The sequence below is a fragment of the Parasteatoda tepidariorum genome, chromosome 5 (genome assembly GCF_982258835.1).
Source record: "Parasteatoda tepidariorum strain Cologne lab strain chromosome 5, Ptep-v5.0, whole genome shotgun sequence".
Taxonomy (NCBI): domain Eukaryota; kingdom Metazoa; phylum Arthropoda; class Arachnida; order Araneae; family Theridiidae; genus Parasteatoda; species Parasteatoda tepidariorum.
Genome location: NC_141759.1, coordinates 51,984,376 through 52,092,049, shown reverse-complemented (window position 1 = coordinate 52,092,049; position 107,674 = coordinate 51,984,376). Strand labels below are relative to the sequence as shown.

At 29.2% G+C, this 107,674-nt stretch overlaps 4 protein-coding genes across 8 annotated transcripts; 2 read left to right on the top strand and 2 right to left on the bottom strand.

Annotated features, from left to right (window-relative positions):
• Positions 1 to 9,641: 9,641 nt before the first annotated feature.
• Positions 9,642 to 25,139, top strand: LOC107452838 (alpha-tocopherol transfer protein-like). 2 transcript variants are annotated; one of them, XM_016069449.5, is made up of 6 exons: positions 9,642 to 10,029; positions 11,433 to 11,582; positions 17,349 to 17,591; positions 20,387 to 20,580; positions 23,666 to 23,776; positions 24,849 to 25,139. In XM_016069449.5, exons 2-6 carry the CDS (start codon positions 11,450 to 11,452, stop codon positions 25,020 to 25,022), a joined length of 855 nt encoding a protein of 284 aa, XP_015924935.2. In that variant the 5' UTR covers positions 9,642 to 10,029; positions 11,433 to 11,449; the 3' UTR covers positions 25,023 to 25,139. The 2 variants fall into 2 exon arrangements, with proteins under 2 accessions (XP_015924935.2, XP_087020051.1); XM_087163925.1 differs by lacking the exon at positions 23,666 to 23,776 and having other exon boundaries at positions 9,803 to 10,029.
• Positions 25,140 to 37,590: 12,451 nt separating this feature from the next.
• LOC122270326 (alpha-tocopherol transfer protein-like) lies at positions 37,591 to 53,827 on the top strand. Of its 2 annotated transcripts, none has more exons than XM_043047268.3 (6): positions 37,591 to 37,746; positions 42,886 to 43,039; positions 45,174 to 45,416; positions 47,826 to 48,019; positions 48,910 to 49,020; positions 50,794 to 53,827. In XM_043047268.3, exons 2-6 carry the CDS (start codon positions 42,895 to 42,897, stop codon positions 50,986 to 50,988), a joined length of 888 nt encoding a protein of 295 aa, XP_042903202.2. In that variant the 5' UTR covers positions 37,591 to 37,746; positions 42,886 to 42,894; the 3' UTR covers positions 50,989 to 53,827. The 2 variants fall into 2 exon arrangements, with proteins under 2 accessions (XP_042903202.2, XP_042903201.2); XM_043047267.3 differs by lacking the exon at positions 37,591 to 37,746 and adding an exon at positions 42,540 to 42,700.
• Positions 53,828 to 55,497: 1,670 nt separating this feature from the next.
• Positions 55,498 to 80,716, bottom strand: LOC107452812 (dnaJ homolog subfamily B member 13). The gene is made up of 5 exons (XM_071185207.2): positions 80,568 to 80,716; positions 77,274 to 77,469; positions 68,302 to 68,557; positions 57,011 to 57,260; positions 55,498 to 55,919 (listed from the first exon to the last, which is right to left on the bottom strand). The coding sequence occupies exons 1-5, from the start codon at positions 80,669 to 80,671 to the stop codon at positions 55,775 to 55,777; spliced, it is 951 nt and encodes a 316-aa protein (XP_071041308.2). The 5' UTR covers positions 80,672 to 80,716; the 3' UTR covers positions 55,498 to 55,774.
• A 4,156-nt stretch (positions 80,717 to 84,872) lies between these two features.
• LOC107452836 (lambda-crystallin homolog) lies at positions 84,873 to 99,828 on the bottom strand. Of its 3 annotated transcripts, none has more exons than XM_087163923.1 (5): positions 99,354 to 99,724; positions 96,805 to 97,039; positions 94,437 to 94,598; positions 92,338 to 92,638; positions 84,873 to 85,402 (listed from the first exon to the last, which is right to left on the bottom strand). In XM_087163923.1, exons 1-5 carry the CDS (start codon positions 99,386 to 99,388, stop codon positions 85,194 to 85,196), a joined length of 942 nt encoding a protein of 313 aa, XP_087020049.1. In that variant the 5' UTR covers positions 99,389 to 99,724; the 3' UTR covers positions 84,873 to 85,193. The 3 variants fall into 3 exon arrangements, with proteins under 3 accessions (XP_087020049.1, XP_087020050.1, XP_015924931.2); XM_087163924.1 differs by lacking the exon at positions 84,873 to 85,402 and adding an exon at positions 88,747 to 89,168 and having other exon boundaries at positions 99,647 to 99,828; XM_016069445.4 differs by lacking the exon at positions 84,873 to 85,402 and adding an exon at positions 88,747 to 89,168 and having other exon boundaries at positions 99,354 to 99,815.
• Positions 99,829 to 107,674: the final 7,846 nt, after the last annotated feature.

The following is a 107,674-nucleotide window of genomic DNA, read 5'->3' as shown; positions in this document are numbered from 1 at the left end:
TTTTTAAAATGCTCAAATGCAGGCCAAGGTTTCTACGAGGCTCATCCAGAAAGTAAGTTTCCCGAATTTTTTTTAAAAAAAGAACTCCCACTTTCAGTAACATATTTGTTAGCAACAAGTACAGCAATGTTTAAGCTATTTTTCAACATAGCCACCACTAGAATTGAGACACTTGTCGTATCGTGGGATCAACTTTTGTATCCCTCTGTCGTAGAACTCTGTCACCTGTGAATGGAACCAGTGTGTGATAGACGTCTACCGTTACTGTGACACACAGCGCAAATTGTGACGTGCCATTCAAAACAAGAGTCGTGGAATGCTTACTGCAGGTGTTGAGCTCCTCTATGACAACAATGCTTGTCCACATACGGCATGATGTACAGCAGCTGTTTTGACCTAATTTGGCTGGGAGTTGTTTGATCATCCACCCTACAGCCCTGATATTACTCCCAGCGATTTTCACGTTTTCTTGCACCTCAAGAAATTCCTGTCCTCCGGTGAACGTTTTGGCAACGACGGAGAGCTGAAGACGTCTGTCACACGTTGGTTCCATTCACCGGCGGCAGAGTTCTACGACAGAGGGATACAAAAGTTGATTCTACGATACGACAAGTGTCTCAACTCTGGTGGTGGCTATGTTGAAAAATAGCTGAAAAATTGCTGTAATTGTTGCCAATAAATATGCTCCTGAAAGTGTGATTTTTTTTAATATAAATTAGGGAAACTTACTTTCTGGATGCGCCTCGTATTTACCGCAAAAAAACTATTTACCGTAAGTAGGTTATTTTAGAACATACCTCTAGCCATTTTATACCGCCAACCAAATTTAAAAAGGCAACTTTAAAGAAATGAAATTGAATTAATGCAAATAAGACATTTACCTACCTAAACAAGTTTATGCTTGAAACAACATGCATTAGTCGTCCCCGATACACCGAAACCGAGTTGCAAAGAAAACATGGCATTGTAAACAAATATCGCTCCGTTTACAGTCACCATCTAAGCTTTGAGTCTTTTACCAAATTTTGGTGCAGTCAGTTGCACCATGGAAGTATTTCTCGATCATACTTAACAATTTATGATATAACTAAAATAAAATGATCTTTCATTTAACTAAACTTTGGAATTATTGAGGAAGAACTGTAATCGCACTTATTTGAAGCAGCTTTCTTCTACGTCCGCATGCTATCAGAATGTTCTGATGGGCCGTTAAGCTTGAACCCAAGAAGGCTACAAATACAAGTAACTCTGTTTAACTGATGTTCTTTTCTATTTCTCCTGTCCCAGCGTACTTTCCAACTGTGTAAATCTCTGTGTAATGTTCTATTAAACATGTCATTCTTCGATCCACTGATCTCTGAATTTCATTACAACGACAGGTATAATGGGAAACTTTGCACCAAATACTGGTGAAAAATTTACCGAGTTTTTTTGCAGTGTAGTGGTTAAAGGAATTAATAGTGGATACTAATAGTAGCAATTTGCTGCAACACCGTGATAATAAATGTAACATTTTAACATAATATTCCAATAAACTACCTCACTCAAATTGTACGAAAAGAATGAGTGACTTACTAATATAAAATGAACACCTTTAAATTATGTAAGAACCAGTCTTGTATTTTGAAGCGACATAAATTTAAAAAAAAAAATTTCAACATGATAAGAAATAAAGATCCAAACAGGATCCCATTTCCTTTTCTTTTTTTCTTCTTTTTTGTTTACATTCGGGTGTTTGTTTTTTTTTTTTTTTTTTTTTTTTTTGTTAATTTTTATTATGAACATAATTAAACAATGGAAGACACAATATTATCATATTGAGACATTTTTATTTTACAAGCCAATAATCAATTATAAATCGAAAATTTGTAACAAATTTAATGAATCATTTTTCTTTCGACAACCACTTCCTCAAACTGTTACTCCAAAATTACTGCACCTGTCAAAAACGCTGAGCAACACGGAAACAAACAAAAAAAATCACACCTCATCAATCTATCACGGTAGATTTTACAGAAAAGTTTACCTGAAGAATACTTTGCATTTTCATCATCCTACTCTGTCGACCATCATGATTAAATAAACAATAATGTAAACTAGTTTGTATCAATGCAATAGCGATTAATTTCGAAATCGAGGCATTTGGAGTCATAAAATAAGTTATCCAGCGTAAATTTTAAGTGAAGAATATTCCGTCATCTGAATATATCAACTTTAATGATTAAATCAACAACAATGTAGACTACTTCAGACAAATGCAATATGGAATGATTCCAAAATTGAAACTCTGTGTAAGATAAAGTAGAAATACCAAATAATTCTCCTCAGATTCAACTATAAATTTTACTTAATAAATATTTGGAAATAGCACGATCCGAATTTTTTCTTTTAATTTTTTTTATAACCGTCGTTGAACAGCCGACCCAATTTTTGAGTTTACTACTAAATATGTTCAACTCCGTAGACTTGTAATTTTTACCCCATCCAGAAGACAAGGGAACTCCTGTATCAATTATTGGGAGAAATTTCGCCTTCGTGGAGGACTTTTTGATGGGACTAACCCGCATTTGCGTTACATGGAGAGGAAGACCATGAGAACCACCCACGGTTAGCCTGACGGCAAGGGGACTCTAACCCATGATCCGTCTACCACTGAGGATATTTCACGTCAGCACTGTGGTCGGTGCAAGCCGGATGCGGAATTCGTATCGAACAGCCATCGCCGTGATCGAACCCCAGTTCACCTCATTGGAAAGCGAACGCTCTATCCCCTGAGTCATCGATCTGGATTTGTCCACCTTTAGAAAAAATTCAAACATATAGTTTACTACTAATGTAGTAAATAGTTAACAATATTAAAAACTACGCCATTCATTTTAAGTTTTCGAAAGTTTTTGCCCCGAAACATGCAATTTTTAGATAAAATCATTTTTCACGAATATCGTTTCATAAAATAGGGTCACAAATTTTGCATTCGAATTCTATCTTTTACTAAAATGACAGTTACAAAAAGTCCTGTTTATTAAAACTTGTTGTGAAATTTGAGATGCTTATAAATACTGCCCATTTACTTATAAATTTGCTTAAAAAGTTAAGTTTTTAGTAGCGTCTGTTAAGTTTTTAGAGGTATCTCTTTTTCTTTCAAAATTACTAATTACCAAATTCAAAATTATCGACACTAGTTAAAGTTTATTTTAAAATAAAACCGGTATTACGGGTGATTTCGGATCAGTCTTCGTATAAATATTCTTTAATTTTTTTAGAAACTTAAAAAAAAAAAAATTTACTTTTCAAATTTACACATTATTTTTTATGGCATATTATAAAATGCTTAGCGTGATATTCCGCAAAATTGTATTTTTTTCCTACGGATAATAGCGTGTGAGTGATACTACAAATTATCTTTAAGGAAATTTTGATAAAATAGGAAGCGGTTTAGATATTTCTCCACGTTTTTTTAAACGTGCCTTTGCCATTTATATAATACTTAGTTATATAAGGAATTTATTATTCATTTTTTATGTTTCGTTTATTTTTTAATACGTTTCGTGGTTATCGAAGTAATTGCAATGTATTTTATTTTACTTGCTGTAAGCTATTTTAGTACCAAATTTTATAAAAGAATTTTAAAATTTTCTAAACTTGTAACAAAAGGTGACCAAGATAGTATTTTCATTATTAAACTTCAATTAAGTGTTACATCCAGCCTCCATTTGATAAAATATAGAAAAATTCTGCTTACAAAAATTTTTTTCAAGAAGTATGCTAAATCAAACTTCGTGCAATTTAGAAACTCTGGTTGTAAAAAATATTTACTTTTTAAACAATCTTTTACTGTTCTGACAATATCTTAACCCTTTTAGTCCTAATAGACATATATATATATCCCAAAAATACGATTTTTTTAAATTCGATTTCTTAGAAACTATTTAATCTATTTCGAAAAACAAATTTTGTATTCTGTCATGTAAAATTGCTTTATTTAAAATTATGTAAAAATTTGCACGCATTAAAATTCAAAATTTTCTCGACTTTTATGAAATAATTAAAAATGGTAAATATTTACTAAAAGTTATTTTTTGCACGGTCTTAGAATAAACGAATTTCATAATTGTGTGCATAAATTTTTTAAATCTCTTGAAAAATTCTCGAGATATGGCGAAGTACTCAAAAATTAAAATTAACGTTAAGGGATAAAAAATATGGACCCCTCTTCTGACCAAACTGTAGCGACCATATTTCCCAGATTGTGGCAGCCCCCTTTATTTTGGGGGTTAAAAATACGAATCAGTCGAAAAAATGTAAGTTAATTCAGAGAAAGTACGTTTTTGTGTCTGATTTCGTAATTTAAAATATCGTCTGCTATAATTAATTTTCATATTTGAGGTCACCCCCTCAAACCATTAAGATCAAGTCCAAGAACGTTAAGTTTCGATTATTAGATCAAAAGTTTTCTATAGTGCTCTATTTTTTTTTTTTTTTTCTTTTTCACTGCACATTTTTTTGCAATCAGAGCTCAAATCGTAGATTTAATACAAGGGGTGCTTTAGATCTCTGAACTGGAAAAAAAATTGCGAAAAGAATTTTTCATTGTTTGAATAGTAATATTTTTCTCAATCTTTATTAGCAATTCGTTAAAATAATTGTGTTCTAGTAAAACGTACCGGAGCTAGAGCATTTTTCCGTAATATTACACGAAATTTTTTACAGAGTACTTAAAGATTATATTTGTCGCGAATATAATAGTCGCATCGTTGCAAATTTTAAATACACTTCCCAAAGAATCAATTCTTGCAAAAGAACGCATAAATCATTGCTAATTAACATGTATATGTGATTGCTAATGAACATGTATGTAAAATTATTATTTATTATTGCTTTTTAAGCAAATATAGTTGATTTCAGATATCGTCATAAATTTTTTTTTTACTTTTTTGAAATATTTTTAAATGCTCCTAATTCTAGATGGACAACAAAATACTTTTCGATTAAAGTATTCCTCAAAGAAAATAATAAACATTGTTCTCAATTTTTTCTTACAAACTGCCAGAGGTTTGTGTAACAGAAAAGGAAATTAAGCTGTTTTTTTTGCAAAACAATCAATTGTTATCCGATTTATTATTATATGAAACCGATTATTGTTTCCTGATTATATGAAACAATCCAGACTAAAATTCATGTGCAGATTTCACCAGTGGTAGATAAGGATGCTTATCTTGATATTGATTCTACAATATTTATTAAAAAAATACTAAATTCTAAAAAACAATAAATTTTTATCGTTGCTTTTATATAATTTTAACGTATTAGAGCTCATGAGTGTTAAGATTCAAAAGTAATAGCTCATATTAAAACGCGTTTTAATTTTAATTTTTTTTAATAAACTGAGAACAATTTCAAAATATTTATTCATAATCTTCTAAAATTTTAAAACCTTTACACGGAGAGAAAAAATTTGAAAAACTTTTTAAAACAAATTAACATACATTTTATAACATTTTTCGTTTTCTGAAACAAGTAGTTTTGAAAATTTAGTTAAAAAAATCATAGGGGATTATAAAGAAGGCTAACAGCCTTTTTAGAAATTTGAAATACTGACTAATAGCGCAATGCGCTATAATTTGTGTACTTTTTTTTAAAGTTAGGTACAATATTTTTTAAACATGAAATATTTTTCAAACAGGGACTAAACAGTAAGTATCACTTAAAAAATATCCAAGCAAAACTTTGCAAGTGATATATTACTACTTGTAAGTTATAAAAGTACTGTCAACTAATGCTATTCACCGTGGATTTGATTCAATAATTATTTATATTGTTAAATGCAATATTTTTAAAAATTAACTCACAAAATATTAATTTAAAAAGCGATATAGAATATTTTTATTTACCAAATTAAAGTTCTTTCTATCAATTCTATTCAGTAGTGTTTAGGTTGAAAATGTTTTTATGTATTAAGTGTAATATTTTTAACAACTAACTCACTTACAAAAAATTAATTTAACAAACAATATCTAATATTTTTTCTTTACTTTATATAAGGTTGTTTACAACCTTAGCTATTCGCCAGAGTTAAGTTTGAAATTTTTTTAATGTTAAGTGCAATTATAATAATTGACTCATACGCAAAAGTTGTAATAGTATATCAATAACCATCAACATGAAATTTAACATCCAACACAAAACATTAATACTTTTCTTAATATTATATTTACCGTGCTTCAAATCAATATGATTCATCTGCTTTTATATTGAAGATTTTTTTAAATTTTAATGAAATATTCTTAATATTTACAAAAGATTAATTTGGAAAACAGTAAGAAAGATTTTTTTTACCTAATATCATATTTTAAGTTGCTTACATCTAATGTTGTTTAACAACGCAATAGTTCAATTTCTTTTAAATATTACAATATTTTTAATAACTGACTCACCTAAAAAATATGGGTACCAATAATGTTGTAAATTATTTATTATTCTTAAAATTCTGACATTGCTTATTATTAGATATAAATGTATAGCCGTATGGTTTTATTTTGAAACAACAAGTTGTGACTAAAATAAGCCAAAACAATGTTATTCCGCCTACTAATAAATTGGTAATGAAATACTACACTGGTTATCATAAATTAAGGAAAAATCACAAAAATAGCGATAACTCTTTCAAAAGTAAGCCAAACCGTGCAAAATTTGCATATGTTGTCCACTAAGAGTAGCTGAGTAAAATTGCAATATGCAAATTAGTGGCGCTGCACTCGGCTTACGTCATCTGCCTGGAGCATAAAAGTCCAAGTTTGAGAGAAAGCACACAAATTTTACTGTGATTGCGACATTGAAAATCTGAGATAGCCAATTCGTAATAATGACCTCTAGGCATCATTTGCCTGAAGAACTACGATGGAGAGCCATCGGGAGACTAGAGGCAGGGCAGAGTCAATCAGAAGTGGCCAGATGGCTAAATGTGAGTCCATCTGTGGTTCATAGACTTTGGAGGCAATTTCAAACCACAGATTCGGCATCTAGGAGGTTCAGTCAAGGACGGCCAACTGTTACGACCAGTGCCGATGACCGATATTTGACATTAAGTGCACGCAGGAATAGAACCGCTACTCCGACACATCTTAGATCCTCTCTTGCTGCAGCCACCGGAAGGTTGGTGTCAACGTCAACTGTGCGCAGAAGGCTCCACGAAGGTGGTCTGTATGCGAGACGACCAGCCATTTGCGTGCCGCTCACATCACGCCATAGGAGAGACCGTTTGCAGTGGGCCCGACAACATGTCCACTGGACGTCAGATCAATGGAGGCCTGTTCTCTTTACGGATGAGTCCAGGTTTAGTCTAGAAAGTGACAGTAGACGTTATTTGATATGGAGAGAACCTGGGACCCGTTATCATCCATCAAACATCCGTGAAAGAGATGCATACGGAAGAGGCAGTGTCTGTGTTTGGGGAGGCATATCCTTAGGAGGGCGCACATACCTCCATGTCTTTCCAAGGGGAACCGTGAATGCTCAGGTTTATCGAGACAACATCCTTGATGCTTATGTGCGCCCATATGCCGGGGCAATTGGTGATTGCTTCCTGTTACAGGACGATAATGCAAGACCACACAGAGCTCGCATTGTTGATGATTATCTTCAACAGGAAACAATTACTCGCATGGAGTGGCCAGCTCGATCCCCGGACTTGAATCCTATCGAGCACGTTTGGGATGCTCTAGGGAGGCGTGTATCTGCCATCAATCCGCCCCCTTAGACCCTTGCCACGCTTGCAACTGCTTTACAAGAGCAATGGCTCTCACTTCCTATTGAACTGATAGACCGCATAATTGAAAGCATCACACATCGCTGTTTGTGCTGTATTGCTTCTAGAGGCAATCATATTCCATATTAAAGGTACTTTTTCTATTGCAAACCGATACTTCCAATTTGTTTATTTTATACATGTGCTAATTTCTATACTACTATTAATGTCTGATAATTTCTTTTTATGTTGTTTAATACCTTACTATGTGTTGTATATTGTGGGTAAGTTTCATAAAATTCCATGTGTAATTTCTTGAGTTATCGCGATTTTTGTGAATTTTCCTTAATTTATGATAACCAGTGTAGTTTAGCTATACTACATCAGTACTTCTACTTCAGGCGATAAAGTCGCCAATGAAAAGTCATTTGGCGCAAATAAATTCAATTGTCCATTATTTTTTTTATTATTTAATTTTTTAGGTGACGGCTATTTTTTTTTTAACTAAATAAATAAAGGAATAAAATAGATGAATTTACTTGCACTGACGAAATAGAAAAGTACCACTTCTTTCTCTTAGACACATTGTCACCCCTACCCCTGAATAATGTTACGAGATCTTTAAATGTATAGTAACTTAATTTATATTTTATTTTAGTTTATTTCTACTGTTTATTTAATTGACTTTTCTTTACTTAATGCACAGATTTGAGATAGAATGCATTTTTAGTCCTACCCAGTTTTTCGGAGCACCTGCTTGGTGTGCCGATTTCTATATATCTGATCTAACTGCGAAGAAAATGTCAATTAAAATGTTGAGAATAGCCATAGACCAACAGGGTTTAATATGGGCTGATCATTGAGTTCCCCTTTTTTAATTTATAATTGGTTAAAAATATTTTACTTTTGATTGGATCTGTACTCTTAACCTAAGATGATTGGGTTTCAACTTTTATGTCAATGGGATTTTGTAGGACAGTAAAAAAAAATGATAAAAAGATAATAAATAAATATGCAAAATAAATAAATAGAAAAAAATAAGTTGAATTGAATGAAGATGGAAAGAGTTAAGTTGAAAATAATGAGTAAATATTGAAATAAGAGGAGATAAGATTAAAAAATTAAGAAAGAGAGTTTATTGGAAAAATGGAAGGGGTTAAATTCAGAAGAATAACTAGAGAATGAGGTGAAAATTGATGAAGTGGTATTGAAAAAAAAACATTTAAGAGGAACATGCAGTTTTGAAATAAAAAGAAAAAATGATCTGTTCAAAAATGGTAACCATTTCACATTTTTCTTTCTTTATGTGTAATACATACTTTTGAGTTATTATTCATTTAGTGTAAAAGTACTTTTAATTTTATATACATTCTCTTTTCCTTTGATTATTTTAAAAATTGAAAATGAAAGGTGTGTAGGATTATAATTTTGTGTAGTTTAATCTTGTGCGTATTTTCTTATTCTACTGTTTATCACGCCGGCTACTCAACAATAACTAGTTAAAGAGCCCAATTTTTAGCTCAAATTAATTGACAAGTTATTTCTATAAAAGACTGTAATCATCAACAATAAAAAGTTCTACCATGCGTGTTTGGTTTTACATTTTACTTGAAATTATAATCTTTGACATCATCATAATTCTAGAACTTAACAATGATTTTACTTCAATTGTTTATTATATTATCTTTATCAACGCAAAAAAGACAAAAGACGTTTACAGCAGATCTAAGGGCTAAAGCATAATTGTGCTCGGCATAGCTATATTAAAAAAACCACTCAATACTTCCCTCACAAGTATATATAACATTGCATAACCTGACCTTGACGTAAGGGCTAAAAACAAAAACAAGCCAGAAAAAAAAACCCGACTGAGTACCATTAGCTCGTTTTATTAAGCAGATACGAAAACATTCATAGCCTGGCGCAACGCTGAACCTTGATCGCTCGTCGAATCTTAAATTGCAAGGCGAGATACGAGAATTATATTTTATCATAATAGCTTATCGTGCTTTTGTGTTCAGCTGTGGTGATGAGGAAGTAATTTATTCAAATTAAGAAGAAGATCATACACGCTGTAGATCCGCTAATGAATTTTAAAATGTATTTTGGATGGATGTCAAAAAAGGATATTTTTTAAAACAAAGTTTACTTCGAGGGGAAATAAAGCTCGTTTATGAATCTGGAAAATGCCGTGAAATAGTGTTGACAACTGTGTGTCAAAATAATATTTTGAAACATCGGATAGTGCATCAATAAAGTCATACTCTTGAGGAATATATTTAAAGGTGAGTCTAAATTTAAAATAATATCTTTAAATGTATAGTTTAAATGTATAACAACAAGGGATAAAATAGTTTCAAAAGAAATAAGTACGATAATGTGTATTCATTTATAGCCGAAAATGCTCAAATGAAGTAAAATTCAATAAGATTCGTTTTTATTTTAACATTTTAATTGTATTTTAAAGTAATTAGGGATAAAAGTTTTGAATTTAAATATTTAATATTCTTCGAAGCGAATTGCTCCGAATTGAACATTTCACCTTTAAAAAAATTAGTTAAAATATACAGATAATCGCAATTTTGTAATGACCACCTTTAATGTATGTTTTAGACTCTTTGTAGGAAAATCAAATCAGCAAAAGCATGCATATTAGTTTTAGCATTTGCTGCACAAAAGCTGACGCAATCTATCAAAACAATGATAAGAAAGGCTTGATATAAACATCAAAACCAATTTGATTTTCTGATGAAAATTTTGTTTCGAATAATCACCCTTCAAATCCTGTCTTAACTGATAATCAGACAGGTTTTGATGATTCCGTTCCTGCCTTCCTCAGTAGTGATACGTTAGATTTCTAATGCGTTTTCTCCCTCTTAAAATACTATTTTGTTACCCTTAAGTGTGTACTTTTTAAGTTTATTTTGGACAAGTATTCTAAAAATATATATTAAGGAAAATTAAAAATCACCTTATGTAGAAAATTTATAAATATCGTTTGAAATTTTGCTGAATAAAATAAACTCAAAGCAGTATAGGAATCACATGTTGGCCATGGTATGTTGTGGCCTTCCTTTAACAATTCAACCCAAATTTGATGAACGATTAAATTGAAGTCGCTGACGTAAAAAAGAAGAAAAAAATATTTTTTTCTTATCATGCTAAGATTGGAAAAGCAATATTGTGAATGAAGAGCTCTGTTACTTATCTGGAGAGAAATCTGATTTTTTTACTTTCTCTTTCTAGTAAACAGGAAAAACCTCAGAAATAAACAGAAAAAGGAAATAATAATAGTAAATGCTTCTTTCAACACCATCGCATACTTAAACAAATAAATTATGAATATTTTTTTCCTTGATCTTGTACCCAATGACTGCTACGATTGGTTTACTCATGCAAAAAATTACAATTGCTGTTTATTAAATTGTTATTCGATGTTTACAATTGCTGTTTATTAAATTGTTATTCAAAAACTGTTATTCAAAAAGTCCTTAAAATCATTTATGGTGAAATAAATATTTTTAATTGAATTATTCTTAATAATAGTTCATTAAAGTTTATTGTGAAAGATGGTTTAAATTCTTTGAAATTGATTCTCTTAAGGAGATAAATAACTTTGCTTTTTTCTAAGATGCTATTTGTTATTTTTATTTAACGTTAATATATTTAATTTGCTATTTTATGTTAGGTAAGCTATCGTAAAACATGGAAAATTGCTCACTACCTTTGGAGTACTCGAAAATAAATGATGAAATTCACCAGAGAGCTGTAAAGGAGTTAAATGAAACAACGGAGAATAGAATACAATGCTTGAAAGAGTTAAAGGAAATGATTAAATGTAAGTACAACAGCTGAAATCGGTAAATATTAGGGGGACCGGAAAGTAATGTCGTTTCGGAGCATTAAATAATCCTTAGTCTTAAAAAAAAAATCTTTTTTCGATCCATTTAGATTCATTTTCGATCCGGCTTTGAAAAGTTGTTACTAACGAGGGTGAATACATTATTAATTAAAAATAAAATCTTGATAACAAATATCAAATGCACCGAAATGACATTACTTTCCAGTCCCCCTAATACATCACAATTCAAAAATAAACTTAATAATTGATGGTAACCACTATAAATACTCCTTAAATCAGAAGAGCTTATAAATTTCTTTCTTTTAGAAAGTATAAAGCAAATGTTTTATGTGCTACAACGGTATATGTTCAATGATTATGTTTTTTCGATTTATATTTTTTGCGTATGATTTATGCTTTTTATATGTTTTATGTTTATATCATATTTTTAAGCATTTTTTTTTTCAAAATTGTTGTATGAATTACGTAACGTCACTCGTATATTTTTAAGAATGTGTGTAAAAAATTATGTGGTCAATTATCTTATTGCCCAGAAGTTATAAAAGTAGTTTTTCGAAAACTAAATTTTAACTTTTGTTATGAACGGAATGCTTATTTAGTTTATTTATTTATTCATTTATTTATTCATATTTTATTATTATTATTATTTATTTATTTATTTGATTTTTAAAAAAATTACAAAACTGTTTGGTCTGTGTTCAACTCAATAATCAGCACTAAGGTGAATTTAGTGTCTGAGTGGATTTTTCAAATATTCAATAAAATCAATCATCGAAGAAATCAAATATAACATATCAATTATTTGATAACAAAAGAAGAATACAACTTAACACTTCCGTGACTGCTAGGTCACTGCTTTATTTATTGCGCTAACAGCACCCTCGCAGTAAGGAGTATTTTACCACTATTGTTAGTTAAGAATTGGTCATACAAAAATAATTAATATCATATTTATTTAAAAAATGCGAGTGTAATTATCTTTAGATAAACGAATTGAATTCAAAAATGTTTTAATTCCAATATAAGGATCTTGGAATATAGCGAAAAATGTGTACAAAAAATACGCAAAAGGAAAGATTAAGGGGACCAAATTCAAGCTAGTTGTAAATGGTTTATTTTACCACTATTGTTAGTTAAGAATTGGTCATACAAAAATAATTAATATTTATTTAAAAAATGCGAGTGTAATTATCTTTAGATAAACGAATTGAATTCAAAAATGTTTTAATTCCAATATAAGGATCTTGGAATATAGCGAAAAATGTGTACAAAAAATACGCAAAAGGAAAGATTAAGGGGACCAAATTCAAGCTAGTTGTAAATGGTTTATTTTACCACTATTGTTAGTTAAGAATTGGTCATACAAAAATAATTAATATTTATTTAAAAAATGCGAGTGTAATTATCTTTAGATAAACGAATTGAATTCAAAAATGTTTTAATTCCAATATAAGGATCTTGGAATATAGCGAAAAATGTGTACAAAAAATACGCAAAAGGAAAGATTAAGGGGACCAAATTCAAGCTAGTTGTAAATGGTTTATTTTACCACTATTGTTAGTTAAGAATTGGTCATACAAAAATAATTAATATTTATTTAAAAAATGCGAGTGTAATTATCTTTAGATAAACGAATTGAATTCAAAAATGTTTTAATTCCAATATAAGGATCTTGGAATATAGCGAAAAATGTGTACAAAAAATACGCAAAAGGAAAGATTAAGGGGACCAAATTCAAGCTAGTTGTAAATGGTTTATTTTACCACTATTGTTAGTTAAGAATTGGTCATACAAAAATAATTAATATTTATTTAAAAAATGCGAGTGTAATTATCTTTAGATAAACGAATTGAATTCAAAAATGTTTTAATTCCAATATAAGGATCTTGGAATATAGCGAAAAATGTGTACAAAAAATACGCAAAAGGAAAGATTAAGGGGACCAAATTCAAGCTAGTTGTAAATGGTTTATTTTACCACTATTGTTAGTTAAGAATTGGTCATACAAAAATAATTAATATTTATTTAAAAAATGCGAGTGTAATTATCTTTAGATAAACGAATTGAATTCAAAAATGTTTTAATTCCAATATAAGGATCTTGGAATATAGCGAAAAATGTGTACAAAAAATACGCAAAAGGAAAGATTAAGGGGACCAAATTCAAGCTAGTTGTAAATGGTTTATTTTACCACTATTGTTAGTTAAGAATTGGTCATACAAAAATAATTAATATTTATTTAAAAAATGCGAGTGTAATTATCTTTAGATAAACGAATTGAATTCAAAAATGTTTTAATTCCAATATAAGGATCTTGGAATATAGCGAAAAATGTGTACAAAAAATACGCAAAAGGAAAGATTAAGGGGACCAAATTCAAGCTAGTTGTAAATGGTTTATTTTACCACTATTGTTAGTTAAGAATTGGTCATACAAAAATAATTAATATTTATTTAAAAAATGCGAGTGTAATTATCTTTAGATAAACGAATTGAATTCAAAAATGTTTTAATTCCAATATAAGGATCTTGGAATATAGCGAAAAATGTGTACAAAAAATACGCAAAAGGAAAGATTAAGGGGACCAAATTCAAGCTAGTTGTAAATGGTTTATTTTACCACTATTGTTAGTTAAGAATTGGTCATACAAAAATAATTAATATTTATTTAAAAAATGCGAGTGTAATTATCTTTAGATAAACGAATTGAATTCAAAAATGTTTTAATTCCAATATAAGGATCTTGGAATATAGCGAAAAATGTGTACAAAAAATACGCAAAAGGAAAGATTAAGGGGACCAAATTCAAGCTAGTTGTAAATGGTTTATTTTACCACTATTGTTAGTTAAGAATTGGTCATACAAAAATAATTAATATTTATTTAAAAAATGCGAGTGTAATTATCTTTAGATAAACGAATTGAATTCAAAAATGTTTTAATTCCAATATAAGGATCTTGGAATATAGCGAAAAATGTGTACAAAAAATACGCAAAAGGAAAGATTAAGGGGACCAAATTCAAGCTAGTTGTAAATGGTTTATTTTACCACTATTGTTAGTTAAGAATTGGTCATACAAAAATAATTAATATTTATTTAAAAAATGCGAGTGTAATTATCTTTAGATAAACGAATTGAATTCAAAAATGTTTTAATTCCAATATAAGGATCTTGGAATATAGCGAAAAATGTGTACAAAAAATACGCAAAAGGAAAGATTAAGGGGACCAAATTCAAGCTAGTTGTAAATGGTTTATTTTACCACTATTGTTAGTTAAGAATTGGTCATACAAAAATAATTAATATTTATTTAAAAAATGCGAGTGTAATTATCTTTAGATAAACGAATTGAATTCAAAAATGTTTTAATTCCAATATAAGGATCTTGGAATATAGCGAAAAATGTGTACAAAAAATACGCAAAAGGAAAGATTAAGGGGACCAAATTCAAGCTAGTTGTAAATGGTTTATTTTACCACTATTGTTAGTTAAGAATTGGTCATACAAAAATAATTAATATTTATTTAAAAAATGCGAGTGTAATTATCTTTAGATAAACGAATTGAATTCAAAAATGTTTTAATTCCAATATAAGGATCTTGGAATATAGCGAAAAATGTGTACAAAAAATACGCAAAAAGAAAGATTAAGGGGACAAAATTTTCATTTTCAACTACTCTCCTACCTAAACTATTGGGGTCATATTTCCTAGATTGCGACTACCTACAATGTACCCTCTTCCTTATTTTATTTGTAAAAAATTTAAATCCATAAGAAAAAAAGTATGTTTATTCAGAGAAATTACGTTTTTATGTCTGATTTAGTTCCTTAAAATAACGTCTGTATCGTGTCTGTCGTATTAGCGTATTTAAAGTTAATTCCTCGAAGCATTAAAATAGTGTCCGAGGACTTGCAAAACCAATCATTCGATCAAATATTATTCAGAGTGCATTGTTAGAAAAAATGGTTAAATATCAATTTGTTATTAAACCGTATTTAAACAAAGCAAACAATTTGTTGTTGTTGTAGTTCATTTACGTCGCACTAGAGCTGCACAATGGGCTATTGGCGACGATCTGGGAAACATACCTGAGGATGATCCGAAGACATGCCATCACAATTTTGATCCTCAGCAGAGGGGATGGCACCCCTGCTTCGGTAGCCCAACGACCTGCACGCGAAGTCGAGCACTTTACGGTAGCACAGTTTGACGAGGACCAATACCGCGCACCCTCGGTCCCTACGCAGACTGATCCAAGTGGTCACCCACCCGCACACTAACCGCAGCCAGTGATACTTGACTTCGGTGATCTGCTGGGAACCGTGTCTTAGCGATCAGTCCACTACGGGACCAAAACAAACAAGTAACCAAAAATAAGATGTTCAAGCTGTTAACTGCGGGAAAAACCTTTTATTAACTGCTTTTACCTAATTCGGTTAAACAACAGAATTTTATAAAATAAATCCATTTAGTTCCTTGCATTTAGGTACATATTATAGTCCAGGAGGCTAATCTGTCAATCTTGTGATCGAAAGAACGGGGGTTCGAGACCCAGCATTGACATCACAATATATCTTCCTTTCATTCCCTTCAACACATGAGAAGTTTCCAGTGTCTTACTCTCCGCAATCTGTGACCTTAAACTATTAGAATACGATACTCTCTTTCACACATAGATGGCAGCACCATAAAGTTGCTTAGCACAGAAAAGTCTAATATTTTCACTTCTTACGATAGGTGAAACGACTATATAATCTAATTAAACTAGACTCCGCGTTTCATTTTATAAAATACAACGGAACCATAACCTAACTCCAATGCCTATTACCAAACGAAAAACCTAGCTCCAATGTACAGTTAAATTTCTTTTCTACTGTTTTGATATCAAGCTAGTTGTAAATGGTTTAAAATTCGTATAGTTCTGTATTCATGGTTTCTTAATCATGCTAGTTGAAAACGGTTTAAAAACAGTAAAGGTAAAAAATGCCCCTTATCGTAAACATTACGATTAACTGGGTTAAAATTCGTATAGTTTTGTATTCGTGGTTTCTTAATCATGCTAGTTGAAAACGGTTTCAAAACCGTAAAGTTAAAAAATGCCCTTTATCGTAAACTTTACGATTAACTGGTTTAAAAATCGTATAATTTTGTATTCGTGGTTTCTTAATCATGCTAGTTGAAAACGGTTTTAAAACCGTAAAGGTAAAAAATGTCCTTTATCTTAAACTTTACGATTAACTGGTTTAAAAATCGTATAGTTTTGTATTCATGGTTTCTTAATCATGCTAATTGAAAACGGTTTCAAAACCATAAAGGTAAAAAATGCCCTTTATCGTAAACTTCACGATTAACTGGATGGACAGACTGCTGCCGCATATTTTACAATAATTTTGGAAGGAAAATTTTAACAGTGTGTTCGCTTTTTCGCGCGCTGTACATAATTTTTGAATGTCTAACTAAATAAGGTCAAAAGGGAAATGGAGGGTCAATAAATATATATTTCCTCTATAAGGAACTGTACCTCAATAGTGTTGCTTTTGTAATCGTTTCTGCTGATACGTAAATTTTCCCGCATGTCTTTACTATAAAAAGAGTAATGAATAAGCAAAAAATAAAAAGAATTTTATTCTGTTAAATGAAAAAATAACAACAAAGTTAATTTGAAAATTTCTCACTGTTGTTCCATTTTACTATAAAACTTATATTAACATCCTTTTTTTAATTCCTGCGTAATTTTTACAGGTGAAAAGAACTTGGAATCTGATATGTCTGACAACTTCCTATTGCAATTTTTGAGAGTTAAGAAATTTGATACAGACAGAGCTTTTTCTTTACTAAAGAAATATTACGGCCACCGAATGTATTACAAGTCACTTTACAAGAAATTCAGCCCAACAAATATTTCAAAAGTATTAGAAACAAACATGATGAACTTTTTACCATGGCGCAATCCTGAAGGAAGTGCAGTGTGGGTGTCCAGAGTTGGTAGGTACAATTGCAAAATAGTACTGAAATGATTGCCCGATTTGTGTGTTTTGTTTATAAAGTAATGATTGTCCGATTTCGAAAATTCTTATTTCTGCTGACATATCGTTTAAAAATCAAACACGAAACGCTAATAACCTTGCTTTGAAATTATTGCAAAATGCGAGTTTTTTGCTTATACCAGTGGTTTCCAATTAGCGGCCAGGGGGCCGCATACGGCCCTCGAAGCCTTTTGTTTGAATTATATTAGTTGTCATTTTTCGTAAAAAATCTTCATGGGTTTAAAATACTTTTCTCGTTAATAAAAACCTAATTTCTTCGTTTCTGTGAAATTTATCATACCAACGGAGCAAAAAAAAATTATTTCTTAGGTTTTTTTTTTCCAAGAAAATATTTATTCAAATACAAAAATGATTGCGTATGTTGCTCTTTTTTATTTCAGTTTTTTGCATTTTGTGAATATAATTTAGCATGTGTGCATCAGAAATTTTCTCGAAGAAATTCTCCGATTTAACTTTTTGAAACCACTCATTTTGGAAGAAAATATTTACACACACATTTGTAAATTTTAAATTTAAAATGTAAATATCTATTCTCTGGTGGTTGCAGCAGACAAACCTCAATTTTGTCATTAAACATTTTGTGTGCTACTATGTAAGTTTTAATACCAACCTTTTTAAAGTTTTATATCTTAACAATTAGATATCTGTTGCACATTAATTGTTTAATACATGGCTGCACATTAAAGTTATTGTAGCCCGAATTTTTTAATATGCAATTAAATATTTTTAAAAATGTACTTTTCATTTTAATTTGTAATTCAATACTTTTGTTTAGTACGACTTGCTAAAAATCTGACAGTAATATTTAATGTTCTCTCAAAAATAAAAGAGTCCTACATAAAATTTTGACAGAGTTGCGGCCCGCCATTTGATTTGTGTTTTTAATTGTGGCCCCCGGTCTCATGTAAGTTGGAAACCCCTGATTTGTACCATAAGCGTTTGTATATTTTGCTTATACTGTAATGATTGTCCGATTTCGAAAATTCTTATTTCTGGTGACATATCGTTTAAAAATCAAACGCGAAACGTTAATAACCTTGTTTTGAAATAAAAGCAAGATACGATTTTTTTGTTTATACCATGAATATTGCCCAATTTTGAAAATTTCGAAAAGCTTTATTCCTGTTGGTAAATTTTAAAAATTAGACACGAAACATTAAGATCCTTTTATTAAAATAACTACGCTGTTCAAGTCTTTTTAAATAACGTAAAGATTGTCTAGTTTTGGAAAACTTTATTTTTGTGAATACATTTTAAAATTTGAATGCAAAAAGTAAATAATCTTTTGTTAAAAGTTTTTCTAGATTTTATTAATTTTTTTTTTTTTATATACAGTAAAGATTGTTTTTTTTTTCTTTCGAAAATCTTGATTTCTAGTGATAAATTTTAAAACTCGAACGCAAAATTTAAGTAATATTCTATTACCCAAATCGAGTTTTTCAATAATACTAATATAAAATTTGGTAAAACCAAATAGAAAAATCACAAAACCTTAATAACCTTGTTTTGAAATGATTTCAAGATACGAGTTTTTTGTTTATACCAAGAATATTGCCCAATTTTTAAAATTTCGAAAAGCTTTACTCCTGTTGGTAAATTTTAAAAATTAAACCTAAAAATATGGTGAAACCAAATAGAAAAATCATAAAAAAACTTTTGTTGAAAGACTTTTCATTTCCATCGGAAAGCGCAAAAAAAACCAACAAATTTAAAAGTGTCATGAAGAAAAAAAATTGCGAAATTTTGTGAATTTGTTAAAAAAATAAGCATATCCACACATGTGACCCTCCTCCCATATCCACACATGTGACCTCTGACGTCAGCGCCAGCTAATCTTTATCAACAAAATGGCGTATTAAAGTTGAGATAAGTTTCTCCACATAAGTCAGAATGTTAATTAACGATATGTTAATTAAATACAAAACCATATTGCACATCGAATTAGTTGAAATATATTTCTTTCTCGTCTGCATCTTTTACTTAACTTAGCTTTATTATTTGTTTATGTATTTTATTGTAACGGTCATATATTTTTGTTTTGTGCATCTGGCAACTTCGATGCATAATTAGTTTGTTTATGTTCCACATGGCTTCGTGCTTGTCTTTGTGTTAAGTCTCTGTGTAAATATCTGGTATCAGTGAATCTTTGTGAAAGAATTTAGAATGTGTCACTTTTATTTTATTTTATAACCGTCGTTGAGCAGCCAATCCAATTTTCGGGTTTACGACTTCTAATGTTCAACTCCGTAGCCTTGTAATTTTGAAACCAATCCAGAAGACAAGGGAACTCATGGATCAAGTATTCAAAGAAATTTGCCTTTGTGGAGGACATTTTTTGATGGAACTAACCCGTATTTGCGTTACAGGGAGAGGAAGACCACGAGAATCTCCCACTGTTAACCTGACGGCAATGGGACTCTAACCCATGATCCGCCTGCCATTGAGGATATTTCACGTCAGCACGGTAGTTGGTGCAAACCGGGTGCGGATTCGTATCGACCAGCCATCGCCGAGATTCGAACCCGGTTCACCTCATTGGAAGGGAAAATCCTCTGGTTTCCTAAGCAAAAGTACAGTAAACCGTACATTTGCGTCCCTTTCCATTTTTCTTAAATTTATTTTTCAAATCATCGATTATTTTTTGGACACCCGGTACAAAGCTCAATATTCAATAGATTTAGAAAATAAGATTTCGTTAAATTCTTATTACATAAACTCCCTCTCTTATTGAAGGTCTGTGGGAACCAGAACACGCTTCTTTTGATGAAATCGTCAGGTGTGGTCTCATATGCAATGAAAAGGCCTTGCAAAATCCAGTTACACAGATATGTGGTATAGTCTCAATAGTGGATTTCAAAAAATTCTCATGGTCTCATCTATTTCACATATCACCAACAGCCATTAATTGCTTTGTATCAGCATCACAGGTTTGTAATTCAATTATTTTTAATAATTTATTACAGCCCTCTTTTCACTCTCTGTGTGAAGTTACATTAACCCCTTAACGATCGGTTAATTTTCAAGAAAATGGTCGTAAAAGTGCCTATTTTGCCAAATACACACATTTAATTAGTGCTGACATCTAGTTTAAAGTAAACTAACTATTTGCAATTACCTTAAAATTATCTTGGTACAGCCATCTGGTGTGTAAAATAAGAAATAAAATGTTTTCCGGGCAAAATAACTGAATTAGTTTTATTCTTATTGGCGCGTTACTACCGAACACTCCAGCCCGGAAATTTCACAGGAGCGAGAAATAGAGGGCGGAACCTTACTCCGTAATTTTCATGGGAACGAGAAGGAAGGGGCTAATAGTTAATTTAACCGCTAATAATGAAGAAACAGAAGTTTAAACAGCTAATAATAAAGAAAATTTCAAAAAGAAATTCGAATGTTTTAAAATAAAAATTATTATGAAATATAATCATTATATAAAATAAAAGTAGTTTTCTTAATTTCCTTATTTATTTTTAAACAGATGGTCTTTTTTATTTCCCTTATTGTTACATTGTACCAACATTACGGGAGAGCAGTTATGGAAAAACTGTGCGTTTATGTTTCTCATTCAGGCTGTTCCGTAATAATCGCCTTTGACGTGCATTTTTATGTCATATGTTTACACGAATTCTTGTTAAAAAAATAAAACAAACGGTACACACATTAGGAGTCACCCTTAAAGTGTTACCTTTATCTTTACTTCAATTTTGATAAGAACTTAGTCTAAAATTTTACATTAAGAGTGGTGGTTACGAAACACCCAGCATAGGAAATACATATATTTAGATTTATTGTGCCTCAACAACTTTCCACAACTTACAAGGAAAACTGTCCAAGTAAACCAATTTGAAGCTCAGTATTAATTTATGTCAACTTCCCTTATTATTTATGGAAGATTTTTGATGAACATTTGAAGTGTTAGTAAATTTCATGCTTTACTATTTCCTTTTTTATTTAATAAATTTGATTTACAATGATTTTGACCACCACTATGTATAAATAATTTTAATAAATTCACAAAACTAATAATTCTGCAGTGAAATTTTTAAGTTCAGACAAAGTTAAAGAAATTAAGTTTAGTTTAATCATAATTTCGCTACCACAGAATATCGTAGGATGGTTTGCATCTGGGTTTGCATCTATACAAAATGTGCATAAGCGTTGTTTTATTAAAAATTATACACTGTAAAAAATTCCCGCTCGAATTACGGTAAAAAGTACTGGCACCCTGTGAGCAACATTAAGGAAATCCATTTTACCTTGAAATCCATTTTTACCGCAGTTTTTAAAAAGAAATATTTATTTATTTACAGTGAGTCAGTGACTTTATAGTAAATATTACTGTATAAAAAATACAGTATATCAGACTTTTTTCTTCCCTGAAACGTTACGGTGAAAAATAGATTTTACTGTAAAAAGTATTGGCAACCCTAAGTGCCGTTACTTTTTACCGTAATTTTATCCGGAATTTTTTACAGTGTACTTAAGAGAGAGTAAAATAGTATTTTTTTTTAACTCTTCTGATGGCGCTTTCTCGAAAGCGTGATTTTCAATTTTAAACGCTAGTGAATTGAGATACATTTTTAAATTTTAAAAAAAAATATAGCAAGTACAGAAAATCACAGTTCCGATTGAAATACATTTCAAATAATAATACATGTAAATATACTTTTTCATATAACAATGTTTATCTTGCATATCTTGGAATACTTTATTTTAAATAATAATGCTGGGAATATGAAAACTATTCATTGCGGTGGTATAAATATCTCTCCAAAATTCTAAAATACTTACAGTTTGTAAAAACACTTTCTATATTTACATGACGTAAACATGCTGAGATATTATGTGGCTAATTTATTGACAAACTTTTATGTTTGTTCATTTCCAAAATTCATTTAAATTTCCTTCAGAAAAAATTAATTTGACTAGTAGCGGTACGACAGTTAATGTTAACCTCTTCACTACTGAAGTATAAAGGTATATAGCAAATAAATATTTTACAGTCCCGAATTACTGTTTTACTGCCATAAACCATTGTAATATAAATACGAATATATACAAAATTCGAATTATACTGCCAGGAAGCTAATGGTTTTAGGTCCACGTACGTGGACTTCAGGTTTCAATTAAGTAAAGTAATATAAATATTTCCAATGTTAAATTGCTCCTAAATGTAGAAACAAGAATGCATAATGTTATATTATGGTCCATTTAAATACAATGATGAATAGATTTAATAATTACTTAGAAAAAAAAATATTTTTGAAAATACAACGATGTGCAATACTAAATTCAATACCAATAGTCAATTATTTATTTTCTGTTTTAATTTTTATTATTTAATTAACCAGTGCTTAATGCTTAATTTATTAACAGATTTATTATTATGATTTATTAACGGAATTGCTGAAATAATTATTTGAGCTCCATTAGATTTCAAATGAAATCACAATTTGTAAGGAAATTTATGCAAGATTCGAATGTTTCTACTGCTCAAACAACCAACATGCCATACATTGCACAAACAACAACAAGCCATACGTTTTCACACACTGTACACGGAGGAAAAAAATATACTAAAATTAATGTGAGTGTTAATACTAAATGATAAAATTTAAATGGTAAATTTAATAGCAGTATGGCAATGACATTCCTGGTTTAAAAAAAATATCCTTATGGTTAATAAAACCAAAATATACGGTATTTAAACTATTTATTTGATAATTTTTCCTTTCATTTGTTATTGGTTTACAGGAATTTCTGGTTTTCAAAATTATAGTTCTTATTATCACACATTTAAAATACAAAACTCATAAGTAAATTTAATCGAATAAATGGTTTTTTACCATGTTCTAAGTTATGATAAAATTATCAAATTAGTCCACGTTTACCAAATTTTATCACATATTATAAAACCATATTTTATTGTTAATTTTACCAAAATCAATTTTAATATTAACACGCTTTATTTTTCGTTGTTTGTTTTTAACATATTATTTTTTAATTCTCTAGAACTGTTTTCCCATTCGTCATAAAGCTATTCACGTGGTCAACAATCCCGGTGTGTTTGCTGTTTTATTCGCTATGATTAAACCTCTTCTTAAAGAAAAGATTAAAAAAAGAGTAAGTTAACTAAATTTAAAAATATTAGAAATAATGCCATGATTTTTTCACCACTAACAGGTTTTTATTACAGAGCTTAGCAACATTTTATTATTATTTTTTTAATTTTAATTCACGTGACCCAATAATTTTTAACAAACATATAAGATGAAAGCCACCCTCAGAAAAATTGATTGAATGTCAAACTAATCTTGGTACTTTAAACCATAATACGGGATCAATTTGCTACAATCTTAATAAGATGATAAATTGCACCTCGTTTCAGTTGAAACTAAACCATGATATCGTGTAATCCACTTTAATAAATATGATAATACTTAACACCATATTAAAGTTGCAACAAATTTAAATTATTATAAAAGCAGCACAATACGGTATTTCTAACAATACGAAATTTAGTACGAGATGTAGCTTTATTCTAGATAAAATCAAGACTAATTCAAACTAATTTCGAGACTTAATCTATTTTTCATTCAATCTGTTAACTTTATTAGTAATAATAGTGCTTATATTCAGCTTGGTAAAATGAATAATAATGACTATATCATAATAATGAGTAATTGTATGAGTGAAAATCATTATTTAAAATTCTTTCCATGTATCAATCAATATGTTGGTATCTTCGATAGTATACATAATTTAAAAACAAATTTGAGTCTGTAACAGAACGCAAATTATTCGTCGAATTTAAACTTCTCATTTAATACACGAAATTTAATTTAAAAAATTGTTATTGTAAGAAAATTTTACTTATGATTATATGAATTTTAATAGTCAGTGACTTCGTAAAGAAGTTTTAAATAAATACTTAATGTATTAGAAGTTTAGAGTTTATTATTATTATTATTATTATTATTATTATTATTATTATTATTATTATTATTATTATTATTATTATTATTATTATTATTATTATTATTATTATTGCAATAATAATAATTATTATTATTATTGCAATAATAATAATAATTATTATTATTATTATTATTATTATTATTATTATTATTATTATTATTATTATTATTATTATTATTATTATTATTATTATTATTATTATTATCGTTATTTGCAGATTTATTTCCATGGCGATAACATGAGCAGTTTGCACGAGTATTTACCACCAGACATACTCCCAAAAGAATACGGAGGAACCAGAGGAAAGTTCGAAAATTCTAAATTCTTTGATTCATTAATGGAGAGTGAGAATGAATTTATACATAATAGTAAATTTGGTTACAGAGATTAAATCTAACCAAAGAGTGATCAAACTACCTGTGATATAAGACTTAGGAAATGGATCTTTTGATTATTATATGTAGATCTGAGATTTTTAATAAACATGTCCTAGAATTACAGAAATCATTCGAAATTGTATAGTGTGTGTTAAAATGTAATGATATCTTTTGTTGTTGTTTGTAAGTAAGAAAAGTTTCTAGTTGCATACATAAAGTATTAATTACATTAATGTGTTACATGTGACTGTGAACCAGTGAAAGCGAACCAGTCGGTGAGCGAGAGCCAATTGGTAACTGACCAGAGACGAAGAGCCAATAGGCTGGTTACTTTTTAAAAACATCTCAGGAACTATAATTAGTTAGTCTGTTTGAGGTAATTATAGTATTCGTAACGACACGAAAGTCTCGTTTTATATTGGATGATGCAAAAATTCTAAAATGTGCATAAAATATTTTATTTTTTTAAAAGAATATAATAATTAAAATATAATAATTAATATGTAACCTTCATTAACACTTTGAATTCACATTATAGAATAAAAGAAGCAAAGAAATAATCTTAAAACTTTACAAATACTTTTCAAGTGAATTTTTTGAATCATCAACTAAAATTAAATGCTAATTCACAAAATAAACTTTCTGTGTTGCAGTTGTTTAATCATTATTTATTGCATTACAAATTCGACTTAATAAACATTTGAAACTTTTTATTACTATTATTGTTGTAAAAATGTTTTTCAAAAACCGAAAGGCATGATTTAAATTTCAAAAAAAAAACAGACATTTTGACGTTTCATAAAGTGCATAAAATTGTTTCTTTGGTATTTCAAAGTTTTTGAAGTTACACTAGTCTAAAAATTTTTATTTTTAAAACACAAATGGAAATCTTTGGGATGTGTGAGATAACTAAGAAAGAGTAATGAATTGTTTAAAAAATTCACTACGAAATATTTTTTTAAAAAATTCTGAAATATGCTGCAAAAATTGAAAAGGAAAAATATGTTTATTGTTTGGTTTCTATGACCAGAAAAACCTAATTTTCGTCTATTTGTAAGCTATACCCATAATGCACGTATCACTTAAAATATAATTAATGCAACATAAAGGACACACTTATGAGACATTTTTGCAGTATAATGAAATTTTAAAAATGTGCAGACAGTTTTTTTTAAACGAAAAAACTTTTAAAACCTACAAAATTTTTATTCTTTGTCTACTCTTAATGTGTCTTATTTTGAAAATTCTCACGCTAGAATTAGTTAATTGTTAATTATGTATTGGAGAAATATTTTATGTCATTTATTTTTTCTGATACGTTTATTTGTTTTATAAAAATGAATATGTTTGATAAATATACTTTTTACAAACACTATCAGTTAAATAGTTTGTGTATTGTTGCTTATTTTCTTAAAGATATTAATTAAAACAATAATCTCTAAATTTCTTGTGGGTCTTAAAAACATTCCTTGCAAGTTATACTGATATTCAAAATCTAATCCAACATTGTAATTTGTTGATAAAATATCAGCATTACAATTTATTTATCTATCAAATAGTATCAAACACAGAATAAGATCTTTTTATCTTTAAAGTTCATATACTTATTAACAGAAATCATTTGAAACTTCAGATTTTTGACAGTTTTTAAAGTTCCTTAAAAATTCCTTGACAAATTGTTCAGTAATTTTATGCATATTTAGACCATGCAATGACTTAACACCGCAATAAAAATTTTCTCATAAAATTTTAAGAATTTAATAAACATTTTTAAAACAATATATTTTGAAAATCCTATGTACTAAAGAAACAGAATTGAGTCTGTAACTTTCGAACATATTATTTCTCACATGCAATTGCCTTCATAAACCTAGCATGCATATACAAAAAGTTAAAGACGCATTCCAAAATTGAACATATGCGCATACCATCAAGAACTTTAAATTAATTTGCATAATTTAATAATCAAATCATTTAGGCAATTTAGAAAAATATTAACTTGAATAATATCATATTTAATGAAATGTTAATGAAATATTTTTTCTATCCTTAAACAATATTTTTTTTTGCAAATTGTTATTTTAAACAAGATACTCTTAGAATTACATCAAATGTTACGAATCGCAATCAATTTGGCTCAATGTCGTCTCACATTTTAACCAAATTCTATGTACAAATATTTTAGTGTATTTATACATATTGTATGTAATTTTTAATATCTTTTATCTTATTTATGTAGATTATATATTTTATCTATTGTCTTGTTATAACATATTTTGTCAATTAGATCTTATATGACAGTTCGTATAAAATTCCTTATTATTTTAAAAGTTTTTAAATATTTAGGGAATGTGTTTTATTAATTGCAAAAATTCCTTGAATTTTGAATATATTCAAAATGTATTTAAAACTACTTTATACCATTTACTACCAATGTCTACAAAGTTATATGTAAACAAAAAAATATCTTTTTAATAAAATTATGTTTGGTAGCATATTGTTTTATAAGATAATTAGACATGTCCAATAAGATATGTGTTTCTGTTTGAAGTAGTTCTCAAAATGAAATATAGATGGCAGCACAAAGTCACGTGATAAGTAAATGTTTATTTTTATATATCACTGCCACGGGTCCAGGCGAATGGCTGGGGGAGTTCTTACGATAGACAAACTATAGTTCTCCATGTGTCTTGTCTTAATAAAGTTATGTTATTAAAACCAGAAGGGTAATTTTATTAATAATAAAAAAAATACGATTTATATTATTAATAATATAAATTAACAATTTAAAATTATAGCGAATTTTTCCAAAAATTGATGTGGCTTGCTTTAATAATACAGACAGCAAAGAAATGATATGGAGAATAATGTTAAAGAATACACTGACTCCCAATGTACTAGCATTGATCCAGTGCGACGTAAATAAAGTACCTACCTACCCAATATCATAGAGTAGGAGGGCACAAACTGCGTCCTTTGAGTGATAATAGCGTGTCCTCAATCTTTCCAATCAAAAACCAATTGGAAAACAATAATAAGTTTTGTAGCTTTTATCAAAACTGCATCTACAGAGCAGCAATGGCTCATGGGATATATGGACTTCCAATGAAGTGAACCGGGATCGAATCCCAGCGATGGCTGGTCGATGCGAATTCCGCATCCGGCTTTCACCGACCACAGTGTTGACGTGAAATATCCATCATAAAGTCCTCCACGAAGGCAAATTTCTCTCAATACTTGATCCAGGAGTCCCATTGTCTTCTGGATTAGGTTCAAAATTACAAGGCTGCGTAGGTGGACATTAGTAGTCATAAACCCAAAAATTGGGTCGGCTGTTAAACAACGGTTATGTAAAAAAAAATAATAATAGTAAAAAAAATAAAAAGGAAAAAAAAATTAGTCAGACCTCGATATAAGGTCAACCCGCATATAAGGTCACTTTTCCAAAGTCCCGGCTCACTGAATAGGAATTCTATGTTACAGATTATTGGACATATGGTCAAGTTTTAAAAATCGTTATCCCTTATAAGGTCATTTTTATTTGAGGCGAGGGGAGCTCTTTTCTAACAAAAGCCTATTTAACTTCTTTACAAGGCAATTATCCCTCTCGAGTTCAATAAGAATGTCGCAACCAACGAGCAAAATTATAATTTTGAAATTGTTTCACAGTGAGGACAATGACAGTGATCCTGACACTGTAGCTGTAACCCAAGCGGAAGCCTTCAATGCAATAAATGTCATACGAAATTTTTTTACAAATCATGAGGGAGCTGAGAAACATTTTGAGAAAATTCAAAATCTAGAAAACATTATTCGAAAAATGAAACCAAAAACGAGACAGACCTGCATAAATGATTTATTTTAAATAAAGTAAGATGTAATGTATGTATATATACTTTTGAGGAAATTTCTAAACAACTTTATTTTAAATTAATTTTTTTTTTAATTTTTTCTTTAATTCCTTACTAATTCTGTTAAAATTTATTGACTTAAGCATTTAATTTATGGCCGATCGTTTTCGTTTGTATTACCATTTTAAAAAAATCATAATGTGTACTATTTACGTTCTTAGTTACGAACTGCTAATGAATCGGTTAAAAGGTCTCCCAGCTTATAAAGTCACTTTTGCGATGAACCTTAAGGTGACCTTATATCGAGGTCTGACAGTATATAAAAAACTGTATCCACAAAAATTGTAAAACTTGCTAATTCAAAGGTGCCAAAAGTTTCAAATTTTTTCTGCATTAGGATTTTTTTATGAAACTATTTGTTACCACAACATGTTCAAAATAAAAGTAACTTCAATTACAGGTTTCGCAATTACATTCCGTATGCATTTTTATGTTTTGACAGTAGTTCAGTTTTTCCTTTTTGCATTTTGAAATAAGAAAAACACTGAGAGGGGAAGGAATATAGAGAGTCAAAAATTGGAATATACTTTAATATTGATATCTAAACAGATGAGTTATTGTCTCTATTGCATCTTTTATGCTAAATATAATGAAACCAATCCTAAATCAATAAGAATAATAGTTTAGAAAATGCAAGGAGAAGATGTAAAAAGATTAATATATTGGACTTGCTCTTATTTAAGCTTTTGACATTGCTACCTGGACAATTTTTAGCTTACCCTACTAAAATATTTGTCACTATAATACTAATTATAAGGCAATAAAAAATGTACTTCGTGGACGGAAAACCTTTATCTTATAAATTTTAAAGAAGTAAGTAATTAAGACAAAATTAAATTTTCCCAGAAAAAGGTAAACTAAAAAATTTGCTGTAGTTTAATTTGGTTAAAAAAAATGTGCGAAACTTCAATTATGTTTTTAATTCAAAACCGCCATACATATACTTTGTCTTTTAACTTTTAAAACAGATTGATTTTGTTCTTAATGCACTTAAGAATAATTAAAGTACTATTAACTAATATCTGAACAGTTCTATACAGTCCCTCAAAATCCAAAAATATTCTTTTATTCTAAATCCTTCTTTCGAAAAACTATGTGCACCCCTTTGATGATGAAATCATAAAATTATAGCAAAAAATCCTTTTTGATGGTTGATCATGTAAACTGCTGTTTGTAGAAAATGCAACACCATGAAAGAATCATCAGAATCAAATGAAATTTAATGCAGAAACGACTTGTACTGATACAAATAAATGATGAAATTTTCAAAACAAAAGAAACAAATTAAGCGTCCGAAATCAGTATTTGGTGCAGCCACCACGCGCTGCAATAAGTGCTGCTATACGACGTGGCATGGAGTCAAACAGATGTTGAATATCTGCTTGAGGAAGAGAATTCCATATCGCTTGTATGCGCAACCAAAGTTCGTCTTTGGAAACTGCAGGACGCGGATCACGAGTGAGACGCCGACCAACCATATCCCACACGTGCTCAATAGGCGACATATCCGGCGAATAAGCAGGCCAAGGAAGAAGTTGCATGCGTTGTGCTGAACAGAAGTCTCTAACAGTCCGCGCAACATGTGGGCGTGCATTATCCTGCTGAAAGATAGCTCCAGGGATGCCTTGAAGGAAAGGAACGACTTCGGGCTGTAGCACTTCACGGACGCGCGATGGCTCTGAAACTTTATTAATTTGCATAATATCCTATAATTGACATTTGCTGCGAATTTCATTTGATTCTGATGATTCCTTCATGGTGTTGCATTTTCTACAAACAGCAGTTTAGTTATATTGTAATAACCATACGCAGTAACATTGTAATACTCATCCTAGTGTATTAAAAAAAATATAATGAATCTTTTATTAAATTGAGTAAATAACTTTATCATGGAAAGTATATTGAAATAAATACACCAGAACATGTAAATTAAGATATATTCTTAACATAATTCATACATTAAAGGTGAGTATAGGACGAACCTCTCTCAAAGAACCTATTAAATTTGATTTAAATGGATGAAAAACCATAAAAGAAAACATTATTTGTATATAAGTGCAAGAAATTAAACTGAAATTAATGTTATAATAACGAAATTATTTGTAAGGAATCCTAATTTCGCTTGTAAATAAAAGAATGCATAAGTCTTGACATGTCTTCCATTTTAATTTCCATAATTATTACATAATGGAAAAAAATATTATTTGAACTTATTTATACAAAATATTTTACAAATTTTCCACAAATACGATAGTAGGTTACGGGAAGAACTGAAGATAATTTTTTATTCAACCGAATATATTAAATTTGTTTTAAAGCAAATAAGAAGAAAAAGACAGAAAGAATACTTATAGAATTTTTCCAAAATGATAATATAAAAAATAGATCTTTTTAGCCAATTTAGTAATAATAGTACAACAATTCAGTAATAGTATCAATTTGGATACACTGTTCTAATTACGGAATCTGGTGTCTAGGAAACTTCATATGAAATTTTTTTTGGAGTAAATCGTGCTTATATATTCGTAATTGTTTTCTTAACAATTCCCATATCTCCATATTTTTCCTGTATGAAACATTCTTGTTAACTAAATTGTTTTCAATAGTTATGGAGCACGGATCAGTCTATACTCGAAAATGTTCACACAGAAATTTCTTGTTTTACAGAACACAGCATTATAGTATAGTATACTATATATAGTATAGTATGCTAGTATAGTATAGTATATATACTATATAAATAGTAGCATTACCAGTCTAACCTATCCAAATGCATGAACACGATAAAAAAAATTAGGTTACTGCATTTAAAAATATAACAATTCCTTATCACTCTATTGTGCTCTCAAGCAGTTACAAGACCACTGTTCTTGTAAATGCTAAAAAACTCGTCCCGTTTTATTGCATAAACTATGTAAGCTATGCTTAATTAGATCGATTGCAAATAAACCTGTCCTGCAATGGACTGATCGTAAAGATCCCAGTAGAACTCCGAAGTCAAGCATCACTGGCTACGGTCAGTAAGCGGGTGGGTGACCACTTTGATCAGCCTGCGCAGGGACCGAAAGGAAGCAGTATCGGTCCTCTCTAAACTTTTCTACCTTAAAGTGCTCGACTTCGAACTCAGGTCGTGAGGCTACCAAAGCTGGGGACCAAAATTACGATAGCATGTCTTCGGATCATCCTCAGGGATATTTCCCAGACCACAGCCGATAGGCCATTGAGCAGCTCTAGAGCGATGTAAATAAAGTACCTCCAATCAAACTTTTTTTTTTAATTTTTTAGAAGTACTGGAATATACTTATCTCTCCATATCATTTGTCTTATTAAGTAAAAAGAGGTCCTTCTTTACGTATGAATATTTAAAACGGAAACTATAATAATTTCACTAGCGAATTTTCTTATTTTCTATGCACGATTAATTTTACAGCTATATAACTTCTGTTGGACCAAAGAACTTATACGCTTCGCTACCTTATACAATCTTTGGCCGGATACATTTCTTGACCAGTCTGTATTTTTGAAGGGTTCAAAATTTTCATGTATTTCAACAGTTTACACTAAACATGACACTTGCTTTAAAAATTAATTTACACATGTCTTGGTGGAAGATCACTGAAGTTTTGGTTTCATATTAAAGCTTAATGTCATTAGATAGAGAAAATCACGAAAAAAGTTCCTATTTAATAAAATTACTAAGTAACTCTACTTATTTTAAAATACTCTAATTTTTTGGAACAAGGATTTCTTATTAATTTTTAACACATTATTTTACTGATTAATGAATAAAATAAGCGTTCAAAAATTTAAAATTTTTTCATACTGCCGGGAACCCATATACATTTGTATGCTATAAATATTTATTTGCATTATATTCACAACAATTTTTGACTCATTGCATTGATTAAAAGTTATTTCGCAGCAAATTTTAATGCTATAAATGTATTCATATGAAATAAAGAAATCGTTCAGAAAGTCTGATGAGTTTTTATTAAAAAACAATAGATTTATCTTTCATTTAGTGGTTTAAAAAAAAATTTATACAGATATCTTGATCCTGGTATATCAGGAACAAACAAATGAAACAGAAAAATATACGTATATGCAAAAAAATGAAACTCCAAAATTTAAAAAATATGCCGTTTTATACGAACGAAATACACTGTCTTTAGAAATTTGAAATAGTCTAAATATAACTCGTTTTTATTCCTATTTTTTTTGTATTATTTTCATCTTAATTCTATTTATTTAATCATTTATTTAGTAGGGGAGAGTGGGGACAATTGTAAGAGGGTACGATTGTAACAGAGCTAAAATTTCGAGTATCGGGTTCTAGATTTGGTTCCTAGGTGGCGCACAAGTTGTATTTAATAAATCTACATGTACACCCTTGCTGGCAACCCTTTTTATGTACTTTTGAAAGAGTTACATCACAAAAGATATTTTAACGCTACGTAAGTACTTTTTTTGGTATTAGAATATTATATTGTAACAGAGTAATTTTGCGTAAACAAATAAAAATTATTAACCGAATATGTAAGTGGACACCTTAATTAACATTTTTAAAAAAAAAATATTAGTTTTGTTAATTAACTAGTATTGTTTTTAGCAAATGAAGCTGAAATGGGGTCTTGGGGACGATTGTAACAATAAGTAAAGGGATGATTGTAACAGCTGAAAATAAAATTCATAATTTCAATTGCAATTGTTTAACCCCTTAGCTCCCATTTCTTATGTTTACAAACCATTACTTAACTCTTTAAGAACCACCAATAGTTTCCCATATCATTTATATTATGTTGCATGTACATTATTTTATTTGTCACCTTTCACAGCATAAATTAAAATTTTTAACCCCTTAAAGTTAAAAGTTTAACCCTTTAGGTCTCTGCTCATTATTATTTTTACTCCTAAAATATCACTACTATTTTGATCAATTAAAAAATGTATCACAACTATAATAATATGTATAATTAACTATGTTTCAGTTGAATTTATGAACTGTTACAATTGACCCCGTAAGTAGGGACAATCGTAACAAGTGCACGACTCTCAAAAATTGTTAATAACTAATATAATAACATTTAAAATAAGGTATTTATTTTTTTTTCTAGTAGAGGATAGTCTACTTTACTCGTCTGTCAATTAATACTAATAATATATTGGATTTTTTGTTAGTTAAAAATAGTTAAGTAAAAAATGTTACAATTGATCCCACTCTCCCCTATTTATCTTTTTTTAATTATTTGTGATCATTTTTCAATTTTGTACTAATATATTTCAAATATACTTTTATTTTCTTAACGGTGTCTCCTCTGACACTATCATCGTAAATCAAAAAAAAAAAAAACTAAAAATTAAAAAATAAATAAATAAACTAAAAAAAACCATCCTAAGCTAAATAAAATCTGTTATTCTTAATTCTTTTTATTCAGTAATTCATCTTCCATAAAATAAAAACCTAAAATATATACTACACAAAACCTTTAGTTATGAAATATTCTACAGGAATATTTACTTATACCGATATGTGTAAGATAAGATAATACTATAATTGATTTTTTTGTGTATTTGCGTAGTTGCAAAAAAAAAAGGTAAACACTTTAAAATATCAGATTGCATTTTAGAGACGCGTGCCAGATTACAAAAACAATTTTATGATTATTTGTTATTAATATTTTTTTAATATTATCCGCCCATTATCAATATCGCATGTGAAATAGTACTATTTTCATAAGCATGTTAATTAAAAACCAACATTAATTTTTGAATATCTAATACAAAAAAATAACTGTGCGAGTTCAATTTCACACTCAAACACGGAGAAAAAAAAAATCTGGTGAAATTATCGTACTGTATGGTAATGACATCTCTGGTAAGTAAAACATAATTCCAGCTAATAAAACCAAATTATACGATATTTAAACCATTCACTTGATAATTTTTTCGTTCATATGGCAACGGCTTACCGGAAATTCTGGATTTCAAAATTATCGTTCTTATAACTACAGGGGCCGTTCAAAAAGTACGTACACAAAAGTGGAGAAATTTTAACCCCCTCCCCCCCCTTCGTACATAACCGTGCATAAGGTCTTACCCCCCCCTTAGAGTACGTATATTTTATTGGTCTACCCCCCCCCCTTTTTCCTAAAAATTAAAATAATTATGCTTTAAATAAAATTAAATATTTATTTAAAATAATTTATTCATTTAAATTATTTGTGTAGGAAAAAGTCAAATTTAAATTTGGTGTATGCTTATAATGTACGTACTTTGTATAATACCTCCCCCTCCCCATCGTACAAAACCGTACAAAATAGCAAATCCCCCCCCCCTTCGGAATGTACATATTTTTTAAACGGCGCCACACATTTAGTGAAAAATATAAAAATGAAACGTAAATTTAACAGAAAAAATTGTGGCGTCACGATAAAATTACCAAATTTTACCACAATAACCAAATTTTATCAAATTTTACCAAATTTTATCAAACTATATCTTATTGTTAATTTTACTAAAATCATTACCATAGCTCTTCGGTAAGAAATTACCAAACTTTTTGGTTTTTTCTCAGAAATAGAAACGCGGTAAATTTTCCCATATTCAGGTAATTCTGGTCGTAGTTTCTTTTTCTTTTTTTTTTTCTCAGAGTAAACATTTTTAACGGAGACCAGGTATCACGATAAAATTACCAAATTTTACCACAATAACCAAATTTTATCAAACTATATCTTATTGTTAATTTTACTAAAATCATTACCATAGCTCTTCGGTAAGAAATTACCAAACTTTTTGGTCTTTTCTCAGAAATAGAAACGCGGTAAATTTTCCCATATTCGGGTAATTCTGGTCGTAGTTTATTTTTCTTTTTTTTTTTTTTCTCAGTGTAAACATTTTTAACGGAGAAATTAATTTTGCAATTACATTTTTCTTGTACTTGGAAAAAAATTTCTAAAATCCATAAGATGTTATTACGAGGTTTTCAAATTTATCTTCTTTTTCGATCAATAATGCAGGTAATTACGGGCGCTTCAAAAATTAACTTCTTTTATTTTTCTTCTTTCAGCTTTCAACACAAATGTCCATAATACAAACACACATGTCCATAATACAAAACAAATTAAAAAATTTTTTAAAAAAATTTTAAACTCTATGGATTAATAAGTGCCGCGGTAGCTCAGGGGATAGAGGTAGCTCAGGGGATAACCCAGGTTCGAATCCCAGCAGCGGTTGGTTGCTCCGAATTCTGGTACCGGCTTGTAACGACCACAGTGATGATGTAAAATATCTTTCCTCAGAGATAGACGGATCATGGACAAAGAACTCCCTTGCCGTCAGGCTAACCATGGCAGATTTTCGTGGTTTTTCTCACCGTGAAAGGCAAATATGGGCTAGTTCCATCAATAAATCTTCCAGAAAGTTTTATTTGCCCTTATTTTTGATCCAGGATTTCTCTTGTTTTCTGGGTTAAGTTCAAGGCTACTAAGTTGAGCATTACTAGTAGCAGACTCAGAATTGGTTTGCCTGTTGAACTCCAGTTATAAAATAAAAACTTCATGGTTAAATGAAGTAAAAAGTTTCACGTTTTAATTAACATTTTAATATTAAATAATCGTTCATAGAGTATTTTATAAACATTAACAGTTATATTTATGACTATATAAATAAATAAAAAATTTTAATTTAATTTATTGTGGTAATGACGATAGAATTTTAGGAAGCCGACTTCATTGAAGAAATTTTCTCATTCTATTTTCGTTATTTCAATGATCAAAGTGCGTTTAAAAAAAGAGATTTATAATTCTTTTATCATAATCTGGAAATAATGTTTGATATTTAAAATGAATGGATTCATCCTTTATAGATTTTATTGCACAGTTTGAATATCTCTGATCTATTTGATATTACTTCATCGTAACGTCATAACGACTGTCACTGATGATTTCGACTTGTAATAAGTATTATCAACTGATTGCTTTAACACCGTGAGTATTTTGCATCATTTGATATAGATATCAATACTAAACTATTCGCTTGTGAAAAATGTTTTTAGAAAATATTTTCCTGCTTTATCGTGACTATTGTTTGATACAGAAATATGGGATACAGAAGTAAGACAGAAATAAGTATAGCTATACAGGCAAAAGTTAAATAATGTTTTTAAGTACCGTATTTTTTATGATTTTGGTAAAATAATAATAGTAGTAATAACAAGATTTCGTGAAAATGGCGAACTGTATTGAAGAATATTCATAAGAATATGTTTTTTTATATATAAATTCAGCTCTAAGAAAAAAAAACTCTACTCTCAAGTGTAGATAATTGGATTGGGCAATAGTTCCCTCATTGAGAAAAAAAAAGCCATTAACCTATAGTTATCTCATCTATCAGTCCTTAACCGACATATTTCATGCATTTTCTGATGCAGTAATACAATCTAAATACGACATTTCGACACTACAACGAATCAAAACATAGACGACCATAAATAAGAGCATCTCTAATCAACTTCAAATCTAAAGTGAAATTACATCACAGAAGACTAAAAGACATCGCATACGCTCAAATCAATGTCAACCCAACCGGTCGCTAGCAGCTGTATTACGCAAACATTTGTCACGTTTCCAAAAACAGCAATATTTTAGCAAAGATAAAGCAAACTTTGCACAGATATAAAACGCGTGTGACCTTTGGGTCTTTGTGTAAGTCACGTGAATACCTGATGGTTACCTCTGAAGAAGCAGAACCCTACGGCAGGTGAGGACTGGAGTTGTATCATTATCTGAGTAACTTATTACTTTTGAAGATTAGCATATGAAATAATAAGGTAAAACTATTCTATTTTATTTAAGTCTTTTATTATTAACACACAATTGATTCCTCAATTAATTCTTTAGTTTATGGTTCCCAATTTGATTTTTTTTTAAGCAAGTAATATTAAAAATAAAAATTTTAAAGTCAATTCCCACTTAGATCAGAAAAGAATAAGATAAATTTTTTATCCCGTATAAAACTGAAATGAATTAATTAAATTTAATTATGAATTAATATTTGAAAAAACTGTATTAACATCAAAAGTCATCCACTACAAATTTAAAAAAAGTGTATTTGACCTTGAGTAGATGAATAAAAAGTATTTTATTAACGATTAAAAATTTGAACAAGATATATGAATATATATAGGGCGAGTGTGAACTAATAGAGTCGAACCTGTATTTAACGAAGTTGATAAATCCCGATAATAAGTTCGCTATAGGGAAAATTCGTTAAATAGAAAATCACCTTTTAAAATGTTTAAACAACGCAAAACAGGTTTTAAATTTGTAAACAGTAGACATAATTAAAATAGCGATTGATGCACCGTTATCTTGTAAACTAGTATCTACTATTTATTTTATAAATCTTAACCATAAAAGAAACCTGCTTGGAAAGCAAGAATAGAGCAAAACATTATCCAGTGTTATACTATCAAGCTGCATGCATTTTTAACTGAAAAAAAAGATGCTAAATTTATGTATTAAATTATAGATGCATTTATTATAAAAATTTCATTTTAAACATGCATTACCACGTGCGTTTTTAAGTTCAATTGCTACTGATAAAATTCATTAATTTGAACTGATTTTTTCGTTTGCAATGCAAGCAGAAAGGGATTTTGCTGCTTTCTATAAAATAACTTTAAGAGAAAGCGGTGAAACATTACATAAAGCAGTAGCTTCGAAAATTAATTCAAGCTCATTTCCCCCAAAAAATGCGTTAACAAGTTTGAAATGTTCTGAAATATTTTGGAAAATAGGTAAGTATCTCAAAGAAAAGTTCGTTAAATAGAAAATTAACTTCGCTATTCGGAAGTTATTTCACGAAAAATTCGCAAAATAGAGAAACTTGCAAAATGGAAGTTCGTTAAATAGAAGTCCGACTGTAGTAGGAATTGAAAAAAAGATCTATTTAGTTTCTTGTTTAGCTATATTTGTTAGCACACATTTTTTTTTTCTAATTTTGGTTTTTAATTTTATAAAATCATGATGCTTGCAACCTGTATGTGCATATGCAAAACAGCTTCATTTGAAAAGAACACAGATAACCACAACTAAAACACTAAATCTTTAAGAAGAAGAAAAATTAAACATGTTATAATTCTCCTTAATCAATAAAACGTATAACATTATTTAATTGAATTCTCAGTAGCATATCCCCCATTATTCAAATATTGCAGCTATTAATTTTGAGAATGAAAAATAAATAATTCATAGTTCTCTTTCGATTTCAAATCAATTGAAAAATTAAGAGCCATTATAAAATTGCGTTTTTATGTATAATAGTTGCATCCAACTTTAAATAATATCAATGATTCAGAAACTATAATTTTTTAGTTTAAGAGAGAAATTTTCAATGAAATAATAACTAAAAGTTTTTTTTTTTTTTTGTATTCTTTTTGAAATACTTAAATATTTATGGAACTAAGCTCAGATTGACTAGGTATATTTAGAAAGAAAGTGACTTTGTCGTTTATAACAATAAGTTAAATTGATAAAAATAAAAGAAAATAGCAGAAAGTTATTATTTATGAAGTGAAGGGTCACAGTGTCTAAAAAAATGACTGAAATATCGAATTCTCTCTTTTATTGCTTGTATATATTTGTATTTCAAACTACTCCGAACTCACACATTCCCTCTCTCTGTCTTTAAAACGTTATGAGCAAGAAAAATGTGGTTTTTCATTAACAATATGGCTTATAATTGCGTTTGAATGTTATTTGAATTAATCTTCGTCCGTTAATAAGACTTTAAAATAAATTTTTAAAAAAAATTAATTAGCATGAAGTGTATTAATATCATTATGCTAATTTTGCAAATTAGCATGATGATAATAAAATTGTGTATTGAATATAAATTAAAATTTTTAAAGCTGCGTGAACGTTTTAAATTTTTTCTTACATTCCATGACTAATCATAGAAAATATTCTAGTACGTTCGACCTATAAGTGAATGAATGCATTAGATTTGTTAACACTGCAATCATTAAGGAAGAAAATGCAAAAATAAAAAAAGCGTTAAAAGTTTTAAAATCTTACATTTTTTAAATTTTGTAAATTTAAAAAAATTGACTACATTAATTGTTTTCAAAATAAATTATAGAATGTCAATGAAGTGTGCATATAAAGCAGCTAAAAATTATTTATTTTACTTTTTTTTAAAAATGAAATATTCATATTATTTAATAAGTTTATTAAAATATTTCATAAATGAGGAAATCATTAAAAAAAATTTCAGCGTGCACACAAAAAAAATCAGATTTCTGATTATTTTACTTTTTTGATAGTAATCAAATCCGGCGTCGATATCTCCTTGTTTTATTATTTTTGGTTATTCGTTGTTGTTACTGTTGTTTCTAATCCTTCACAATATAGCCTCAGCTATATCAAATCTATGAGTTCAAACGCTCTGGCAAAGTCACACACCAACACTGGTCGCAAGAGAATGTCCTCCGAGGAAAATTCCACGCAATCAAGAGGAAAGCAAGCTTCAATTTGCACTTGCCATATGTTGGGAAGACTTTCCACCTAAATTTGAATGTTAAGCTTTTTAAAAGACCACTGATCAATCGAGAAACTACAATTTGATCCGATATATCTCCCTTGAACTCCAGAGCACCTTCAGGTCTTTTTCTCCCGAGCCAATTCAGTTTTGGTTATTCATTCGTGCCTACACCAATACACAATCTTTTTCAAAATAAGACAATTGAATAATAGCATAAATATTCAATTGCCAAGATATTTTTTTAACCCCAAGGAACAATATTTTATTTCATCATCATTGATTTTATCGACACCTCTGCTTACTACATAAAGTGACAGGGACAAAATAAAGCATTTTTAAACCAATTATATTAATATTTCTTATCCTATGTATATGTTTTTAGAAATTTTGACACCTATCATTTTACTTGGTAATATTATCAAAGCTCTATTTTTAAATTGCTGCAACATCTCGTAATAGTGCAATAATTTGAGCCAAATCATCTAAGTTTTGCTGATTTTTAACTGGTTATGTGAAAAAAAGTAGTCACGTAAATGTTAATATCTCATAACACTTATAACAATATATGCAATTTCTATTTTTTGCTGATTCGAAGTTCATTGGTTTTATTGTCTATACTTCTTTTACAAAAAATTGTTTTACATATCAGTTTTTAAATGTTGAAATGCACCTCTCAGTGAAAAAATTTTGAATGACATTTTTGTTTCAGTGAATTTAAATATAGATTGTATAAAAACAAAACACGTTAGGAAATTGTTAGTGTTACACTAGTCAAAACAAAACTGGAAACTGCTTTAACAGAGTTGGGTTGGGAAAAAAATAAAAAACATTTTTGGAAACAAAACAAACTAGTTTCCTGTCATATATATATGGCAGGATTAAATCAATAAAATATTTCATTGATAATAATTAAATTAATGTCTAAGAAATATACTTTTTAAATTTCTTATAATAAGTTCTAAGATAAACTGTGCTGACTAAAAAGTAGATGCATAAAATTTAACACAAATATTTAGCTCATTAAAGAATGTTCAAAACTTCTTATAAATTTTGCAAATCAAGTAACAAAAATGAAATCGATAATTCTTTACTACCATTTACAAAAAATTAAGGATATTTCATTCCTTCAAGAGGCTGCGAATTCAAGTTGGGAAACTGTATGGAACTGAAAACTTTACTGAACATAGTTCTAAAGGAAAGCATTGTGGAAATTTAAAAAATATTTTCGACAATTAAATACGAAAAATATTAAGAAAGGGGAAAACTTCGTAGTACATTCTTTTACAACTGAGAAGAAGATGAGAGGAAAGCCATCTTCTCTCCAGATGGCGTATTCGAGCATTGCAATCGTGAATCATGGAGCTGTAATGCAAGTCTTCAAGTTAATTTATGCGCTCTTTAAGTTCATTTATGTTCTCTGACTCTGATTGAACCACTTGACTGGAAAGCGAATTAAGAGAGAAATTTTCGACCTCTTGTTTTTCCTCGTTACTTCAAGAAAATATTTATTCCAATATCGATGGAAAAATATCAAAGTCAAAAAATTTTAGATTTACCTTACTGCATTACATTTGGCAGTAAGTTATAACGAAAAATTTGTTAAAGGGAAACTCTATGCATTCCATAAGTAACCCTATGCATTCCATAAGTCATCCCCTCCGCAGAGGATCAAAATTGTGATGGCATGTCTTCGGATCATCCTCCGGGATGTTTCCCAGACCGTCGCCAATAGCCCATTGTGCAGCTCTAGTGCGACGTAAATTAACAACAACAACAAGCATTCCATAAGTAAGTTAATTTTTCTCTTTTTGTAATCACAATTGTTTTCTTTCAATATAAGGGAACTTTTTGCGTGTTCCTCTTTTATGGCTCCTCTTTTACAAGTTGCGACTCAAAATTTAAAAAAAAAAAAGAAAAGAAAAACTCCTGCATTGAAATGTTAAATTATTTTCTGACGTCATAGAAAATATCCCCATTATGTTTTGTAACCCATTGGTTGAAGTATTTCTGTAAAGTTAGGTAAAAGCGTTTATGTTCGATCCTACATTATCAATGAGACAAATCGAAAAGAGAAAAAAGACGCTAACTACTGCTACTTTCTGTCTGAAAAAATCGTTTTGTTGATGATTTAGGAAACCGGACACGCAATTTATCAACCATGCGAGGGTATGGTTATAATCATAATGAGTTGATGGACAGTACAGTGGTAGTGTGATGATGTCATAATAAATGATCCAGGCGTAAGTGAAAATTCAATTGAATTTTTAAGTATTAATGCAGGTCTAACGAAAATTGTTTTTTATATGTCTATCTGTACATTAATTGATATTTAAAAGCCGTTTTTTAGCGTTATAAGTACCTGCTTTTATTAAAGTTCATTATATATGTCAAAGAAATAAAAAATTACGTTTTTTTTTCTCTGCAGGATTTAATCATGGAAAAAGAGTTGAGTGAAGAGTTCACGAAGTTCGAATGTGATCTTATTACTGAAGATCTTCGTAAATGTGCTGAATTGGAATTACATGAAAGAGAAGATAAACTATCAACTTATCTTGAAAATCTTAAAGATTTATTGAAAAGTTTGTTTTTTTTATCTCATTGATATTCATTACAAATTTTATCATTTCCAAATCAACGTATTTTAATTTAATTTGCCAATAAATGTTAATAAGAGATTTTTTTTACCCCATATATACTTTTAATAAATTAGTGGGCAATAAATTTTAAACCTTATAAATGAATATGTGAATTTATGTTCTAACATTTTTAAAACATTAAAGTACAATTGGTTTACATGAACTGGACTAATAGTTCAAATGTGTGTCAAAATGTTTAAAGCTTGTAAATCCTTATTTAAAGCTGAATATCTATAGTTATAATGATTTATTTATAAAGATTATTGAGACACAAATTAAAAAGATAATATGAAAACATTAACATTTAAAAACATTTAAAAAAGTTCATAGTTAAATTTCATTAACAAAGTTTCTATATTAAATTAGTTCCCTTGTTTTCTGGATTGGGTTCAAACAAACCTACAAGACTGCAGAGTTGAACATTGGTAGTCGTAAACTCAAAATTGGGTTTGCTGTTCGAGGACAATTATAAAATACAATATGAAATATTTTTAGAGATAGTTGATAGTTTGTGGAAAATGCTCCATTCACCTTGCAAAATCTGTATCCTTTTTGGATAACAGATAACTTGTCAAAGATAAGATAATATGAAAAGATTAATAATAAATTTATGTTTTCATATACTTTGCATTTAAAAAAGTTCATAGTTAAATTTCATTAACAAAGTTTCTATATTAAATTAGTTCCCTTGTTTTCTGGATTGGGTTCAAACCTACAAGACTACAGAGTTGAACGTTGGTAGTCGTAAACTCAAAATTGGGTTTGCTGTTCGAGGACAATTATAAAATACAATATGAAATATTTTTAGAGATAGTTGATAGTTTGTGGAAAATGCTCCATTCACCTTTCAAAATCTGTATCCTTTTTGGATAACAGGTAACTTGTCAAAGATTGGCTGGCCAATTACCCTGAAGTTAAAGCCAAAAAAATGTGATCGGGTTGTGCTATGCATTATATATGCTGATGGCAAGCAGTGTGACAGAATTGAAGACTTCCATATAAAATATCGTGGATAATTTTGATACTTCTTTCCTTCAGGGATTAGTAACATATTTTGATGGTTTCCATTAAAAATCTTCCACCAAGGCTAATTTCTCCCTATACTTTATCCAGGAGTTCCCTTGTTTTCTGTATCAGGATCAAATTTAATAGAATTCATTGGAGTATAATTAGATAGTACATTAGAATATAATTAGAATATTACTCATTAAATTAATATTCATTAGAATATGTATGATTTGTGATAATATAATAAGGAAAAAGGTATAAAAACTAGTTTTTTGTAAAATTTTTATGTATAAAAACAAGTTGTAAATTCAAATTTTTTTTTTTTTTTTTTTAAAAAGAAAAAAAAACTTCTTTTTCTCCCTCTTTTAAATATAATTTTTTTAAAAATAAAGTTATGTAATGATTTTTGAATAAGAATTACAAATTAGATTACATAAATTTTACCTATTGAGTATATGAATATGTATAAATGCGTAAAATTGAATGGAATTACTGTCAGTAGATAAATCATAAGTCTTTTAGTAGTATTTCTGCCAAATTTAAAATTTAGTTTATAGTATTGTTAACTTTCTTTTAGTTATTTGTTTTTTATTAGATTCATAGCAATTATGATTGTTTTTATTTTTAAGCAAAACATGAAGTACTTAGAAAATTTGAGTTGAGTTTTGTAACTTTTCAAAAGTATGATTTATCATTTTACAGTTAAATAATGGTTACAGTAACTTATGGTTAATGAGCTAAATTAAAATAATAAGTGTTTCTTTTCTTTCTTTTTTTTTTTTTTTTTATCTTTTTTGAATCTAGTCCAAAAGTTTAAGTCAGGTTGAATGGCTTTAGGATGGTTTAACTTTATTTACCAGTAATCCATTTTTTTTTTCAAGATAATACTTAAATATGGAAACTAAAACTGTTAAAACTAAAATATTATTGACAACTCTTTAATTAAGTAATCACTTTTTTTAAAAAAACAAATTCTGAGATCTAAGTTTTTAGAATTTTCACGGGCTTATACCATTTATTTTTCTTAAAATTTTGACTTATGTATTCTTTTTCTCTCTTTTCCCTTTAGATGAAAAAGGTTTAACTCCATCTTTAGATGAGAGTTTTCTACTAATGTTCTTACGGGCAAGGAAGTTTGACTGTCAAGCAGCTAATGAGCTCATTAAAAAATACTATAAAGCTCCATTGGAACTTCCTAGTATGTTCGTAAATTTCAATCCTCATTCTTGTATGAATGCCATCAATTCAGGAATTCATTACTTTCTACCATACAGAAGCCCAGAAGGATGTGCCATTTTACTCTCAAAGTTTGGTAATATTAGAATTAATTTCATTAATTGAGCTTTTAAATTTTTGCTATTAACGTTTCTTGGGTAACTATTATTACTTTAGTTAAAGAATATTATTATTATAAATAAATATATACTCCTTCTGTAATTTCTATGTTTTTTTTCCTATCTTTTTTTATTTATAAAAATTTAATTGCTTCTGAGGAAGAGATATGTAATGCCTAGTGTGGCATCACTATCGTAGCTTTTAAAATCTCTTAATTTCTTAAACTTTTGTATAATCATTCTTAATCAATTTTTGATTGAATTATACTAATTATTTAATTTTTATTACGTTTTATAAATAGTGAATATAACATATTTATTCTTTTCTTAACAATCAATGTAACGGCGAACTTTTTATTTCAGTACTAATGTAAGACTCATTAATGCACTGTCTCGACTAAATCGAAAACTCTTCATTTCTTACCGCAAAAATTTTTCAGTTACATGGATATACTAATTCTCACTGTCTTTCTGGCGATTTGCTTTCGACAAATTATTTTAAAATTTAATATTGATTTTGGGGGGTTGGTTTTGTTTTTAGCTATTTTATCTTTCCATAAATCGCCAACCATGGATCTCTTCCCCTGCTCCTAACTGTCTGTTTGGAACAATTCAATCACTTTTTAATTTGGCGTTTGATTAGGCTGGTCATGGGGGATTTATCTCTCATGGCCTATCCTTATTGATATTATTATGCAAAATTTATTATTTAAGCTTTATTCAGTTCTGAATAACCTGTAATAATATTTCTATCTTTGTTTATTTTGTTAATTTTTTTCCTATATTTCTCTTTTTATACAGCTATGCTTAAATGTGGTATCAATAGATCACTTTTATTTGTTGAACTTTCATTTATGATATAGTTTAGTTGTGATATAAATGATGTTTTAGTAAATTTATTGTTACATCTGTAAATGGAAAAAGGCAAAACGAAAACCTCTTTTGGCATCTAGTTTCAAGACCAGATAAATCATTTTTGATGAGTTATCACACATCACTCTTAACTAAATTTTAGTACTTCCACATTTATCATTAAAATAAAAAGGCATTTACTACCTATTATCTGTTTTTGCATACAATTTATAGGGTCTATGGATATAATAATTTTGGTTTGTGTGGAATATTATCTTAATTTTGACTACAGAACGACACTTGTGCCAAAAATGCTTTGCAGTAACCGACATGTCCCTTGTGCTATTTGCTTTTTAAATTGACTTCTTAATGTATATTGTAAGTGTAATTATCCACACCTTCTGCTTAGAGAAATGAAACTAATAAAAAGATTTATATAAAACTTAAGTCCAAAAAGTGAGGGTAAAAAAACCAAATTTATTTGGTGTTAAAGTAGAGTTTATCTAAATTATTATTCATAAAACTTTCTAAAAAATTAGTTTTGAACTTATAGGCAGAATGTTATTATACATTTTATAAATAATGTTAATGTATACAAAAAGATAAGTTAGTCTACATTAGAACTTCAATCATCTGAATCACCAAAAAAGCAGATTGTTTTAGTGAATAAATTAATTGAAAAATAGATGATAACAGAATTTAAAGGTATAGAACTGATCTATGAGCTAGATTTAACCCTTAATGAACCAGTGCTGCCATATTGGCAGCATGACATTTCTATTTACTGGTTTCAATTTTGTGTATGTGGGGGAGGAAAATCATTAATTTATTATTTTATGAGTCATATTGTTGTCACATTTACAATTAATATTATTACAATTATACTTAGTAGGAAATAAATTTGAAACATTTCCAGACCATTAAAACTTAAATTATGGATGTTTCCAATAGATTTAATAACCAGTAAAAGACATTTCACATGTGTAAAAAATATTGACTATTATAATTATTGTTGTTATAGACATGGACTATTATCAAATTTTGTTTTCTTTATAAGTAATAATATTTTTTTTTCGCTAATTACAAATAAGAAAATTAATTAACTGGATTGTATCTGTTTCCACTGAATCCTGATAATTGGAGTTTCACATAATAAATAATAATATGTTTCGAATAGATTTAATAGCCAGTAAAAGACATTTCTCTTGTGTAAAAAATATTGACTATTATAATTATTGTTCTTATAAACATAGACTATTATCAAATATTGTTTTCTTTATAAGTAATAATATTATTTTATCTGATTACAAAACTAATTAGAAAATCAATTATCTGGCTTGGATCTGTTTCCACTGAAACCCAATAATTGGAGTTTCACAGAATAAACAATAATATTTTTTAGCATTAATGTGCTTTAAAAAGAAAAATTTTAGTTATATTTTTATTTTACTTCTTCACTGCCTCAAATGCTGTTATGGTATAAATCCTGTATTTTTTATGGAAAAAAAAAATAATGATGCACTTATGTTTCTTAGGTAAGTGGGATCCAAACACTTTAACATGTGAAGAACTTCTAAAGTTCAACATCATGTGCAACGAAATGGCGATTCGTAATCCAGTTACTCAAATTTGTGGTACAATCACCATTGCTGATATGAAGGATTTTTCTTGGTCCCATTTGCTTCAAATACCCATGAATGAAGTCCGGTGCTTTATCAATACATTACAGGTGATTAATCCAAAATAGTTCATATTTTCCATTGATTTTAATTTATTACTTTCACTTATTGCTATTACTCACTTATTTACTTACTGCATTTCTATTTTTTAGTTTAAGGATTGTAACTTTTTTTTGTATTTGCAAGTTATCTTTGATTTTAGACTGACAATTAACTACTATTACTTTGAATAATATTATAGTGCTATTATTTTAAGCTTAATTCTTAAAATTGTTTTTTTAATTAAATTGAAATGGTTGTAGTTGTAGTTAATTTACGTTGCACTAGGGCTGCACAATGGGCTATTGGCGACGGTCTAGGAAACAACCCTGAGGATGATCCGAAGACATGCAATCACAATTTTTATCCTCTGCAGAGGGGATGGCACCTCCTCTTCAGTAGCCCGACGACCTGCGCGCGAAGTCAAGCACTTTACAGTAGAACAGTTTAACAAGGACCAATGCCACACACCATCGGTTCCTACGCAGACTAATCCAAGTGGTCACCCACCCGCACACTGATCGCAGCCAGTGATGCTTAACTTCGGTGATCTGCTGGGAACCGTGTCTTAATGATCAGTCCACTGCTGGACAAAAAATTGAAATAGGAAACATCATTGGATATAAAAAAAAGTAGTTCATTATCGGCAAATTAAGAAATTGTGTAAAATTAACATATATAATCTGTAAATGTCAAAAACTATTACTTTACCAATATTATGTTAAACATATTTGCAAATTTTGTTCTTTTATTTATGTTTGTTAGAAATAAAATATAAATTCTGTGTTTCTTCTTTTACTCATATAACGATTTTTTATTCTGTGAATTTTAATTCATATATTAAAATTAAGTTGTTGTTTGTTTGTTTTTTCATTCTTTTACTTTTTAATTTTTCCTTTAGGATTGCTTACCAATTCGTGACAAAGCCATCCACATTATAAATCACTCTACTATTTTCTCTGTGCTGTTTTCACTGGTTAAGCCAATATTGAGTGAAAAAATAAAAGAGAGAGTATGTGTTGTTGCTTATTCATTAGTTCATATTGTTATGAGTATTAAATATGTAATTATAAATTTTGCAATATCATAATTGCTGACTCAATTTTCAAGTGATTATCAGAGTTTTTCAAATTTTAATCTCTGAAGAGTTTTTTTTTTCCTATTAGAACTTGAGAAAATTCTTAGCAAAAAAAACTTATTTATTTTTTTATTATCTTACATTAAAGTTTGTTTGAGTTTTGCTCAATGTTTTTTTTTTAAATCTAATTTATTGAAAAAATATTCCTAAAAACCACAATTTGTTGGATGGTATGCAATTTTCTGTAATGCCCTTTAAATGTGTTCTAACTGAATAAAAAGTAGTATGTGCTGGCTAATTTTTACTTTCAATTTGATCTATCCTTTTTTTATAAAAATGGTAGACACAATTACAACTTTCTAGAACTATCTAATCATAATACTATAAAGACTATTAAATGTTGCAGTTAGGACTAACTAATTAAATCGGGCATTTTCATAATCATTATGAATTATCTTCTTAATTATGCTAGTATATCATATTATGCTTTATTTGCTATTTCTTTCTTTCTTATCATAATTTTTTATTATTTTTTTTTTGGGGGGGGGAGGGTGTCAACTAAGCAATTATTACTTTTTTAAACTATATATTATTTTAATGATACTGATACTTGTACTAAAAATGTAAACTGATATAGACCTTATTATTATTTATTTATTTTTTATGAAATAGATCCTTTTTTTTCTCACCAGTAGGAATTTATTTTTGGCATATCATTTTTTGAAAATCTGTACAATATCTGACAATCCAGTAATTTATTTACTTTCAAAATAAATTTTTAATTGTTACTATCAAAAGTGAAGGTTTTTCGGTTATATTTGGTTTCTTGATTTACAATTATCTAATATTATATATACCTTTTGAAAAAACTTAATAATTTTGGTATTTGTTATAACTATTTTCAATCGGCATAATTATCATTTTTATTAGTATTTTTCCTCTGTCTAAAAGGAATTTTCATTAAAAAAAAATTATTATTATTATCTATCTTATTAGTTTTTCTAATTAAATTTCATTTTATATTTTGAGTACCAGTAGAAATATATTTTAATTAAAAGAGTAATTTAATTCGGCTGTTTTTGGTTCTTGTAGTAATTATTTTCCAGAAAAAGCTATTATTTGCTAAAAGAAAATCAAGTAATATATCTATATTAAAATTGATATTAAATATACCATTTGGATAGATTGTTTGTCTTATAATTCAATTTTCTATCGTAAAATGTATCAAAGCACTTTAACCCTTTATCTACTGACGGTACTTATAAGCACCAATCACTTTAAAACTTTATAGCACAACAACCATTACTTATATTCTGATGGTACGTTTTAGAAACAGTCTTCAAATTTTGCACCGGAGAAAGTTTTTTTCTTGTATATTCTTTAATTATCAATATAGCAGCCAACAAAAAAAAATTTATGAAACAATTTTCAGTAGTTCATAATGCAGTAGATAGCGGGTTAAAGAGCCTGTTTTACTGTTCTTAAATCTAAGTAGCATAAAAAAAAAAAAAAATTTATGCCCTTCTCGTGAAATGTTTCTATAACTACAATATTGCATCTTATGTATTTACATCATCGTAGATATATAAGATGCAATATTGTTGCATATTATGTGATTATTTCTCAATAAAATATTCTTTTTTTAAAAAATAATTAATATTATTTTTTTTTGAAATTATATTGTCATATGTCTCTTCTAATTTCTAGATCTATTTCCATGGTAGTGATCTCAAAAGTTTGCACAAACATCTACCGCCAGCCATTTTACCAGAACATTTAGGTGGAAATTTGCCTAATGAGCCGAACCAAGAATTTTATGATCTATTATTAAACAGCGAAGACTACTTCATAGCACGCTTGAACCATGGTTATCTACCCCAGGAAGAAGTAGCTAGTACCTGAAAAAAAAATTATTGCTTACCTTATTTATATCTGTGATATATTTATCGGTCTGTTTTATTCATGATCGATTCAATATAGCTTATATTTTTTAAATCAATATCTTCATGCTCATTTTAATGCAAATTTAGAAAATGCATATATTTTAAATATAAATTTTTTAATTTATATATATTTTTTTCTTTTTTAAAATAATCACTGTGCTTTAGCTTTCTAATACACTTATACATCTAGAAATGATTGCCAATTATTTAATGGACTGTAGATAGTTTCTAGTCATTTCATTGTCAGTAATAAACAATTTATTACTTTTAATTTTTGATAATAAATAATACAATTATTGTTTTATTTTGTGTTGAAATTGGTATTGTCTTTTTGAAATATCAAAATAAGTGACACATGGGTGCACCCTTGTATAAATTATTTAAAAAAGACATAGATTTAATCTTCCGTATATGAATATTAATGTTTATATTTTACTCTGAATTGCATATTTTATAATAAATTTTGTTATTTTAGCTTAAAAATATCCTCATTATCCATCTGCCTTGGAATTATTATTTTTCAAATTGTTTTGCTCATTACTTGTACGAAAAATGTTTTTTTTTTTATTTAACTAGTATTTTTTTCAAAGATCATACTTACGAAATACTAAAAATATTTTTATAAATTATATTACAGTACAGAACCGCTTATCCGGAAAACCGGAACAAAATTCGATACATTTTCCCGCCTTTTTTTTTTTTTTTCAAAAGATTTCAGAATTCTTCTTTAAAAGATGTTTACCATCATTTTAGAAATAATCATTAGTTCCCTACACTGTTAAAAGAAGTAAGAGTTTTTTTTAGATTATTCTAAATATATATATATATTTTTTAGTTGAGTTTGACAATAAAAAAAAACGGCTTTTTGTAGCGATTCAGAAAACTGGAAAAATCAGTTATCCGGAATAGCGATGGTCCCGATCGTTCCGGATAATCGGTTCTCTACTGTATTTCATTTCATATCTCATTGAGACCAAATATTCTTTTTAGTATAAATTCTAAAATTTAAATAAAATTGCATTGATCATAATTCATGATCTCAATATTATTTAATAAGAAAATTATGTTATAAAAATTTTATTATTTTATTCATTTTTAGTTTAATATTAAAAGAAATATTAATGCATTATCAATGTTAAAAAATTTATTTTTTGTTATAAATATGTTATTTTTAAAACTCAAAAATACACAGCTGAACTTTTTTTTTCATGTGTTTGAAAACCAAAATCCATCATGTCTTTGGTCAAACTGCTACTGGCTTTCGTACATTCTAAAAAGCAAGCTGCTCCCTATTCTTGAATAAAGAATAAATGGGGTTGCTTTCCCCTCAGTTAATTTTTCGGGAAATGTATGTATGAAAATAATTACTTATTTTGTTTTTTGAGGTTTTATAACTGCTATCAGATTATTTGGTTTGTGCATTTTGCAAAATATGCCTACCTATTTATACCTATTACCTATTGTTATTATTACCTATTGCCTACCTATTTACCTATTATTTGGTATGTGCATTTTGCAAAATATGCCTACCTTTTCTCTGTAAAACATTTTTTTCTTAGACAGTTGTATAAAATTAAAATTTACTGTCCTTACTTTTTTTAAGTTTGTTTTTAGATCCTTGAGTGAAGGAAGGTTACAGTCAGAGTTAAGTTTAAGAAATCAAGACTTCAATTTGCACGCTGTCAATTTCATATCTTGTCCAAATATTAACTGCCTTTATACATAGCTTTAAATTAGACTCATAATATTAACACTTTTCGTTGGTTACTTTTTAAATTGGATAATCTTAATTTCCCACAGGCTCCTCTCCCATATTCCTTTACTATTAATTTGTTTCACCTTGCTTTTTTTTTGTATATGTTGACTTAATTTTTTTTTTCAATTATTTGAATTGTTAATTAGACTTAGCCTTTGGTTTGATTTGCAGTGATTTTTGCTTTACATGTGTGTTACTTTATCTATTTTGTTTTTGTTAAAAAAGAAATTTTCAAGACTTTTTTTTCACAATTATGACATTTTATCCAAACTTTTTTTGTTCATATTTAAATACAGTTTAAATAATTTATAACTTCATTTTATTCTTTGTTATAATTTTTTATTATTACTTATTTCTGTTTTAGTCTTCGTAGTTAACCGTAAATACCTGAATTATGAATTAGATTTTTTTTTCTATTCTGATTGACAAAAATGATTGTTTAAAAAAAATATATTGTTATATTATGGTTTATAAATAAACAGAAAAATATTTTTTATCTTGTTTCTTTTTTTCTTTTCTTTTTTTTTCAAATCATAAATAATAACCTTAATTTTTGTAGTTCAAATCTTAAACAACTGATTATTTTTACTGTCATTTTTAATGGTGATTTTAACCTAATTTTTACTCTGATTACTTAAATCATAAAATCAGTAAGTCTGTTGTTTAAACATTATTTTTTAACCCGTCATTTTTTTTTCCAATAGAAATATTATTTTTACCATAAATATATGTGCAGTATTTTATTTTAAAATCTTACCTTTTAGTCTCATTTGTTTATCTAGCTTATACATGTTTGTTTTGTGATTTATGCAAAACTGGTGAATATTCTACATTCATTCATTGAAATTTACTTCAGATTTTTAGTTCATATGTTTTAAATGATGCTATTGTTTTCCTATAATGTTGAAGTTTTCAACTGTTTTGTTTTGTATGGAATGTTCAATTTAACACACTGTTCCATCAATCAATTTACATCCTAATAATTGTTTTTTTAATTTAATTATTATAATCTTTGCTCAATAAAGTTTAAAATACTTCCTTTTTTTTCCTTAGTAATTTCTGTCGTAAACATTTTTAGGTTCATGCAAATATTTTTTCTACAATATTTTCTTCAAAATCTTAGAATAATTTTCAAAATACTACTGAAACTATAGCTTAAAAAAGGATTTGTAAGAAAAGTTTAGATTTAGATGGTATTATTGTATATCAAATATTGAAAAACAGTTTCCTTGTTAAAAATTGTTTGTTTGTAATCGTAAATGCTTTTGTTACTGATACTTAGAGCCCTCCTATCTTTCAACTGTTTCTGCACAATACAGTTTATAGTGTGCAGAAATATAAATTACAGTTTATTTATATGAATTAAATATAAACGGTACCACATCAGAAAATTTTGATCATGAATTAATTTGATTCATAAAATTTTCTATCAGTCAAAAAAATTAGAATTACGTTAATTTATTGTCTTAATCTACATAAGTGCTATGGTAATTAACTTCAAAATCTTCTACTTAAAATAAAAATATGTTATTTGTAGAAACGACAAGTATTTTAAATAGACAACACAAATATTGTTTTTTATTTTTACTTAGCATCTGATGTTAAATTCTGTAATTCCTCAGTTAAAGTATTGGGGTTTGGGCAGTAGGATGACAGGATTGCAAGAGGTTATGAAAAAGTCACTCAAATCTGGGCTGTCTTGCTATTTATTTATTTAGTCTTTAGTTTTTTATTATTGTCTTGCTATTATTTTATTTATTTATTATCTGAAAGTGAATTGATTGCAAAATTTTCCCTAACATAATTAAATGACTTCCAAAAGGAAAATTTACCCATTTCTATTGGTTTTAACAAATAATACCATAAAGACACTATGGAATTTTTTAGAATTTCTTAATAAGTATATTTCTAAGAATTATTACCCTTTAACTTTAGAAAATAATTTAATTGGAATATCTTTGTAAAAGAACTATTTCCTAAGTTTTAAAAGTAATCAGAGAATCTATTTTAAGCTATAAATTAATATAGTAAGATTCGTACCAAACGTTCTATAAAACATGCATACGTATATCTATGCAGGTTATATTATTAAACTCATCAACGAAAGGATGAAGATTAGTGAAATAATTTTTTTATCTACTAAACAATAAAAAAGAAGTTAAAAAGGAGGAAACATCATTACAGAGAACATATAAAAAACATTTGAAAATATTAATTTTCAGTGCCTAATGTGTATACTTTTTCACTTAATTTTTTACTGAAATATACGACTGTTACAAATCAGTCTGTATTTATACGAGTTAAATATTAATATTGATGGAATATCTACGATAGTAACAGCTTATTTATTATTAATTCTGTATATTTATAGAACAATAGCACATAGACTGTTAATTCTAATAGTTCATTTCAGCTAAAAAAAATTTAAACTTAAAAAAAAAAGATTTATAAACTTTATTTTGTAAAGAAAAGAAATATCTCTCCACTAAGAATCAAATTAATTCCATTTGTATTCAGTTCCAGAAAAAAGAAAAGAAACTTAAATTTTGATAAAATACCCATGCTCTCTTTCATGCAGGATTTCTCCAGGAATTTATTTTTATGCGATGTAGAAAGCATAATATATTGCATGTTTTTTTTTGTTTGTTTGTTTATTTTGTGACTTTTAAATTTAACTAAACACCCAGGTGGGTTAGCAATAAGTTTAAACTTACAGTATTTGGGGGGGGGGTATATTGAAAAATTCTATTAAGCCTGGAACTTGCTTTACTCAATTTATATTCAGATCCTTCAAATAAAATTGAATTTTCAAAAAAAGTAACTAAAAATTGCTTGAATTCAAAGATAATGTTTACTTCAATCTTTTTGATTTTATCATTAAAATAGACGCTTAAAATTCAGAAACAAAGTTTAAAATATCATTATTATTTGTAGTGTTATTTTCTAGAGATCATTGATTTTCATGAAACAGATGCCTGATAATAGTGAGTCAACTTGTGTTAAACATAGCTTGTTTTATGAGTTCTTTTTGTTTCACGCTGAGACGATTCGGAAACTGTATTTCAAATTCGACTATCAGGTCTCCTCTGCAAGCAAACCCTATTACTGGCATTCCTTCTCCCTTAAGACAAATTCTAAAAGAATAATTATGTTGATTAATAGTAATTTAATTAATTATGTTAATTAATAATAATTATGTTAATTAATCAAATGTCTGCCTACTTAATAAAGTGAAACTTCTTATGTGAGGATAAAACTGTAAGCTGACTAGGTTCTGCTGCTTAGAAATTATTCTAATTCGCTTCCAGTGATTTGGCCAGGCGTGATATTGTAGTCATAATTTCTTAAATAAAGTACGTGATTGAATTTTAAAAAAATATTATTGCGCAAATAAAAAAAATAACGTAATTACGCCCTTCTAGTTAAAAACGACGTTTAAAAATTAATTAAATATTACATTCATTTTCTTTGATGCCCGCTTCGCCCTGAATGTCTGCGATGCGCGATGCTGACCACATTACCATCTTGACGTGTGTCTCAAAATTTTGGAGGCTTAAGCCTCCATGACTTTTCTGGTCAACAACGGGCTGTTTCAGGAGTGCTTAGCTTTAAATTAATTTGTGTTTTAACCATATACATATGAAGATCTCGGAGAGGAACGGTTTGTCCACTGTACGGTCCATCTTCACTGTGTAATAACTCTCGGAAAGAACCGATTTTTTCATCTTATTGATTAGTCAAAATTTAGAAATCCGGAAAATGCAACAAATGACGATCCAATCGTCATTCTTGTGAAAAATGAACACAAACTGTTTTTCCCCCTTGGTCTCATTATTTATTGTTTTCATATACATTATGTTTTATACATGCTATATTACATATTATATATATTTATATACATAATATGATGTTTCAACACCTTATTTTGCCATCAGTAAAAATCATTTTTGAATTACGTTAAAATTGATAGTAAAAAAAGCGCTTAAAATAATCCTATTGTCATTTTAGTACACCTAAACACCACATTAATGGTTGCCGATGTGGTTCACGATTTAGTTTCAAAGTGTACTCATTCATGTGCTTGTTCTTGATTTTAAAATTACTTAAACGAAACATTTAATAAATAAAGATGATTCGTTCACTTATAAATCATGATTATATCGGTGATATTTCTTTTTTTAAAAAAACTTCGGAAGAATAATTATCGTAAAAGCTGAAGTTTTACCTGTGCTTAGGTTTCACAACATCGTGGATAGGTATATGAATAATTTTTCCGTCAAAAGTTGTGACATCGACGACGCATCCCGTCAAAGCATAGGCTAAATGAATGGTCTTAGAAACTACAAAATCATGACCCTCTAACTTAAATTCAGGATGTGCCTTCATTTTAGCCCGAAAAGTTACATCGCCAGGTAATATGTTTGGACCAGATGTCCCAGCGCTCTTAAAATAAAAACAATGACCATCTGTTGTGCCTGAATGGGAAAACAAGATTAAAATAAATGAACAAGCTATTTAATTGACTTAGGCTTGATATTTCTAAGTGTAACTCTTTGAAAAATAAGATAAATTTTTGCGTATCCAGATAAATAAATAAAAAAAAAATCTTTCTTATAAAGTATCTATTATCAATAAGAAGGTATCGAATACTCAAACTTTTAATTTTGCACAACTTAGAAACTACTGATATCCAAGATATTCTGTAAACACCACCCTTAATGTATATTTTCAGAAACCTTGTAGAAAATAAGTTTTTTTTTTTTTTTAAAGTGCGTACTTTAAAAGGTTTTAAACTTAAAATTTGAGCCGTTGTTTTTATGAATGGAGTTAGTTCATTTCTATCTAAAAAGTCGTTCTTTCTTTCCCTCCACTGTATTAATAATCATTGTTGCATTTTCATGTTTCATCAAATTATAGTGTTAAAACATCACTTAAATTCAGTGGCGTAGCGAGGGGTGGGCAAGGGGGGCATCATGCCCCGGGCGTTACTCACAAAGGGGCGCTAAATAGTCCGCAAAACAAAAAAATTGCTGGATAATTTTTTTTTATTATAATTGATTTCTGGAAAATATATTTTAAATTTAGTGCCAGTGAAATATAATAAATATTATTCATAATATTTAATTTTTTTCATAATGTCACTTTAATAGTCTAAATCAAACTGTAATAATATATTCATAATAGAAATGGCACGTCTTTTCTACTGGCAGACCTATGTCTGTCTAACTCGACCTGTGTCTGTCAGCACTTCCTTATGGCATCTACGCTGTGTGATTACATAAATTATCTCATAATATGTAATAATAAATATTTGCAGTGTACAAAGTACAAACATTCTTTCTTTCAGAACACTATTTTTATTTGTATAAACGCAATGTAGCTTACGCTTGTTATTTTAAAACAATAACAATCTAATGTAGTTATATGTACTGTCACGGGAAAAAAAGTGTCCGGAAAATAACAACTAAAGGATCGTCTATTTTTTAATATAGATACTTCTCAGACACACAACAAATACAGCGTTTTGTTGTTTCTAGGAAAGGACACAAGCAACGCCGTATTCGTTGTGTGCCTGAGAATTATCTGTTTTTTTTTTTAAAAAAAAAAGATTATTTGTTACTTTCCGGATACTTTTTTCCGTGACTGTACATATCCGTGACATTTGCGACAGGTTGCGGAAGCCCGCAACAAATTATGAAATACCCGAAATAGTAAATTTAAGTTATTTTGGGCGTGTATTTTTCAGTTTTGCGTCCTTGTCATCGCGCTCTGCTTAGAATAAAAATGAAATGTTATTAAATATTAAATGTTATATATAAGTTTAATGTCAGCATAAATTATATTGTATATTTCACTATGTTACTACCTTTCAAGTTCAAGGCATTCTAGGTAAGTAATAAATCAAATAAGATATACTTACTACATCTACTCGACGATTCTATTATTAAGTGAATAGAGTATAAAAAAATTTGTTAACAGAAAAATTTGTTGTTCTCATATTTGTCACCACAGATTCAAAATGAATTCATTCATCTACTGGCATCTACAGTTCGAAATCAACTAATAAACGATATCAAAAGAAATAAATGTCCCAAGTCGTTAGGTATGTAGATGTTGATTTTATCAATAAAAAAGTTTCCATCAAAGAATCTTTTTGGGGTTTTATTGAAATACATGCTAAAGATGCAGCCTCGATCGAAAATACAATTTTAGAGAAATTAAATTACGATGAAATTTCATTAACAAACTGCAGATCACAATGTTACGGTAATGCTGCCGTGATGGCAGGTCACACACCTGAAACGCGATGGAGCGCCAGAATACAAGCGGTTAGCGTTATCATCTATGGGCTAGAGAATATAAAAGAACTATTAGAAAAACTAGCAGAGCACACTACCACTACAAGTGATAACAGAAGTGAAGCTACAATTCTGTTGCAAAATATACTAACCTTTAGTTTTATAACTTTAGTTCATTTCTGGTATGAAATCTTAAAAAGGATTGATCGTGTGCAGCTCAGATTACAAGATTCTAGAATGAATTTTAGAGAAGTGTTCCATGATCTTGAATCATTAGCGACTGAACTAGCTGAAATTTGAGACAAGTTCTGTAAAGAGGCAATAGAAAAAGCGGAGTCTCTTTGTGAAAAATGGGATATGGATACAACAATACGTGCCTGGAGAATTGGCTATGGTGGTCTTTCCGCAAAAAGTGAAATTTCTCGCGTTATGAAAAGCACTCTTGATCGTCTCCAACAAGAAATGTGTACACGATTAAGTGACCTTAATTTCAAATTTGGATTTCTACTAGACGTTGAAAATTTATTAAACACGGATAATGTTGATAACGACCTTGAAAAAAAATTTGGGTGAATTTTATAATACAGATTTCAATGTAATAGAACTTTTTATCAAAATATGTGACAGCAAAATGTTACTTCCCGGTAGAAAAGAAATTGAACCTAAAACTCCATTAGAATTTCTTACTTTTATAATCAATCTCGAATGGAGAAGATGTTTTCCCAAATCTGAGAGCGGCACTTCAAATACTCCTGACTATCTCAGTATCAATTGCTAGCTGCGAACGTTCATTCAGCAAATTAAAATTAATTTTGACAGATCGCCTAAGTGACCTAGCATTTTTAAGTGTGGAAAGAGTAAAATTTTAAATGATCAATTTTGATGATATCATTGATACATTTGCTCCATCAAAAGCACGGAAAATTTAGACGTAGTAATTAGTTTTATTAATGTATTATAATAATATGATTATTAAATATATGTATCTCTTTAGAGATAATAAATATTTACTTTTTTATTGTTTTAAAACTGCGTGTTTTTAAAATATTTCTTTATAAATATGTAAAATAAATAATAGGTATCTTTTGAACTAATTCTAGATGATCATATACATTTCAAAATCTCGTTTTGTTCTCTCAACTACATTTTTTGTCTCAAATTTAAAGCCTAGCTTGAGTCTATGACTTTATTTATTTTACTTTATTTATTTATTAATTTGCGAGTTTATTTTACATATAATATTATATGGTTTTCGAATTGGGGGGGGCGCTAAAAGGGTATTGTGCCCCGGGGGTGAGTTAAGCTCGCTACGCCACTGCTTAAATTAGTTAATCTTTGCCACTATTTGTAAATTCATTCAAGCTCTAACCCTTAAAAGCCTCGGACTTATACCAACTTCCAAATGGAGTTATTCCACTTTCAAAAATAACTGCACCTTTAAGCGAGATAAAAAAAAAAATTAAAAAAAAGCATAACCGCTATCGAAATCTAACAATTCGTTAATGGAAAAAATGAAACTGAAAACTCTAAAATCTGTTCCATTGTCTAGAGTAGTGTTTCCCAAAGTGTGGTATGCGTACCCCCAGAGGTACGGGAACAGTTTAACGGGGATACGCGTTCTTATGCGAAATATTCTGCAACAAACGAAAATTTCAAAAAATTTTATTTAAAAACAAAGCTAGCCATGAAAAGTTACGCTTACGTATTTCTCTGTTGGCTATTTTTTGCAGAATTAACAGTTAATAATTAGTGGTGTCAACAGCTAGTTGTGACTTTTAACTTTTGTGCAATTTTTTATAGTAAAAAATGCATTCATTTTTTTTTAGTGGTACACAGCATTACGAAAAATTTAGAAAGGGTACACAAAAGTCATAAGTTAGGGAAACACTGGTCTAGAGAAACAGAGATGAGTTGAAACGCGATTATTGAAAACTTCTCCAAGTTTCACTCGGCAATCAATCTGGTTTCGATGCTGTTGGGTTTTTTTTTAACATTCACTAGTGATTCGATGGCATTTCTGCTTTGTCTCATAAACATTAATTTTTGACTCCCAAAGTATGTGCGTTTTGGACTTCTTTTTTTTACAAGAAGTCTGAAAAAAAGTAATAGACGGTGATTACCTGCTATCCCCTATAGAATAATTTCCGGTGATTTGTATTTAAAATTATTACTTCACTGTGAGGATAAGAGCACAACTTACAGGATAATTAATTCAAAAAATAGTAAACCTTTTTTCATGTTCAATTTTAAACATAAAAGTGTTTAAACTGTTTATATGTCACCCATCTATTTTTTTGGATCTACAAATTCATTTTCTACAATTGTTTTATTTTTAAATTTCATTATTTTCTTGTGTTTACAACTTAATCTTAATTTCATTATCTGCTTGTTTTACAAATTCTAATTTTCCTTATCTTTTGTGTTTCTGCAAATTAATTTGCATTTCATTACCTACTTATTTTTAGTTATTTCGCATTTCATTTACTACTTGTTTCTACAAGTTACATACAACATTTCCTCATCAACTTGTTTCCATAAATTAGACTGCAATGTTGTTTACAAGTTGAACAATATTCGTATTTGAAAGCTATTTTAACCTTTTTTTTATTTGAAACTTTTATTGATTTAGGTGGGTTAAATGGGGGAAACACTTACAAGCATGGAATGAGGAGACATGTAAATGTTGAAGTAAAAACAATGTCAAATTACGTGAATAAGACCATAAATAACTTATCTAATATTAATTTAATAAATTTTGTTTTCAGTTAGAAATGTCATTTAGTTCATGCAAACTATTTCAGATTTACATTGAATATCATAGATCAAAATCTTTTAATAATTGAATTAAAAATTGAATCAATCAAGTATATTAAGTTATTAAAACTTACTTTTTTGTATCCACTAAACTGAAATTGATGAAAAACAAAATATTTTTATTATTTTTTTAAACTAGTTTCCACTTTAATTAGATGTGTATTTAATAGTATACATATCTTATTTCCTTCACAATTTTCATTCTTCATAATTTCCATATCTTGCTCTATCAATTAAATTTTAGTATTATTTTCATTAGTTCAGCTAAATTTTGAATTTCTATCTAAAAAGTAAGAAATGAATATTCTAAGCAAAGCTTCAAGTTGCTTACTATTCGCTGTTGTGTAAAAAATTATCTTTTGATTTTGTGATTAAAAGCCATCATGCATGTTAATTCAAACTTGTTGATTCTTTAAGAGGGCCTCCAAGTGGCTTTATACCCAGGCCTACCACCCTGGATATTAGAATATTTAAGAGAAAATCACCTATAAATTTTAATAATTTTTTTAAAAAAATAAGACTGTTTTGGCGGAAATATTTTGATTTTTATCATAGAATAATTTCGGCATACATTTAATTAAAATATATATTTAAAATATAGGTTTAGATCTTTATAAATACCCACCTTGCCGATTTTTTTAAAAATATCCCGAGAAGTTTTATTTCGTTTCGCAATAGTTAAACAATCGTTTTCCTTTCAGTTAACTACTTATATTAACTTAGAATAAAGTTTCTGTGACAGGTCATTAAGTTTGGCAATTATTCTGCCACAGATTAACGATACAAAAATCTTCTCATAATTAAAAACATTCTTAAAGATAGTCTGTTATCGAAATTCAAACAATTTTATAAGCCTGTATAAACCAAATCATTTTTGACAGACAATTTTTAAATAGTTCAACGATACATACAAAGTTGTAAAGAAAATATTTTATTGTTTAGAAATTTCTTCCTATCGAGTATTATGATCTTAATTTTTCAAACCTCTAATATATTAACATTGTGGAAAAATATAAAATTCATATTAAAATAGAAAATTATAAAAATACAGAAACATGAAAATTCTAAAAATATAGAAATAAAAACAGCTACTTTTTTTTAATATTATTATTCTCTCTGAGATTTAATCGCCAATTGCAGAATGATACTGTTAGCGATTTCAGGATATTCTTGCAAAAATGACAACCATTCATCTGATTTTAACACTTGTACTGCATTATCAAGAACTCCTTGAATTGCAGCGTTTTTCAAGTCATCGTCTTGATGCTGAGAGGCAACAATTAAAACATTTAATGAAATCTCAGTATTTAAATTTGAACACAAATAATTCGAACACTGCTTCCTTAAACTTGGAACAGCATACTTATCCGAAGCTATAAACAAAGATAGAGCATCTTGAACTGTTAGTGGTCCTGTTTTACCAGTATATAAGAAACACAACAACTGTTGTATAGCATTCGAAGGTATATCAACAATATCTATTATGTTTTCTTCTTTTTCCTTAGTATCATGTTCGAACATAGCTGCAAAAATTGGTGAACGAGCTGATAAGATTGCTCTGTGAGCAGGAAAATCATTTCCTTTCACAGCGAGTGTAACATCACTATGTAATCCTTTCTCCAATAGATTTGAAAAATCGTCAATTAAATCTTTAGTGGATAAGGAATCGGTGAAGCTGACGATTTTTGGAGTTTCCTTATCAACTTCACTGTCCTGAATAACTTCGTTGACGTCTAAAGCACAATAAATAACTATGAATCCCGATCGAAGAAAAGTACTGTGGTATTTATCGTAACAACTACGATCAAAAACTGCTTGAACCTTATCGCAATCTTCCATAATCCTCTCACAAGTATTGTGCAAACGATCTCGGAGATCAAGCAACGCTAAGGACACTTTTATTTTGATTTTGTCCTGAGTTTGATTTTCGGGACTTTGTGAGGGCAATCTGCACAGAAAAACACTGAACTGAGAACCTGAATTTTTAGATGCAGGTAACTGAAAATAAAACTTGTCTCCTTTAGAAGGTCCGAATGTAAAAAAATCACTTCTTTTATCGTCTGCTGTTGAATTTTGAATTGCAGATGCGTGAATGCACCATTTGAAAACTTCTTTCTTGGTGAGAACACCGTACTTCATAAGACAGTCAACTTCATCGGCAGCAATTAAATCACTCATTTTTTTTCAGACACTGAAAACTTCTCAAAATGTTGATAATTTTAACCGAAACAAATTCACATATACTGCTCTGACGTCTTAACGATACAGAATTGTTCTAAGCGCACTTTTTTCAATTTCAATAACTTGAAGGACGAATGTTAAGTGGCACTGTTAGAATAATGAAAATCATCTCCAGTAAGAAAATCGAAATAAAAACAAATAAATAAAAAAAAATATGCAATGCCTTTTCGGAAGATAAAATATCGTTTTCTCTTCCAGAATCCCTTTCAAGTTATCGTGCTTCTCCTACTAATTAGATTCAAAGAGAATGTTGTTTTCGACCTCTATCAAAGCTATCTCACTCTTCCTCATTTTTCTTTTTTTTAATTCACTGTAATCTGAGCTAAGAGTAGTCTGCGAAAACTTGAGCGCGTGACATAAAATGAGTAGTGAGTCTCGTGACTGCATGAGGGTGTTATATAACAGTTTCATTTCCAAATTAATTTTACTTCCATGTCATTTTTATGAAACACGATAATTCATGATTAAAACTTAAATGCAATTATATTTTAAATCGACATACTTTTTCATATATTGATTTAATGATTTTAATTAAATACACCCTAGTTTTTTTATATTTTAATTTTCTTTCTATTACACTTAATGACTAAATAAATAAAGTGATTTTATATTCGCCGCTACTCATATTGCGAGTTGCTCTATCATCTTGGAAAACGAGTTTGTTCTGAGTTAGTTCTTTTGTTTTTCGAGTTACATTAAAAATTACAGACACAGATATACACACAATGGTTGTTGTTAACAACTTTAAAACACAATGGTTGTTGTTTTGATAATAATAAATAAGTTCAATGTGACTCACTTGTGTTTTACTGGTAACCAAATAAAATTAAAAATATATTTTTGAAAGTACTTTGGGGCAATAAAGTTTGCAAAATTATTAAAAATATTTTAAAATTGATAAGGCTTCCTAAATTTCCAATGCCAAATTTTAACAATTTTTTCTGTATGATAGTATAAAAGTATATGATAATAAAATAAGTAAACTTTACGTAGATATTGCGTGTAAGGATGAACAACACAGTAGAAGCCTGTAAAAAAATAAGGATTTTTTTTTTATGAATATTTCGTGATAAACTTTACTTAATAATTTTTTTTTAACTTATGCATATTTTAATCTTTATTTTTTCATGTCACAAATACAAAAATTGAAGAAATGAACTGGCTGTATTTGTATTACTGGCTGTATGTAAATTGAAAAAAAATTATCCAAATTCGATTTTTTTTTTTTAAATTACATGAATGCAGTTCTTATTGCACGTAGATTTTTAAAAAATTTGAAACCGATTGGTCAAAAATTTTACTATTTAACGGCGCAGCAAGCAAGAGAAACAGTTTCGAATGAATTGTGTTCAAAGTTTTGTGATTAATAATTCATATTCATAAATAAAATAATGCGACTAACTATAATGCATCAATACCATGTCATACTTGGACATCTAATTATTAAAAAAAAACATTCGATTCATAAAATCAAGACGCTTGGGTCATACAGGAAGACAAAATAGCAAAGGTGAAAGAACAAAGACTTTGCAACAAAGTTAACAACATTGATATACGTATACATAATTGACAAAATATCAATATTGCAAAATTTACATTAGAAAATTAAATACCAACATACAAAATTTACATAAACAAATTAAATGCCAACATAGCGATAAGAGCGTATTTATGAAGGTCAAATATAATGTAAAGCCTACAAAATTAGTCTAGCAACTTAATACCTTTCGGGACAAAATTTTGAAATTTTCAATTTAAAAATATTTTATTTAGATTTAGGTATATATTACACAATAAATCATGTATAAATGTATAAAAAAATATGATGAAAATCAAACAAATAGGGAGGAAAACTGGTCAAAAGAGACCAAAAATGGACCTTTTTTCAAAATCAGGTAACTTTGTTTAAATGTATTATTTTTTAATTATTCTTGCTTTATAATACTCAAAAATTCAACTTAAGGAACAGACTTGGCATTAGAATTTTACAGCAAAAACTTATTTGGCAAAAAAAAGCCAAAAATTGCAATTAATTATTTTTAAAATGTAAAATAATAGTTTAATTCACTAGTGTATAGAAAACATAAGCAAAACACATATGTATAGATAACTTTCATACAAAATTTCAAGTAATTTAAACTGAAGTATTTTAAGATAATGCATTTTGAATGAAGGAAAATGACGGAAAAATTAATTTTGAGAAAAAGGACAAAAAAGACTCGGTTATCAATTTCTTTACTAAAATAGATGTTTTTTTTTTCTTTATATCATCATAACATTTCTATTTGACGTAGAGACAAAATTCAAAAGGTTTCTGAAAGAGAAAGGTCCTTAGTTTTATTTTACATAAGAAGGTATAAGGAAGGAAGGTGATATTTTGGTCAAAATTGCCTAAAAAAGGTTGTCGGGTACGAAGCTCAAGATAAAAGTTTTGAGTCATGTCCTTCACTTCTTCAATCTGAAGATAAAGTCTTTCCGCCGTGATAGCAATAATTCCTAATTTTAATGATTTTGTATCTCCAGTTAGGACAGATAGAACTCCATATAATTTTTGTGGAACAGATTTTGTAATTTTAGTAAGATGTGCTCTTAAGTCTCTTTCTTATTTGAGCATTCGAAAAAAAAATTTATATATGGGGCTGAGGAAGACCTTAAATTGGAATAAACTCAAACCCGAAAAGACATGGTTAGGTGGTGCAACAAAAGATCTAACTATAATAAAAAATTATTAATTGAAAATTCGAAACAAAAAGAAAAGGAAGGTTTTGAGCAACATTGCTCAGCAAGTCATAGCCATAAAGTGGGCTGTAGAGCCATAAAAGGAAAAGAAAAATAGAACTTTAAATCTGCTACTGTTGTCGTCGGCCATTAAGGAAGAAGGGGTACGATTGTTCTTGTTTTCCAGTGGCGCCATCTTTGGCCAAGAATTCGACTTTGCCACATCCATACGTCACACGCGTTCGTAGGGCTGACCCATTCATACATTCATTCAGTCATCCACTGATCTTAATTTTGACCCGAACCAGAGAACGGTCAATCTCCAATTCCAGAGGTATTGATTTGTTATGGGAACATAGAGGACTTTGTATCCGACAGATTTAACGTGCACCAGTCACCATTTACTACACGGGGAGTCTTCGGCCGGCTGGATTCGAACTCTCATTCTCACAAACGTAAGTCCAGAGCCCTACCGACCAGGCTATTCCGGCCAAATCTGCTACTAATTTACTATTATCAGAAAAATACTTGACTTAAGCGAAATATTTTAGGTACAGTAAAGTATGATGTTCAAACAGTGATTAACATATGATATTACCTTAAAATCTATTAAAAATATGGGTTTAAATTTTTATGTATGCAAATCACTAACTGTTTTGTCTTTTAATTTATATATTTTTTCCTTCCAATGACATGATTAGTTTCATCTAATCAAGAAGTTAGTCCTGGGCATTCACACATTTCTGTATGACACTGGTTAGGTGACGGGGGCCGTAATACCTTAACTCTTCTCGCCACTGAATAAATTGAATGCTAGTCTCAAGGTAACGCGATTTCCCTACTCTCCACATATTTCCTCTCTCCTTAACCATAGTTTAGGCAAATTTTTCCCCACGCCAGTGCGTTTCAATGAGATGGATTATACTAGCGTGGAAAAAATGACGAAACCATGGTAACGGAGAGGGGTAAAGTGTGAAGAGTGGGGAAATTGCGTAACATCGAGACGCACATTCTGACACGCTTTAAAAATAAACGAAATCTACGAAAAAATTCAAAATTTGCCTTTTTATACGTTTGACATATTTGTATAATAATCTTATACACTTCTTATAGTCTTGTACTTATAATCTTGTACACTGAAAAAAATTTAGAATTTTCTGTCATCAGTTCATTTATCAGTTTTCAGAAATTAATATTTTAGCGTTGATAGCAAGCAAGCATAAACCAGGGAAAGAAAATATTTGTCAGGCCGCTTATCTTAAAATCTATCATGAAGAACTTAAATTTTTCTTTTTTTCTTATTGCATGGCAGTATGCCATTTACAAAGAATTCAGACCCTTACATAATAAAATAGTTTTCAATCATAACATTTCTAACAATGTTCATTTATTATTATCATTTTCATCATCATAATTATTATTATTTTGCTATGGAACTGCTTACCTTTTGGTACTCGAAAGGTAAACATTTTGTCTACTTCCACTGTTCTTGTGCCTGTCTCATCAACGACTTGCAGAGGTATTCCGACCGATTTAGTTGTACCATAAAAAGCATCTTCCAGGGATAACTCGAATGTGTGCTCCTGATCAGGACCTGGAATAGGCTTAGCTGGTTCCTCGAAAAACTTATATCCGGGATCGAGGTTTGGTAAATAATAATCCGCAAATGGATTATCCACTCCGAAAAAATCCCGAAATACCTAGACACGATGTAACCTAAATTAAAATTCCCTGTGATTCAATTCATAAAGCTTTATAAGATCTATTAGTAAGGCAGGAATGTAATGTAATTAGACAAAATTTAACAAGTTTTAATTTTTAACCAATAATGGTATCGTCCTCTTTATTAATAAACTTTTTCCATCTATTGTGCAAATGGTTTTAGAGCAAAATATCTAAAGATGCCATTTTGAACTTATTAAAATTTTAAAATTTTTTTTTACGCTTAAAAATTGTAGCGATTGGAATAAAATGAAATCCGTTGGCGCAATATTGGGCGAGTAAAGTGGGTCAGACAATACTGTCCACCTAGATTCATTAACAAGCAACTTATTAAGTGGACCTTTAAGACCTGTGCTCATGAAGAACTTATCGACCGTACTTCTACTAAGTCTTGGAGGGCTACCATCCTAAATTTGTGAAATTGCCCAAGACAAAGAAAGGTGGCTGAATTCCGCTTGGCCACCGATCATGACTGTCTGCGGAAACATTTGTCTAGATTTGTTATCGTTCCTTCTCGGTATGCACTCTTTGCAGTTCTGGTGAGGACATGGACTCCACGCACCTTCTCCGCTGCTCTACACTTTGCAGGAATTCTATCACTGAACGCTATTGGGAAGTTAGAGACATGTTGTGATTAATAGACTTTGTTACAGTATCTTTTGTTTCTGTTCTTATTTTTATTCGATGTTTATGTATGCTGTTACTGTCTATAATCGGCCATTGGAAATAAAATAAAAAAATAAAATAAAATACTCATTAATTGTTTTCTCTTGGGTAGGTCTTACGAATCGAAAATATCAAAATTAACGGTTTTGAACTATGAAAACCACCTTGTGGCATATATGAATATCCGAATGCACTTAAATAAACATCAAGAATATATACAGTCAAACCCCGCTATAGTGAACGCGGCTTATAGTGAACTCCCGGATTTAGTGAACGAAATGCTCGGTCCCGTGCCTTGCTATACACGTATAATGCTATTTTTAGTGGATATAGTGAACCAAAAAAGTGAGGAAGTTGGATATAATGAACTTTTTTCTGTCTTCGACTGATTTCCCCCCATTTTCTTTGTAATAATTTTGAAATTTCTACTTCAAAATAAATACATATACAGATTTTTAAAACCATCTATAGAAACTACTTTTATGTGCTCGAATGGCAGATCAGACAGGTTTTAAAAAGCGGAATAACAGAAATTCAGGAAAAATTATCTGAGAGTCGGGAAGTGTTTCCATATCTGATATTGAGGATTGCTCATCAGCTAAAGATTTTTATTTGTACGCAAGACGAAGAGTGATGAAAAATAACACATTTTTTGCTACTACATAATATTTTTCAGTCATTTATATGAATATAATGTAATAAAAGGGAGGAGTTTGGGGAACTATTAGTGAAATTGCCTGCGTAACGGATATAGTGAACTCCCGGTTATAGTGCACTGAAATTTCGGTCCCTTGAAGGTTCACTATAGCGGGGTTTGACTGTATATATTTTTTTTTGGTAGCAACTGTTGCATTACTACCCTTGTGAAATTCAAAAACCTTAAAATGTCGGATATGTACAGTCCGCAAAAAAAAAAGATATCACCCTGAATAACTTTTGTTCTAATGATCGGATTTTCACGATCTAAGTGTCAATCTTAATGGTTTCCGGGGGTGACCTCAAATATGCTAATTAATTAGTGCTAACTATTAATTAAGTTACGAAATCAGACACAAAAACGTACTTTCTCTGAATAAACATGTATTTTTTTTTACATATTTGGAATCCTGACCCTTAAAATAGGGGGGGGGGTAGACAAAATTTCGAAAAAAATGGGTTGTAAATTAGGTCGCAATAGGGATTTATATATCTGGCGATGGTTTAAAAATATCCCAAATTACCTCGCCATAGAAGGGGAAATAATTTATAACAACCATAAAGAAACTGAATGAATGACAAGATGGGAAAAGATAGTGCTTCTCGTTGCTAAGCAACCAAAAGAATTTTTCACGTTGCTTTCTGGGCTTTTTTTTTTTTTTTAAATCTCCTTTAAAAAGGAAATTTAAATAAATTAATAAATTGTTTTTGATTCTCCAAGATTATAGAATCTTTGAAATTTTATCTGACATTATTTATTTTTGTAAAGCTGTTTTAATGTAATTTGTATGACAGTTTTGAATTAAAACCAAATTTTCATAAGTTATCATAAATTTATGAAGAGTTGTAGGGTTAAATGCTTTTGCCCCGCACTTCGAGTTTCTTAGGAAAGGAAAAAAAAGTGATCAAGCAAAGGTGGACCTGAAAAAAGATAGCTATTCTGATGCATAATCGCAAAATTTTATAGAAATCACGGTATTTATTTTCGATAAAATTGTAAAACTTAATAAATGTTATAAGGCATTTTAAAAGCATTTTGATATATATATATATATATATATATATATATATATATATATATATATATATATATATATATATATATATATATATATATATATATATATATATATATATATATATATATATATATATATATATATATATATATATATATATATATATATATATATATATATATATCATAATAAATAAAAACAAAAAAACACTAAGAAAATTACGAAAAATAATAAGTTTTATTTATTGCGCATAAGCTGCAAGTAAATAGAACTCATAAAATAAGTAAATAAGTTCAAAATGTAGAAAAAACTTGGGAAAAATTACGGAACAATAAAAAAGGGGGGAAGAAAAATAATAATAAAAAATAAAACAGCAAGAAACCGGAAAAAAAATTCGAAAAATATCCGGAAAATAAAAGATATAATCTTTTCATCAGCTTACACGATTATATCAGCAAAAAAATAGTACTTTCTATTATTGTATCAATATAGCCAAAGTAAAATATATCAATGCAATAGTTTGAGAAGCACTCAAAAAAATTTTACAAAAAAATTACAAACATAATGGAACACAATAAGTAAAAATATCAAGCAAAATCAGAAAATTAAGTATAAAGAAGAAACAGAATAAAACATGAAACGAAATCTATAAAGCGAGCTGCGAATTCAAATGAACTTATTACATGAACGTGAAATTTTTAAAGAATTATTTAAAATATTTCCGAAAAAGATTGCCACATTACAAAATATGAAACCAAAAGCGGAAATTGAGCTAAAAGCTTAAATAGAGGGGTTTTGTATTAAAGTGCGTTCTTACTGCAGTGTTTTGGTTATACCTATTTTATATAATGTGATTATAATGCTTTTTGAATTTATTATTCTGTTTTTATCGGAGAAAATAGTAACTTCGTTAAATCATGAAAATTCTTGGAATTAGACATGAAAAGTTATGAATTTGAAAATCTAAAATGTAACAGATACCCTGTATTAAGGAAAATAAAATATTTCATTTGAAATCTATTTTTTTATTCAACATTATTTCATTTTATGCTTTACAGAATATTAAAACGGTGCGGAGATCAAGGAGGTATGTAAATAGGAAAATATATTAAAATCCATATCTTAAGTTCAGAACCTTTTTTCATGGCACTTGTTAACCAAAATGCTGTAATGATATTGTCAGCATTTCAATTAAAAGAACTAATTCGTTCTGTTTAAAACTATCTCTATCACACGACTTTTTTTTTCCGAATGTCGCATACCTCCCTTAACTATATCCGTACTTCTTCAACTACGATTAAAATAAAACTTTATTTTAAGGAGCAAGTCAAGAATTTGTACTTCTTAATATTTGCAAATGATATTAAGTAAACTTAGTTTGCAGTAAAAAGAGTTGATGTTATTTACACACTCCTTTCGTTAGTTCTTTAAAAAACATGATTAAACGAAAATTAGGTTTATAATACCCTTAATTAAACAAGAGTAACAATTGTTACAGATTTTACAATAATTTTTCAACTCTGACATTCTTTTCATGAGATAACTTCTTTTGCCAACGATTTTGTCCCTTTTTTTTTGTTAGTTGAAACCAGCTTACGCATTCTTGTAATTTTTACATTTTATCTTTGAAATTTCAATCTCGAAAGACATGCATGAAGTGACGCCTAGTCCAAAGAATCTAAGTTAAATAGTTGTAAGACCGATTATTACGAAAACAATTAACTACTCTGGTTCAATGAAACAATTACAGTAAAACTTGGGTAAGTTGACCACTTCATGTGCATTGTTTTAGTGGCCAACTTAGACAAGTGGTCAACTTATAGAAGGGGTGGGACATTGTTTACTTTTTCGTTTCCTACATGTTGCTATACATTAAAAAAAAACTTTTTCTTGACTTAAAAATTTGATTTAGCAAATGGCCAAATGAATATCTCAAGAAATGTGTTTAAACCTAAACGAACTTCAATTTGTTACACAGAAATAATTTTAATATTTAACTAACTTTTAAAAAAAATTATTTTGTTAGTTATGCATGTGAAGTGTTTAATAAAAATAATTTCTTAAAATATCAGAACACGAAAACATTGAAAACTTTAACAAAACAAAATTATTTTAACACTTTAAAATTTATTCTGTTATTACTACGCATACAAGCCTATTTGCTCACTATTGCAACTAGAAGAGCAACTTTTCAACTAACACACCTGTTTTCAATGAATGAATGAAAGAAATGGTCAAAAGCTGACTCCCTACAGTTTCCCCAGATGGTCAACTCACAAAAAGGTTTAGATTAGCTTTTTACACTATTTCACCAAACAAGTGAAATATTAACATACATTGCGAAATGACAGAAAATTTTCTGAATTTTTTTTTTCTGGTCAATTTATGAGGGTTTTAGAATAGAATTTCATAATACTCCTAGACAAAATTAACTTATTTCAGTGGTCAACATACAAGATAGACAGGTGGTCAAGTTACAAAGGTTTTGCTTCTTTATTATGTAGGAAAATTTCCGTTCTTGATAATTGAGGTCAACTTATTCAGGTGTAAAACTTACAAGTGTGGTCAGCTTGGCAGGTTTCACTGTATAAATAAATCATTAATATTCTTGTTTTTTTATTACGAAATATTAGGAGAAATTTGTATACATAATTTCTTCAAAACGTGTGTTAAAACTATGATTATAAGTTATTTAAGAAGAAAAAAGTCAAATGGAGTAAAAGAACAATTTTTGAGATGATGATTCTAAAAATAGCACATTTTTCAAATCTTTTTGCAATTTTTTATTTTAGTAGTTGTTTAACAAAACAAGGCATATCGAACATTTTCCTGATATAGCAATATTTTTTTGAACTGTGCAAAAGTTGAGAAATTATACAAACAACTTTTAAAGAAAATATTTTCAACTTTTTAAGACAAAAGGGTAACTTAAAAGGGTTAGCGCACAAGATTAACTTTGAATGTTGAATTAAAATTGCATGCCCATAGTTTTTTGTTCATTTAAAAAACAAAACAATCTGTTAAATTTTTCCCCTGTGCGCACATACGCATTTACTTTTCATTACTCGAATAAATAAGAAGTAATAAAAAAAATAAAATTAATAATTTATCTTCATTTTTCGTAAACAATAGTATTTTTAGTAAATAGTCAGCTGTTCTGCTTCGAATGATATTGAGTGTGATCAGTAGAATATTTTTAATTTCTTAACAAGATTTAATTCTCAGATAGCTGGCAATAATTTTAAGTTTTCTTTCAATAAGAACTTAGCAATAATTTAAAAAGTAATTTTATTTTAAAGAAAAACATAAATTAAAGTACTTAAACAATTGATTAGTATATTATTGGAAAAAAATATACATAAAATGATTTTAAAAAAAATTGCATTAAAATTCAATAAAAAAGTTAGAAAAATAATTCTGCGAAACACGCATAGACAGGTAATTTACAAATTTATTTTAAGATTAAGGCGATATATAAGATGTAAAGAAGTTTTAAAAAACTCTACTCTAAACTCAGCTGCACGACAGCCCATGGAGGGCCAAGGCCTACTATGTCCATCTCAGTTTTCTGGACCTAGGGCTCTGGGGTGCAGGAGCAGATGTTCCGGTCAGGTGGTCAGCCGAACGCGGAACCCCCAGTGTTTAGTCAATCATGCTTGGTACTTATTTATCGACCCACTGAAGGGATGAAAGGCTGAGTCAGCCTTGCCCGGCCCGAGGAACGACAGGGCGAAGCGCTACCGCTCAGCCACCGGGGGAAGTTTTAAGATGATTAAAAATGTTGACTACGCATTCGTATTAATAATTATAAAATATATATTCAAGAAATTGATAAATATATTATTCTAAATCTATGCATACGTGTGTATATTATTGAAATTGTATCAGTTATTGAAAAAGAAAATCAAAAATTAAAAAATAATCACATTAAGTAAGCACAATCTGGTACATAATCATATTCTATCAGAAGCACGCCTTTATAAAACTAGACATTCGTTGAATAAAGTGTTTTTTATTCAAAATGTTTTATTCATAATTTCTTTACTAAATTACAAATACATTATTAAATGACTAAAAAGAAACATCGTATTTTATAGTTTGAAAGAAATAAAAATAAAAAGATTAGCAAACGATTATTAGCGAAAAAAATATGAATGAAATTTTACACTACGCGCGCGAAGTCAAGTTCCTCGCAAGTTTATCACATTTTAATATTAATCGCCCCATTTAATCATTTTTTTATTGTCGCCAAATTATTTTTTTAAAAATAATTAATTTTAATTTTTTTCAGCTTCTAATAAATAAAAACAGCTGAAACTTTAGATTTTTCTATTGAAAAATATGTAGATTATTATGGTATAAAAAAATTCATACCTTATAATTCAAAATTTTTTCATCCTCAATTTAATTAAATAATAAAAAATAATTAATAATTATTAAAAATTATTTTTTTCATGAAATTATCTTTGGGTAAATGAGTTTTATGAGTGGGTGCAATTTTTTTTGAATTGCTTCATTAGTTTTGAAAATATGACTGAAAACGCAAAAAGCGAAATTAACATTAAAGGGTACGAACTTTGGATCGCTCTCCTGACCAAACTATGGGGACCACATTTCCCAGATTGCGGCTACCCCCTATATTTTGAAGGTTAGGAATCCAAATATGTAAAAAAAATACATGTTTATTCAGAGAAAGTACGTTTTTGTGTCAGATTTCGTAACTTAATTAATAGTTAGCACTAATTAATTAGCATATTTGAGGTCACCCCCGGGAACCATTAAGATTGACACTCAGATCGTGAAAATCCGATCATTATAACAAAAGTTATTCAGGGTGATATCTTTTTTTTTTTGCTGACTGTACCTCTCCTGGTATTAGGCAATTTGGCTGACTATGTCACCATAAATTTCGAAGATAAGATTTAATTATTTAAGTGCAAATAAGTCACTCTAACCTTAAAATATCATTTGTACGACTTTGAAGTACGTTGAGTTTATCGGTAAATGACAAACGAACATTGAAATGCGCAGAAATATTATTTTTCGGCCGTACTAATGCAATTACTTTAAAAGAAACTGTTAGAAATCAGTGGCATTCTACTGGCGTTGTAGTATAGACCTTCTCTATGGTGTAGACCTCAAAGTTTTTACTACTTTTCATCGAATATGAAGTTTTTGCTTTTAGTCCATGTGTATATTTACTTTTATTCGCATAATGTGTCATACAGACAATTTCCTAGATATAATGTTAGTATGAAGCTATATTGTGGCAAAAATTTTATCACAATCAAATATTAAAATTTTCTTATTTTATAACAGCATGCAGCATCTTGCGGGGCTTCGTTTCAATTTATAAACTTTTTAGAATCTCTTTGATTAAGGCACCATGATTTGCTTTTCAGCAATTGTTCTTTTTGTGATAGAAGTTTTACGGCATTGCCAGTCAAATTTAACCATAAAAAAGAGCATTGCATATGGTGACAGTAAACAATTATCGATAGAATGAATTTAATACGTTCCAAAATAATAATTATTTTCCAAAATTTTCGGTAATTTGAACAGTTATAACAGTGGCATACATTAGTTTGAAAATGAAATAAATTTCGAAATTATGAAGGTTATTGTACATTTGAGACGGTTTATACACGTTCTACTATAAAGCATCAGTGGCGAGGAAGACTGTTGTCATGGATGCTGGCAGTGTTATTTGTGACTTTGAAGTGCAGACTATAGTTTTCAAGTTTTAAAAATCTATCATGCTTTAAAAAATTATTAATAATAACGAAATCAGCGTAATATTTATTTGCACTTTGCTGTTTGATCAGCTTGCGTTAACTTTTAAATTACTATGTAATAAAATGGAGATCTGTAGGAATGATGATGGATAAAATGTCATAAAAACTGGAATCGATTATGCTGCGTCAAAGGTAAACATGATACATACTTTATTGTATACTGAGCTACCTCTGAGGATATTTTACATCAGCACTGTGGTCTGTGCGAACAGGGAACAAGATTTGTATCAATTAGCCACTGTTGAGATTCGAACCTGGGTCACCTCATTAGCAGGCGAACGCTCTAACGCCTGTGCCACCTTGGCTTCCCGGTACCGTATTTTGTAGATTCATATTATTTAGTATGTAATTATATTTTTATAATGACTTCGAGCATCAAAATATCATTTTAGACACCTCAAGGATTCAATTTATTCGATTATTTTATTCAGATTGGTTAATTTCAGGCTGGTGTCCCAATCCCCCTAAAAATTCAGGTATAGTAAACCGATACTGAGCATGGTTGAAACTGTACATACTTTCATTTCATCTCCATGAAAAGTGTATACTTCTATTGGACCTTCTTCTTCATTTGGACCAGGGGGCACAGGCACACCATTTTTTATTCCATCTTCTCCAAATTGGTCGTACAAAGCTTTCCATTTTGGAGAACGTAGTACGTCATAGGCTTCGCAAATATCATGAAACCGTTTTGCTGAGTTAGGATCATCATTTCTAAGATATAATAAAACATAAACATATAAAATTACTTAAAATAAAAAGATAATGAACAAAATATATGCGTAGAATAAATAAAATATTGTTAGCAAGTGTGTTTGTAAATAGATGTTTCAGTACAATTCCCGCATATCAGCTTCATTTTAGCATTAAAAAGAACAAAATCCTTGTATACAATAGAGATGTCGGAGCTAACGTCTCTTCACTTACCTGTCCACTGGAAATCTATCAATGATTATTCAGTTACAGATAGCAACCAATAGGAATACATTTCTATTGGGATGAGAATAAAAATTGTTCAATAGGAATGGTGCAAACGACGATTGATTTATTCCACTCAAGTGATATAGTTCAGCCTCTGCCATCGTTATTGATTTAGTAAAAATAAAATAAAATTAGGAAGCAGCACTGAGCAAACACATAAACATTTTGTAATTGTTAAAATTGAATACTGTTACTTATAACTGCGGCCAGTGTAAAGAGTTTTTTAAAAAAAATATAGCTCATAAATTTATCGTGATAAATAGTGATTTAATACTTATTTTGAACTGTCTAAGTTAACATTTTCTCGAATAGTTTTGATTTTAAATAAAACAATCGACTATGGATCTTAATAAATTGTATTTATGAGCTGCGATGGTTAAATGGTTAAGACACTGAGCCGTCATTGTAAACGACGATCCCCGTTGGCGACTTGAAGCCCTCCCCCCCCCTCTCAGCTTCAGATCGATGGGTGTCAGTTTGTCTGAGAAGTAAAGGCGGAAAGTGCGCAATGTTGGACACATTGCCTCAATTCTCGAAAGTGTGGAGCATTAACCTTCTTGACACCTTTAGCCCACAATGGGCTGCTGCGGAAATGCTTCAAATTCCTTTTATGGTTTGAGAAATATTTTTATTTTGCTTTTTAACTACTATAAAAACACACCTTTTCCATAAACTATCTTTTTCTATTGTGATTTTCCTGCTCATTAACAAAAAAAAAAACTTTTTTGAAACTTCGTTATTTAGAGTTTTGATAGTGATATACTAATTCAAACTAATTTATTTACAAGGAATATAAAACAAATAAAATCCAAAGGCATACATCTTTTTTTGTTTCACTCAAACAAAGCAGCGGGGAAAATATTAGCAATTTTTCAATAAATATATCTCAAACCGCCGACCAGGCGGCCGAGCGGTTAATGTGCCTGACTGCGGAGCCGCTGGTCGCGGGTTCGAATCCTGCTTAGAGCATGGGTGTTTCATTCTCTCTGTGTTCAATGTCCTTTCTCCTTTGTGTGTGATTGTGTGAATGTGACCCACCCTATAAACGGGTTTGTGGTTGTGTGACGTGGGTGACGCTGCTCCACCGCCGTCGCTTCGCCACAGGTGCCCACTGGGTAATTTACAAGAGAGTAGCAGTTCGGGCATTCTTTCGGCCAATGGGACAACCCCCAAGTGCCCACCATTAAGAAAAAATATTTCAAACTAATTTTGGTAACAAAAAATATAAAGTTTCTGACTGGCATAAAAACTTAAGATGATCCGAGTTCTAATCCACTAATCAGATAATATGATAACCACATATTGGGTTGGTTTTTCTATAGTTTCAAATAATAAAGAATTTAAGCACATTTAAGACGTAAATGAATATAAATAGTTCCCTATCGAGAAATGCGTAGCCTCCTTACAAAAATGGCAAATTTCGCAAAAAAAAAAAAAAATAGAAGAAGCGATAAAATTAATTTTAAAAAAATGTGTACTCATGTTTCCTCCAATCGGATATATCTTTTAATTTAAAAAAAAGACAAAGTTAATCAAAGTTTGTATCACGGTATTAGCATGTATAGTGCGCCAAAAAAAAAAAAAAAAAAAAAAAAAAAAAAAAAAAAAAAAGAAAGAAAAAAAAAAAAAAGACGCCCTGAATAACTTTTGGATCGGATCTTCACGCTGTATGACTCAATCTTACTGGTTTGAGAGGTGACCTCAAATATGCTAATTAATTAGCATAGACGATATTTTAAGGTTACTCAGATACGACGGTATTTTAAAGAAATCAGATGCAAAAGCGTACTTTCTCTGAATAAACATACCTCTTTTTTAACGGATTCGGATTTCTCACCCTCAAAATATAGCGTGTAGCCGCAATATGGGAAATATGGTCTCCTTAGTTTGGTCAGGAGAGCGATCCAAAGTTTAGACTCCTTAATATTAATTTTACTTTTTACTTATTTCGCCTTATCTCGAGAACTCTTTAAGCGAAGTAAAAAAGTTTGCTCCCATGTTATAAAATTCGCTTACCCAAAGATGCATGAAAAAAATTAATTTTTGTGAATATATATTATCTTATTTATTAAACAATAGCCGAAAAAATTTTGAATTGTAAGGTACATATTTACTTACATCGTTTTAAAGTATGTACTTTTACTTGGCGGCAAAATACAAAATTTGAGCGAAATCGGTTTGAATAGTTCCTGAGGAATCGTACTTCGAACATGCAACTTTTTTAAAATTCGATTTCTCAGAAGTTATTCAACCGACTTCGCTCAAGTTTTGTATTTTGCCACACCCCCCCCCCGTAAAATTACATACCTTAAAATTTTGTATACCTTATAATTTAAAAATTTTTCACACCATTTCCTTGTTGCAATTTAAAATTTAAATAATAAAAAATGCTTAATAAATAAAATGTATTTTATTTAGATTATAATGTTTTTATGCTTAAATTATGTTTTGTTTGTTAATAAAGAAGTTGTGCTTAATAAATAAAATGCATTTTATTTAGATAATAATTTTTTGATGCTCAAGTTATGTTTTGTTTCTATTTTATTTGACAGGGTGTTCCACGCAAACACACACTGGCAACAAAAAAAAAAAAAAGCCGCTTTTCGCAATGGGCACTCTTTAAATATATATTTATAATATTTTTTTTTACACCCTGCCAATCTTTAATTTTTCCATTCTAAAGTTAATTATTCGATAAGTTTTAATTAAAAATATATCAATCATTTTTTTAAAACGGTTGAAGCTCATAACTGCAAAACATTTTGTATTGAAATTTATAGGCTGATCAATAAATTTAAATTATAAAAAAAATAATAATAAATGTCTAAAACCTCTGTGGGTGAAATTTTAATGACAGCCTCCTAAACTCTTTCTTAATATCTTCATCTGTAGCATTTCTATTCAAGTCCAGCAATCCATAATAATCAAGCCCCATATTTTTAACTTTTTTTTAAATTGAATTTAGAAAGAATACTTATTTTGATACAAACATCAATTTTAAAATGAAAGTTATCATGAAATAGTTTTAGAGCTAATGCTTGAATAAAAAAAATTCGGCTTACAACTCACTTATTCTAATGAAACAATTCAATGTAGCAATTCTAATTAAACAATTGGGTATAATATGAAAAAAACACAACTACTTCGATTTAGTAGGAACAACATATGGCGCAATGCTAAACGAATGGAATTTAGTTGTTGTTTATTTAGTTATTGTTATTAGTAGTTGTTGTTATTTGTTTTAGTTGTTGTTGTTTATTTAGTTGTATTTAGTTTCAATAACTTTTCTTTATAATGCAATAAAATCTGGCGAGCAGCTATTTAAACGATCGAACACTTCGTTTGTTTATTTGTGGCTTGAAGTTAGGCTCGCAGAAAATGCCGTTCATGGGTTAAATTTAGTAGGAACAACACAACCTGTGACGTAGGCTATATTATACCCAATTCTGTAATGTAGTCATTACTTTGTTAACAATAACACAAAATGAACATTATTATTAAATTATGATTTAAGAGTTCTTAGCGCGTTCCCCATCATAGCAAACACTGTAAGACATATCATTATCTAAGTTTACAGCAACGGTTCCTAATTTTTTTCAGCTACAAAGAAGAAAAAAAGAATCATTCTTCTTCTATGCTTAGGCACTACAGCTGGTTACCAACAAAGGCCCTGGCAGGGCCGGGATAGCCTGGTTGGTAGGGCACTGGGCCCATGTCTAAGAGGTCGTGGGTTCGATCCCCGCCAGCCGAAGACTCCCCGTGCAGTAAATGGTGACTGAAGCAAGTTAAATCTGTCGAGTCTCAAAATCCTCCATGTTCCCATAACAAATCATACTTCTGGGGGTACTGATCCAGGAGTTTCCTTGTCTTCTGGATTGGTTCAAAATTACAAGGCTACAGAGTTGAACATCAGTAGTCGTAAACCCGAAATTGGGTCGGTTGTTCATCGACGGTTATAAAAAATAAATTTTAAAAAAATGCCCTGGCAGTCATCTATTAGATGACTGGCAGGGTCATTGAATAGATGGCATCGAATAGATGACAGATGTGTCATCTATTCGATGCCATATTTCTCAATATGTTAACTACCAAGTCCTTTAACCACTGCTACTCTATCTAAATGTCTTGTTCTATGTCTTCTTTTTCTTTTTCCATCTGGTATTCGGAAGCTTTTTTTTTTTTTTTAAAGAATTTTCATCGCCATATCGGAATGTCCTAACCACCTTATTTAAGAAACCATGATCATTTTCAGTATGTTAGGTTATTTGTATTTTGATTGTAATTCATGGTTGTAATAAATTTTCCAGTTTCCATTTTCTCTTACTGCACCAAAAATTGTTCTTAATATTTTAATCTTAAAAATCATCAGTTTCCCTTCGTCTGCTTTGGTCATTGTCCAGCACTCGCTGCCATATATAACTAATGGTCTCACTAGTGTCTTGTGCAACTGTATTTTTGTTTCACAACTTATGTACTTAGATTTGAACTGGTTTCTCAATCCATGATAACATCTGTTTTATTTAGAATTTATTTCGAAACATTTAATCTGAAGAATGAAATTTTTTCATCAATAATAATCTTTTAAAATTAGGTTTTATGTTAGGCTGTTAAAATGAAAAGTCTGCAGAGGACTTCGGTCTATCAGTTTTTAGTTGTATGCATAAATCAAATTGAATAAAATAAGCTAAATTATGGTTTTTGAAAAAGGACTGATTATAAAAAATGAGACAAGTTATCCAAGAAAAATAATTCTTCGTTTTTTTTTTGTTTAATTTAATTCATTTCTTTTACGTTTTAAAGTGTGATGAGACATTCTGTTGCAATCTTTTGTAAATGTATACCCTTTTGGTAATTTATTCTCAATTAATTAGATTTAGTAATTATTTAAATTGTTATTGGAAAAAATATAAACATACGTTATAAATTTAATATCTCCTTTTTTATTGACATTTTACTGAAATAATTTCATATTGATAACATAATTTTTAATAAATAATCGATTATTGTTTGAAAACAAACTTATTAATGGTATCAAAAACCATTACTGGTTTAAAAAAAAAAAATTCCTAGCTTACGGAACTCCTGTGACCTTTCCTCGTAGCCCTATGGTTCCGCGGAACACCTTTTGGGAACCACTGCTTTACAGCACTGTAGTTTTCTAAAACTGATTAATATAACCAGGTATGCATTCCTCTTTATGCATTTTATTAATTTTTGCTAAATTATTATTAGAATGTATAAGCATTCAAATTCGAAAACCGTATTTGTCCCAAGAGACAACATTTTAAATTTTGGCAACTTGAGGTAATAAAAAGGATAAAGTTACTCCAATAATGTAAAGTTACTCCAAAAAAAAATGACTTTATAAATATATGAATGGAATACCCGTTCTTTGTAGAGTGGAAGTAAATGATCCATAAACTGAAATCGGTATTAATCAATACAACGAAATCATACTCAAAAACAGAAAGGCATATATATTTATTCAATTAAAAACAAAATTAAGTTATCGCAATAGTTATTCATTTATTATTTCTGTCGTTTCCTGGTAACTTTAAGTTATTAAATCAATCAAAACATATTGAAAATCATCCCACAATAACAATAATAACAACAAACAAAGGTTAGTTGCTATTAGTTTCGTTTACCATGATGCCAACTCCTGATAGTTAAAGTCCCGCAGTGGATTGATCGTTAAGACACGGTTCCCAGCAGATCACCGTAGTCAAGCATCACTGGCTGCGGTCAGTGTGCGGGTAAATGACCACTTGGATTAGTCTGCGTAGGGACCGAGGGTGTGCGGTATTGGTCCTCGTAAAACTATCCGTAAAGAACTCGACTTCGTGCAGGTCGTCGGGCTACCGAAGCGGGGGTGCCATCCCCTCTGCAGAGGATCAAAATTGTGATGGCATGTCTTCGGATCATCCTCAGAGATGTTTCCCGACCGTCGCCAATAGCCCATTGTGCAGCTCTAGTGCGACGTAAATGAACTACAACAACAACATGATAGTTAAAGTCTACCACAACCAAGTAATTTAACCTGTACTCATTCTTTTGGGGGTCATAAATTTCCACAGCACATGTACACATGAAATATCTATGTTTGTATATTTGTTATCGATTAAAACAACTTATTACTACAAAATCAGTTACGCTACTTACCAAAATTAATTATTCATCATTGGCGTCAATTATAATTAACACTTTCGCTGCCGATCCCGCACCAGTATGAGGAGAAATTTTTTCAAACAGTTTGAGTTAATAAAACATATCAAGTGGTAGCAAAATGCATATTATTATACAACTATTTTTGCAGAAAATAGATTTCCTCCTAACAATAGTACTTTGTTTAAGGAAAGAAATAGGTTGTGATTTTTTTTTTTTAAATTGGTTTCTAAAATAAGAAAATTTAATTTTGATTTTATCTTTATCGATTACCATTTTTTCAGTGGCAGACATAGCATAATCACCTGTATTCGACTAGTAGTGAACGTGTTAAGTGATTTTTTTAATGGTTTCATCATCATCAATGGCTCGACAACTCAGGGTGGGTCTTGGCCTTCTCAAGAAGTTTTTCCAGGTTATTCCAAATATTCCTTCATATCTATATAAAAACTACTATTTTGAATAGAGGGTCTTCAAAAATTCTACAAAACATAAATATAAGATTTTTGTGGTTTGAAGAAAAAGCTCACAGTAAATTTTCTCCTGGGGCCAGTAAAAACCGAGTCCAGGTTTGTTTAAATGCATAAAATTTCCCGAAAATCTTGACTTACCTTTAAATTTGAAAAATAAAATGATATTGAGCCAGTACTTCTTTTCTACAATTTACCTGTGTTTTTTAATTCAGAGGCTAATGCTCCTAATTATGAATATCATAAGAAATCAAATTAAAAGAAGAAAAAAATTATGACTAAGGCCTATTCTCTGATTAGGACTTGACCTCATTCGAAGGATATTTTTTACTACCTGGTCAGAGAATAAATTGCAATGTTTTTTAATGTTTCAATGTAAAAAACATCATTTTGATAATTCTCTTCTTCGTAAACCAGTTTTACTTCAATTTTCAAAATCATTTTAATATTTAAAGTCCATCCTGAAGAACCACAAATGGACTACTACATGGAATTATAAAAAATTGTTTTTCTGAAAGTTTATCACAAAAAAAGAAACTAAAGCAAACAATTGAACAAACTTTTAATAAAAAATAGGCATTCTTCTTTAAGAAAAGTTGCCAGAAAATATGTATGTAAATAATAAAAGTTAGAATCTTTTCAAAATGCTTTTATTTTACTTTCTACTTAAAGATTTCTTTCAGCAACAACTTAAATTTTCAAAATATTCAATACATTTTAAATTAGACATCCACAGCATTATAATCCTTTAGTAAAGTAACTAATAGATTAATTAATTAAATTTAACTGAATCTTTTTATAAGTGGAAAATATAAGCATTTATTAGCTCAATATTTCCTTCAGTTTAGCTATATGTGCCAATCTAACATTCCTCCATTTTCTCCAAGCATCCAAAGAATGAATGGAAATTTTTTCACACAGCTGTTGGTGTATTTCTTCAACGAATTTTCCTTCCATTTTTGGTACCGGACCAAATGTTTCAGACACATTGTAGATGCCCCTTGGACTTCTCTCACAATAATCTATCATACCTAAAAAAAGAGAAGAAGAAATGGGCAGAAACAAATTGAATTATTTAGGATTTAGCTAAAAATTAAATACCATCTTATCCTTAGGCCATTCTAGAGAGATATTACTTGTAAAGAAGGCAGCAATAACTTTGCATCACATTAATGCAAATTTAACCAAAATCCAATTTCTATAATATTCCCACCTAGAACCGCGATGGCTCAGGGTATAAAGCGTTCGCCTTCCAATGAGGCAAACTGGGTTCGAATTCCGCATCTGTCTTGCACCGACCACATTGCTGAAGTGAAATATCCTCAGTGAAAGACGAATCATGGGTTAAAGTCCCCTTGCCATCAGGCTAACCATGGGAGGTTCTCATGGTCTTCCTCTCCACAGGGGTGATTGTGAGCCCAAGTCAAAATTCCGGAAAATTTCTTAAATAAAAAAAAAAAGTTTAAATCGAATAATTAGAAAAAAAATTAAACAAGGTTTTCCTTTTTCCCAAAATTTCTTAGTAAAATTAAAATACATTTAAAATTTTTTACATACCTATGAAAGACCTGGAGAAGTAATTGAAATTTACAAATACGTCTTTCTTTCTTGAGTTTATTATTATAACTATTTACTGATAAAAAATTAATATTAATTTTGAATATAAGCTTAAAAAGTATCTGGCTCTCCCTTAAAAAACAAATAAAATAAACTGTGTTTTAAAGTTCCACCTTTGAAATTTGATTTCCAGAAACTTTTGTGATTAATGATTTTTTGAAATGTTTGAACCTTCGATCTCCGGAAACTTCCGGATCACGGTTAACGAAAAACCCGGAAATCCGGATTTTTTCCGGAACACAATCAGCCCTGTCTCCATGTAACGCAAATGCGGGTTAGCTCCATCAAAAAGTCCTCCACGAAGGCAAATTTCTCTTAATACTCGATAAAGGAGTTCCTTTGTCTTCTGTTTTGGGTTCAAAATTACAGGGCTACGAAGTTGAACATTAGTAGACGTAAACCCATAAAATTGGGTCGGCTGTTCAGCAACGGTTATAATATTCCCACCTAGGGCCGGGATTGCCTGGTTGGTAGGACACTGGGCCCATGTCCAAGAGATCGTGGGTTCTATCCCCGCCGCCCGAAGACTCCCCGTGTAGTAAAATGGTGACTGATGCACGTTAAATCTGTCGAGTCGCAAAGTCCTCTATGTTCCCATAACAAATCAATATCTCTGGGGGTACTGATCCAGGAGTTTCCTTGTCTTCTGGATTAGTTCAAAATTACAAGGCTACGGAGTTGAGCATTAGTAGTCGTAAACCCAAAATTGGGACCGCTGTTCAACGACGGATATAAATATATATATATATACATATATATATATATATATATATATATATATATATATATATATATGCCCACCCCGGCTTGCACTACCCAGTGCCTACATAAAATATCCTCAGTGGTAGATGTATAATGGGTTAGAGTCCAGTTTCTGTCAGGCTAAATGTGGGAGGTTTTCCTCTCTATGTAATGCAAATGCAGGTAAGTACCATCAAAAGGCCCTCCACAAAGGCAAATTTCTCCCAATACTTGATCCAGGAGTTCCCTTGATTTCTGGATTAAGTTCAAAATTACAAGGCTACGGAGTTGAACATTGGTAATAGTTAACTCAAAATTGGGTAGGCTGTTCAAAGACGGTTATGAAACAAAATATTTTGGAACAATTTTAAATTAGATAAACACATTTCAAAGATTGCGTGCAAATATGTTTCGATTTACTTAAAACCTTCTTAATACATGGTGAAATATGCATTTAAATTAACATTAAAAGGCCCAAATATTCCACTGCCCCATAGACTAAACTATCAGGACCATATTTCGAAACAGCAGCTACACCTATATTTTGATGATCAAAAACCCAAATCCACAGAAAAAAAATAGGTTAATTGAGAGAAAGTACATTTATTCTGATAAAGTACGTTTTTGTGCCTGATTCTAAAATTAATAGTTAGCTGTAATTAATATTAATTAATAGTTAGCTGTAATTAATTGTTTTAGTTTAATTAATAGTCAGTTCTAATTAATTAGCATATTAGAACAAACCTTTGAACCATTAAGATTGGCATTATTTCATGAAAATCAGATTAGTAAAGCAAATATTTCATGCAATTTTTTTAGCCTTTTTTTTTGCTCAGTTCTATAACAAAGTACAATATCACAAGCTATATCTTAGTGATAAAAATAAAGAACTAATGCAGCTGTCAGTTGTTGGTTAAAGGGGCTTAAGCCTTCACAATTTCTAGATCAGTGACCTGATGGCAATGTGGTCAGCACTGTTGACGAGCGGCATTTACTTTCCAAATAAGCTGCTACTTAGCTCGGTGGTAGCTCAAAGATACAGAATGTAATATACTACATCAAGGTTGTGAAGATTGTTCACATGAATCTATCGAATTAAAAATCTCCAGAAAGACAGGTCAAAATGTCTTAAGTCACAACATTTAAATAACCAATTCTTGTCCTAAATGAAAGATTACGTGAAAAGAGACTTTAAGAAAAGTGACCCATGATGCTTCAGTTTGAAATTACACATTAATCATAATTCATAAGTATTGTTCAATGCATACTAGCAACCTGCTTACTATACGATTACATAAAATTTTTGGTATAAATTTAAAAAGCCTGCAATTTGGAACTTTCGTCTTGTTAGAGCCAGGGGCGGATCCAGAAATTTTTCCTGGGGGGAGGGGGGTCATAGACTCAGATCACCCCCCCCCCCCCACACACACACACAATTCATTTTTTTTATCAAAAAAAATTTTTTTTAATTTTTTTTAAAAAAAAACTGGGGTTTTTAATGTTAGTCTTCTCATTTACTTATTTCATAATGAAGAATAGAACAATACATAAATAATTCAAGTATTAATAATTCAAGCATGGTGCCAGATTTTAGTTTAGAGTTTCGCAAGTTTCCCATCTTCACCTTTATACCACCTTTGGTTAAACCTGTTGAAGCGCGCTTCAACATTATTAATGTTTACAATAAAACTATGACGAATTTTGTTTTAATTCTTGAAACAGTGAAGAGCATAATTAGATGAAGAAAAATATAGATATTTCCGACATACCAAGGTGTATATGCCCACTTAAATAACTTTTAAAATATTTAATTTCTTTTGAAAACTATTAAAAAAGTTATTATTTTTATTTTATTTTTCAATTTTGGGGGGGTCATGACCCCTATGACCCCCCTGGATTCGCCCCTGGTTAGAGCACCCCATTTACAGAGCTGTTATGATAAATATATTTCCAAATCGTTACACTTCATACGTAGATAAATACTGCATTAAAACAATGAAAATAAAGCAATAGAGAATGTATTTGAAAAATCATTTTTATTTCGAAATTAAATAATGTATCGAAATATATAAAAGTACTTTAAACATATTCAATCAAAATTCAGGCAATATTAACAATGATATTAAACTTTAAACAAAAAAAATTAATACGGCACTATAAATTTTATTATACTAAAAAAATAAAATTTGTAATACTGAAACATTTCATAACAGTAAAATATAGGTTTTCATTGGTTTAAAGTTTTCTTCAATTTAGCTAAGCATGCCAATCTGTCATCTCGCCATTTCCTGCGAACATCCAAACTATGAAGAGGAACTTTTTCGCACATCTGTCGATGTATTTCTTCGGCTACATTTCCTTCCATTTTTGGAACAGGACCAAATGTTTCAGACACATTGTGGATGCCTTTTGCATATCTTTCGCAATAATCTATCATACCTGAAAAGGAAAATAACTTCTAAACTACAATTTTTAGTACAAATTTGTTACTAAGAAATCATTACATATTTTGAAAAATAATATTAACCAAATAAAATAACTAATTTTATTTTAATTGTCTTATTAGTCCACTAAGAGAGCAGCTTACTTAGATTAAAAGACAGAAAGAATTTATACCATTCAAATTAAATTTTAAAAATATTGAATTAAAATTAATTTATTATACTTTAGCCAACCAGTAGAGCTATCAAAGAAATATTTATTTTATTTGAATAAAAGAATTATCACTTTTTTTTCTATAGAACAAAGAATATATGAAACAGCGATTTTTATTGTTTTAAAAAGTCAGTTAAAAACAATGTATTATAGCAAGTAGAGGTCTGAAGAGAAAAAATATATCAACAAGCAGTTACTAAAACATCTATTATTTAGATTGCCAGGACAAATTACAGTCTGATACTTTCTGAGCACTTAATAAAACAAGGCAATGCATTTTGAATTAGTAAATAATTAAAAGTAGCAAAATAAATACAATATTTGTGTAACTAAAATTTAATTGCATCTCTTTAATTTAGAATAAAGAGTACTTAAATATTAAAAAACAAGTCAAATAAAACCAGTATAATAGTATGCCAAACGTATAAACAGCAAATTTTACACATAAGGATAACACCAAAACATTTTAAGCAATAAAACCTTCTTTTTTTCTTAGCATTATTATATTTTTTAAATTATACTAATAAATATTAATTAACATACCACGTTCTCTTTTGTGTCACAGTTGACAGATCAGGTCAGTTTCAATTGGTCCATCATGTATCTTGATTAATAAAGTACTTAACCCAAGTAATACTTATCCTCCCAAATCCAGGATGGCTAGGTTAAGGTTCTGAACTGTCACTGTCAAGGACTAAAGTTCTATTCCCTGTGGCACATTAAAGTCAACCTAGCTTCAGATAGATGTGCACCAGCTAATCAGGAAGTAAAGGCTACTGGTTTGGAACATTGACCACACTGCCACTAACATACCTTAGAAATTACGAAAAACTTTTAATCTCCATGACCCCCTTATCCATGTTAACTGGCTGTTGCAAAAGTGCTTTACTTTTTTATCTTAACTACCTTAGAGCAGCGTTTCCCATAAGCTGTTTCGCAGAACTCTATGATTCCGTGGACAAGTCAGAAAGCACTATTTAAAGGTTTTATAAGTTAAGACTTCTGGGCCGGGATAGCCTGCTCGGTAGGGCGCTGGGCCCATATCCAAAAGGTCGTGGGTTCGATCCTCACCGGCCGAAGACTCCCCGTGTAGTAAATGGTGACTGATGCACGTTAAATCTGTCGAGTCTCAAAGTCCTCCATGTTCCCACAACAAATCAATACCTCTGGGGGTACTGATCCAGGAGTTTCCTTGTCTTCTGGATTGGTTCAAAATTACAAGGCTACGGACTTGAACGCAAGTAGTCGTAAACCCATGAAATTGGGTCGGCTGTTCAACGACGGTTATAAAATAAAAAAATAAAGTTAAGACTTCTATTTTTCTTTTTTAAATGGCAATGACATTTAAAAGCTAGAACATGTTTGTATTCAACCAATAATCTATTTATTTCACATTTTGTTATTTTAATGAAATTATTTAAGTTAAAAACTAATTTTAAAAAAAAGAAATAGCAAAATTTAAAAACAGTATATGAAATATGTTAGGAAAAGGACATGCATTTACAAATAATATTTTTCAACAAACTTTAAAAATCACAATAAAGTAACCAAATTCAAGAACAAAATATTTTTTTTCCTGAAAATCATTCTTTCGATTTAAAACAGTTTTCAAAAGCCATAATTCAGCTTATTTTATTCAATTTCAACTATATTTCAACTGTATTGAACTGTATATGAAGTATTGATGTGATAAAGAAGGTTATAAAAGTATCTGTTCATAAATATTTTAAAAAGAAGCATTTATATAAAATAATAAAATACATTTTAAAGAACTTTTCCTTTAATCAGGGGTGATTGCGAGTCCAAGTCAAAATTCCGGAAAATTTCTTGAGTTAAAAGAAAAAAATTTAAACAAGGTTTTTTTCCTTTTTCTCAATATTTCTTAGTTTACTTAAAATATTTTTAAAATTTTACACATACCTATACCATTTACCTATGATGAACTGGAGAAGTAATTAAAATTTACAAACATGTCTTTCTTTCTTGAGTTTATGATTATAACAACTATTTAATGATAAAAAATTAATATTAATCTTGAATATAAGCTTATAAAGTATCTCTCTGGCTCTCCCTTACAAACAAATAAAATAAACTTTGTTTTTAAGTTCCACCTTTGAAAATTTCATTTCCGGAAACTTCTGTGATCACTGATTTTTTTAAACTTCTGGACCTTCGATCTCCGGAAACTTCCGGATCACTGTTAGCGAAAAGTCCGGAAATCCGGATTTTTTCCGGAGCACAATCAGCCCTGTTTAATTTTAAATCTTTCAAAACAGACAGAAACTAATGCAATATTTGCAAAAATGTATTCCCTATCAATCTAGAAAGATAGAATAATAATAGAAGTCTACATGTTATTATGAATTCCCTATAATTGAATAGAATCTATATATTTTTAACTGTTTAAGCATTTTGACATTGATTCTTAAATCTATAAAATGCAAGCACAATTGATTGGCTTTAAGGAAATCTAAATAATAGATAAATTTTATATTAGGTACTAAAATTGACCCTTAAATAACTAGAATTTATTAATAAATAGAATATATTTACGAAATGTGCATAAAAAGTTATTCACAAATATATATTGCTGCATTAAACAATAGATTGTTGCCTTACAAGCTGCTATAGAAGGCTACTTTAAAATAGAATAAAAGAGTTTTCCAGGGTCAAAATTTATAATTATATCTTACTAGAAAGCAGCATGAATGATAAATGATGAATAAAATGTCAAAGGTATATTTAGATTCCATAGTTACTAAATCATATAGCATAGATATATAGATAGATATATATAGCATAGATACTAAATCATATAGCATAGCTATAAAAGAAAGAAAAGGTCTTTAATAGCCTTAGTCATTAAATTTTAAACCTAAAAGCAAAGAAATATTTATTCATTTATTATTTATTTTTCACTATTTATTATGTAATAAACAAAGTGGCATATTACCATTGGCATTTAAATGGCATGTTTCAAATGTCCCAAGGAAAGCATATCTCATTCCTAGCCCTTCTGACATCACAGCATCTACATCCTCAACTGACATAACACCATCTTGCACAAGTCGCCAGCACTCATTGATAATAGCATATTGCATGCGATTAATAGCTGCACCATAAATTTCTTTCTTGCAAACAACTGGTTTCTGGCCAATCTCTTTCATCAAATCCACAGTTTTGGACAATACCTCAGGCTTCGTTACAGAAGTAGGTATGATTTCAACGACTGGGACATAATAAGGTGGATTACACTAAAAAAAAAAATTTCAAAATACTCTGAATTGAAAATAAAACAAAAATTGTAATAAAATAGAATTTAAAAAAAATTTTATGCACTAAACGAAATAATGCTGCAAAAGAAAAGATCCATATTAAACAATGATCATAACGTTTTACAAATCAGCATATCATGCATGTTCAGCCAATTATAATTTTTTATAAATCAGCAAATCATGCATGTTCAGCAAATCATAATTTTTAATAAATCAGCAAATGCTGCATGTTCAGTAAATCATAATTCTTTTCGTGTTTTTATAAATCAGCAAATCATGCATGTTCAACAAATCATAATTACCAAATCATGCATGTTTAGCAAATCATAATTTTTTAGATTATGTTTTAAATAACAAGAGCAAACTAGAAATAACAAGAGCAAACTAGGCATAAGAAAATGTTAAATTCAACCAAAGCTAAAGAGTGTAGAGAGGGGAAGAAATACAAGCATCTGAATACCTACTAGTGTAAAAACACACAAACACAGGCCATTTGGAAATTTCAGCAGACACTATACCAGGAAAACATATTATAAAGAAATAAGATATCAGAGTTTGCTTATGTACTACAACAGATTGTTCTGCTATGGAAATTAAAAGTTGTTTTACATGTTTGGAGTGAGGAACTGGTAATTGTGTTTGATTGCGACTTTCTGTGTTGCTGAAATCTCTTGTTCCATGACTAACAAGAGCTTTGACTCAACATTAATTTTCAAATAAATAATACGACAGGTTTCATCAAACCACAACTTGCTTAATTCGAAACAGTTAAAGAGAATGCATTTGAAGTAAATACATAATCAAAAAGTGTCTCCCAAAACCATATATAAAAAAGATTGGGTCTGGGAGAGATGAAACCCATTTAAAGACCCCATTCTTAGTTGCTGCCCCTGTGGCAGAATTTTTTCGGGCTTTCTGCGACAAATCTCTCCAGCATTAATATATCTTTCTGCACTATACTTTTAACAATAACAAATATATATGTTACTAATTTAAAGTAACAAAAGCGTCAACTTCAAAAGAAAAAAAAACTTTTCGGAAAAAATAATGTAATTTTTAAAATTGAATATGTAATTATTATGAGCTATATTATCGCATTTTATGGGGAGAAAATACACTAATTATTTCCTTTTGCTTTCTTTGTAAGTCATCATCAAATTTAAAAATAGTGAAATTCATAGCAGTAACTAACGAAGAAAAAAAAGATCGACTGCAAAATCACGCCAAATCGAACTCTTTACAAAGGGGAGTTACAAATGCTTGTTTTCATTTCAAGATTCAGCTGTTGTAATAAATAATATCAGATTAAAAATATCGGATTTTAAAAACTATGTGAAAATCAATAGCAATAACTGCCAAAAAAAAAAATAGAATGAATATTTCTACAGAAAAGAAAAACAAACTTTTTACTTCATTAATCTCAAATGAAAATAGAATACAAGCCTTTTTTTCCAACTCTGATGCGCAAGAATGGCATATAATTTTGAATATTATTCTGAAGAGAAGATAGAAGCTTTCGAAAATTTCTGCAGAAAAGAAAACCAAAATTTTTTTCTTCCCAAATGAAAAATATTTCTGCAAGAACTCAGTAACATTCTGCAACAATGTTGCCGTGTCGCCACGATTCTGCCACGGGAGTTGCTGCACACTGCTTTTTTTTCTTAACATACACAATTTTGCATGCTCAGTTAATATCAAGCCTATATAAGCTGGCCTTCCCCAATTCATGTACTTTGCCAACTCTAAAAAAATAAATAAAAACAACAACAAAACTTACAGGGTGGGCAACGATCACTTGGGTTTTGTGTTTCATGTTTTCAGACAATTTAGACGGAGTTATACAACTTGTAGAGCTACACAATATAACATCATCAGTTGCTAATTGATCCAATTTTTGAAAAACAATCTTTTTCAATTCTTCATTTTCAGGAACAGACTCCTGTAAATAAAAATTAATATTAAACAATTTAAAAATTATTAATGACCACTAAAATAAATTAAATTTGTTTGAAATTATTATTCATTGCTATTCCATACTCATTGTCAATAAAAGCTGATGCTAAAGATTTACTATTCGTCCCCAAAATTATCTTGTAAGTTTCTCGTAGAGTCAGTAATTATTCTCTAATCGACAACTAGTTAGATAAGTGCTATTTGTCATAATCTTGGTACCAAAAGCAATGCTAAGTGTCAGGTTATTTTGTTTATTTTTGCTATCAATTCTCGCTGAACCAAGCATAAAGATCTTTAACGGTTGGTAGTTTGAACAAACCATTTATAAAAACTCTTACAGTGAACTTTCTATGTTATAAACATTTCATTGAATGGTTGAAATAACATTAAAGTTAATCTAAACCACATTGTAACTTGACCATACTGTTGAAAGCTTCAAAACAAGTTTTTTTTCTAGAGTTTGCTTTATGAACACCATTTCTTCCAGTTAATGAAAACAAGCATCAGTTAAAAAGAATAGAATTTTAAGGTGATTCAGTAAAAAAATTCTTTGAGATAGGCTGAGTGTTACTTGGATTACGTAATTCAGAATGGCAAATCATTCATCTTTTAATTCTGATGTTCTTATAAAGCGTATACACAGCAAGATAGGTGAGTTCTAAAGCTAGAGGGATACAGTTCACAATTTTTAATAAAATATTACATAAAATTGCTAAACAAAAGTGAGTCAAAATTTCAAATAATAGAAAAACATAATAAAAAATGTAAAGGAGAAAATTAGCAAGAAAGAAACTTTTTTATAACAAAACAAAATAAATTTTAAAATACTGAACTAAGTATAATATAATGTGTCTTTATTAACAAGGGGTAGAAATTAAGAAAATATAGTCATGGGACCCCAAGTAGCCAGTAACTAAAAGATATAACTAGTCTGTACACATTTTCACTGATGTATTTACATGTATCTAATGAGATGGGCTTTTTAAAAGTGAATAAAGGTTTCTAAAAAATTGTGAATTTTTGTATTCCTAGTGAGAACTTGGGTCTAACTAAGCATAAAGTTATGTGTCTTTAGCAACTACAGGCAGAAATTAAGAAAATTTAGTCACTGACCCCAAGAAAGCAGTAACTAAAAGATATAACTAGCCCGTACACTTATTTACAGGGATGTTTATACATATCTAATGGGCTTTTTAAAACTGAATAAAGGTTCCTAAAAGAATATGATGTTCACAATTATGATGAATAAATATGCTATTTCATGACGATAACACAGGATAAAAGGTGGAACCGAAAAACAAATAACCAAAACAGTATGCCATTCCTTTATATTGAATTTTGGTCTGTTATACAGCTAATTATTGTCACTAATATTTGTTATATTCGTGTCAAACTGTTATGATCCAAATTAATAGACCACAATTAATATTGAGCCCTAGATTAATATCAATTGGTTTAAATCAAAATAATTTATAATAAGTAACTGGCATATATCGGTAATAAAATATGCTCATTTATGACAAAAAGTTAAAATTCATACAGGTTTTAGTCTCATTTCTTAAGATATTTTCAAAATAAAATATCTAGTTATTAATTTTAAGAATGCAGTATTTAAAAGGAAAATTTATCAATATATTTCAAATGGTAAAAGAGGTGATTAAAAAAAACTATTTATTGAAGATAAAGCAAAATTAAACTGATTAAAGAATAATCTTTTTCCTGCTTCTAATTTTAATGAATTTAAATTGATAATGAGTGACGAAATTTTTTTCTGTTTGCTGAAAATATTGAGGGAGACGGTTAGAGAATTTCAATTTTTGAGGGGTACATATTTCTACTGCCCCTTACCTCGCCAACGACCTCCATGGCAGAAATTCATAGCAATCAACTTACATAGGTTTTGCAGTTTACATACGTAAGAAATGTCAAATATTTAATAAAAATGGGTTTAATGTGTGTATTTTATAAAATGTTTTAAATGAGTTTTGATTACAGTTCACAAATGCACAAAAAAAATATATCATTTCTGTTTTCTGAATAATTTAGTCTAAATAATCTATTTCAATTGTGAATAAATAATTTAAAATATTATTAATTAATAAATTGCAAATAATCAACAAAATAAATTTAAGAATGCAAAATTCTGCCTCCAAAAATAATATATTGTAATTCTTCTTAAAGATACATCTTACTTGTACAAAAAAGGAGTTTTTAACACAATCTTCTAAACTTTCTGTCCTAGTGATACATTTCAGTTGTTCTTCTGCAGACAGATTTCCCCGAAGAAGCTGGTTGGCTTCTAGCTCTCTCAACTCCTTTTCAATAGTCTTTAAGGCTGCCAACGAAACATTGCTATCTCTATCATAAATAGTAACATTGTATCCAGCACTGGCAAATAACATAGCCCAGCTATGTCCAATAAGTCCGCTATAAAAAAGCAACAAATCAAATTACATACTGTAATCCGTGAAGATCGAGATTGAAACAAAAAGTAAAGGTTTAGTAACAAAAGCAGACAAAGCAGTATTTCGCCATATCTTGACAGCTTTCTAAGCTAATTGAAAAATCTTTGGGCCCAATTATAAAATTTGTTTATCTGAAGATATATCCAGGCAAAAAATAAATTAGTAAATATGTAGTACTTTTTATTAAGTAATTGTCAAACAAATTTTGAATTGTAAGGTTTACAATTTTTTACCTTATTTTAAATTATCTAATTTTCCATTGCAAAATACAAAATGTTGGCGAAATCAGTTGAATAGCCTAAGAAATCGAATTTTAAGGTCGTATCTTTACACAGATACATTAAATAATTATAATTTATAAAAAATATAAATGTTTCTTTAAATGAGTTGATAATTTTTTCAACCAATCACTTCAAGGATTTAATTAATTTACTATTAATATTAAGTACAGTTATTAGAATAAATTTCCTAGTTACATGTTACTTTATTATGTTATAATAGCTTTAGTACATCTAATTTCTAGGCTATGCAGCTCAGCATTAATCGAAATAACAGTTTAGAATTTCGGTCTTATTCATATAAAACTGAAAAATAAATTAGGAGTACAAAACTTCTTTTTTTTTATAACTGCATGCTTCAAGAGATAAGAGGAGTTAAAATGGGAGTAATTGAAAATTAATTTTATATACAATGAATAAAATTATTGCTGAGTGTTTTTTTATTAAGCTGATTGTTCTTATAGTTTTATTTTCAATAACTTACCAAATTGGATAAATTTAAATTTTACATAGTTTTATTCAGAATTATTTAATATTTTCTAGTCCAAAATTTGGGTTTTTAACAGTAATTGTCAAAACAAAAAAGAGAGTTTAATATCAAAATTATGTAAGAATACAGCTGATTGATCACTTGTAATTTTTTATGTTTATTAATAAATACTTTTTATTTATAATAGCTAATAATTATCCTTACACTAAAATTTTTGACAAGAAGAAAGGGTATTTGAGTAGACAGATAATACGGTTAATTGTTTAAAACTTGCCAACCCAGGACTTTAATGGAAAATTTTCAATATTTTTAAATCAATATCACAATTCTTAGACTTTCATTTAAAAACTTTGCTAATGTTTTTTGGCTAATTAGAAAAAGTACAAAAAATAACTGAACCAGTCTAAACTGCTTAAGTTTGGAAAAAAATTACTCACAATAAAAAAAACTTTTTTTTTCTTTTTCCCCAGAAGGTAATATAATAAATATCAGTCATTTACCCGGGCACAATTCCTACCAACTATTTTTTTTTTCCTTACGACATTTTAGAAATATTCAAACAAGTTACAAAACAAATTAGCCCTCATCCAAAACAAAACAATAAGCTTTCATCAATATATAAAACAATATAACACATTATACTAGTTAAATAAATTATTTAGTGGCTTTTATCTTGTGCTTTGTTAACAGAAAAGTACTTAATTGACAATTCTATGGTTACACTTGTTACATGTATTGTGGTGTTGCACTTTGATTTGCAAATACATTTGACCATTTTATTTTAAATTGAACATTTTTTTTTCTTTTTTGAATAATAAAGAAGAATGTCAACCTTTCATATTTATGTAAGAAAAACTTGATAAATTTCAATGGTTTTATAGAATTGAGAATTTTTGAAATATGGTCCCTCTTGTGAATTGAAAATGACGTGAGGAATTAACAATTTCACTTTACTGATTATATTATCTAAACTACATAATAAAAACTTATTTAAAATAATTTTAAGAAAGGAAAGTCAAAAAAGATGCAAACATAAACACATTATTTAACACATTTTCCATTTTAGAAGATAACATGAGTAAGCAATGAAAAACTACATTTCCTATTTCAAATCTTAGAAACATAAAAAATATAATAGCAATTTCTCTTCTATTTCTTATTAAAAAAAAACATATATAATTGATTTCGCATCCGATTTGTGAATCAATTTTTTGGGGATATTACAGATTCGTGATTTGTCACGCCAACTACAATTGGCAAAAGACTTTTGAACTTAAAATTTTTCTAATAAAAAAATAATAACAATAATATAACAAAAACATGTAGATGTTTGCCTGGGGGGAGGCTACGAGTTTTCCTTCGAGTTGATCTCAAACTTTGTTATTTTAATTAACTATTGACCATCATTTAAAAAATAGTGCATAAATTTTACTTAAAAGTTTATCCCAATAATTTCTCATCTTCTCATATAAATTTAAATAGTTGCAAGTAATTATTATGTTATTTACCTTCCTACTACCGCTATTTTTCCTTTAGATGCCATGGTTAATAATTGGAAATGGTTTCAATAGCTTACTGATTTCTTTTGGACAATTTTGACTCTAAGAGATAAATTTTTCAAATAACAATTAGATGATTGTGTCTTATCAAAAGTAAACGAATCACATCTCGTCGTTCCCCCCTGTTTATAAGAAAAATGATAAAGGGAGCTATTCAAGAAAATAACTCAAAAATATTAATCTGTAAAAACTAAAATAAAATAAAATCAATTAATTTTAAATCAATAAAAACCGAATGCAACATTAACGCATGTTGTTTTGTTGACAAGTTGATTTAATGCATTCTGCAGTACGGCTCAAGGCATCGCACTAATCTGTTTAACTTGAAAACTTATTCTCTTATCCTTCCTAATAGACTTATTCAACAGTTTACGAACATACTATTTATTTAGAAATGGAGCACACTGGAAAGAGTATCTTACTCATATAATATCATAATATCATATCGTATGTCATATCATATCGTATCGTATAATATCATATCGTTTATCATAATTACTTGCATCACTCCCTTTGAAGTTCTGGTAAGAAAATAAAGTAAGGATCATAAAAATGATTATTTTACTGTTTTCTAATCAAATATATTATTACCGTTAATGTTTAAAAAATATTTTATTGAGGGCTGTTGCTTGGCTGACCGCCTTTTTAATAAATAGGGGCATTTGATTGGTCGATTACATCATCGATTTCATCGTTATCGCTAAATCGTTTTGTCAGGTTTACTAGAATGGCGATTTTAGCATTTTTATTTGGCGCAATTTTAATAACGCGCATGCTCAGTTTGATAATTTATTCAAACCAATCGAAGTACTTCGTAGACAATGAATATAGAGGCTTGTATCCCCTCCTTTGCTCGTGTTCACTCAAACAAAGACATAAAGATGGAAAGATCAATCACTGTACCAAACAGATGTCAGGTTGAACTTTGATACTGGGCACATCACTGGTCTCTATTTTTTTTATTTGATTTTCATAAATTGTTATGATACATAATAACATTCTGTCTCTGTGCCAGAAAAATCTGAACACATTTTTTTTAAAGATTTATAATTTGTAAATTTTAAATGAAAAAATTAATGTATTTTAAAAAATTGATTTTTATATTGTTCTGAAATTCAAATACTTGAAATAAATATTAAAAAAACAATTTAAGTGCTTATTAAAAATATATAAAAAAATATAAAAGTAACTAAAAAATAAATAAAATAATTAAAATAAAATAGAACAGTTTTATAAGCAATCTAAGCTGCCCAAAGCATTTAATTTCATGAAGAACAATATATTGGAAAATGTTAATAATTGCTGAGATAGAGTCTCATAATTGCCGGTTAGCGTTCAGTTAGTTAGTTATTAAAACTTTTTCATGGTTTTCATTTGTGCGTAATCTAAATTCTAATTATTTTCATTCAAAAAGTCTTTCAAAATATAATTTCATTCCTGTATTTAAATTACAAGTAACTTTGATATCTGGGTTGCCTACAAAAATTCAAAAAAGTACAAAAAAAATTTAGAGCATTTCACAGCATTTACTATTTATCAAAGATGATAAAAAAAAATTATTGATTATTAAAAAATAATTTTATTGCGATAATCAACATTAAGCTGGAAACCTATTACTATTAAGCAATTTAAAAGACTTTTTCGTGGTTTTCCTTCGCATGTAACACAAATTTTGATTACTTTAATTTAATTTTCATTAAAATAAATTATTCTTATAACTTTCATGAATATGATTGTATTCTGATACTTAAATTGTTAATTACTTTGATCTCTGAATTGAAGTAAGCATAATAAGGGTGCTTCATTACATTCACAAAATAAAAAAGCTCACACTTTGATTTCTGGGTTGAGTTAATAAGAAGAGCTTTTCGTTCTGTTCAGAAAGATGATACCCTATCTATTAAGGATAATAATAATGAAAAAATGTTTATCTATAATTTTACTCCGATACTTAAATTGCAAATTATTTTATTTTATATACCAATAACAGCAATCTGAAAAACATTTTTGTCTGTTTTTCATAGCATGTAACGCGAAATTTGATAATTTTAATTTCAATTTAATCTTGGTTATAAGTAATTATTTTTACAACTTAATTATTTATTAACTTAATTATTTTAACTTAATTTATAATTAATTAATTAAGATAATTAATTAACTTAATTATTTTAACTTAACTTTAATTTATTTATAACTTAATTATTTTTATAAACATAATTATTTTTATAACGTAAATATGGTTTTAGTCCGATACTAAAACAGCGAGTTACTTTGATTTTCGGTTAAAAACTACAAAAATTTGAAGAACATCTCGTTATAGTCACAAAGAAGTCTCTCAAAGATGCTGAAAAATGATTCATTATAAAAAAAAAAATTCATTGCGATTACTCAACTTCTAAATGGAATCAAGCCATCTGAAAGATATTTTCGTGGTTTCCCTTCACGTATAATGCAAAATATGATTGTTTTCTCAAATTTTTATTCAAGCAAGGAAGAAAAATATTTATACACCATTATTAACCACTCCAAAAACCAGATTAAATGCTTTATTATAAAACTGATACGTCCAGAATTTGGAATTATGATGAACTTGCCTGTATATTTTGATTCAATAAACTGATTTATTTTCTGCTTCCCTTCTTACCATTATTTTTTTTTAAGTGAAAAATGATTCTTCTACATTACTGTTAGAAAATTTGACGGTTCATCAGGTTGTCTTTTGTCAACATCTGAATAAAATTCGAGCAAATAGTATTGTATTTGTAATGGCGAAAATATCCAAATGATAAAATAAACATGAACTTTTTTTACAGTGTTAAAATTAAAAAACTTAAGTACTCGGGTTCCTATGATTTTATTATTTTACTAATAACTTATTCTAGTGTGTTATATTGAAATATCTGATATATGTTATATTGAAATATCTGATATATGTATTTTGAAATATCTGATATATGTATATTGAAATATCTGATATATCTGGAGAAAAAAAAATTTCTAACCAAATGTTCTTTGAGTCAGGAAGAGACAAAAAATACCAGTTGATTTTTTTGAAATATACTTTTTATCACAAACGCCTTAAACTTTGTTCTCGATAAAAATAATTTCAGATGATTTTAATCCTTCATCTCTTATTAACCTCGTTATATCATGCTTTTGATCAAAGTTCAGCAGCGTGTGCGTTCTTTCTCTCCTAAATATTAATTTGATCACTACACACGTTTTTTATTCCATTACTTATAAGGATTCGTAAAATATATATTAACTGCCCGGATTAGAGAACAACTAAATTATCTTCTTCAAAAATGGCAGTTATTTAATTTAAATTAGATACTTTTGTGTGTGATCATATCTCAGTGTCAACCATATCGGTGTCACGTATCAATGACATCCAATAAAAATCTAACTGTCAATGAACTTAACTGAGGAGAAGGGATTAACTGAATGCTTAATAAAATAAGAGCTTTCTTTGATGATATTTTTTTTAAATTTGTGGTGAAATCGTCTAATAATTATTTTTAAAAATCGTTGCAAGAAAGGTTTGCAAGCGTATTTTTTTTCCAGACTCATGCGAGTTAATTCAAATCAAATAAATATACTATATGTACTCTCTTTTTCTTTCTTCCGGATTCTAACGAATTAAAGAGTATTCATACTTATCAAGGTATTTTACAACAAAGTGCTAACATAGTACAAAGGTACATATACTTGTATTGATTTCTGTGTATAGATTTTTTTTTCCTTCTATATTTGCTTTCGGAAATTTAGCTGTATAATATTTTATACCCAATTATGTAATTCTGTTGCGATCGTAATTTTTCTTAGAAAATTATTATTTAGATGATTAGTTGAATATTCATAACGTTAAGAAGAGGTTTGAAAAAAAAAGTAATCAATATCATGCGTAAATGCTTTGGTTTTTTTCCCTTCTTTTTTTAATAATGTGTTACGTTTGTTTTTTTAAATCATTCATTGCTACTTATTTAATTTAATTACATATAATGTCAGGATAAAAGCACATCTCAGTTTTTACATAAGCACGTGAGAATGTAATATTTCATGAAGTTTTCCTGCTGGTTTGTGTTTAGAGTGATAAATATTTGTTTCAAAACTATAATTTATGTATCTGCAACTGTATCTCAGGACTGACGTTTAGCAGTTAATTCAATAACTAGCATTTTATTCAAGTGTTCCACACGCACCCGTAACTCTCTAGAAACTACATTAAGAGGCACTACTCATGCATGTTCGTATCATATGCTGAATGAACACCAGTTATTTATTCTTCTAAGAATATAGTGTTTGTTTTACTTGCAAATTTCAGATCCCCATTTGTAGAGCACCCTGTTGACATGATTGAAATATTGTAAAACTCATATAGAATATAACTGTATGATATATTCTATATAGTGATTAACTCTTCTTTACTTGAATTTTTTTTCTAGTTAGCTAACTCTAGCAGAGATGACTTATGTGTCCTTTTTTTAGAATTGAACCTTTATCAATAATAATGATTTTTTATATGATTGGTCTGGGCATTAAATGAAATAAATATAAGTATATCGATTGTCACTAAATGTCAAGTTTACTACAATGTATTGCAAATTTATTCAATTTCTTTTATTCGTTATGCAAGTCAATTTCCTGAAATTTTGAAATTTTTTTAAATTCAAATTGACACTATTTAGCGATAAAGAAAAATCTTTGGATGCATTCTCAGATGTATAAAACAAACTTTTAAAAATTTTATATAAATTTTTACTCAGGTATTTGATAACTCCTTTAATATTTACATGATTTCGTTATAATTTTTTTCTACAAGTAACTAATTAATAACAGTTGTTATATTCATTTAGTAAAGTTAATAAACAGTATACGATTTGATAATTAATAGTTCATTTAGAGCAGAAAACAGAACAGGAATAAATTTAACTTTATCATAGTTATATTCTCTAAACAATAACTGCCTCTTTTTTTCCGTAAAAAGATCACTGAATTTTAAAAATAAAACTATTTTTTTTTTAAGAAAATAAGATCAAGGCAGAAGAGATTAGATAAACAATATATAATTGATTTTAACAAATTAAATTTAGATATTAAAAAAAAAACTTATAAGGATTGAAAATTTCTTTCTAAAATTAGATATTTACGTAGATAAACTATTTCAGCTTAAAAATTGGGTTTTAACTTCTAAAATAAATTGATATAAATTAAACATTTAGTTATATTTTTTAATCAAACCATTTTATGTAAAATAATATGTTTCTTAAAAATCTAGCAAATCTTTTTCGTGCATAACATGATCCTGTTTAATCATAACAAACAACTGAAAATGTGTTCCGCTCATTATAATTATGCAAAGTCACGCGTTTAGGCTAAATTGAATACTATATAAAAATATTTAAATAATTTTCGCTTTTTTTTTAATTGTTATGTCTTTCTGTCTTGTGCATATTCCACAATGTGGTTAAGCACTGATTAATTCATTGTTTGCTTTTTTCAGTCCATACGAAGAACATGTATTCTGCTCATATGCTATAAATAAAAAGTGAATTTTGCAATCGTTCTTGAGGCACATTTCAAGATTTAAAAAAAAAAAAAAAAAAAAAAAAAACTCCGAGTAACTCCTTAAATTTTCAGCGCAGTACAAAGAACAATAAAAAATACATACACTAAATATTCCTATACCGGTAATTTAAGAGTTTACGGTCTTCAGTAACACGGCTGAAAAGGAGACATGAAAACCTTTTTGTAAAGTTATATCACAAAAAAAGACTGAAACTTAGTATTACCTATATTGCATTCTGAAAAAGTATTAGTATGCATTCTGAAGGAGTAACTAATGCGTAAAAAAATTAATTTATGTAATTTTTACCCATACTGCCCCAATATATGCAACCCAATATAACTTATATGCAACCAATTTATCAATTTTGTTCGTATCCATCCTTTTATTATTGTTTTGTCTTAAATTTCTCCTTAAATCATCTTAGAGGCTATGCAAACAAGAAATGATTGGTTGTAGACAAGACATTAATATATAATTTATTAAAGAAATACATAAAATAATAAAAAAATTATTTAAAATTATCAAGATTTTTGGAGAAGTTTATTTTTTATACACTCAAGAGCCAAAACATTATGACCACCCCTACATTTTGCAACGAACTCTCCTGGATGACGTGGAAGGTACGTGATCAGGTGGAAGTGGTATTTAACTGTTGCTGGAGAGTTTGAAGAATTATTCTTTCACTTACTTCTGTGTGTGATAGGAAAGGCTGCGGATCTAAGCGACTTTGATAGAGAGCAGATTGTAAGGGCTCGAAGGCTCGGAACAAGTATTTCCGAAACTGCATGACTCGTGGGTTGCTCGCGATCTACAGTTGTTAGTGCTTATGCAAAGAGGATGAATGACGGTGAAATCAGCAGTAGACGACATGGTGTTGGACTTTCACACGCTATCAAAGAAAGAGGTCGTCGGAGATTGTTTCGCTTGGTGAAGCAAAACCGGAGCCAGACAGTGGCTCAGCTGACACCCCAATACAATGCAGGGTCAAGTAGAATAGTATCAGAGCACACTGTTCAGCGGACACTGTTGGATATGGGGCTACGCAGCAAACGTCCCACTCGTGTGCCTTTGCTAACCAAGCGGTATCGCCAACTACGCCTGCGCTGGGCCCGGGAACATCGCAACTGGTCCATGAATCAGTGGGACTTTGGGGGACGTTCTCTTGGGCGTCACTGGGACCCGTGGTTGTGGCAGAGCAGACCATGAATGCTACAGGGTATCTGAACATCATTGCGGACCAGTTGCACCCTTACATGGTCTCTGTTTTTCCAGCTAGAAATGGAATTTTCCTACAGGTCAACGCTCCGTGTCACAAGGCTCAAATTGTGTTGGACTGGTTCCAGGAACATGACGCTGAATTCCAGTTAATGTCCTGGCCACTTATCTCACCGGATCTCAATCCGATAGAACACATTTGGGATGTCATGAAACGGCAGCTCAGAGTTCAAAGACCACTGAGTCGCAATATCTCGGATTTGTGTGACCGTTGCTTAAACATCTGGTACAATCTGTCTCCGGCCATCTACCAAGGACTTGTGGCATCCATGCCAAGGCGGGTTGCAACTGTGTTACGGGCTAAAGATGAGCCAACTCGTTATTAAGAGGTGGTCATAATGTTTTGGCTCTTGAGTGTATTATTACAACGTTAATTATTATACCGGTTGTTCATTCATTAGTTCGATAACGAATCCGTAAAAACTTGTTGCAACATTTCCCATATTTCAATAGCATTTCGGAGCAGACTTTTACGAATTTGATATCTGGTCCTAAACTTTTTGTTACAATAAATTTTGGTTGTAATGTAAAATTTAATTTTAAATGAACAATTTTTTTAAAATTAGAATATTACACCTATAAGGAAATTCAAACATTGATAATATAATTTGAATTTTTATTCCTTATTATTTATATTTTTCGAAGGATGTGAAAATATTCTAAGTCTAATATTATAAGATATTCTAACTAATATTTACAAATAAATTCATTCTAATGAAACTCTACATAAAAGGCATTGTATGCTATTTTGTAATATTATTAAAATTTTTACAGTCCCGCAGTGGACTGATCGTTAAGACACGGTTCAGAGCAGATCACCGAAGTCAAGGATCACTGGCTACGGTCAGTGTGCGGGTGGGTGACCACTTGGATCAGTCTGCGTAGGGACCGAGGGTGTGCGGTATTGGTCCTCGTTAAACTGTGCTACCGTAAAGTGCTCGACTTCGCGCGCAGGTCCTCGGGCTACTGAAGCGGGGGTGCCATCCCTTCCGCAGAGGATCAAAATTGTGATGGCATGTCTTCGGAACATCCTCCGGGATGTTTCCCAGACCGTCGCCAAAAGCCCATTGTGCAGCTCTAGTGCGACGTAAAGTAACAACAACAACAATAAAATTTTTACCTGTATTTTGAATCTTAAAATCATCAAGAGAGGTGGCATTTTTTTTTTTTAAACCTTAAGACACATTGGGGAATAAAATGAAACAAAACATTATAAAATACTATTAGATGGCTCTGTTATATTCTGATAACTGAGCTATCGTAAGAGTGGGAAAACAGAATCATTTTATTAGATCTCCATGATTTCATACAGAGATCAGTGTTAATCAGGGATATTTTAAATCAGAGTTGTTCAATAACTATCAAAGCCCAAACTTGGAAAAAAAACCAAGTAGGTTATTTTCTTGCATTTTATTATAACAAATAG

Excerpts from the sequence above, each read along its gene's own strand:
- LOC107452812 (XM_071185207.2), bottom strand. The coding sequence starts at position 80,671 with ATGGGGCTTGATTATTATGGATTGCTGGACTTGAATAGAAATGCTACA. Across the intron at positions 68,558-77,273 it reads TTCATGGAGATGAAATGAAA|GTATTTCGGGATTTTTTCGG; the intron begins GTATGTACAGTT and ends CATCGTGTCTAG. Across the intron at positions 57,261-68,301 it reads TACCTTTCGAGTACCAAAAG|GCACAACAGATGGTCATTGT; the intron begins GTAAGCAGTTCC and ends TTTCCCATTCAG.
- LOC107452838 (XM_016069449.5), top strand. The coding sequence starts at position 11,450 with ATGGAAAATTGCTCACTACCTTTGGAGTACTCGAAAATAAATGATGAA. Across the intron at positions 11,583-17,348 it reads GTTAAAGGAAATGATTAAAT|GTGAAAAGAACTTGGAATCT; the intron begins GTAAGTACAACA and ends TAATTTTTACAG. Across the intron at positions 20,581-23,665 it reads GCTTTGTATCAGCATCACAG|AACTGTTTTCCCATTCGTCA; the intron begins GTTTGTAATTCA and ends TTAATTCTCTAG.
- LOC107452836 (XM_016069445.4), bottom strand. The coding sequence starts at position 99,388 with ATGGCATCTAAAGGAAAAATAGCGGTAGTAGGAAG. Across the intron at positions 92,639-94,436 it reads AAGTGATCGTTGCCCACCCT|TGTAATCCACCTTATTATGT; the intron begins GTAAGTTTTGTT and ends TTTTTTTTTTAG. Across the intron at positions 89,169-92,337 it reads ATGCCATTTAAATGCCAATG|GTATGATAGATTATTGCGAA; the intron begins GTAATATGCCAC and ends TTTCCTTTTCAG.
- LOC122270326 (XM_043047268.3), top strand. The coding sequence starts at position 42,895 with ATGGAAAAAGAGTTGAGTGAAGAGTTCACGAAGTTCGAATGTGATCTT. Across the intron at positions 43,040-45,173 it reads TCTTAAAGATTTATTGAAAA|ATGAAAAAGGTTTAACTCCA; the intron begins GTTTGTTTTTTT and ends TTTTCCCTTTAG. Across the intron at positions 49,021-50,793 it reads GTGAAAAAATAAAAGAGAGA|ATCTATTTCCATGGTAGTGA; the intron begins GTATGTGTTGTT and ends TCTAATTTCTAG.